Below are 139,655 nucleotides of genomic sequence, written 5' to 3'. Positions count from 1 at the left end.
CAAATAATAAAAGCAACACAGCTATAAATTTGGTCACCCTTCTTTTCAACAGATTACCAAAAGAAACAATTGGATTCTTCTGAACTTGCATGCTTATCCTATCTCATTAACTTTTTTAATTGATTTGATAGCGTTTTTATCACTACCAGACATTGTAATCAATGCTTGTATTGACATGTCTGACATGATACTTTAAGAAAACAAAAGCTAAACTAAAGGGAATGCATGCCAAATAGGTGAACATAGTAGACTGTGTATGGCCAACCCAAATATACCTTGTTCAAAGAATTTCAGACGAAAAGGAGGGGAAAAAAACTAGCCGAAAAAACACTCCTGAAAGTAAGTTTCAAGATTTGGTGACACAATATTATGCTGAATATAGTGAAACCATGCATATCCTATATAATAAAGCTCTCATCTGCAGGTAAGTAAACAATTATGCAATGCAAAGAAATCATGCATGTCATGATTGATTCAAGAACTCCTTACCAAATATTCAAGAAGTTGTTTATCACCATGCGTCTTTGCCTCAGCAAGATCCCATAATGCCTTTTCTGCTAACTTCTTCAATGAGCTGCCGGTCAGTGCAATGTTCTAGTCACTAAAAAACATAATTTTGAGGGAAAATAAAGTACGCTCTAGGCATTACAAGTCAATCAATAAACCTTTCTTTGCACTTATGATATACATCAGGAAATTCCTGCTTCAAATCGTTTTTCTTTATTGTTTCGTAAGCCTGCTTTAGCATATTCTGATCAGCATACTCCTGAACAAGAGCACATAGCATTGATTTCCCCATAAATGTTGCCCACTTTTCAGCTGCTCTAGATTGTTTGTTCTGCATCATTTTGATGAGAAAAGACTGTCCGGAGTGGCGGATAGAAAAGTGTTCTAATAAACTGGCTGCTGTCATATATGATTGGGAGTCTATCAATTTAAAAATATAATCTTCAACAAGTGTTTTTGCCGTGTCAGGCTTATAATCATCTTGGACATTCAACTGGCATAAGGCTTCGTCGACATCTGCCAACTTGACATCAAAAACTTCTAGTATTTTCACTACTATCCTCTCATCATGGTCAACCAAGCCTCCCACAATATCTAAAAATAACCGGGCCGCTATAACTTTTGCTTTCGAGGTGTCCTCTGAGGTGGGAGCTAGATTTAAAAAGCGACGAAGAGCAGATATAATCAAGTGGCTGAAACCTTCACAATGTAATCCAAATATCGGCAGGACATAGAGGCACCAAACAACAAAAGTAGCAGGCCCTGGTTGGGGAGAATTCTCTAGTGCGTGATAGACCTTTTGCTGAAGAATTCTGAATTTATTTGTTGCCTTGCATGTACCTGTCATGTTATAGTTGGGAATCATGGACTAGAAAGCACTCAATTTTACAACTAAAGTGAACCCGAGGGCAATCATTAATAGAAGATGCATTACAAAGCCAGCCAGACAAGATTTGCTTCCAATTCATATAGAAAAAAAATATTATGCAAGCAAGTGACTACCCACAACATTAAACTAAACCAATCGAGCAATAACTTCCACAAAGAAAAAGAAAAGATATCTTACCATGAGCATAACATTCTTTCAGAAGGTATAAGAATACTACTGGAGAAGTGTAGGTTAAATCAGAAAACGTATGAACACTTATGGTTAATTTTTTATCAATTTTTCCTTTATCATCATGTAACTCCACAACTCCCTCCTCTATGCCCATATCAAAGCATATGCCAATAATCCTACACACACAAAAAAACACATAAATTGGCGTAACGAAAGAAAATGATAAACAAAAACATATAAATTAACTAATCATTTCCATTCACCAAGCCCAATAATGGATCTAAGGTCAAACAATTTATTCATGGCTCAATTATTCTATTCCGGGCATAAAAAATCAAAATATATCATTTACAATAAAGCTGGGTGAGAAAAAAAAATGCCTCCTGTACCAAAACTAAATATAGTTACAAATTGGAATTAACATTATTATATTATTTTAAAATTTTCAATTTCACTTTATAATTTTTCTCAACAAACAAACAGATACTAAATCCATTAATATATATATATATATATATATATATATATATATCAGTAAAATCTCAATCAATTCAACAAAGTTTTGAGGCTCATACAACTTAATTAAACTCCAATTTTGAGTCTTTCATCATTCTTTATTTTATATACATGAACACTCAACTTTTATTTATTTTCCTCTTCTTTCTCAGCAACCAAACAGATATCACAAAATAATCAAAACAACAATCACAGCGAAAACCAATAAAAACATCGCATTAAATCAAATTCTGACACTTTCTTCCTCTCTTCACACACTATTAACCTCTTTAATCACCAAAAAGGTAAAAAAATAATACAAAATAACGAAGCCTAACGCCGAGTAATGCAAGAGCCGAAGTTCTCACTTTCTATAAGAAAACAATTACGGGAAAGGGATTGGAAAAAAAAATGTTTCCATTTTCCTTCGTTTTCTTTCACTCTCTCTCTCGTTTTCTCCGTAACCAAACGGTGAGCGGGTGAGTGTAGCAGGAAAACAAACTTACCGGTATTCGTGAGATTTCTAGAATTTTCGGCTCTCTCTGTCTGAAATGGGAATCTGTTTTTGCCTCTTTTAGGCGGTCGAGTGTTTGTTATAAAGTCAGAGAGCCCGGGGAGGTAAGAAAAAGTAACGGGCGAAAACAATTTTATTTTATTTATGCAAATCAGGGCGTAACGCTTTAGAAAAATAAATTAAGATATATTTGTTTGATGGAAAGTAATTATTTTTTAAAAATTAAATTTTAGAAAATTAAATTTCAGAAAAGTAAATTATTTTTTGATATTTGATAATACAATAAAAAATAAATTAAAAAATATTTTTCAGTATTTGATTATATCATGAAAAATAAGCTGGAAAATAACTTATTAATATTTTATTTTTTTAAAATTTATTAAAATAATAAAAAACAAATCTTACAAATTAAAAATTTGAATGAGAATGAAATTAAAAAATATATATAATTTCATAAATCATCTCAAATAAAATAAATAATAATTCAAATCAAAAAATTTAAAAAATTAAAACATGAAAAAATTAAAATAATATTAATAATTAACATTTCATAAATTATTTCAAATAAAATAAGTTACAATGAGGACAAAATTTGATAGATAAAAATTTTCAATTAAAAATTGATAAGGAAAAAGCAAATAACAATTATAAAAAATAAGGACCAAAATTAATATAAAAATTAAATTATAAGGAATGAGATTGAAAAACAAAATATATCTAGCAATCAAAAGTTTGAGGATCAAATTTGATATAATTAACAAATAATATGATATTTTTTAATTTTTCACAAATTTCAAAAAATATTTTCTGCCCAAAATAAAAGGAAAACACTTTTCTAGAAACCAAGTCAAATTTTTCTTTGACTGAAAAGTGTTTTTCGTTAACCAATTTTTCTAATAGCAAATAAACACATGAAAATTTAGAAAGTAGTTTTCTGAAAACTACTTTCCAATAAACAAACGCAGTTTACACGTGTTAAAATCGACCGATCATTTATAATATAAAAATAAATATAAAACCATAAAGAGTCTAGTTCATAGTTATTAAACCCGGCCCGGCCCGGCGGGTCGACCCGGGACCCGGTCGACCTGGTGGCTGGACCGGTCCGGGTTTAATAAAAGACCGGTTGTGGCAACAGCCCGACCAACCCCGGGCGACCCGAGCAAACCCGGACGAGACCCGGTTTTTTTTTTAAAAAAATGTGGGATTTGAAACCCATTAGTATATATACACTATGTTCCCGTGAAAAAAAACAATGTTTTTTCAATGTGGGATAAAAAAACTTTTTGGTTTAAATACTTCAACTTAAAAGGATAACATAATATCTTTTCAATGTGGGATTTGAAGCCCTTTCATATATATACACTATGTTCCCATGAAAAAAACCATGTTTTTTCAATGTGGGATAAAAAACCTTTTGGTTTAAATACTTCAATTTAAAAGGATAACAAAGTATCTTTTCAATATGGGATTTGAAGCCCTTTCATATATATATTCCATGTTCCCATGTAAAAAACCATGTTTTTTCAATGTGAGATTTGAAGCCCTTTCATATATATACACTATGTCCCCATGAAAAAAACCATGTTTTTTCAATGTGGGATAAAAAAACCTTTTGATTTAAGTACTTCAACTTAAAAGGATAACATAATATCTTTTCAATGTGGGATTTGAAGCCCTTTCATATATATACTCCATGTTTCCATGTAAAAAACCATGTTTTTTCAATGTGGGATTTGAAGCCTTTTCATATATATACACTATGTTCCCATGAAAAAAACCATGTTTTTTCAATGTGGGATAAAAAACCTTTTGGTTTAAATACTTCAACTTAAAAGGATAATATATTATCTTTTCAATGTGGGATTTGAAACCCTTTCATATATATACTCTATGTTCCCATGAAAAAAGTTATGTTTTTTCAATGTGAGATTTGAAACCCATTAGTATATATACTCTACGTTTCCAAGGAAAAAGTTATGTTTTTTCAATGTGGGATAAAAAAAATTTTAAAATATTCTTTTAAACTTCATAATATGTATAATCTATATTTACATGGATTTTTTCATATGAAATATTAAAACTTTAATTTTTTTTTAATTTTTCCGGGTTAATCCGGGTTGACCCGAGTTGACCCGGGTTGACCCATGAAACCCGGGACCCGGCCCTTTGGCCAGGTCAACCCCCGGGCCGGGTTTAATGACTATGGTCTAGTTGCTTCAATCCAGGACTGTGGTTTTATGATTATTAATTAAAAATTAGTAAACTAGTTAGATGATTATTTTGATCAAAGATGCTTTTTTTTAATGCTTGGAACATTTAGTTATATATTAATTATATAATCTAAAAACTGTGTATCCAATAACTTTTAAGTTAAGTAGATTCGAATTCCAAAAAATTTAATTTATTTAGTTACTATATAGTAAGAAAAAAACAACCTTAATTATATGATCCAAAACTCAACTAATGTCTTCAATGTATGAGAAAAACAAGCAAGGGAAAATGTAGCTATGGCTCGCACGAACCTTGAAAAGCCACACCTTGAATCACAAGTTAACTCATTTTGCTAGGCTAACTTTGAAAAAAGCCAAAAAAAAAAAAAAGGAATTTGTCGGCTCTTCCTCCCTTTTTTTTATTAAAAAAAAATTCGTTTTATTAGAGATATTTGTAACCTTTTGGCCGGCAATTTTGTGCTACTTGTCACTCACTATCTCTTCAACTCAGTGGACCATGCGGTAGTTATTAAATTAAGCAGATTTTTCGATTTAGTGAACTCTCAATCCAAAACCATGCCCAGCCCATATTATTTTTCAAACTGGTTTGCAAGTTGCTCCAAAATGATATTATTTTAGTTTTTTTTAATTCTAAATAAAGTTGTTTTAAGTTTTAAAAAAATAAATAAAAGTAAAACAATACAGAGTCGACAATCAACGTATAAAATGAGTTAACTTGATAAATGAGTCTTGGACTCGGTCCAATAAGTATGATGCAGCTGGCGCGTGAGATTGGTATTGGGATTTGGATTTGTTGATAAGAGGGCCCAAGCCCACAAAAAGAACATAAGCTTGTTCATGTAGGGCTCGGCCTGGTAATCATAAACAAGGGTTTATTCAAGCATGTCATGAATGCTTCGCTAATTCTGAGCACCAAGAAACATATTGTTATTTTCATTCACAAGAAAGAGTTAAAGAACACAGAAACTGATAATTCCCTGAATGCCAACTGAACTTTCTTCTATCTATCCATAATCTTTCCTCGTAAAGAGGAGGGCTAACTGGCTTAATTCACATGCAGCTATTACAAGGACTTTTGTGCGGAGTGGAAATTACAAAAGCATAAGACAGGGCAGCTGACGAATTTCTGCTGCAATCCGGCCAACTTATTAAAGACAGGTGCCTCTGATTTAAGGGTTTGAATCAAGCTCAAACAATGTGATTTCAAAGTCGAGCATTTCTAGCACATATCAACTGTCAAAGCTTCCTCCACTACAAGGCATTCTTCTACAAACTTGGAAGCACACCCCCATGTTTCTGAAGGATTCTGAATCTGAGTACAACTTTCCCCAAACCCTCTTGTGGAGGATTCCGCCCCTGGTTTGGAATAGACTGCTCACTCTTTTATCATTCTCCAGGTGTATTTTCAAGCCATGTTGCTGCTTGGAAAAGGCAGAAAGTGTAAAAAGCAACTTTTAGCCAGGAAGATCATGAAGTTTCTCTCCTGGAAGGTAGGCCAAGCAATGACAAACACCAGCTGAACTTTCTCCACTTCCATAGAAACCGTTGCATTCCCAGCTTCTCTTTGAAGGTCAAGGGAGCTATATTTTGTGAGAGTAGCACCGATTGTCTGTCCGGCAACTAGTCTGCTGCCCAGGGATAGCTAGAAGGATGTGAAATAGGGGCTGACCAGGAAGCTGGTCCGCTACATACAATGTCTAGCTGTGGCCCCTTCTAACTAAATTTTCTCTAGTTAGCTGCATATCCAAATAAAGCTCTCCAAATAAAGGCCTTTTACTTCGAGTGGTAGATTAACTTTCCAATGAGATTTTCACCATACAGAACACAAAGAATACGAACTTGAGGTTGAGTTACCATCATATTTAGAACAACAACAAATGAACAATGTAGACGTGCCACCAGGTACCATTTGTTCTCAAGGTAAATTGACTGGGAATCACTGATGCAACCCAGTCTATGAGCTATATTACCTTTTACAGTGTACTAAGTGTTTGGCATCTATTCTGGCAACACTTCCAACAATAAATTTTGCTGGAATACCTGAATAAGGGTAAGGATTCACATTTTTAATCAGAAGGGTTTGTTTTAAAAGTAATCAAATTAATTTTAGGCTGAAAAAACTTACAATTTTGAAGTGTTCCAACTCATTTCTTAGTTCTTTCCCCATGTCTTCAGGCAGAGGAAAGCTAGCTATGGCCCCTGCTTCCCTGAATATCTATAGTGAAATTTCAGTCAGCGCACCATAAATGATTTTTGCCAAAGGCAGCACATGAGAACGCGATGGATGGCTATGACAGCAAACTTCAAACAAAAAATGGAAACTTCATGTGTATGCGTGTACGAGAGACCATTTGATACAATATAGACACATTCTGATACAAACAACTGACAATAATTACACGAGGAACGGTGCAGAATAAGTGTGTGGGGTACTGCAAGATATAAAGCAAATGTATAAATTAGAGTTTTCTTTTTCCACCCAAACCAATCCTCCTTGTCAAAATAATTTTGGTATCACTCTTGCTCCATTTAAATTAATTTCCAGCTCTTGTTCAGAATCCCCACCCCCCACACACCCCCCACCCCCCCCCCCCCCCAAAAAAAAAAAAAAAAATCATCACTTATGTAGGCAGCTACTCATTCCCAAGATCAGAACATTCTAGATGCTCATTTCATAAGTTGACAAAGCTTACCAGTTTGAACCCTTCTTGAGAATGCAGAAATTCCATATCTTGGAAGTTCAAACCATCACTCTGCTGCAATACAACTGATAACCGTATGATTGCACAAAGAACTCTGAATTTCTGCTTTAACTGAAATCAACACAGAAAAACATGTTAGATTAAATTGTAAGCGCGTACAACTCTTCACTACTGGAAAGAGGAGCATACAGCATATAAGATACCTCTTCAGAAAACTCTTGTAATGAGCCTCCATCAAATTTAGGGAATTTCTTCCTGTGATGTCTTGTAAGCAGCGCTATTAACTATAAAATAAACTTTTATCAGCACAGAGAGCATTCTCAGATGTGCATATTGTGGACAAAGCATGATCAACAGGTAGATACTCTTACCTTGACTTCTTCAGCACTGTATCCTTGAAGATGATTTCCATTCTACAAAATATGGTAAAGTTGGTCAGGAACAAAGTTTAACTAATAGAGAACAATAACTCTCTATAACCACGCAAGACGTTTAAAAGTAGAAAAATGGCACTTCTCAACGCAAATTATTGAGAACTAGACTTCATAGAACTGACACACAATTCAAACTGTATCCAACTACATTTCATAGCCACATTTCACCGAGTAGGTGGATATATTGCACTCATGCAACATTATTGTGTCATTGTAAAAGCATTGAGCTCTGCACATCATGCTCATGAAAAGAGCAAAGAACTCACCGTGATAATGTGATAAGACTGCCTGTGGTAACCCTTTTTACCAGTGATGAGCCCTATACTGTGAAGTAAACAAGCAGCTTCAAGACATTCAAGATCCTTTACATCCAAGAAGACATTGATTTGATTGCCAGCAACCTCACCCCATTTTCTCAAGCCCTCAAAGATCTCCTGTAGAAATCATCAAGTAATTCATCTCCTCCAACAATCCTTTCCTATTCTAATAGAATAATAGAATATCTAAAAGCTAAAGTTTAATTTCGTTTCTCATTTAGGGCTAATGCTTGAATTAAAACTCAAAAGTCCAAAACCGACAGACAATAGAAATGATGCTGCATCAAATTATTCTCACCTAGTAACAACAACGAACATATTTAAGCCACAATGAAGTACATTCAGATTGGCACGCAGGCAGCTAAATCTAGCATTTTCTTCATCATTCAACAAGAAATTAACTTCCACTGTAATGAATGTTTCAAGAAAGTAAACAAACACAGGAACTTCATAATACCTTGGCAATGCTAGAACATTGTGCAGCAGATTTAATTCCTTTCTTCCCGCTAAACCTTGTTGCAAGCCTTACAGCAGAATGCCACCTCGCATTCGCATTCAAATCATAACCCTCAAAAACCTTAGACAACGTTTCAGCAATAACACCCTCTCCTAATGCATACTCAGAAACCTCCATCTCCTCAATTCCAACCGCCTCAAATATTTCCTCCAATAACACAGAACCAGCAACAATAAACTCTGATCTCCTCTTGAAAAAACCATCTCTCTTAACCCTCTCTTCCTCGCCTTCTCTACACACTCTCTCAACAACACCACTCAATTCCCCTCTACTAAACTTCCACTCCCTCTTACAATCCCTTAAAAAAACCTCATTACCCTCAACACACTCTTTCCCATAACCATTGAACACAGCCCTTTCAATAGCTCTAATAGTCCCCGAAGTCCCAATAACAACCTCAAAACCACCAAAATCCTTAACTTTCTCAACCAACTCAGATTCCTTAATAACCAACTTGACAAACTCTCTCATTTCCATCAAGTTCCAATCTTTACCAAACTTTTGAGTCAAACCCACATGACCCAACTTCAAAGACACCCCAAAAACAACATTCCCTCTTTCCCCAATCACAAACTCAGTAGACCCACCTCCAATATCAATCACCAAAACTCTTTTATCAAAAACTGGCAAAAACTGAAGCACACCCAGATAAACAAACCTTGCCTCCTCTTCACCAGACAAAACAGAAACTTCAAAGCCAATTGATTCAAGAACTGATCTTTTGAAGTCAAAAGCATTACTTGCTTCACGTGCAGTAGCAGTGGCAACACATATTGTCCGTTGGGGGGAGATTTTGTTGGCTTTGAGTACTTGATTGAATCTTTTAAGGCAAGTTACAGCTCTAAAAAGGGATTCTTTGGAGATTGACGAAGAAAAGTCACGACCAAGACAGACTGGGTCTTTGTAGCGATCAATAGTAAGGAATTTTCCTGTTTTGTCTGTCTGGATTATTAGCATTTTGAAGGAGTTTGTTCCCATGTCTATTGAAGCAAAGAGATTGTTTGATGGGGTCATGTTTTGTCTGGTTTTTGTTGGGTATTTTGAGTTTTTTTATAGATTTCCTTTGTGGATTTTGTTGATTTTGATCTAAGGGAAAGAGGAAAGGTAGAGATAAGTACATGATGTTTGTGTTAGGTAGTAACTTAATCACGATCTATTTTTATTTTTATTTTTATTTTATAAAAAAAACTCTAATATTTAAAAATAAAACACTTTTTTTATTATTTTTTATTATTTTAAAAGTTATTTTGGTTGATAAAAAAAAATTATTATCTGCATTGTTATTGAAAATTTAATTTTTAAAAATATCAAAAAAAAAAATATTTTATAAATATTAGTTTACACAATAATGATGTCTTCATACTGAGATAGGGTATTTAAAAGTATAGTAACGATTATTTTTTAAAGTGCTTTACGTTCTGAAATATATTAAAATAAAAAAAAATATTTTTTTAAAAATATTTTTGATATCAACATATTAAAATGATTTGAAAATATTAAAAAAAAATTAATTTGAAGCAGAGAAAAAAATACAAATTTTTTTAAAAATATTTTTTAAATATAAAAACAAATAGGGTTTTAAACTTTTTATATAAAAATTAGTTTGAAATTTTTTTTTTGTTACTAAAACTAAAAAGAAAGCTAATTTTTGAGATAATTTGTTTTAAATTACCTTTTGATTTTATATTCAGATGATACACATATTTAGATATAACTTTTGTCAATATCAATAACATAAAAATTATGAATATCTTCAATGGTTTGATGATTTTTATTATTATTTTAATGATTATAAAAGTTAATTTTTCCAAATTTTTCTAAACTTGTACCCCAAATAATAACCTCAAAAGCAAGATTCAATTGATATTCATGCCAAGTATTGGAATTAGAATAAAGATAAATTACTTAAATAAACTTTAATTTTAAGTTTTATAAGCCTTTTCTTTTGTTTAACTTTTAATTTACTTTTTTTAATTTTATCATATCACTTAAATTATATATGATCAATGCTTTAAAATAATATTTATGGGTGTTTTGTTAAAAAATGAATATTTAGATACATAAATATATATTTATTATAATATATTTGAAGTAAATTTTATTTTTTTAAGAAAAAAAACACCCATAAATATATATCCCTTTATCCCAATTATTTTTTATCAATCTTATTTCAATATATTTCAATATAGCAACCCAACACTAATATTTAATAGAGTTTCAATTGGATCAAGTATTAGCTACCCTTTATGTGCTTTCGGCCATGAGCTAATATTAAATTTCAGGCCTGTTTACGGGTTTCGACTGGGTCAGCTGTTAGCAACACCTTCATGGACTCTATGCCCTAGTTGCTGTTGACCCTTGCAGGAGTTGAACGGAAACCCTAACTGTTCTTCATTTCTTGAAGCCTAACCTTGACTCTTTCGAATTTTAAATCCTGGGCCTATAATTAATTAATTTCTCACAATAGTCAAAAACGTAAGCCCCAAGAAAGCATCAGAAATCAGCATTACATTTGCTGAGATCACATCTACTGCCTGTTTAGGATACTTGTTTAAAGTTTTTTTTTGTTTAAAAATATATTAAAGTAAATTATTTTTATTTTTTATAAATTATTTTTGATATAAACATATTAAAACAATCTAAAAAATAAAAAAATCATTTTAAATAAAATAAAATAAAATCAAAATTTTTGAGAATCAATCAAGAGCAACACTCGCAGAAGTTCAACAACACAGAAGGAAAAAAGGAAAAGAAGAAGAAGAAGAAGAACTGCAGTGTATCAAGAGAGTCGCAGGTTCCAAGAATTTTCCTAGAAAATACAACAGAGAAAATTAGAACACCCAGAAACTGCACAGAAACTTCGGTAACTCCATCTCCGGCCACTTGACTCATAAACCATGACCACTGATTATTGACCACAGTACTTGTAAAACCCGAAAAGGCATGGCGGGTCGACCTAACACCATCCTCGGGGTCTAAATTCACCATGTGCGTGCCAGTGACCACGGTAGCCAGCATGGCAAATATAAGTCCCACAAGACCGTCGAAATCAAACATTTAAAAAATATTCTCCAATACTATAGTTGATCTATATATTTATTCTTCCTGGACAGCAAATCAAAGTCCCATGAGCCCAGGAGGACCGACAAGGACAAGACTTCACCAGTGACATTCTCTGCTTAGTTGAATCAATCAATGGCCTACTAATATTCAATTAATGTCTTTTAGACCTCAAGTTTTATGTGTTGCTGTTTGATCAATGCCCTCAGATTTAATTCATGTGAGGCCGCGTGAAAATTACCAGAAAACATATGTGGGTTATATATATAAAAATCAATTCTCGTGTTATCTTACACGTGACACGTGAACCAAGACTAAATTCTCTTTCTAGATGATCTTAATTAAATCCGCAACTATTTGCATGGATCTAGTACATATTTAGAGGAATATAACAAATTTTTCCAAGTATTAATCTCAAAGTTTGAGCTATAAAAAGCCAAGAAAATGAGCATATCTTCTTCACGGTCGACGTGCTAACCTAGCTCTTGAGATAACATGTCATTAGATATAAAATACAACAAGTTAGGGTGTAAGTTGGCTAGCTTGAGCCATGGTTATGGATCTGTTTTTCTTAAAATAGCAAATTTTGAGAGTTAATAACTTCAATTTTTTCACTATATATAATGTAATAAAATTGATTAATCTCCTAATTAACATGAAGCTCACGAATGTGAATAAGATGATCACAAGCATGGCATTGGTATCATTAATTCACGAGATCGATTTCTCGATTGTGCAGCATTATTTCCACGTTGCATTGAATGGTTCACACATGCAATAATGAAAATGACGAAGATAGATAGTGAAATGCTTGACTTGGAGAAACCAACGAGAGGCTCTTTCCCTTCCCCTCAACATCACGATCACGAACAGTTCTTGTTTTTTGTTCACTGTACGAAAACAACAAGAGGTAGGTGAACACGCGTGAAACCTGTGGAAATTAAGAGGGAGATCTTTTAGAACATGCATGGTCTATATTCGTGATGATAACATGAGCTGTTGAAATAGAAATATATATGTGCAGTCGCTTCAAGTTGAATGGGCCAGCATGCATGCACGTAGACCTCTATTTTCCTGAGCATTCATGGTGACTGGTACTTGGTAGCTAGGTAGCTTGGCTGTCAATTGAAACAGCCGTTTCATTCCATTGCTTCTTGCAATATGAGATCAAATCGTTTTCCTGCTTAATTGGTGATGAATTGTGATTTAACTTCTAGAAATTCCCATCGAAATTAAGATCTCGAGCTCGAGCTCGAGCTCAATCCTTGATATTTATTGTTTATGATGATAAATGGGGAAATGGGTGTTATATATCGTACGTGTTATATAATATCTACAAATCAATCCTCTAGAATATACAACTCATTCACATTAATTTTCAAAGCATGTTAACAATTGTTGCTCGATATTGCCATATAGTGTGAAAAGATTATCATAAACACGAACTATTTTGAACTTAATTTGATTATGCTACCACATAAATGCTATATCTAATTAATATCCTTTACAAAAAATGACTTCTGTCTAATTATTTTCTAGTTTGTCATGTCTAAGGTAAAAAAAATTTGAATACTACAATTATTATCAAAGTTTTTGAAAATCTTGACAATTCGCTAATTTTTTTAAGAAAAAAACAACATAAATGATACCAAAAAAAACCTCTCATTAGTTTTTTTTAAAATGAAGCACATACCGGAGACATTTTTTAACCAAACGGAAATAGAAAGGGCCAGTAAAACATAAGAGTTGGGAGTGGAAAGACCTAATTTCCAGTACTTACGTGTTATAGTTTTAAATCATTGCCTTTAATTTTGATGAATAACCAAAAAAATAAAAAAATATATAGTGTTGTTAAACTTGGTCAACAAGCAAAACATGAATTTAGATTGGATTGAATTTCAAGTTAAATGCGATGAAAATTTCTCATGTCAATTTCAATCAATTTGATAAGTCAGTTCATGACTTAATAAATCTAGTAAAATTCAATTTTGATTTTGATTTTTTTAAAAAAATAAAATTACATCATTTATTTAAAAAAAAACAATTTAACATAATAATATATTGAATTAACTTAAATTAACTTATATTGCCTGTGATTTAAATAAATCATGCCAAGTTTAATAACTTTGAAAAAAATTAATAACAAAATATAAAGAAAGTAATGTTAATGTTAGAAAGAATATAGATTAAGACAAAAGTAAATGTGTAAGACAGATTAATCTTGAATATAAATTGAATTGAATTCAGGATTCAAAATTCAAATTCTTCTAGACCAATTCAATTAGAAATTTCAGATTTTAATTCAAAGATCCCAAAATTGTTTTGTGTTTTGCATGGTCTATTTCAAAGCCGTCGCTTCCCAAATCTATAACGCGTGGCATAGAAATTCCGGACACTAACTTCCAGCGACCTTCTATTCCAGCATTAGTGACGCGTCAAGCTACAGTGTTTTCTTAATTAATTTCCAAATAATTAAAAAAACAATCCCATATTCAAATCTTTTGATTCTATTTCTCATAAATCAAAATCTAACTTGAAATTAATTTAAATTTTTAATTAAATAAATTAACTCGAGTTAATTTAATTTAATTATATAAATTAATTCAATGATAAAAGTTTCTTCTCGAGTAACCTATACTTTTATTTTTAAAAGGAAATACGTTGTGGTAGCTTGAAAAGGCTTTTAACTTCGAATTAATCTAATTAAAGCCGCATGGATTCCACATTAATGTTTCATTTAGGGCCCTATAGTTTAAGATTTTCTAAATTCAATCCGAAAGTTTTTAAAGCTTCCTGTGGGGGAAGTGGTCATTTTTTGAATATATCATCGAGTATCTTTGAATTTTTTAAGTATTTATGTAGAAAAACAACGCATTGCATGAATGAAGTTTTGGGAGGGAAAAATGAAGGAAAATACTGGTGAGAGAAAAGGTTGGAAGATGTAAGCACGTCGCCCGGTCGTTTTAGGCTGCTAGCTATCCAAGTGAAAGTAATTGTAATATTGGACATATGAGAAATCATGAGGTTAATATTGATAAGTTTAAATTTGAAGGGACCAAATTGAAATATATATATAATCAGCCACGTGTTTAGTTGAGATAATCAAGTAATTTCACTCCATTTCTTGACTTTTTATATTTAAATCTCGAATCTAATAAATATACCTGAAAATACCATGATCATATATAGATGAAAAGCTAACACGATATATTATTTTATTATTATTATTAAAAATAACTATGTTTTACGCGTTGAATTTCATAAAAAGACGAAAAAATAATAGAAATCCAACGAATTTCAAAAGGTGGGTTTTATTAATAAAACACGAAGACTCGCTTTATATTTGGAATATATAATATTTATCTCAAAAAGTTTTACGAACAAAATAAATGAAATGATTAAGTGAATTTACTTTATTAATAGATTTCCTTGATCTAAATCTTGAATCTGCAAGCATAATCTAAGATATCCTGAAAAAATTCACAATGCATCACTTTATTACAATTTTTAATGATTGAATTTTTTTTCTTCGTATATAACATAAATAAGCACTAGTGGGAATGTAGTTTTCAATCATTATTTACGCGGATAGTTCCTTAACTTGTACAAGATTTCAACGCACGTAGGGTGTCTATGTGTGTGTGACTGTGTGTGTAGTATAAAAGGTTAGGTATCATTCGCGCCAAGTTCTTGGTCTTTTTTTATTTAACAAATTTCAGCTTGATATCTCCTCTATTCTAACGTTTGTTTTGATACCTTGGAGAGTCCAAAAACAGGATTTGTTGTTGTTTTTATTTGTTGAGCTTTATCAAAAATTGATCCTTGACTTTTGAGCAATAGCGTGTTCTTTGTAGATGATGTTTTTGAATTTGATAAAAATGAAGCTTCGTATGCAGCTTCTACTTGTTGATTAAATATCATACTGATTTTAAGTCAATTTAATAACTTTCTATTTAAGCCAACGCAGTTCAAGTGTTTGCTCTCTGTACTTATCATAATCTTTTAGTTTCAAGTGGTTATTGTACATTTCTTGAAAAGGGTGTTTTTGTTGTTGTTGGAATCTGTACTGATGTCGTCGAAGAGGGATTTTCAGTTTGCTGATGGGGGAGATGGGATTGCGATGGGAGCCCCTGCAGCTCAAGAATCAAAGAGATTTAAGAAGTGGGTTGATTTTATTTCATTCTTTTTGTGAATTTTTAATGATTTTAGCTGCTGGTTTAACAGTTTTTAATTTGGGTTTCATGGTTTTCTTCTTGCAGTGCTGTTAGTGATGTGATGGGAAGGTTTTCTGTGACTGATTTGGTGTCTGAAATGGAACCATTTCTTCGAGCTGTGGTGAGATTTCTCTCTCTTTTTATATTTCTTACAGAATGAATATAGCTTGCATTATTTTATTTCCATTTGTAATAGTGTTCTTCTTAACCAAGTCCATTTTCACTTAGTTTTATGTTCAAATGGTAACTTGTGATCATTCAAAACAGCAACTTGACAATTTTCAAGTTCAATCTGTGATTAGGATTTGTGACAGGTTCTGCTATACTTTGAGTTGTTCTTCTCATTGCCTTCTTCCTCTTCCTCTTCCTCTTCTTCTTGTGTGTGTTTGTTGGCTATTTTGGTTTCCATGAGTAAACATATAGTACTCTATAATAAGGATTGGCCTGTAAAAAGATTTATCTGATTGAAATAGCTCAAATTCTTAAAACTGGGAAGTATTGAATGATTTCTGGGCGGTCTTTAAAATTTTGTTCTGTTTCTTGATTGTTTAGATCCGAGATGAGGTGCAACGAACAGTTCAAAGAGTTCTTCAATCCTCCTCAAGGTAAACTATCGCTTCTTTTGCTTGTTATCTTTGAAAAATATGTTAAAAGCTCCGTAACAATCTAGGCACGGCAAGGTTGAGACCAAATTAAACTTGATCCAATTGAACAGTTGTTGTGACTGGTTCCAGCTTGTATTGATCTTGAAAAATTTACATAAAAAGTCTATAACCTTTGCTATCCTTGTGGTTCTAATCAGAACAAATTCATTTTTTGCTCACGTTCTTGCAGGTCCTCGCTTAATCAGCCTCAGACATCTGTAAAAAGAGGCTTGATGTTGCAATTTGTTAACAAATTGCCCTCCACCATCTTCACTGGTGGCAAGATAGAAGCTGAGGATGACAAACCAGTCACGATTGTGTTGATGGATGCCAATACCAACACAATTGTCACATCTGGTCCTCTAGCTTCCATGAAGATTGAAATAGTTCCCCTTGATGCTGATTTTGGCTCTCATGATCAAGAAGATTGGACCGAGGCTGAATTCACAGCGAGGGTGATTCGTGAAAGAGAAGGTCGGAGGCCTTTGGTGACCGGAGACCTCACTATTACATTGAGAGATGGTGTTGGCCAACTAGGTGATATGGTGTTCACCGATAACTCTAGTTGGCAGAGAAGCAGAAAGTTTAGGTTAGGTGCTAGACCTGTGCAAAAGGTTTCTGATGAAACGAGGATTAGAGAAGGAAGAAGCGAAGCTTTTGTGGTTAAGGATCACCGCGGAGAGTGTAAGTTGGAAACTCAACTTCAACTCTACATATTGTCTGTTTCTAGCAAAATCTATGATAAAACAAGGAGACTGACAGTTAATTTGTTCATCCAGCGTATCAGAAACATCACCCTCCACACTTCCGTGATGAAATATGGCGATTGGAAAAGATAGCAAAAGATGGTGCATTCCATAAGCGGTTGGCAAATGATGGAGTTAAATCCGTCCAGGACTTTCTGCGATTGTATATGATCGATCCAACAAAGCTGCGCAATGTAAGAGAATCTCCTTTTTTTCATACCCTTATTTCTTTTATTAAGCTGTTCAAGGTTTTACGAGTATTTGACCTAATGAATCCATCACAACCATGGGATTGCAGGTACTTGGATGTGGTATCTCAAAGAGGACATGGGATACCATCATCAGGCATGCTACCACCTGTGTTGTAGATGATAGCAAGTTCTATAGTTACTTTGATGCTGGACAAAGCATCGGCCTGCTCTTCGATTCCGTCTACCAAGTTGTAGGAGCAATGTTTGATGGCCATAACTACGAACCCCTGCATAATCTCACCCCTCCTCAAAAAGTAAGTGGTGCATAAGACCATGGGATTCGTGGCAATCCTTCAATTTAGACACTCTAGATTGATTCATTGATTGGAACAGACAGCCCCTTCTTGAAATGTCCATTGTTTCTATTTTCCATGTGATTGATCAATTTCTTTGTTAAATCTGGTAGGTCTTGGTGGAAAACATCAAGCGGCAAGCTTATGAGAATTTGGACAGCTTCATCCAGATGGATGCTACTGCTCTCTTTGGCCCCTCAAGGTCCTTCACAACCCTGCAGGCTGGGCCATTTAATGATCCAAATCTAGCTCTGCAGCAACTTGAATTCCCAGTCGCACGCCAAGGTATATGAGCTTGCAATTGCCATAATTGTCTCTGAAATCAGTGCTTCCAAGTTCACACTTCTCATTTTTCTGAGATGTTTTGTGCAGATCAGCAAGAAGTGCGGATGGATTTCTACAACTCACCTAGTTCAACATCATATGGATATGCAGAAAGCGGCAGTCCATTAGAAGTGTCCGTATCTCAGACTAGTCATCAAGTGGAAGCACTCCCTCAAGTGTTTCGGAACAGCTTCAAGTTTACAGATTTTTTCCCCCTTCCCTACAATGGGGAAAACAGTTGGTCTCCAAATGGTTGGCCAGTTCTGACAAGCACGCAATTAAGTGCTGGGGACATGTCTGATGTCCAAACATCAACCTGGTCTCCTGGCAATTCAACATGGGGGCCAGGCAATGCCTTCATCTTCACTGCAGATAATGAAGGGGATGTAGGCATTTTTTCTTCTCATCCAAATTTCGGTGTCCATGTGTCCCAGATTCGAGCACCAAAAGCAAGATGGTGCAAGCTTCGTGCTGCCCTCAAAATGGGGTCATTCATGCGGGACGTCGCAGCTAAAAGAATGTCGCAAGGTCTCTGTATGTAAATCACTAGGCTTGTAGTAAGCTTCTCGGCATTTAGGAGGTAAACTCCCCTAGGTGCACGAGAGTTAGTCATTAGATTTCCTGTTCTCTTGCAATCTTTTCTTTCCCATCATTGTAACAAATGCAATAAAGGGTCCTCACTCCTTTAGTCTGTTAGCTTAGTACAATAGCTTCCAAGTTGCCCTTCTTGTAAAAAATGTCACAAAGGGTCTTCTGTGTGTTGCCTTAGTTTCTGTTAGCTTATGATGATTCCTATAATCGTTTCGTCACCTTCCTGTAACAAATTACCACAGATGGGTTCTTGTACAAAGCGTTCAGAATGATCATAAAGTGAATCTTTTTCTCAAAATTGTGTGCCAAGCTATTCCACCATTTGCATTGATGCTTGATGGATTCTGAGCTGTCCCGTTTCGTTGACGACGAAGAGATTTTTTTATCAGTGAAGCTGCAATGGGTGCAATCTATTTCTGCTGCTGTGTTATTTAACTTATTCTATTTGCAGGATAGTTCCAGGCTGAGGGTTTAAGGCTAGTAAAAGTAAACAAGTAATGTCATTAAAATGGTTAGCTTATGAGTCGGTGAGTTGAACCCAAGTTTTCATTTTTAAAAAACACTTAAAACTATATTGATTTAGTTTTTTAAAATACCAAAATAATATTGTTTTAATAAAAAAAAATTAATATATAAAACATAGTAGCAATTGTTATCATCATCGTCAAGTTGTTATAAAAATAGAAACCTAAACATATATATATATTTGGTAACGTGATACAAATTGTTTTTTAAAAATTATTTTTTTAATTAAAAATATATTAAAATAATTTTTTTTGAGATTTTTTTAATTTTTAATATCAACACATTAAAAAATATTTTGAAAACATCAATTGATACTTTTTCGAACAAAAAGATTTAAAAAGTATTTTAAAAAATAAAAATTACCACACTATCAAATAAACATAAACTAGTTAATTGATTAAATTTTTATACTTGATCAACTCCATCGATATTCGTTGATTAAGTGACTAATTATATGTGCCAAAAAAATTAAAAATTAAAATCATGAGTAGAAAGTAATCATGTTAATGGAGAGTTACCTAATTCAACATCTACCTTGCAATCCATTTTTCAAATGTCCACCATAGTCAATTCATAATTACATTGGTTAATTTGGATCATATTCTTAGAGTAAGTAAGGAAAAAAGCATTTTCATTGCATTTTTTTATTTTATAAATAAGTGAGGTTGTAATAATAATTAAAAAAAAAACTAAGATTACTGAAAGGTGGTCCATGAATACTTTGATTGTTAGAAAAACGTGTATTTCAATGAAATCAAGTGCCAGATAAACTCTAGCTTCATTATTGATGTGAGCCATTAATTATATGCTTTTTAATCTTTTCCATTATGATAGTAAAATTAATCATACAAGCATGGTCATGAATCCACGTTAATTTTTTCTATTGGTGGAGTCAGATTTTATTTACAAACCACGTGAAAAACTAATCAATTCCACGCAATCCAAAATAGTTCAATAGAAAGAATATTTTTTCCACATATCTATTTTTCTACTTTTATAAAATCTAACTCGGTTTAATAAACTAATGTAGTGATTTGTCTGTTTAAAATCTATCATTGAGAAGGTTTTATGTCAAATTGGGTGTAACTTAACCCGATTAATCTATTTATTTTATTAAAATTATTAAATTTAGATTAAATTCATTTTAGTTTTTATTTAAAATGTAAAAAAACAATATCATTTTCATTTTTATTTTTAAAAAACTTGACATGACTCAATTAATTCAAGGTAAATTGCTTGATTATGATTGAAATCTTAAAAAGTTTATGGATTGATCTGGGTTTGGAAACCTGGTATATTCTACTATTGATTATAGTTTTTAGATCCGGTCCAAGGTCCGGGTTCCAGGTTTTGACCGAGTCGTCCTGAATCAAATTTTTTTTAACAAAATCAAAATGATATTGTTTTAGTAAAAAAATAAAAATCAATAGGTTATAATCAAGTTTTTGATCGGATCCCACTAAATTTTTTCTTTTTTTTTTTTTTTTTTTCAACACGGCATAATTTTAGCTCTGAATCAGTGAAGCTTCAAGTTGATCTGTCATGCCGCACTGGATTTTAAAATTGTACTGTTGATTCTATAACGAATATTTAAAACAAATTACGTTTGACCATCATATGGGTAAAAAATACATTATTTACACATCACCTTTTTAAAAAAAATTATTTGTTACCGTCATATTCAAAGCTTTACGAATGGGGAGTGGGAAAGATCAAATCGTTTAGATTTATTTTTATTTTTGTCATTCTCATGGGAAAAAGTGCTAGAAGGTTAGCTGGAGAGACTAGAAAGTGTCCTTTGATTGGAGGGTTGTTGAGATACAAACAGGAGTGCCACGCGTTAGTTTCCAAGTCTTTTGTCGGAGATTTATCCCCTTGCGTTAACAAATATCTAAATTCACGTGGGCTTACTTTCATGGTATCTGGCTATCTATAATAATAATAATAATAATAATAAAAGGTGTATTTTAAAAGCTAATGCTCCATTAATATGATTAAATATGGGTTTACTTAAGGTATATTTCAGTAGCTCAGTGATTAAGAATACTCTAGATACTTACCCACGTTTCCTCATAGATGTTATTGTAGTTTGAAGAATTTTCATTGAAAATAAAAAAGTATATACATACATGTGGTCAAATAAATTAAAACTAGATGTTTTAATAAATAAATAAAAAACACAATTGACAACTAAAAAAAAATAAGAAATATATGCAAATCAAGATATTTAAAATTATAAAACAGGGTATTTAGTAGATTTTATTTGCTAAATTTTTTTATTAAATTCAATAATGATATAAATAGACACACACATTAAATTTATTTAACAAAATAAAATAACAAAAATATTATATAATGTTGTACATATTATAAATATTATCTGAAAATAAATTTTTTTATTTTCTAAAAAATAAAATTCACATTTACAAAAGTTATATATTAGGAATTCATCCAGACTTCAGCCACCTTGGTTGTTGAAAAATCAGGGTTTAAGGTTTTTTTTTTTAATCTAAAAACCTATTTTTCAACTCATTTTTTACCCAAACATACTTAGAAAAATACCTTAGAAATTGTGATAAACATATTCATGACCTAAAAAACCCAAAAACAATCTCACAAACCGAAATCAACCCAAAATCAAAAATCAACCGGAACTCATATATGTTTTTTTCACGAACTTTATATGTTTTTTTCACGAACTTTAAAGATAAAAAAACACATAATATAAACTTTCATCGACAAATAGAATCATTTGACATAAATACCGACCTTTTTTGTGGCCGAGATCAGCATCAGTGGTGTTTTTATCTCTATACCGCTGAAATTCAATAACTTTTGTCTCTCCCCTCTTCTCAACCATGGACTAAAAAATAACAAAAATAAAATTTTTGTACCAAAATTGTATTAAAAAGATATTGAGGTACCAAAATTATATAATTTATGTTATTTTTAAAGTTTGATAACCAGAGTATATCTTTCCCGAAACTTTTAACATGATATACATGTTGAATGTCATTTTCATTCTAGCCCTCCTTCTTTCAATGTCATCACTAACTAAAAAAATTAAAAGCAATTAGTTTTCAATAGAATCTATATAATAAAATTAGAGGCAATTATCAAAAAATACACAATGCTTTATGCAAGGTATTTTGTGTGGATGAAAAGTACTAGCTTTACAGTTAAAATACCACACATTTTAGCTTTTTAGATAATATCTTATTTATTTACTTTTAAGGTTTATATCACAGGATAAACATATAAGAAAAAATATTTAAATTTGTACGAATACACACTGAAAAAAAGAAATCAACCTTTCTAAATTATTATATAAAGTTTTAATATGTGATTTATATTATTTTTTGTTACAGCCCACGTGATCCACATTATTACCCCATAGGCCACGAGCTGGATTAATCAACAAATCAAATGTTATAATTATAGTTTAGAAGTAAAGTTTTTAAAAATATAATAAATAAGGCAATTAAATTAAATATATTGTGATGCATATTCTTTTAATATATTAAAATAATTTTTTTAATACATTACAATTATAAAAAAAAATACTAAAAAAATTATATGAATAGCTTTTTAAATCAAAGATAACCCAAACTAAAAACAAGACACGGGTTAATCTTTTAAAATAAGAACAGAAAAAAATATTCAACCCCTAACTTTAAAATCAGCCCAACCCAGTGTGCTCATCCATGGCGGGAAGCAGACCAGGTTTAACAAAAAAAAAAGGAAAAAAAAAAAGAGTATAACTGTAAAACCGTAAGCTACCCAGTAAAAATTAAGGTTGCCCCGGTAATTAGCCGACAAAAAGCAGTTGAATTTTCAAGAATCTAGCCGCGATCTAAAGAGAATAGAGCGAAACGCGTGTAAACCACGCAAATTTTCAACGGCAAATCCCGTAATTATTCCCAACTCAGATGCCAAAATTACCAATGGAATGAAAATATCTAGCCTCCCGAAACCATGACGGGTTTATGGCATTTATTCGATCATTCTTTTTATTATTCATGCCACTTTGGTCCTCTCTCTCTCTTTGTCGTCGTTTCATCCCTTTATTCTATATAATTTGTTTTATCTTGATACCTTATTTACCCACTCTCAATAATTATTTAATCCTTCTTTCAATTTATATAGAAAATGACTTAAAATCATACTGCTAATCACCAAACTATTTAAGCCTTTGGTTTAGAATATACTCCAAGATGAATTTATTTTAGATGTATGCTGCAATGCACCTCATAAATAATTTTTTAATCAAAATGACAATAATCATTAGATTTTTTTTATTTTTTATGGGTAAAATATATTTGATTTTTAATAAATTCAACCATGTAGCTAAAGACTTCACTTTTACATCATAAAAAAAGCTTCAAAATTTAAAAATTTCCAGCTTTCCTTTCACTTCTTTTATATATATATATATATATATATATATATATATATATATATATATATATATAAAATTTCTACGCATGTATCTATACATATTTTTTTATTATAAATATAACTCTTAATACATATTTTAAATTATTTCCGATGTAAACTCATTTTCAACTGAATATATCAACAAAACGTTTTCTTTTCATCCATACATAGCCATAATTACTACTTTTTTTTTAAAATATTATCTTCTGATAATTGAAGAAAAAACCAAGTGATTACCAATATGAACTATGAAGAGCAGGGATGACACACAATAGAGAAAACAGTGTCCATAATAAATTAAATTGAGAATAGAGGGACGAAAACCACCGCTAACTCAAACAAAACACCGTCATCACTGTCGAACCTCTCGAACTTTCCTATCTCACAACCATCCCCTCGTTCTCAAAGATATTTTCTTCTCTCTCTGCAAACCCACAAAGGACACAAACAGCCCTTTATAGCTTCAGTTCTCTGCACATCCCCGAGACAAAACAGAAGAAACAAGGCAATCTTCTCCTTCTATGGCCTAAGTTCTTCCTCCTTTCTTGTTTCTTTGCTATGCTCGCTATACGAATTCTTTGACGACTGCGAGGCTTACGGTTTACCGTTTTGTGAAAATTACTAGTATTTAAGCAACATGGATCGAGAAGGAGGGTCCAAGGGCGGATCTTGTTACTACACGGTTCTTGGGATTCGTAGGGATGCCTCCTTCTCTGATATCCGCTCTGCTTACCGAAAACTTGCCATGGTAAATCCATGAATTTAAAAACAGCCCACGTTTTGACCCTCCTTGCTGATTTATGATTTACCCTTCTAGCAAAATCTTTTGACTTTTTTTTTTAATTGTTACAGAAATGGCATCCTGATAAGTGGGCTCAAAATCCAGGTGTCGCCGGAGAGGCAAAACGGCGGTTTCAGCAAATTCAAGAGGCTTATTCCGGTGAGTTTGAGGGTGTTAATTGGGTGTCAGAGTTGTGTTCTTGAACGGAGGGTGATTATGGTTGATGGGTTCTTGCAGTTTTATCTGATCAATCGAAGAAATCAATGTACGATGCTGGGCTTTACGATCCTCTAGAGGAAGAAGACGAGGTCTGTCTAAAAATATCTTCTCATTCTTACGAGGCCGAACAAACGGTGTCGTTTTTAGTTTATGGTTTGTGGTGGTTAATGATTGACTTTGCATATTCACTTTCCTGCTTGTGTGGGGTAATTGAGGTCCTAAAGGCAATTTCCTGTGGCACTTTGGTAAATATGGTGCTTGCTAAATATTTTATTAAAAAAATGTTAGCAATACGTGAAAGGATGCAATGTATATATAATGCTTTCTTAAGAATTAAAAGAACATAATCTCATTTTATGGTAAAAATTTGGGTGTAGGAAAATTACAGTGTTTGCAAGTATGTTAGTTTTTTTTAGTTACGTTTCACATTAAAAACACATAAAATATACAGTTTTTTTGTGTGTTTTTCTCAATGGTAATAATGCTTTGATTATCTAAAAAATAGAGAAAAAAATCTAAAAAAACATTTTTAAAAAGTATATACATCGTATACCAAACATATAAATTTATAGTTTTTATTAAACTTGTTTTCTATTAATTGTTGATATTTCTTGGTTTAGGTTCATTAATTCCAATACCTTTGACCGTATGTCCGAATTTTTTTAATTTCTCAAACCAGGAATTTTGTGATTTTATGCAAGAGATGATCTCCATGATGAACAATGTGAAAGACGAGGTATGAAGTTCACTTTCCTGTTTTGCCCCCGTTTATGTAAATGTTAGTGTTTGTTCACTGGCCCGTTTGAGAAGGGTATAATGGTAAACCTGACCTGCCGACAGGGTGTTGAATATTCCAGGGAGATAGTTTTGAGGATCTGCAGAAGATGTTTGTGGAAATGGTTGGTGGCAACGGTGCGAGCTTCGATCTGAATGATGATGCAGCGAGTAAGAAGAGGGCACGTGTCAGCACATCGAAAGGTAATGCGGCGAAGCGCAGCACCTCCTGCTGTTGATGCGTGAATCCTAGTGGATCGCCAACCACATCTTTGATTTACCCCTTTTTTTTAATCTGTCGTGCCCTTTTGGTTTTAAAATCTTGGTCCCAAACTAAAGAAAAAAAAAAATCTAATTGGGGTTTCTTGGGAAATCTGGTGTTTATTGGGGGCTAGTTTAGGTAACAGGGTAATTTGTTCTTAACTTGGAAGGCTTGCGATGATACTAGATTGAATAAAAATCTCTTCACCTTGTTTCTGTTACTGTCTATGTATATATATTTCTTGTGCTGTAATTGGCCTTATTACGTACCTTTTTTTTATGAGCAATTGTCCTTGCCAACATGAGACCACGTGGGCATCCAATTCCATTTTAAAGCTCGCAATTAGGCCATAGAGCATGGGAGTGATATTGTGGAAATAATTGTTTTTTATAATTTTTTAAAATAAAAAATTATTAAAATAATGTTTTATTTTTTACATTAACTAGTCAAAACAATTCAAAAATTATATATATAAAAATAATGTTTTTTAAAGTGTAGTGCCACCTCAAAGCTATGGGTTGAAGGCAATTTAATTTAATTTGAACTCCACACTTGTTTTGGTTAAAAAAAAAACCGTTTATGAGACCAATCAATTATTCTATCATTTCAATAATGCAATGAGGTATAGGATGCGGGTTGGTTAGGTGGACTTTTAATTTTTAATTTTCTATTTTAAGGATATTGCTAAATTCTAGATCTGCCCACACTAGAAAGCCAAGGCCATTGAAAATGCTGAGGTCCATTTTGTTCATCTCATGGTGTGGCGTGCAAAAGCTTTCACAGGGTCCATGGGTAATGGTGGTCTGTATGACAGCACTGCTGCTGTAATGCAGTTAGGTACTTTAATACCGTGCCTGTAGTGGCTGGATGCTTCTAGTTCTTGCAACTTGTTAACTTATAAAGGATATTCGTCTCTGGCTTGCTTTTTTTTTTTTCAAGCTTTTGTTATTTTTATTTTTATTTTTATTAATGTGATTGTCCAGGTTAATTTATGTATATCTTAATTAATTTTATAAATTTTAAAGTTAATAAATATAAACTTTTAATAATCTTAAGATTTATAAGACTTCAACTAATGATTTTTAAAAAATTAAATTTAAAAACTGAACAATTAAATTAGATATTTAACTTATTATTTTTCCTTTTTACACAAAGGGGTGGTGGTTGTCTTACGGTGGAAGATTTTTAATGGGGAGTTCAAGTGGGCTGCGGCAACTAGGAGATTTTTTTGCTAACACCTGCAAGTTGCATTGTGTATTGCCGGGGAGATTAGGGGCGAGTGGCAGTTCAAGATTTTTCTTTTTTTTTAACCATTTAAAAAATATTTTTCAATTACACAAAAAGATTTTAAAAAAATTGAGGGTGAGAAAAACATTAATTATAGGGGTAATTTTTTTTAATTAGAGAGTAGCTTTAATAAAAAAGAAAAAAAAAGGGCAAGATTTTTCGCAATTAACACATCAATTATCGTTAATTAAAATAAAGTACTAAGATTTTTGCCAATTTTCTGAATTAAAAGAAAAGGGTTTACTTTAAAAAAAAAAAAGTAAAAAAAGTGATGGTCCAATTAGACCAGCCCATTAAGCCATTTTGGATCTAGACAGCACCGACCCGTTATCTTTTTCACTGCCGGGAGAGGGAGGTAGTCGCTGCTCTGTGAAACCAGCCTCACGCTGTACCCTCCACTCTAGGAGCCATGACACCCCCATGTCTTCACTAGGATGACATGGTTCAACTCCTGGCTTCAAACAGACAGGCCAGAATCAAGCAGATCCAGACCCAACCATATGACCCGAATCAATGTTCCTATCACCTCTTAGCACCCACTTGGGTTACAAGCCCACGTTACCAGGCTCAGCTGATTGGCAGGTGGATCGATGAGGTTTCTAATGTTTTGATGTTATTTCTTTGATTCCGATGTGGGATTGCTTTCTCTCTTTTTCGGGAGTCCATCATGCTTGACTCTCATTTTACATCAAATCACAAATGAGATGGGGAAATCTGGGCCGTAAAAATACTATATTGAAAACGAAAAGGATAAGAAGTTCAATAAAAATTAAATTGAACGTGTTGTTATTGGTTTAGATCAAACATAAACAAAACAATTCAAAAAAAATTATATAAATTATGAGATCGGGATAAAACCATAGAAAACACTTGAAGATAATCACAATATTAATATTAAAAAAAGATCAATACAAAACTATTAGACTATGTGAACCTGAATCTCCTACAAATTAAAAACTGAAAGATGAAATTAATAAAAAATAAATTATACAAAAATATCTAAAAAAATAAGGGTGAAAAAAAAATTAATTAGAAGGATAAAAAAATTTCAATTAGAGAGTTAAATTAAATTGAAAAATAGTTTTAATAAAAGGAAAAACAAAACAAAAAAATGAGGGTTAAACTAAAAAAAAAATATAACAACAGAAAAATTGATTGAATGATAAAATTGAAATATAAAAAAACTTTAACAAAAATGCCAAGGAAATTATTTTTTTTAAGAAAAACAAGGACTGAAATTAAAAAACAAAACATGTGAGAAATTGTAATTGAATGACTACATTGAAAAAAAAAACTTCTATAAAAGGAATAAAAACAAAATTAAAAATTAAAAGAATGAGGACTAAAAAAATATATATGGGAAATTGTAATTGAAAGACTAAATTGAAAAAAAAAACTTTTATAAATAAAAAAGGAATGAAATAAAAAATTAAGAGAATGAATAATAAAATTGAAAAGTAAAAAAATAAAAAGGACAATGAAATACATTACTTGTAATGAGATAGAAAAGAAAAAAAATCAAATGTTTACTATGACAATTCAACTATTATAAGCTGTCATGCACCACTTCACATGAAACAAAACACGATGACACGTTTAGAAAGAAAACAAAAGGTCAATTTTGATCACTGGGGTGCCACACACATTGTCTGGATGATAAAAACAACACCTACTCGACCTGGCATATGACAGGTTTTTTGAATTAAAAATATTACTCTAGTGTTAAATTACTACTTTATCCTCGTGAAAACCAACAATTGACAACAAAATTGGAGCTAGAAGACTCTAATCCCCATGATCCAATGCATTAAATTTATTGGATTGATACATTTTATAATTCACTTGTATACAAAAAACCAAGAATACCTATGTATTGTGACTCGAAACATTTTTTTAGTTCTTAGGGATAATTTTGTTATTTTATTACTTATAAAAATATTGTACTGACAAAAATACTTTCACTTGTACCAATAATAATGAATAATCAAGAGGTTTGTTTTCTCCATGATCTCAAGTTCAAGCCCTATAGTTGCTCATATAATGGCCACTGGAGGCTTATATGATCGTTAACTTCAGGGCCTGTGGAATTAGTTAAGATGCGCGCAAGCTGACCCGGACACTCACGTTAAATTAAAAAAAAAATAATGAATGACCTGTATAAAAATATTAAGATACCCCTAATTTAAATTTAAAGACAAGTAATTTTTTTTACCAAGGCCGTAGAAGTCAGTTTATTATAGCATTACACTAAATCTATGACCACAGTGAATCCTCAATGAAAATTAGTATATTTGTTATTATTAATTAACGTGGGATATTCTTTTATTTTCATTTGCAAAGACGGTACCTTGTCCATGCTTGTCACTCGTTTCAAGTTTATCAATGGTTTTTTTTTAAAAAAGAAAAAAGGGAACGCGCGGATGGCCATGTACGTCTGGCATTACAAAAATCCCAGCCTCAGACGATTAGACTAGCTTAAGTTTTTGTTGGGCCCTGGGAAGCTGCATCTCGAAGCCCACTGGTCCATCTACTCAACCAACCACTTTCAGGCCCAAGACATTTAACATGTGAATTTATTGATGGTTTTATAAAATATTTTTTATTTAAAAAAATATATAAAAATAATATATTTTTTTATTTTTTAAAAATTATTTTTTATTTCAGTTCATCAAAATAATTTAAAATATTAAAAAAATATTAATTTAAAATAAAAAGGTTAAGGGTTATTGGATTAATCCATATACCAATGATTAATTATTTTAATTAAAATAATATTTTTTTTATTTTAAAAAATATTTTTCTTTTAAATTAACTCTATCGAGTTTTGATAGAATATAACCACATTAATTAAATCATCAAAGATCTAATAATTTCAATCGTATTTCAATCATTTTAGTTTTTTTCTTGGAGCATACATCTTGTGTAATTGTCTCTTAAAACCAACCTTCTAGTGTCTAGTGAAAGGTTGAGACCTGAGAGGTACAGTATCCTTGTCCGAGGATAAAAAGAACAGAGTTTTGAAAATTCCAAGAGCTAATCTCATTTTCAGACTGGACAAACGGTAAACTACAAACCACCCCTCCAAGTTTCAGATTTCTTAGTTCCTCCCCAAACTCTTGAAAACCACCTCTCTTTTAAGGCTGTACATTTACTTTCATATGTTATACTACGTGGCTTAATATAATTCGTTAATTCTGATTATTTTTGCAACATTTCCTTAAATTCTGGTATTAAAAATGGTATGCATTTCACTAAGACAAATTTATAGTTTAAATAGATATTGGCATAACCTCAAAGCTATATGAAGATTTAATTATAGTTATAAAAACTGATACAAGATTTACTTGATTTAACATTGTGATTATTGTTAATGTAATTAACCTAGATCAACCCATGTTATTTAAATGAATTTCATTTAAATATTTTAGTTCTATGGCTCTCATATTGTGACCTGCACAAATCATTATACATAAAATATATTTTTTATTATTATTTTAAAACTCAAATCACTTATGTGGATCAAACTCAGGTTGCTTAATGACTTGGGCTTGATGTGATCCAAACTCATCCATCAATCTGTTCACTCTTTTTTTTAATTCTTTTATGGTCAAAAGAATGTTCTTTTTATTTTGTTTTAAAAAATTAGGATTGATCACCCTCCTGATTTGTGATGAAAACTCGCTCCAAGTTGGATTTTAAAACAACAATTATTTCACCTCCGGAAACGGCATCGTTTTAAGCAGATGCAAATGCAAGACCCACCGCCACCGCTACCTTGCAGGTAGGCCATCACTTTTCTCCCTTCACTTTCAAAATTCAAATCAACTCGACTAATGGCACATCTCGTAATACAATCACGATCCAAGACCAATTTCTAACCAAACCCTATATATAAATACCTCTCTCCCACATCCCCCTCTCTCTCTAACTTTCAAAAATCAAACAAAAACCTCAAATCCCCATTTCTCTCTCTCTCTAAAACCCTCAGTTGATTGTTTGATTTATCGCGTGGTCACTCAATCAAGTCGCCAATCCAAAATAATCATCTAATTATTTATTCAATTAATCTAAAACGATGTCGTTGAGGCCGAGCGCTAGGACTGAGGTCCGCCGTAACAGGTACAAGGTGGCGGTGGATGCCGATGAGGGACGGCGGAGGAGAGAGGATAACATGGTGGAGATCCGTAAGAATCGGAGAGAAGAGAGTCTTCAAAAGAAGAGACGTGAAGGACTTCAGGCACAAGCCATCCCTGCTGCTCTTCACTCTTCCGCTGCTGAGAAAAAGGTTAGTTTCGTAATTCCATGGTTCATTGTTCTGGCTTTTAGTTGTTATTCGATTCAGTGTCTCTGTGTGTAGGGTTTGAGAGAAATTAGGTTTATTTATTTAATTTTGTTTTGATAGTGAAATTTAATTATCTGCTGTTGCTTGGATGGTTAAGATTGGGAGGAATTGGTTGCTGGTAGTTCGGTTTCAGTTTCGCTCTGCCCGGCTGGAGCTTTACAGTGTGTAAGCTTTGTCAGAATTAGGATTTAGTTTGAGTTGGCGTTGGAGTTTTGATGAATGGATTGAATTTTATTGGTTTGGTTTGTGAACTGTGAGTTGGTTGAATGGGTTATGCATTTGATGGTGTGTAGTCTTGTGGAATTGTCTGTTCTGAGAATTGGTTAATTCTGGTTTGGTGATTCTAATTGCGTTAACACTTTAGCTTTTGAGGGTTTAGACTTTAGATGGTGGATTCTCGTGATTTAGGTGAAATTCAATTACATTATTGTTTTTATTTTCGAATTGGTTTAGTTTTGGTGTATTCTTAAAGATGTATCAGTTTTGATTTATTCTCTATATGTTGGAATTGGTTGACAGCAGTTGGAACATCTGCCATCAATGGTTGCGGGTGTTTGGTCTGAAGATGGTAATCTGCAACTGGAGGCGACCACTCAGTTCAGGAAATTACTTTCAATTGGTGAGAAACTGCTTCCTGCAGTGTATTTCATAATAGTATCAATGCTATTTGCATAACATGTTTCTGTTGTCAATTTCTGTTACCAGAGCGCAGCCCGCCTATAGAGGAAGTTATACAAGCTGGTGTCGTTCCTCGATTTGTTCAATTTCTTATGAGGGAGGATTTCCCACAACTGCAGGTATCATAGATGCCTTCAACTATACCCTTTCTTTCTTTTTTCATTTTTTTTGTGGTTGTATATACCAAAGAATTCAGTTGGGTGAAAATTACTGTAGTTCGAAGCTGCTTGGGCTCTCACAAACATTGCTTCTGGGACATCAGAGAACACCAAGGTGGTGATTGATCATGGAGCCGTCCCTATATTTGTACAACTTCTTGGTTCTCCAAGTGATGATGTTCGTGAGCAGGTATAAAAATAGAACATGACCAGCATTAACTGGTTTAATTTTCTTTTGCTTTATATTTTTTTAGGCTTGGCTTAGGTCTTAATGATGTTGTTCAGTGTGCATGAACTTGGCTTTTATTAATTAACAGCTGCAAGTAGTTATCATGCTAGATAATAGTGACCATTCTCCTTCCTTAACTTTTTCAATGCGTAGGCTGTGTGGGCATTGGGAAATGTTGCTGGAGATTCTCCTAGATGCCGTGATCTTGTCCTTGGCCATGGAGCTTTGATTCCTTTGCTGGCACAATTAAACGAGAATGCCAAGCTTTCCATGCTCAGAAATGCTACATGGACGCTCTCAAACTTTTGTCGAGGCAAGCCACAACCTCCTTTTGATCAGGTTTGATTAATTATTGGAGCGCTTTACTTATTTTTAACCTGATATGCAAAAAAATCAATGTTCCACGCTTCATTTGTTGTCACATGATAATGCCCTTGCTAGTTAATTTTTTTGATAGTCACGAGGGATGCAGGGAATTATTTCTGTGTAGCATTGTTGTCTTGAATGATTGATGTCTATAACATTTTATGCGATGGTTCTTATGCCATAGTGTTGTTGTCTTCTTGTTGTAATTTCATTTAATAGGTTAAGCCTGCACTTCCAGCTCTTGCTCGCCTTATTCACTCTAACGATGAGGAAGTCTTAACTGATGCATGTTGGGCACTCTCATATCTCTCTGATGGTACGAATGACAAAATTCAAGCTGTCATTGAAGCAGGAGTATGTCCACGGCTAATTGAGCTTTTGCTGTAAGTATTAAATTCTTTTTGACTGATCACTGTTATACATGGTTGTGGGACTTGCAATTTTAATTCATTTGTTATGCGCCCAAATTCATAACTTTTCTGGCCTATTTCAGGCATCCATCTCCTTCGGTCCTGATTCCTGCTCTTCGCACTGTTGGAAATATTGTCACTGGGGATGATATGCAGACACAGGTATGTAGCACTTTTTAGGTTTGCTTTTCTGTAATGTGCGAAAAAGGTTCATTATTTTGCTATCTCATGTTACAACTAGAAAATTCTTTTATTTGAGATATTGGCTCTGTCTTAGCACTCCTTTTAGCACCTCAATGACATCCCAGATGGAGTTAGTAAGGATTCAATATAATAGGTGTAGCATGTACTCCACTTCCACCCCTGTATTTGATGGAACCTAAGGTTATGATGAGTTTGTGGCCTAGATCAAAATACATTTTATCTGTAGCAATTGCTTAAACAGCTATACCTTGTAGGTTACTGTGAATTATTAACTATACTTCATTTTCATCATATCAATCCAGTCAAGTTTACTAAATAATTCCAGAGTGTTGGACAATAGGTTTTTCAACATATCAACTCATTTTGGTTATATAGCAGCTCCACTTATCTTGATAATAGAGAGGAAATTTGTTTTTGAAGCACTACACATTTCGATGAAAATGGTAAAGTAGTAGGCTTGTTATATATTGAAGGGGCAAGGAGCAGGTATGGTTATAAGCAAAATATAGTTGGCGGAGATGGAATTAGGAGTGTCTCTTCTTATCTCATAGTTGTGAAAAAAAGAATTGAATTTTATTATTTTCTGTTATTGGGCTATTCATTAGGAATGTGCATGTAGATGCTTACCATTCTAAGTAGAGATTTGTTTGTCCGAGATGCTAATGTTGTTCTGCTACCATGTAGTGTATTATCAATCATCAATCACTGCCTTGCCTTTTGAACTTGTTGACCAACAATTATAAGAAGAGCATCAAGAAGGAAGCTTGTTGGACCATCTCTAATATAACAGCTGGAAACAAAGAGCAGATCCAGGTAAACCAGATACACTTGTTGGTAACATTTGTTTCTTCAATTGCATTGATTTAGTCTGGACGAGGACTTGGTTTTCTGCACAACTTATTCATGAAATATTTCAGGCTGTAATTGAGGCTAATCTTATTGGTCCACTTGTACATCTGCTTCAAAATGCTGAGTTTGACATCAAGAAAGAGTCTGCATGGGCAATTTCAAACGCTACATCTGGTGGTACTCATGAACAAATCAAGTAAGCAGTAACCTTACACAGTTTGAAAAATATGTTTTCAAGTTGTAGTGTGTCTCAATGAGCCTGCTCATCTGTGTGTACTCTGTACAGGTACCTTGTTAGCCAGGGTTGTATCAAGCCCTTATGTGACCTTCTCATTTGCCCTGATCCAAGAATTGTAACAGTCTGTTTAGAAGGCCTTGAAAACATCTTAAAGGTAGGAGAAGCCGACAAGAATGTGAGTGACACTGGAGGTGTAAATCTTTATGCTCAGATGATTGATGATGCTGAAGGATTAGAGAAAATTGAGAATCTACAGTCTCATGACAACTCAGAGATATATGAGAAGGCAGTGAAGATTCTCGAAACATATTGGTTGGAGGAGGATGATGAGACAATGCCACCAGGTGATGCTTCCCAATCTGGGTTCCAATTTGGAGGCGACGCTCCTGCTGTTCCCTCTGGTGGATTTAACTTCGGCTAAAGGTATATATTATGATGGTTCATATTCTAGTAACCCTAGCCCACTTTTGGTGATCAGAATGGAGAGCCAATGGGCATCTTTCTTTGCTACCCAAAACGTCCCAAAAAATGAAAATATTTTTTCAGCACTCAATGATGTATTATTGATTGCAGGAGTTTTAGCTGCTGCTCCATTGAAGTGTGGTGAGATGGTTCAGGTCAGATGTCTTGGTGTCTCAGTGATGAGATTGTTGTCAGGTTCAGGTCAGGTGTCTTGGCGTCATGTCTGGTCTATCTCCGGTCCCGGGCGAGAGGGTGTTGGACTGGCTTGGGTCTTACCAAGGCCGGGAGAGAGAAATGTGGTTGGTGGCATGATTGACCTTGGGTATTCATGTCTAGAATATTTTGGGAAACCTGAGTTCATTTTAAAAGTAGTTGTCCTAGGAGATTGGGCTCTCTTATAAAACGGATGTTGAGTCTTTTTTCGTTTAAAAATATTCTTCTTTTGTCCCCGTCGTCGTCCCAGCAGCTGTAAATCTCATCTCTTCTTCTCTTTCAACAGTTTGCTGATTTTGGCACTCACAAAATCTTTACATTGCCATGCTTGTATTTACAAGCTATGTTGGAATGATGTTTCCTTTGCACTGCAAGAGTCGGTTGCAAAGATTTTCTTTTCTATAAGTGAGTCTATCCGTTATCTAGGGTTTGGACCATTTGCAGGGTCAAAAACTCAATGTTGAAATAACTACACTAATTGATATTAGGACAACCTTAAGAATAGATCCTGATCAGATCATCATTTGAAACACCCTTAAATTTGATTAGTGATGTCAAATCTCTACTCCTTATGATGGCAAGAACTAGAGCACACAGTAATGTTGCTGTTAGACATCAAAATTTAGCTCTGCCCAAATGAGAAAACATCACTTCAACATAAATGCAAGCGTCACTCGTTAGCATTAACAGAAAGTAGAGTGCCTTTGTCTTCAAATAAACAAATCCTAAACAGCTTTTGTGTTTTAAGACAGAAAACATCATAGACACGAAATTTGACATAGAAGATACAAGATTTAGCCATGTATGGAGGAGGGTTACCTTGATGTCTCGTCAACCCGAGTCTGGTGAAAAGGAAAAAAACAGGTTACTTTACCACTAACCACACTGTTTCATAATTATTTTCTCAAGTAAAAGATAAGGTTGGCCTCACCTGACTCTTGATCCTACCCTTAAGCCAGGTTGACCCTCATTTGAAATCTTATTACTGTAACTCTTATAACTATAATGAGAACGAACACTAATTCAACACTGAGGATTAAGGTATTTTTAACATTAAAAATTTAATAGTTAGCCTCGAGTGCATCACAAATAGAATTTTGTTAAAATTTAATATTTTTTTTATATGATTATGTTAAAAATAATTTTTTTAAAAAATAAAAAATATTATTTTAATATATTTCTAAAAAAACCCATAATTACAGCAACATGGAAAAAAAACACCATAAGCCTGAGCCCAAATTACACTACACAAAGGCCGGGCTTTCAAATATTACAATCACATTGTAACATGCAATTATATTACAAGCGCTAAAAGTTTATCCTAACTTTAACTAGGGTTTTTTATTAAAAAAATAAAACTCAAGAGATGGTATATGTTATCAATTTATTTAATCTTGAACTCCAATGTGAAATCTTAAATTTTTTGATCAAGCAAAAAAAAATATATATATATCAATAATTACTAGTGGACTTTCTTCACTAGTAATTATTGATATTTTTATACACATGTATTTTTATAATTACTAGTGGACTTTCTTCACCAAGAAATTAATAAATTAGAAACATAAAAATTACTTGTCACGTGTCAGCACCATTCGTTGGCGTAGTTTAGCGGACAAAACATATCAATAATTCATAAAAAAATACCAGTTTTTATATCCGCTTTACTATTATTATTGATGATTGATATTGATGTATATTTGTATTCAATACATAGTACATTGTATTTTTACCAATCCATGAATGGAAACATTAAAATTACAGTAAATTTATATACATGATCAACATAATAGAAAAAAAAGGTTTCGTCATACCGGTCTGTTTGTGTTTTATTTTGAAATATTATATATTAAATTAATAATTTTTAGTGTTTTTTTTATGATTTTAGTGTGTTAATATTAAAAATAAAATAAAAATCTAAAAAAATATCAATTTGATGTATTTTCAAGCAAAAAAATATATTTTTAAAAAAGCTATACACTATAATACCAAACACGCACCAAGTATAGCTTGCTTTTAGAAAAATCAAAACTAAAAAACAAATATCTAATAACCTGTTTATTTTTTTTTATTTTAAGAGCATTTTTAAAAATATTTAAATTGTTTTTGTTTTATTTCTTTACTTTAAGTTTTTTTTATTTTGTGCATTTTTAGATGATTTGATATTAAAAATATTTTTTTATACATATATTTTTTAAAATAAAAAAATAATGACCATCCCCGTTTCGAACAAGGACATCCATCAAGAAGGGTCTGGGATTAAATTTCATTGTAGTATTTGGTATTTTGTGTTTCTGCGGTGTCCGAGTGAGCTGAGAAGCAGAAAAGGATCTATGTTTTCACGCAATTTCATGTTAACCAAGAAAAGCTTGCAACTTTCTCTCCTGTCCACATCGTATGCTTTGCTAGGTCAAAAACTCGACTCGAACTTGTAGTTGACCGAATGACAAGATAAAATATATACTCTTGTGGTATTCGAAGTGATATCTTAGAAAATATCCAAATACATGTTGGAAAATACTGAATTCTATACGGAATTGTGCTGGATTGTATATAACGTAATAGATAACTCGAGAGAGGTGGCCGGTTCGATGATTGAGAAAATATACCTTGCTTTTTAGTTTTTTGGATCCGAACTTTGTAGCTAGAATGTATCACAATAATTTATTAATTTTCTTTAAATATATTATATCAATACGAAGCCAGCCGTGTGTTGTTAAAAAATTTATTTGAGAAGAGAATTCCTTGCTTGAAAATATAACTTTCTAGTTGATTTTTTTTTATTTTACTATTTAATACGTAATAAATCTAGAATTAGAATTAGATTTCATAATTATTTTTGGTTTTTATTCTATGGTATTATTTTAGTCTTATTATCTAGATTACAGACTTATAGGTTGATTTGGATAATTTTTTTTTTAAATAATTTTTTTATTTTTATCATTCAACATCAAGTTAATTGAGAATTGAATTTTAAAATTTATTTTTTATAGAAATATCTCAATCACATGCCCGAGTTGCGAGTTTAACATGTGAATATGATTTGACTCGAGTGGTTTGTTTTTAGGTATTTTTCAATTAAATTTTATTTTTCAGTTTCATCATTCAATATTAGGTTGGTTGAGAATTAAGTTTTATAATCAGTTTCGATTTGTTTCCTATGGGGTTTATCCTAGTCTCATGATTCGTGTCTTGAATTTGATAGGTTAACTTAAAATAATCGGGATTAATCTATTATATTTTTATCTTAATATTTTTTATAAAAGTATCGCTTTAAAACTTTATGTGATCAGATTATATATATATATATATATATATATATATATATATATATATATTTGATCAGATTATATTTTTAATAATTGTTTAGGTCGGTTTTAGAATGGTTAAATTAACCGGATCAAATTATATCAATATTCGTGAAATTAGATTTATTATTTTTTAAAAAAACTGATTTGTCCCGCGGCTGAGCATGGCACCCGTCTATGTCTACGATATAGCTGCTAACTGTTTTAGAAGCAGCTACCCAAAAAATAATAATCAAAACCATCTTAGATTAATGGCAGTGGATTACAGGGATAAACTAAAATCTAAAATAAACTGAGATTAACTTTATCGGGTTATATGTTCTGGGGGGTGTAAACATACTTGGTAGTTGAGACGGCTACAGAAAATTCATTTTTTGGCATGATTCCATGTTAACTGGGACACAGAGCTTCTCTGCTCCAAGCACAAACAATTGTCTTGTTCTAGAGAGAAAGATACAGAGGGCTCAGCTTTTCATGTCCATCCTCTCTAATGGTTCTTCACAAAGTTTCAATAAATCCCATTAAAGAATTCCTCTGTGCCATTGAAAGCAGAGCTTAATATCAGACCATATCTCTTTCTCAGGCCTCCTGTGACACGTCGCTTTCACTGAGGTCGTAAAATACTCTTCTTGCCGTGGCCCTTTGTGCGCCAAGGTGTGTTTGGAAGTTCCATCAGAAAATCTTGATTTTTTTAATTAATTTTTTTATATATTTTTAATATATTTCTAAATAAAACACATTTTAAAAAATAATCTTTTCTTATCTCTATTTTCCCGGTGTATAGAATTTTACATTATTTATCACGACACCACAAAGATTGGTGGAAAAAAGATTTTACAGTGTTCTCGTTTGATCATATTCCTGAGAGGGTTGTGGGATTTTTGTCTGTTCACGGCACAGGAGAGAATGGGATCCAAAGTCCCTCTTTTTTTTTTTTTTTCTTTTTGATGATTCCTTGTTTGGTTACTTATACGGCTAATTAATAAAATTACGTCTTTGGAATTGGAATTGTGATAGTTTTTATTTTTAATTATATTTTGAAAATATGTTTTATTTAAAAAAATATAAGGTTGATATTTTAGTGGTTTTTTTTATAGTTTTAGTGTACTTATATCAAAAATTAAATAAAAATCTGAAAAATAAATTATTAAAAAAACCTCAATCTATTAACAAAACAATACAAATGCAAACCATCCGTGCATGTAAACACGTGTCAAAAGCCCATCAATTTTTTTGGCGGGTGACGTGTCACTCAAAGTTCCTTCACCTCCTCTATATTTCTATTTCACCAAGAAAACCCTCGAGCTAATGGCCCCTAAGGAGCTAGCGCATACCCTTTCTTGTAATTTCACAAACTCCCAGGAAGGGTGTCCCTAGGGTTTTTTGTGCATATCCATTAATTATACACCCCCAGAGAGCCAGTGACAAGTGACAGAGAGAAAGCACCCTCGCACGCACCCATCCTCTCCTCTCCCTGTCCACCACCTCCACCTCCCCGCTTCTCTCTGTTTCTCCATTTCTTGCCTTGGTTTCTTAAACTCTCACGAAAACATTTCCTTTTCTCCCTTTTCTCTTACAAAATTGTAGTGTTAGTGTCATGCCCTTCTTTTATTTTCTCTTGTTCAAGAAATTGTTTTTTTAGTAGCTCATCAAGAAATGATTAGACCTTTGCAAAGTTACCACCTTTAATACCTCAATCATCTTAAAAATCTAAACCCAGTGGTCTAATACAGTAAATTCTCCTGTTTGTACTTTGAACCAAGAGAGACAAGAAAAAAAAGTTTGCTTAATACACGGGTGTGATCATGGATCTTAAAGGAACGGTAAGTAGTGTCAACAAAATGATCAATGTTTGCTTCTTCTTCTTCTTCTTCTTCTTCTGGTGTGTAACATGATACTGTTATGGGGTACAGAAATCATCACGTGAAGATGAGAGTAGTGGTGATATTGAGGACAAGAAGGCTTGTACTGATTGCAAGACTACTAAGACCCCATTGTGGAGAGGTGGACCAGCTGGCCCCAAGGTGTGTATGTTTGTTTGTTTTTGGTCCATTACAATCTTGTTATCTGTTCTGTTCATTTTGCTTATGGTTTTATGATTTTTTTATCTGGGTCAGTAGTTTTCACATATGGGTTTTTGGTGTTTGGGGTTGTCTAACCTTTGTGCTTTTTGTAAAATACAATCTAATCTTCTCTCTCTCTTCCTTTTCTTCTCGGGCTTTTGATTTTTTGATCTATGTAATTTATATTTTCAAATGGGTTTTGGTAGTTTTTGCTGGAGTATGTATTTGGGTCACTATATGTGATTGCTAGTGCTTACCTTGTTTATTTATGTTTACTCGGTCAAGTTTGTGATATATTTTGACTGGATGGTCTTGGTTTCTTCAATGGGGCATTTTATTGGTCATCATTTTTGTGTTTTAAAGTTGTCTGTTCTAGCTGCGTGTCATTTTGACTTGTGGGTCTTGGCATTTTCAATTTGAGCTATGTAGTGACCACTCTCTGTTTTCTCGTCTTTATGGTTTTTCTTGTCTAGGTTAATGGTTTTTGTCTTGTGGGTTTTTTTTTTTCCAGTCATTGTGTAATGCTTGCGGGATCAGATACAGAAAGAAGAGAAGTGTGATGAGATTAGAAAAAGGTCCAGAGAAGAAAAGGGAAAAAACTACCACCAGCAACACCACTACTGCCACAGACATTTCCACTATCACTACAGCCACAACAACAAACACTGCTCAGGTTGTTAGTGGCAACGGACTGATCAGTGAGTCCTTGAGGATGAGCTTGATGGTTCTGGGTGAAGAAATGATGTTGCAAAGACCATCGGTTGTGAAGAAACAAAGGTGCCAAAGGAAAAGGAAGCTGAGAGAGGAAGAGCAGGCTGCCTTTTCTCTGATGGCTCTGTCTTGTGGTTCAGTCTTTGCATGAAAGGGGAAATAACGTAGGTGGTAGTACAAAAATAGGGACGAAGATAGAGAAAACCCTGACCTTAACTTACCCAAATACCTTTAGTTGTTCCTTTTTAGGTTAGAAAGAGAAGAGAAACTACACCACAAACGATGTTGCTTAGGTGTTTGATGAAATGGAATGAGAAAAGAAATGCCCTCTGTAATGTTTTTTTTGTTTGTGGTGTAGTTTTTCCTCTTTCTGGAGGAAGTATAGTCAAGGGAGACAGTGTCATTCCTGTTTTGGTGGGCATTTGTATATACTATTTCCGGAATTAATGAAGAAATTAATATATGTTTAGCAAGTCGAGTAGCATTTATTTTGTTCCATCATCTGTGCATGTATGATAATTATGCAGACATGATACGGTTACGAATCTGGCTCAACTTCTCACCGGTCCGGTTTGATATAAGAACTTCCTCGCCGGTCTGGTTTGATCAGGTTCCATTTCCCTTTTTGTTTTGGATCTAATACATTATTAAATGAAGCGAAAGCCAACTCGGTGGTATAAAAAAATGCTATCATCTTGAGCTTGATATTGTATGCGGCGCAAAGGGGCAAATACTGCTGTCATGGAGTCAGTCACTGGTGGGTGTGTTTGGATTATGTTGAAAATAATTTTTAAAAATTAAAAAGTGTTATTTTAATATATTTTTAAATAAAAAATTACACTTCTAATACACTCTTAATGATATAATATTTAATAATATAATATAAGCTTTCATCTGCTTCAGAAAAATGCCTTCACTCGTCACCACCTCCCAAGCACAAGCACGCTTTCCTCTGCATATTATGGTGTATGGAGTGGTATGGAGTTTTTTTTTTTTAATGTTTTTGAAAATATAAATTCTATTCATGAATATATTAAATTTATATTTTTTATTAGTTTTGATTTTTTTATTGGTTTTGACATATTGATATCAAATCTAAAAATTTTAAAAAATATTATTTTAATATATTTTTTTATTAAAAAAAACTATTAAAAAATACCTTGCATCATAGACTATATTACTATATTTTCCCTCCCATTTTACATTTTATATTGGATGACTTTTTTTTTTTGTTGAACTTTATTTTTCTCCCATTGCATGTAATGTTGACAATACATCGTGTGTTGAGATTTTAACACATTCTTGAGAATTCAAATTGTTTGTGAAGATTTTAAGAGCTGAACCTGAGGTCAGTGAAATAAAACTTCAATTTATAGTATAAAAAAAATTAAAAGAAAAGGAATCCAAATAAAAACAAAAAACAACAACGACGATTTTTTTTTTTTTTGCTAAAAAAATCATTTTCAACCAAGAAAATTCATTCATGCAACTTTCAAAATAAAATAAATCAATAAAAACCTCATACAAAGTACAAACTGAAATTTTGTTTTTTCAAAATTGTGAGATAATAATAAAAAAAGTAGTGGATCCGGAAGATACGGATCAGGATACGCAAGTAATGGGTCTCAACTTTACAGTTTCTTTAGCCGTCACGAAATCCTCATCTCCATGACTTCACACTGAAGGATCCTCCTCTCTTCACCCATATAACCTAGCCTAATCTCCCCCTCTCTTTCTACGAAGTTTCAACTTTCAAACTCATTGAAGAATGCACTCTGAGCCCATTTCAAGTTTCTCTCAGGCATGGCTTCTCTATCTCTTTAAAGGCTTTTTTGTTTGAGTTTATTGTTCTTAAATGCTTTAACATTTAAGTTTTTTAAGCTTTCTTTTCTTGATTTAATTGTGGTTACATTGATTATGAGAGATAAAGATAGAATCTTTACTGAACTATAGTTTTTAAGTTGTTTTCTGAAGTGTAGATTGTGTAAGCTGAAGAAGAAAAACTAGAAAAAAGATTCCATTTTTATGTCAAAGTTGTTATCCTTGTGTGTCAATTCAACTATCTGGGATGATTAAATTTTTAAAAAATAGGTGGGTCAGTTTTGGTTATGATGATTATGGTTTGAAATGCATTTTTTTAAGGATTGTTTGATATGTTACAAGCTTTATTGAAGAACTAGAAAACATCCATTTTTCTACTAAAGGGCCTTGATGTGCCAATTCAATTGTGCGAGATAGAAAAATTCTATACGGGGCAGTATTTTTAGGCTGAATTGGGAGTTTTCAGGACAGTTTGGCTGTTGGGATCACATGGTTTATGGATGTATTTTTGAGAGAGATTTGTTTGATATTTAGTGTTTTGCTTGTGAATTATGGATGGTTTTTGAGCTGATGATTATTGAAGTTCATTCCATGATTGGTAGTTTGTTTGTTTTGGGATTTGGGTTGTAAACTTGATTTAATTTGATATGGGAATTGAGATATCATTGATGATTTTGCCTTTTTCACATGTTTCTTCGTTGAGTATGCTTGAAAAGCTCAGTAATTTTTGAAATTCAAGCTTTTGTTTTGGGTATCAAATACCACAGACTGCCAAGTTTGGAAACAAACTTTTGACATAATTTCACTAAGTCATAAAAACCTTTTTTTTTCCCTGATAATATAACTCTGAACCAGTGAAGAATCATGAAAAGATACTAGCAACGTTACATTTCTTACATTTGGTGAGCTTTTATATGGAAGCACCTTTATACTTAGTTTTGCTTCACCGACTCTTTGTTATGGTTTTTATGCAGTGGTAATCAGTCCGCATTTTGAATTCTGAGTTGCTCTTCTGCATTAGTTTTAGGGTTTATTAGGGCTCTTAACATGATGGTGTGTTCTTTGAGGTTCAATACCAACCCCTCTGGAAGGTGCATAAACATCATTGTTGATGGAATGGGACAACTTCTGATTATTTGCTTATAAAGGGTATTTTGATGGATAAAGGAAGGATGCCGAACCATTAATATCAATTGCTTAGACGTGTCAAGAGACCATGCTGTCTGGTTGCGCACAATTTTACTGAACTGTGAATATTGTTATGCTCTTATGCAAAATGTCAGAGATTTAGTTCAGAGTGATATTGTTTCATCAGTTCAATTCACTCTTCATTCTCAGGTCTAAGCAGATTACACTTGTGATGCAAAATATATCTTTGAAATCTTGCTCGGTTGTAGTTCATGAGTTGCATGAGGATTCTAATGTGCTTCTCAATCTTGCAAGTTCCCAGATGCAGAACCCATACCTTAGCTAATTTTTGGTGGGAAAGCTCTCGTAGTTTAAATAGAACATGTGGCAAGAATTCCAGCTTTCGATTGTTGGGTTCCAAAGCCAATGGGATGGAAGGAGGATACAGTAAAAGATGGATCAGAAGACCTGTAAGTACCAAAACAGGAGGAGAAAGCCAAACTACTCGAAAAAGCAAATCAACCACCATTGGACATGAAATTCTGGATGAAACAGTTTCAACTAGGTCTACATTGAATATAAAAAAAACAGAAGTAAGTGATTTCCATAGGAATCAATACTGTGATACTCAACAAAAGATTGCTGAGAACGAAGACATTGCTAAGCTTGTGACTGTTATTGTCTTTGATATTGAGACTACTGGGTTCAGCAGACAGAATGAACGCATTATTGAGATTGCATTGCAGGATCTTCAGGGAGGTGAAAACAGCACCTTCCAAACACTAGTAAATCCCGGACGCCATGTTACTAATTCAGATATTCATCACATTACAACACATATGGTCTGCAGACCTGATGTCCCAAGGTACTAATGTCAGCGGCCAATAATTTTCTCAAAGGAACTTCCATGATTAAGATACAATTTCATAAATGAAAGACTACATCTAGTATTAGGTTGCAAAGACCTCAGCCCGTTTCATTGAATTCCCATTCCCTGATTATTTGATATGTTAAGTTGTTTCTTTATGGAAAAGAATCTCATTTAGAAAATAGTGTCAGAGGTTGCTGTTATGTCCATGTGAGTGTGCATACTGAACAGAAAGGGAATAAACCACTGGCAGTGCTCAGTGATTTCTGGGTGCACCAACTTCAGTTGTGTAGGCTTTATTTCTGAGAATTTCCACATTGGTTTCCATTTCTTTCTATTAGGTGTTAGATAAGGTAGTCTGAGTTTCCTAATTTCCCATAGAACATGCATGATTCTTTGTTTCACCTTTCATGCTGATGATGGAAACTGCATGGTTATTCACACTGAAAGGCGAGCACGATCAAGCTCATTATTAGCTAATTTCCATTTTCTGTTGTATAGGAGATGCATGTTCACCAATTAATGGGTAGTTGTGCAGTTGCATAAATATTGCATGTGAACGTGTTGCAGGATGGAAGAGTTGATACCTATATTACTGCAGTATGTGAAGAGCCGTCAGAAACCTGGGGGCTATGTAATGTTTGTTGCTCACAATGCTCGTAATTTTGATGTCCCATTTTTGGTTAATGAATTCGGTCGCCACCATTTTGAAATTCCTCAGAATTGGCTTTTCGTCGACACGCGACCTCTGGCACGTGAAGTGCTGAAGATGGAAGGTCCCTCTCTCCCTCTTTGCAGTCAGCATGTGTCTGCACTCATTTTCTGAATGCATTTGAGGATTTATTGAAAGCCCTGTTTTGACTTTGTTACAGGATTAAAAGTTACTTCAGGGACATCACTAGAAGCCCTTTGCAAGAAGTATAATATTCAATTCGTTGGCAAAGCACACAGAGCCATGGCTGACGTGACCGCATTATCATTAGTTCTTCAGAGGCTGACTTTCGACCTGAAACTCCCACTTTCTGGCCTCATTGCAAGACATTTTACACCTTCAGAATTAACCTCTGCAAAGAAGAAGAAATAGAGCTAGTTTGGAGCCGCATTATGCCCCTGTATTAACTATTTATAGTATATTTTTTACCCATTTCATGATAAAATCTCCAGGTCATTTATTTTATTTGCTGTGCCCTTTTTTAATCTTTTGAAAATAAAAGTTTTGGATATTTAACAGATAATTATCGAAGAAATATTATTTATTAAAAGTACAAAAAAAAAGAAGGAATAAGATTGCATAAATTGGCAAAGATCATAATTTTGTTGCATATCCTGTTCTGTTGCCCGTCGTTGAGAAAAAAACAAGTGCGAGGTAAAGAGTTAACGTGCTTTCTTTAACCTATGCTGAAGTAATGTCGTTTGCATGAAAAAGAAAGGTCGTTTAATGAAAAAGATCTTAGTGCTCTCGTTGAGAGTCGAACTCAAGACCTCCCGCTTACTAAACGGGTGCTCTAACCAACTGAGCTACGAGAGCTTGTTGAATATCTCTCACATATTGTGTTATAAATACTAAAATACTGTGTGAACATTTGCTACGAAGGAAGGCACAAAAGCCCATTCACATTCTCACTGCCCATATTGGAAGTATAATCCAACCTCTGTCTCTCCTGTCTGCTACAAATCAAGGCAGTGTGGTTTTTAGCCTAATTACTTCGACTCTGTGGTGTGCTGTATCGTACAATCTGCATTTTACTTATTTAGTTCATCAATACATATTATAATTTTACTACAATTCTCTTTAAACCTAGAAAAAATTATTATTTATAATTATTTTAAATTGCAACCACATATTAGCTACCACACAAGCACTTCATGTATATTTAAAAATGTGATTCTTTTGATTTAAAAATATTTTTTATTTTAAAAAAATATTTTTAACATTAACATATCAAAACAATATAAAATATAAATAAAAAATTTAAAATTCCATGAAACATGATTTTCATGCATTTTCAAATAAGTTGTTGAATGTGTTTAAAAGTATAGTTATAGTTATTTTTCAAATTGTTTTTCATTTAGAAATACATTAAAATATACTTTTTTATTTTTTAAAAATTATTTTTAATATCAACACATCAAAATAATATAAAAATACTAAAAAAAACTAAAAACATATTAATTTAAAATAAAAAAATTAATTTTCTTTTAAATATTTTTAAAACACAAAAACAAACTATTCTCCACGTAAGCTAGAACGTTCATACATCTAGGCAGTTAGCAATCTCACTTAGCAATCTCTTCGAAGCTTTATCCACGTAAGCTAGAACGTTCATACATCTAGGCAGTTAAAACTGGGGTAATAGATAATCAATGGCAAACAAGAGATTGAGAGAGAGAGAGGGAGAGAAGGAGACTATAGCTGGATTCATTTTTTTTATATTACATGAACAAAATTGGATACAAACAACTAAAAAGGCCTCGACTCTTCATTACACGGCATTGGATTTGGAAGCACCATGCTTCAACCTCCTGAGAATTCGAAAGAATCAACTTAGCAGATCCATGACAAAGGAACAACGAACAGTATCAGCTCTACACATCGTGAGGACATTTATTCCCAAGTACAGAACTCTCCCCTCTTTTCCCACAAAATTTGGAGAGAAAAAAACAGAAATATAAGAAGGGTAATCAGTTAATTTGGTTATGTGTATTCAAGGAATTTGGAGCTCTTGCTTTCTTCAATAAGACAAGATAGAGCCATCTACAAGCATGCAACTTTTGGAGGGGAGCGTCAGCACTATGAATGAGTGAACTTCAGGAATATTTATGCTCACAGATCAAAAGAGAATCTTCAGTAACATCTGTTCTCACAGTCAAAAGACAATCGTCTTGAGGACAAGGAGGACCAACATGATGAAGCACATGATAACGAGCACCGTGGCACACATCACCATTCCCCCTCGTTTCTGAGTCCTCTCAGCCTGCAGCACCAAATCCATTCAATACAAACAATGCCATACAAAGTTAGAGAGAAAAGGAGAGGCTTTAAATGTAGAATGAAATGATTGTTGAGGGCAGGAAGAGCACCTTCTGCAGTTGCTTAAGCCCCTCCTCAACTGAGGTTGCTACATTCTGAATGTTGTAGTCTATCCTATCAACAATAGTGCCCTGCTTGGAGAGAAAACACCAGTAAGTGACTAGTGTCTTAAAAAAGAACTTTTGCGGATTTGAATAAGAGGATGGGCAACTCTTAACCTGGTCTATTACTAGTACTGACAAGTCCTTCATAATTTGAGCAAGCTCGTTTACTGATTCAACTACCTACAAAGATCAGTAGCAAAGACATAAAAAGTATTAAGAAATAGAGGACACTGCCAGATTTCTGTTGATATTAAAACAAAAGGCTAAGAGCAATCACTTGCCTGTTGGATCTCTCTTTCCCTTTCTACAGTGAATGCTTCACTCCTTTTCAGCTTGGCCATCTGATGCTCATTAAAAACCTAATATATCATTCGTATATAATATTCTTAGTACTCAACCAAGGTGAAGAAATTGTGCAAGAATCTTGACTGTGAAAATGAAATGTATCTCACAAAACTATTTAGATAATGTTTCTCAACGTAATTGATAGTTTTAATGACAAAATAAAATTTAGACTGTAGCTTTGGGGCACAAAACAACCAAAAAGAATCAAGGAAAGAGAAGAATAAGTACGCGCTGGCACTTTATGTGTTTCAGCCTTAAGCCTATGTTCACAAGTGAAGACAAGGACAAGAGTTTACTATATTAAACAAGTGCAAAGCACAACCTATTTAATTTCTTGGATCTTTGTGCACCTGAATATCACCTATATATAATTGACATCAATGCATGCCCATATCAACTTATTAAGCAGGACCAAAAAATTCAAGACACGTCATATCCAACAATAAGCCCAAGGCAGAGAAGGTTAAGTACCATGTCATCCAAATTGTCATCATCTATAATAGATCTACCGCCATTTAGGTTCATTTCTAAATCAACCCCGTCCTGACCCTGCATACCAAAACAAAATGATTATAGGAGAATGTTGATAAATTACTCACTTATTCAGTAGTTCTATAAGAAAAGATATACTTCTCAGACCTCTTTTTGTTGCCTGAGGCGCTGCAAGTATGTTGACTGTTTCCTGCGAAGTTCCATTGAAAGGTTCTGAAGGTCAGTAGCAAGGGAACGCTGCAAATAAAAATATGCTAACATAAGCACAATTAAAAAAAAACAACCTGCCATGTACAGAATGCACAAGTTCTCAAGTGTGTTTAACTGCATATAAAATGCCACAGAACAAAACAATGGAATGGCGAAGTTCACAGCCAACCAGTATATTGGAAAGAGCAATCATTTCACCCAACAATTATACGCTCACGGCCCAGAAGAAACACACAAGAAGATATTATAATTTCTAGATAGGATAAACAACAGGGGAAGAAGACGAACAACAAAAGCCCATAACCATCAAAACATTTAATAAGGTAGAATTTCACCTTTACTTTATCAGCATATTATTGGACTGCTTTCCCCCAAATTTTTCATTCATAATTTATTTTTTCTTGGGCTTAGGCCACATCATCTACGAAAAAAATCATATGGAAGCAGAGATAAATCATTACGAACTTCACGTGTTTTGTTTCAAGCCATCATTTACATGTGTGATCACATGTAGTTAGTTCTAGCAAAAAATTAAGGCTTACCTGCACATTTTTTCTAATGTTTGAATCCTCAGAAGGCCCAGCTGCAGCAAGTCTTCGCAGTTTCTTCTCTGATTTCCTTATAAGACCAGTTATCTCTTGGGTTAGACCCTCAATCATGCGTTGATCTTCTTTACCATCACCAAATGAAGGCATCAATGCTTTGGCATGAGCCTTTGCTAGCTCAACCATTTTCATACGTGCACGTTGCACATTTGACGATATTTCTTCAGATACATCCACCCAAGCTGGTGGCAAACCTACTGTAAGTGCACCTTTACTGCATCAAGACAGCAATTTTTAACAATCCTACCAGGCTAGCATAAAATTTTACAGAAAATACTCACCCATTAAGACAGCAATAGTACATTAGTCAAAAAGCTATGAGAGTCCAGAATTTAGAAGAGAAACCCATGCAGTACTTGATACATATACTCATATCTAACAGAATCTTTCGAATATCGTGGCTTGAAGTACAGCCCTCCCCATGCCGACATACATCACCTCCCAAAGGCTACCATCTCACCGCTCCTTGCAACTTTGATAAATCTTTTTATAAGAAATACCAACAAAACCATGGGGATTCACACATGCCTGCATATAAAATCATAAACCTACATGCCTGATCATTCATTATTCCCAGGTCTCAAATTATATCTTTCTTCTACAACACTCTTGCACTACCTTCAAGAAAAATATCTCATTCTTTCATCATCAAACACATTTCCTCCATCCATTTCAATCTAACTATAGGTAACCCACCATTCATTCTTCACCTGCAGCTACCAACAAATCCCAAACCACATACACAGCAGTAAACTTTTACAATTCTCAATCGCAATGCTTTTCGAAACCCTCCCATGATCCTACACCCCATAATTAACTCCATCTACACCACTTTGAACTATCATAACCCTCCAAATCCACTCACATTCACTTCAAAAACTAAAAACCCACCAACAATTTTCAATTTTACACGCATTTTCCACTTTCAATCTAACAATAAAGCACACTACAAATCTCCACAAAATCACATTACAAAAATATCTTATTTCTCACTTCCTTTTAGATAGAACTCTCAATTATGCATCTCACATTACTAAAGTCAATAAAATATAATTAATTAATTAAACCCCTCTCAAAATTCAACACTCAAAAATAAAAAATAAAAAATAAAAAATCCAAAATTTACTTAAATCCAAACTAAATAATTAATTAACAATAAAAATACCAAGCAGATCTCTATAATATACGTACGAAAGTGTATGTGTATTTTGTACCTTGAATTACCGGGATCTTCAGTACTAAGAGGAGTATATTTCCGATTAGGATTTAGAAGCGAGGTGCTAGCCAATTCGATCACCGGACCGCCACCACCACCTCCGCTGGAGCTCGTCGAGGGCGATAAGCTCGACGGAACCCTAACGCTCTTTAATGCATCTCTGTACTTCCTAAATATCAACGTCCGATTCCTCGTTGCCATAACAAAATTATCAAGACAAAACTTGATCTTTCTCTTTCTCCTAAGAATCGAAGATTGATGGATCTGGTGGTGTTGCGGAGGTCACGTGATCGGAATCGGGGGAGATGGCGGAGGCCACGTGACCGGAGTAATTGGAAATGTTTTGGGAGGTAGTGGAGGTTGGGGTTAATTAAGAAATAATTGCAAGTAGAGGGATTGATCGCTTTGTTTTTTTGTTTTTTTTCGTTTACTTGACTGTTAAGTGGGGCCCTGGAACGATAGTTAGTGGGTTCATGAGCTTCTGGGTGTTGTCTCGGATACTAACCCGGATATGGATGATTTGTTTAAAACTTATATATATATAATTTTGATGTTTGAAACTCGTTTGAGAATTTATATGGGAGAAGAAAAATATTTTTTTTAATATATAATTTTAAAAAATTGATTTGATGATTAAGAATGTATGTTTTTTTTAACTTTTGAAGTTCAAATGTTAGAATTAGTTTAATTTATTAAATTATTTTAAATGTATTAAACTGATGTGAGAGTTGCATTTTTAAGATTTATCAGATATTATTTAATATTTAATTAAATGAACTAAAAATAAAAAAATATTTTATGTTATTTTTTTTATAAATACAGTAAGAGATATATATCAGTAAAAATATTTTTTATACTATAGTTTGTTTACTAAACAAGATAACAATTAACAAGAACGGATCATACAGAAAGAAAATTTACCATTGTCCAGGGAAGCGAGGGCAGCTGCAAAGGTGAAGCAGCTTCACCCCACCTCAAAAGTCTGGTCCGATCTATCCATACCCTGCCATGAGGCTCGATTTTATTAACGACTCGGTTTGTGTGTTTAGTTTAATGTGGGTGTTTGAGTCAGTTTGCGTGCATCTCGACTAATCTCACGAGCTCTTAAGTTAACATCCATGTAAGCCTCCAGTGGTCATTATATGAGCAACTACATGGCTCAAACCTGAGATCACGGAAAAAGCAAATTTCTTGATCTCAAGTTTTTACCACTGAACCACCACCTAGATAATTACTCGAATTGTATACTTGTATCATAGATTAAGGAGGTTGGGCTATGAATAAGGATTTATTGGTTTTTTTTATAAAACATTATTATTTTGAATAATATTTTTAAAAAACTAAAATGATACCATTCCTTATATTTTTTTTAAAAGAATTGTTAACAAGATCACAACTAAATTACAAATTAATCCTTCAAAGTTATTTAAATTTAATTAAATCAATTTTCTAGATGAGTTAAAAAATAAACTCAATTTAGACCAGGTCTGGGATTGCTAAGCCACAAAGCTATACCGGGCCATATTGAATAACCATGCCTTTCATCCCCACTATATGATAAAAAAAAATAAAAAAAACTATCGCCGTGGATGTATATTACTATATTTGTTTTCTAGGGTGGGCATTGCCCTTATTTATCTATTTATTTTCAAAATAGGCATCGCCTTTATCCAATAAAATGTTAAGGTGTTAATTCATTTATAAATGGAAAATATTTATCACATTATTTTTATATAGCAAAATTAAAAATATACATAATTTTGTTTTATAAATTTACTAATTTAGATTTAAATATAAAAGGTTAGTGTAATAGTTAATTCCTCTTTTTCTTTATTTCCTAAACTCGAATCTCCAGATTAATATCTACATAATCTTATTAATTTTTTAAATATACCATATTCACATGGAAAAATATAATTTCAATAATTAATTATATAGTATGTTCATGCTAAAATAAATTTAGTTTTGATGCGTGAAATCAATTTTAAAAAACATTTATTATTATAAAAAGTACATATTTAATACATTAAAAATTTGTGTGGAAACAACTCCTAGATAAAATTAAATAGTTAATGTGTGTGTGATATTGAAATATACTGATATTTTTAAAAAATATTTATTAAAATATTTTTTTTTAATTTTGGAATATTTAAATCACTAAAATATTACATTAATTTAATATTTTTTTTAACTAAAACACCATTTTAAAACACATAAAAAAAAGTTTGTGCACTTCCGATCACTCATTTAATCAGACAACTGGAACACATCTGATGATTATTTCAAAAAATTGACTATTCATCGAATCAAATCTCTTTCTAAAATTAAAAGGAAAATAAATCATAAATAATAAATTTTATCAAAAAAGAGAGGAAAATAATTTAAAGCCAACAGCACAACAAACATCATATCCCCTTTTCCCGACGAACAAAAACAGGTCCTTGTATTATCTCTCACTCCTTTTATAAATAAATAAATAAAAACTCACCTTATCAGATATCATCATTTCCTCTGATTCAACCCCTTATTTCAAGGTTATTCATTTGCGTAAATTCAAGATCAAAGCTTCAAGGTTCGATTAGAAACCCCACTTTTTTTATTTTTCAACGAGTGAGGATCGGTGGAGAATATTGGAGTTTTAAATAAAATAAAATAAATTTAAAAGGGAGGAGCTATGGATGCTGATTCATGGAGTGCTCGACTTTCCTCAGCTTCTAAGAGATACCAATCAGCTCTTCAATCACGATCTGGTGAGAGCTTTTTTTTCTTTTCTTTTTTGGATTATTGAAGTGATCAATTTTTTAGATGTATGAGGTCTGTTTGGTTACTGAAAAAATGAAGGAAAAGTTATTTTCATGGAAGTTTCTTTTTTTATAAAGTTTGGATTTTTAATCAATTTGCGCTTAGTTACATCAAACCCAGTTGTCATTTCTTTGTCTTTTGATTTTCTATTGGTTTGTTTGTAGCTAAGAAATGATTAGGAAATTGAAGATTATGATAATTTAAAGTGTTGATGTTTAAAGTTTGGATTTTTAAGTAAGTTGAGCTTGGTTGCACCAAACCCTGAAGTCGTTTCTTTGCCCTTTGCTTGTTAATTGATCTGTTTTGCTGTAAGAAAGTGAGTTTATGGGAATTTAAAGTGTTAATGTGTGAAGATTGGATTTTCTAGTGGTTTGGTCATTGACAATACGAAGGAAACTATAAGGTTTTGGAATCCAATTTTCTTTTCTTATTGAAAAAGGGTGCTTTGTTTTGGTTGGTTGATGGGAAAATGAGGAAATATGAGAAAATTGGGATTTGGGATGTTAAGGTTTTTCATTATGAGTATGTTTTAACCCCCGGAAGGGAAATTACATCGACTTCATTCGGCTTGGTATGGATGTTACTCGAAAGTTGAAAAGGTTCGTCATTTTTTATACAGAGAAAGAAAAACATTGTCTCTTTGTGAAAATATTATTTTTGTTTGAGTGAGCAGAGTGTCAAGAGATGAGTGTTGTTATTTAGGTTCAGCGAGCTGGAAAATAAATTCTCATACTGAGGTAACAAGTATTCTCTATAGGGAGTTTGTAAGGGAAGTGCTCCTTGTAGCCAATAGAGTGGTTGACTTCTTGAGAATCATGAATGACACTTGAGTTGAATTATACTATTATAAAATGGAGACACAATGTTTCTGAAGGTAATGGACTAAGAATATTTTCTCTTAAACTTCAACTAACTGTTAAATGTTTGTGAATGCAGATATGTTTATGGGGTTTGAAGAAATTGATGGAGATGATGATATAAGGGAGGAGTTTCCGTGCCCTTTCTGTTCTGAATATTTTGATATTGTTGGGTTGTGTTGTCACATTGATGATGAGCATACCATGGAATCCAAGAATGGGGTATTTACTATCTCCTTCATATATGTTAATAGCTGATTTGCATGCATCCATAGAATTCAAAATATCATTTATTTCGTCTATAAGATTTCTTCTCTAGTCACACATGCTGTACAATGCTACTTCTTGTTTATGACTCAAAGCATGAGAATTGAGATCCTACTGTTTAGAATAAATTGTTCGACTTTCATGCTCAAATCAGTGACAACCAATTGGGTACCAGCTTAGCCCATCTTGAATGAGCTATGTTAATTGTATCTACTGGGTGTGCCTGAGTGCTAAAAGCACTTATCAGGTATGTGCATATTTAAGTTTTTGTATAGTTGAGCTGGTCTCAAATATATGTCCATGCCATGCTCAATACGGCTTCTTCCTTCAGTTTTATTTATGTTTGGAGTTCTTAGACATAGACATCAATGGTAATTATGAGATGGGAGCTTTGACTTTACTGACTTAAGAATTCTTCCATTAAAGCAAACTTTACTTTTTTTTGTGTGTGTGGGCGCCGCACTAACTTTCGTTTATAGAACATAAGAGTTCATTTCCTATCATCATATTAAGTGATTTTTTTCCTATATATATGTATAGTGATTCCCCAGTCCATGTATAGTGTTGTAAAAGGGTTCAATAGGGCGCCGCACTAACTTTCTTTTATAGAACATAAGAGTTCATTTCCTATCATCATAATAAGTGACTACATTTTTTGACTTGAGATTTTTTGTTTTGGGTTCTAATGATGAGATCTTGTTGAATGTTAATTCTGCTCATGATGGAATGTGTTTATTTACAGGTTTGCCCAATTTGTGCAATGAGGGTGAGTGTTGACATGGTTGCGCATATAACCCTACAACATGGAAACATATTCAAGATATCCTTTTCTTTTGAGTTATTAATAGCTTCAAAAGTAGCATTTCCATGTCCTGTCACAAATATGTCAAAGTGAGCAATTGCTAATGATATTTTTCCCCTTTGGTGATCATGTGTTTATTTGTGTGCAAAACCTATTTCGACTTATTGATTGCTTTTATCGTGGGAATGTTTAGATTGCTTTCTTATGTTTTTAGTCTAAAGCTAGACATAGTTTTTTATTTTATTTTTTGTTGTTCAATTCCATCAAGTATTTATTGTGTTTCCTGTACTTATTTTTTGCACCAAGACCATCTTGCTTTTGTTTTGAGTTCCTTAATAGATGTTTACATGCAGCGCAAGAGGAAATCACGTAGAGGTGGACCTCATTCAACCCTTTCTTTATTGAGGAAAGAGTTGAGAGAAGGGAATCTACAGTCCCTTTTAGGCGGTTCTTCCTGTATAGTTTCCTCGTCCAATTCCGCACCTGATCCATTATTGTCTTCATTCATTTTACCCATGGCTGATGATCTCACAAGTTCTCAGCCTTCTTTTTTGTCTGAAACAAGCGTGGCCAAGAAAAGTTTGGTTGGGAATGTTTCAGAACGGTATGTTTTTCTGTTGTTCTCTCTATGCTGGGTTTTACTTAAATCATGCAGTGGATTCTTTTTTATGTACTGTAAATCTATCACATAATAGCTATTTATTCCTTGTACTATCACAGAAAATAATAAGTCCTGTGGTAATTTCCTAATATAACTTAAAGGGCATCTTAGACGCACCTGCCTTTTTACTAGATAATGACCAAGGAATTTTGTATGGCAGTATCTTTGTGACATTCAACTTGCAGATTTCTAACCAGTTGATAATAAATTACTGCGAGGTGTGCCAATATTTTACTTTGTGATTCCCTGCTGGACAATGTCACAAATACCTGACATTGTTGACATTAAAGATCAGAACCTCAGAAATTGCTCATATTAATATTGCCCTACACTCACCTAGCCCAGACACAATAAACTATCTATCCTGGGGCACACATGCATTTTGGTTCTTTTCTGTGATCCATGCTGTAAAATTGTAATTTTTCTTCCTTTTCTGCACCCAGAGCATCCATGTTTGATCATAAAGTATGATTGTTTGGACATTTGCTGAAAGAGAGAACATCATGGTTTGAATCGCAGATGATCATTTGGTCAATCACCTTGATGTTTTAATGAAATTCTCAGAGAAGATAGGATCAAAGGGATGGGATGTCATAGTTTGAATACTTTCTGGAATCATCATTGATTTATGTTGATAAACCATAATCTTTTCTCTTCCTATAACTGAATTTTTTGCCTAGTGTACTTCTACATCACACTTACCAATAGCCACCAAAAGCATGTTAACTTTACAGAACTTGAGAAAACGTTAATTAATTAGCCATTTTTGCCAAATCTAAGTTGTGCCTGAGTGCTCCAGATCATGACACTGTGGGAGGATGCAGCTTGATCATCTGAATTATAGGGCTTTCACCCTTCATTCTAGTTTCAAGGATTGAGTTTTTTCTTCTGAGTGTCTGACTTCTGGTAATTATGCGACTCAATAATGTGGTCCTCCTTGTACTTGCATCCAGTGCTTGAATAATAAGGCCACTCTTAGTTTCTAACCCCTTCCTAAACTCTAATTGGAACCCATTCCTGTCTGCAGTCATTGAAATATAGTCTTGCATTGAGTGTTGGAACATTTATGTGTATGTATGCAGAATCATGTTTGCTTTTCTCATCCGTGTACTGTATTTTTGTATTGGTAGCAGAAACAAGAAGTCACCTCCCATGTCAATTAAGGACAAGGAAGAGAAGGCCAAAAGGAGTGAGTTTGTACAAGGGCTGCTGTTGTCTACAATTCTCGATGATATTTTATAGAAGTGGATTCACGCTGGCTGCTACAGTACTGAATGCCAGATTTACAACCAAGAGCCCTGCAATCTATGCTTTGTTTGTAGTGAAAATGGGAATGTATCAAACGCAGAGTGTTGAATAAAAATGTAGGAATGAAAGTAAGTTATGTTGCTTGTGAACTTTAGTTGCTGGACAGAGACTTTTACTTGCAGTTCATGATTAAATGGTAAAGAAAAAAAAAATAAGTTCTTTCTAATAGTTCTTTTCTTTGCTGCATGCTAATGGATCTCTGTGTAATAACTTTCTTGTAGTTCTTTGAAATTACAAAATACTGTGATGAACAAAAACACAGACCTGCTCTTTAAAGGTATCTCCTGTCAACCTAGTTAGCTTCAAGAAATCATTAAGCATAAAACATATTTATCCCAGCCACTTGTTGCATACTGTGAGGTGTCGGCAACTTGCAATGCAAGGACTTGAATGACTGTTTGCTGGCAACATTTGTTTTGATGGCCACACGAGGTGGTGGTGTGGGTTCCATGTTTTAGCAGTAGTGTCTACTAGATCAAACAAGCTGCTCTTTCTACGAAAGGCATTTTCTCGAAGTCATTGAAGTTATAAAGATTTGTGTGTTTTATATTAATTTGGATTTATTAGGCTGCTTTCTTTTCTGCTGATAATGTAGACCTGGAAGCTTGAGCATTATAGAAAGAAACAAAAAGATTCCTCAAAGTTGTCAGATAGTTTGGTCCCTGGTTATTAAACTGGCATCAGCCTGACGGATTACCTAGAAATCATCAACTTAAGGCTTGGATTGGTTCGGGTTTCACAAAAAATTAAGAGAAAATGTAACTCGATGTGATTTGATTAAAAATATAAATTGACCTGAAATCTAGGTTAAACCCAGTCAATAACATGTTGATTGTTTTTCCAAAAACAGAAAATTGATGTAACTTATTCGAGTCACCTTACATGGAATCCATTTACTAAGTCAATTCGAGTTTTATAACTAAAGCAAGTAACCTACTGATATTTTGTCTCTTGCAAGTGATACAGAACAAGTACATCTACCAGCGCCAACTAGATTCTTCAAGGCACTACAGGTACCAATTGTTGAAATCAAGTTTTTGAGCTCAACCAATACCAGATCATGACTAACCTGCATGAAGCAGCTGATTTGCTTCTACTATTATGTCACTTTCATTCTGAAATGCCAGTCTTTTAAGTTTTAACATTTTAGTGTAAAGAAGGGGAAAAGGAGCATAAATTTAGCTCACAAATGGAAAACAAAGATTTAATAAAGTATTCAGCTAGTGTGCATTGTGTAACAATGTAAAACATAATTTTTAAATCTGATCTGGTTTTTGATGGGTTGAAATGATATCGGGAGCTTAATACTGAATTATAAGTTGAACTAAAAGAGATATTGATTCAGTAAAATTTAGTTAATCTATTTAAGTTTTTAATGATTCGGTTAAATTAATCAAATATCAGTTCAAACTTAACTGAATTAGCACCCAAAAATTAAAAAAAACTTGAAATAACATTATTTTTATAAAATTATTGATTTAGATTGGCTCGATGATCCATGAATTGATCCATCAACCCTAACTTAGATCATTTTCTGAGAATTCCCAGACGGTCTAGCAATTATCATGTAACCGGCTTAACCACAAAGATGATTTTAGGTGTTTCTCCAGTAAGACTAATCATCACCTTCCATTCGATCATATGTTGTGGTGCTCAGGTTTCCATATTCAATACAATTGTGTCTTTGATTTATAATTTATAGCTGGTTCGAAATGACAACGTTCCATAACTAACTTGAAAAGCTCTTTTGCTGCTTCCACATCTCCCTGGCCTCTCAGACCCTCAATCCTTACAGCTAAAGCATTAGTCTTCAGCTCCCATCCTGGTTTACTGATTGAACTTTCCTTCTTTACTGTATCTGCTGTTCACCATCTGATCACCAACATGATATCCAGTTGCTAAACGATCAAATGAGTCTGCATCAAGCTTCATCTCACTCTCTACAATCTTTTTTACAAATGCCTCAGCCTTTTCCAAGACTCTTTTTTGAATAACCTGTGATCATTGCATCTGGACTCGAATGTCAAAGAATGTCTTCATTGATAACTACTCCTCCCAAGCCTCTTCAGCACCATGAAAGTCATCTGATTTCGTTGATAAGCGTATCATATGTAGATAGCCTGAATAATAGAAACCTCCTGAGTTCTTATAGTTCATCCTTGTCATCAACATCAGGATACAAAGAGAGAAGATTCTCATAGCGTATCTTATGCTAAAAAAAAATCTCTCTAAAAACTCCTTGAAAGAATTGCATCTTGATGAGCCTGTAAATATATAGAGACCAGAGAGAAAGACGTCAAGAACATGGCTAAAGCGATTTTGTTTATGCAGCCGCTTGATGGATTGTTGGAGGTCAGACTGCTCGGGCCGCTACTCTTCGGCCCTTGAAGCCATTTCTATTCAACTGGATTAATGGAGTTTGTGATCCTATAACATAGAGTCTTGGCATAGAGTCTTTCGGGACTGTGCTGGTGTTTGTGGAAAAGATGAGAGAGCTTAGAACAAAGGAAAAGCCATAACTTTGATGGCAAAGTTTTAGGTTTGATCTTACAAGAAGATGATTCATGTTGTTCTCAGAGAAAAAAGATTGAAAATTGGGGAGATGCTTTGTTTTAAGGTTCAAGGAGGGCTTGTATCCATTTATATTTTGGGTCAGTTTGTCATCATCACCTACAAAAGACATAATCCACTCAAAAAAATTTCCAGACCCTTTTCCTTTTCCCCTTTTAATCTTGTTGACTCTTTCTTCTCCAGTTGATTTTTACACTATTCGTAGTGACAGCTGAGCACCAGCCTTGGCATCAACTTGACTTTAATGAACGTTAAAATGAGCAAGAGGTTGAGCAGAAACTGATAGGGATAGAGACACCAAAATAAACTTTAAGCCTGGAAAGAAAATGGAATTGATAACAAATAGCAACAACAGGACGATTTAGTCGGTCTAAATAGTGAGTATCATGATCAAATAAGAATGGAGCTTTTGTGTGCTCAATGTTAGTCAATTATGCCTATAAACAAGTTAACCATAAATGTCTGTCCAACTCTAACAAAAAAGAGAGGAAATAGATTCTCCCTGCATCAAACCCTAAAGACCTAAAGTCAACCACTGTCGTGGTCTCTTTTCCATGATCCTTTTCACTACGTCCCTTACAAAAGAGTCAAAACAAGATGAGCAACAACCTTTCATCGGGCTTGTCTGCCCAGCGACCACTCTATCGATATGTATACAAGTTGATGGTGGGGGCACTGTATGAACTTCACTCCTCTTGTGCTCTAGCCCACAAGCAGCTAATATGGTATGTGTAGAACTCCTTGATATATCCTTGAAAGTATCATGGTCTGCAATGGAAGAAATAAGCCAATTTTAAGCATTTCAATTGCATGGTTGAAAGCAATTATTTCAACTTAACCGCCATGCATCTAACCAACAAACAGAAATTCTACGAATTCTCAAGCATTTCAACGCTGCCTGAAAAAAGGACATCTAAACAAAATTCCATGTCTGAAGATGAATATTGTCAAGTCCTGAGTACATCACAGGGATTTGGCATCCCAGAACAGGAAGCCTGTTTCTCCATCAACTTCCTGTCTCCCCAGGGTCTCAACAACCAAAATACTGAATCAGTAAAAACTACTTAGGTGACAATAACACTTCACGTACCTAATTCAGTATCATGTGACAAGCTTCCCAAATGGTTTTTGACCATTGATTGCAATTTTTCCTTCACATCATAGAATTGGCTTTCTCCTCTAACTTGGTACGAGGACAAAGTACCACCATGCCCGGTCATTGCTCTGCTGTCAAACTCATGCAGTTGTTCAGAACCAGACATTGAGTTGATCCCCATGAGTTCAGGCCATAATGTCAAATTGACGGGTCTGTCAGAAGTTGGAATAGTTGGATCCTGAACTATTTGCCTTGTCAATTGGTTTGGCGTCAGATAAAAAGAATCCCTATTTTGAAATGAAGACGGCTGATGGTCATTAGTCTGCAATCTCTCCTCGTGATGTGTCTGTTCTAATGTGTCAGCTTCTTGTGTCCTTAAATTTTGAAGAGCTGTTCCCCTACCCAGATCAATTTGCGAGTTTGAAAGATCACTACGCAAGCTGGCAGCTGAGATGACATCAATTCTATTTGCCATGGGATTCATATTTGTTGAGGGATTCATATTTGAAAGGAGAATCCGTATATTACGGTGTATATGACGTCTCCCAGAGAGAGTTGATGCCCCTGCTCCAGACACTGGAGAAGCTACATGATTATCTCCAGTTGGAAATCTCGGAGATGACAGACTCCCAAATGCTTGTGGGACCGTCAATCGAGGTGAAGACTCTAGATTGGGATCTAAACCTTCTTCTAAATTCAACATGAGCGATGGTCTATTAAATATGTTGCTGCTTATATTCCATTGATCAGGCAAGGAATCTTGAGTTTGGGAACTTGAGGATCCAAGAGCAACAGGTCTACAATCATCACAGTACCAATTGCCTTCAGGTACTTGCCGCCCCAAACCAACACAATAGGTATGTGCAGATGAATCACAGAGATCACATAGCAGCATGAGGCCATCATCCCCACCTTCGTGGCATTCTTTACAAATCACGTTCTCATATGGATCAATGTAGCTCCTGATTTCTTCCTCAGTTGGTTGATAGACCTGTATAACAAAATAACCCAAACCAAAACACAGAATAAGCAAAAATCAAAGAACAAGGGAAATAATAGGCACAAAGCAATAAGACAGAAGACGACCTGATCACGCTTGGGAACTTGTATCACCATATTTCTCAGATCAACTCCCACTATTGATCTTCCATTCTTGGTTATTGTTCTAAATCTTTGCTTGCACAAAGGGCAACGGGATTCTACTTTTGACCACTCCATGATGCAAGTGAAACAGAAATAGTGACTGCAGCAGTCCAGTGTTCCCCTGAATCTTCTTTTGTCCTCTTCAGAAAGACAAATTCCACACACCTGCCTTCCTAGCTCTGATTTTACTTCCTCTACCTTTTCCTTACCTTTTCTTCCTAGTGGTTTTGTCTGCTCGCACAAATCCCCATTCTCCTGAAATCTCTTCCCAGCTGATGAGCTTCTCAAACTCGTCTTCAATTCTCCAAACTGATTGGCCTCCCTCACCTGCTCCCTCTCTTCCTCAGAAATGGTATAGTCATAATCAGATGATCCATTAGACAAAAAATCTGAATCCGAATTTACAGCAAATTTCCTCTTTCTCACACCTGAATGTTTCTTGCTCTTTTCTCTCACAATTGAGCTATCAGCTAAAAAGTCACCATCATCCTCATCATCATATTCACATCTCTCTTTCTTCTTCAACTTACGTTTGTTTCTTCCTTTCTTTGCCAAAGGCTTCTTCAAAACCCTAGATTTTCTAATCCTTTTTCTACATCTTCCAGAACCCCTTTTCGGCTCTCTCCTCTTGATCACTTTCACATTCCTGCTCTTCCTTTTCACTGTCAATTCTTCATCCTCATCCAAGCAATCATCATCATCTTCATCTGGTGTGAATTCTTCATCAGTTTCGCCCTCATCATCATTAATATATTCCTCATCCTCGTCATCATAAGATACCCTTTTTCTCTTCTGAGAAGTTTTACCCTCAACTTTCCCATCCCCTAAAGAACCACTTTTCTTCCTCGATCTAACAGGCTTCCTGAACTCCTCCTCCTCCTCCTCCTCAACAAAACTATCAAAACTCTCCTCTGATGCATACCCATCTAGAGAAATTCGACAATCCTCTGAATCATCATCCGAGACATTTTCCTCATTCCCCACGACATAATCCTCATCCGAATCATCGGAATCTTTATCCCTGACCCTTTTCTTGGGATTCCTCTTACAATTAACCTTTTGTCCCCTTCCCATCTATCTTTGCACACCCCCACAGAAACACCCAAACCCCCAATTACAAAACCACAAATTTCAACTGTTCATCCAATAAATACACTACTTAATCTACACGTCAAATCAAATCATATAAAAATTGAACCCCAGGATTCCTGAATTGGGTCTCTTTTTCTTTCTAGCTTAACTCCTACTTCAAATGGGGTAACAATATTTAATGCAAATCCTGCCAGAAAGTTTCACTAATCACCAATCATTTCTAATAACCGATCTGTATCAACACAAACCACAAATAATAATCAAAACCCAGATCAGGTTCCAGAACTATTCCCTTCATAAAAAGCCTCAAAAGTAATCCAAAAAAAGTACCAAATCCCACTAATAAAAAGAAAAGCAAAAAGCTTTAGCTACCCTTTTTGGAGCTATTCAATAAATTAAATGAAATTCCCTCTAGAAAAACCAGAACAGCAAAATAATAATTGAGTTTAAAATCATTACTACAACCACAAAAGAAACAAATTTTAAACCAAAAATAGCCTTAAATTTCCAGTAAAGATGGCTTCAGCATAAATACTTATTATATACAGACAGGTACATACACACATGAGAGAGAAATAAATCTAGAGAGGGGGGGGGGGGGTTGTTTGATACCTGAGAAAGAGAGGAGGAAGGAAGAAGAAGATGACACAGAGGCAGAGGAGAGAAATCAGAAATGTTATTCGTGGAGATTATTGTAAGAAATAAACTGCCATTTTATTGCCGGTTCGGTTGTTGCGTTTTGTTTTGTGTTATAATAATATCATTTTTCGTTTATATATATAAAGAAGGTTTCTTTTTTTAAAAAAAAGTAAAAAAGTTAGCAAACCCAGCCCAGCCATATTAACATTAAATAAGTTAACTTAAATTAATTTAAAATAATATTATATTATTATTTTTATTTTAAAAAAAATTAAAAGCCTAATATTTTTAACAAAAAAAAGTTAAATTAACTTTTAGCTTGGTTAAGATTTGATCTATCAAATTTATTTCTACTTAATTTAATTTTAAAATTCAATATAAGTTAAATCCTGATCTAGCCGACATATTACTAAGTTAACTCATAGAAACTAGTCAAGTTCAATATTTTTGAGGTTTTTTATCTTTAATTTTTATTTTATTTTATGATTATTATTTATTTTCACTTGATTGATTGATTACTCTCTGAAATAACTTGGTGGATATTGTCAACATTAACATTTATAGCGGTAGTCTATACAGTTTTTTTTTGTTTTTTTATTTAATTATTGCTTGATTGATTGATAGGATTTTATTTGAAAGATTATACTTTATAGTATTACCTTGATTGAGGCTGCATTGATGTATGTAAGTTTGAGTGTTTTAAAATTTTTATTAAAAATTAATTATAAATATATTATCATACCCCATATTATAATTATAGTTATAAATTTTGATTTGAGTAAAAATTCAAGTTATGAATTAGATAAATTAACATGTGAGTCAATGCATCAGCCAAGCTTGGATTATATATATATATATATATATATTATAGAAAAAAATAATTTTTTTCATTAATTTTATCCGCAATCATATTTCAGGTTAGTAAATTATCCAACTCATCAAGTTAAGCTTGTCATATAATATTTAATTTGTTATCTTGTAAACCATTCAAATATAATTATCATGTAAAATTCATGATTGGATGACAAAATTCTTCTTAGCAACCTTCATTTATAGTCAAGTTTAATATAATAATTACAAAATGAATTCTATTACTACAGTTTCAACTAGATTATATGCTTTCACCATGCTTATGGCTGCCATCAATTTTTTTTTAATATAAAAAAATATTTAGGCTATAAAAAATTATTTAGTATTGTTGTTGAACCCAATCCAATATATTAATTTTAAAACCTCTCAACTTGACTCTTTGTAACTCGAGTTTAAAATTAAAATACGTGAAAACTGTTATACTCGAAAAATTAAGCACATGCCAAATGCCAAGATGCTTGTTTGAGATAATGACAATCTTATAAAAAACAAACCAAAATAATTTATAAAAATAAATTTAAAATCAAGTAAATATTGAATGATAAAATTAAAAAAATTATAAAAATAAAAGAGAAAATGCAAAATAAAATAATAATAAAAAAAGATATCATCTCCTTTATTATCCATGTAAACATTGAATGAGATGAGTTGATACCTAGACTTTTTTAAATGTACGTGGTAAAATATCTCAAACATTTTCATGAGTCTCTCTCTCTCTAACAATTACATATATTTTTAAATTAGCTTAACAAAACTAAAATTTTCAAGAATCAAGTTTTACATATAAATAAAAAATAATAATAATTAAGTATTACTCTAAAAGATACGGTTTTTTATTATATAAGGTTTTAATGTTCATCCTCTCGCACATTACTATGGATAGATTGTGTAAAATTTTATATTTTTTTCAATTCGATTCTTAAACATTTTTTTTTAGCTATTTAGGAGATGTTTTGAAGTGTGGTAGGGATTGCTTTTCAAAGTATTTTTTGCTCATAAATGCATTAAAATAATATTTTTTACTTTTTAAAAATTATTTTTGACATAAACATATTAAAATATTTTGAAAACACTAAAAAAAAATATTAATTTAAAGCAAATAAAAACATTTCAATTTTTGTTTTAAAAATACTTTTAAAACGCAAAAACAAACATGCGTTTAATCTAGGAAAAACAAGCTGGAAATTACTTCATATTGTTTTGTTATACAATAAAAAATAAGTTGAAAAATAACTTATTGACATTTTAATTTTTTTTAAGTTTATTAAAAGAATCGGGATCAAAACTTATATATAAAAATATTAAAAAATAATAAAATTATATATATATAACTTAGTTCAAGGTATCTGGTTCAAGATTAAAATAATGAAATTATATATGTATAACTTAGTCCATGATCAAAACTTTCACGTACTAAAATTAAATATCTTTTAGATTAAATCTTAAATAAGTAATTTATACCTGAATTAGTATATTCATAAAATATGGTAATTTCTTTTGGGCTTTTTTTTTAAAATCAAATCCTAAATAATAACATGATAATATTAAAAAAGAAGTTCATCTGCCCACAAACTAAATTTCTAAAAAAAACCCTTTAATGCTTTAGCATCCAATATAGAATACAACGTTGCATTGTATAAGAGATTATTTACTTCATTCCCTAAATAATAATCATTGATAACCATGGAAGTCAAATGTAAGATATATCCCATCCCTCTTATCTTGTAAGATCACCATTATACTTAAAATCAACTAAAAATTTAAAATTATAATAATAACATGTAATTTAAAATTATGATAATAACATATAATTAACTTCGATTAAATTCAAGTGTGAATTTATCTCCAATCCCATGCTACTTCCATATTCAATCATGAACAAACCAAAAGTCATTACCATAAGAATCTATAAGTGGGGGTTTGCTATATTTTCTACTAGGTATAGTCTTGTTTCAACGCTACATTGCAGGTATTATATCTGGTTCGATATAATAATTAATCTATAGCTTAATTAAAATTTTGTTTGATTTAGAAAATTTTATTCGAAACAACAACATCTTTTTTTAAATAAAATGATATTGTTTTTTTATTAACCTGGATTAATCATTTTATTCATGATCTTGACCGAGTTAAATAACTTTAAAACACAATGTATGAATGAATGCATGTTAGCAGAGAAGGCTTTTGCTCCTCCATCCTATTTTCCCTAGCAAAACATAAAATCACTAACCTTACCCGGTGATGATGTTAATATCTCATATTAGCTAGGAGATGGGAGCCTTAGTTGTTATATAGCAAGGGAGTCTTTTATCTTCTCAAGAGGTACCTTGTCAAGAACAAAACTCACTGTGTGGTCAAATCTATGTCAATTAAAACAATATCTTTTAGGAACTATAGTGTTAATATATAAATACACATCATTATTAATGTTGTCCGTAAAAAACCAACTATATTATGCTATCCAAACCTCGCATATGAAGGATTATAATAATCTTATTATTCTACATCAATTAATATATTGTGTTTGATATTATGGTAGTTTTTGTGGTTGTGATTTTTAAAAAAAATATTTTATAAAAAGTACTTTTAATTGAGGTTGGTTTGATATTTATATATGTTTGGTTAAAACTGTTGTTAAAATTGAGGCTGAACAAAAAATAGTTTAATATGTTTGGTTAAGAATGCTTTTTAAATTGAGGTTATAAAATTCAATTTTATATATATATATATATATATATATATAGATATTATAGATTTAACTACTACTATTATATCATGAAATAAATAATACCTTGTATATAATATTTTTTTATTGTTCCATTAAACTATTTACAATTCCATTACGTACAAAATTTATCCGACGAGAACTACAGTTTCCATGATTTTTTGAGTGTGCAATAAAGTTAGGTAAAATATTGTCAGGAATAAAATTGAGATTACAGTGCAAGTAAATTTAATTCACTCTAAACTAGTTTTTCAAAAAAAAAATTATTATTTATATTCAGGTGAACAGTGCGAGTAAAATCAATTCATTGCACTAGTTTTTATTTGAAAACAATATATGCTATTTTGGTTTTTCTTCGGAAAAAACATATTGTTCACGTGAACAATGTGAACAATACGAGTAAATTAAAATTTACTCGTACTGTTCACTTTAATAAACAATGAAAAGAAGAAGAGTAGTCGAGAGTTGCTTTGATTTTTTTTATGTTTTAAATATAATATACAATGGATCCCATAAAAAAAATTATATTTTTATATTTATTAAAAATTGTGATTGCTTCAAACATAAAAACAACCATGAAAATATACAGAAACTCAGTCACTTGGATAACACGAGGTCTCCTTTCTTTTCAAGAAGCTCATTTTCAATGATAAAATTCACATTGAAAAATTCATTTAGTGATTGAACCAAGTCATTCAAAATAGTATCTCTCAGGAGACCATCATGTGTGGACGTGAACACATCATCACCTCACCTAGTTTGTCTGCCTCCTCCTTGCAAAATCATTCGGTCACCTTCTTGATTTTTCAAACGCCGAAGACATCAGAGATAATTCAAAGATTTAAAATCCATTGGATTTAGGCAAATGGGTTGGGTGAAGGAGGTTTTGTGGGGGGGAAGATCACACTTGCTTCAATATCTTTCCTCGACAACATTTCAAATCAATCCTCATCATATGTGCTTTTTTTTTTAAATTTCCTAATGATTTTATTAATTTATGTGGTAATTATGTTTTTTTAAGAGAAAGTAATTTCTTCAACACTCATGATAAATCACAATCTTATTTATTCAACCCATTCTCCTCCCCTCCGGCTGACTAGATCAATTTTTTTTAACTTGAACAATGTTATTTTAATATTTTTTTAAAATAAATTAATATTATTTTAATAAAAAAATCCGGTTCAAAATAAACTTAAGCTTTATTAAGCGATCAATCAACAAGTTACAAGTTATTAGGTTCATTGCTTTAAACATGCTACATTTAAAAAACGTGTTTCAGAGTGTGGTTGTGGTTGTTTTTTAAAATGTTTTTTACTTAGAAAAATTTGTTAATTATATTTTTTTAAAAAAATATTTTTAAAATGCAGTGTCAAACGCACTAGATAGTTGCATTTGGAATAACATACACTCAGAAAAATATTAATTATTTTTCTGTAATTATATCGAACAAGTTCACATGTTCTTAAAAAAATAATGTTGTGTGGCAAAAATGATTTATTTTTTACTAAATCTCTTCATAAATATCTCATCTGTTGAATTATTACATCTTTCCAATGGTCTTACAAGTTTAATCTCTGAAATTTTTTGGAAAGCATCTTCTAAAAAACAAATAAAAATTCTTTGCTTTTATTCTTTTCAAAAACATGGATTCACTCACCTAAAGATTTGATTCTTTCGCTTGACCTTTCGTCCGAATTTGGACATGCTCGTCTAGCTTGTCTGCTCAACATCATGAAATTACATATCTACCCCTAACTTTTGTTCATTTAGCAGTTAAACCCAAAATGTTGACCAGAAAGAGATGATCGCCCAGGTTGGCATAACATCATGAATAAAGCACCCTCACTCGATTTTCCATCACATCAAGGAACATGGGACCCACACTCCAAGTGATCCTGACTGTCCATTAGGAATATCACAGAGACATAAACACACGTGCTTTTGGCTGGAAAACAAGGGTGTGAGAGGAAGACACGTGTACGGAGACGGGTGAGATTGGATATTTTTATAGTTTTTTTAAGATAATCAAACGGCGGATGTGTCAGGCTGCCCACGGAGTAGATTAACAGCTGATTTGGAATGTCGGTAGGTGATGTTTGTTTGCACTTAACACGTGCTATATAAAATTGTTATTACCATGAAATATGAGGTTATTTCCTGTTTGCTATAAATTTTGGATTACACGAGGTGGTTGGGTTAAATATTTTTTAATATAAAAAAATATGCTTCGAAAATGAATGATAACCCAACTCAATTTTGTCTAACTTTATTAATTCTGTTATATGGGATTCAAATAAAAAAAAATTACTTTTAAAAAAGATAAAAGTTAAATAAAAAAACATTAAAAGAAATGAGTTAACTTAAATTAACTTGACTAACCTATGATTCCAGATGAGCCAATTCTAACTAACCTGAGTCGATTATGTTTAACTTTATTAATCTGTTACTTATAATATGAGGTCAAAATAAAAAAAAAATTATCTTTAAAAGGATAAAGGTTAAATCAATAAAAAAAACATTTAAAAAAGCGAGTTAACCCCAAATAACTTAACTAACCTATAATCCTAGATGGGCCAACATAAAGAAAGGTGAAAAAAAACAAAGCTTTAGGCTAAATAACTTAACATTAAATGATGAAATTAAAAAAAATTAAAATTAAAAATCAAAAAGTAAAAAATAATAAGTTAACGCTACTAATTCGCGACCTATGATATGAAATCAAGATAAAAAAACTGTTTTTTAAAAGCCTAAAGAAAAAATCACAAAACTAAAGGGCTAATAACCAAATCTCAAAAGATGGAAAAAAAAATCAACTATAAGAAAAAGAAATGTTGGGAAAAAAAAGCCAATTCGGTTCCCTCGACTAATCTGTGACATGCGACATGAGATCGGGATAAAAAATTAAATTTAAGCAAAAAAATAAAAAAAAAATCGAAGTTAAATCAATAAAAAAACATTAAAAAAACTCAAGTCAGGTCGGGTTAACTTAACTAACTTGTGACATGAGATAACCATACTGAAATGAAAGCATGAAAAATTACAAAGCCAAATGCCCAAAACCCTAATGTCAAATGATAAAATCAGAAAAAAAAATATTTAAAAAAAACATAAAAAACCCGAGCTAACTTGATGAATTCATTATCTAGTATACAATGATCAAATCTAGTATAGAAATAATGAAGAAAAAATCATAATCATCAAACAATAAAAAATAAAATAAATAGTAATCAAGTAATGAGGATCAAATATGATATAAAAACTAAATAAAATAAAATAATTAAGAATTAAATTAAAAAAAATATAAAGAATTAGCAATCAAAAGAATAAAGATTAGAATTGAATGCAAAAACCAAATCAAATAAAATATCGAGGGGTTGAATTGAAACACATAAATAAATCAAGAAAGGGATAAAAAAATAGTAATAAAAATAATAAGGATCAAATTTGAATACAAAAATAAAATAAAATATTGAGGGACATAATTGAAAACATAAATAAACCAAGAAATGGATAAAAAAATAGCAGTCAAAAGAACGGGGACTAAAATTGAATTAAAAAATTGAGAGGCATAATTAAAAACATAAATAAATCAAGAAATGGATAAAAAAACAGCAGTCAAAAGAACGAGGACTAAAATCGAATTCAAAAATTAAATAAAAGAATTGAGGGATAAAATTAAAAAATATAAATAAATCAAGAAATGAATAAAAAAAATAGAAATCAAGAGATTGAGGAACAAAATCTAATTCAAAATTTAACCTTTAAAAAAAATATTGAGGGATCAAGTTAGATACAAAAACTAAATGAAATAAAATGTTTAGGGATGAAATTAAATAAAAACAAATTCAAGAAGCATCAAAAGCAAAATAAATAACAATAAATAGAATGACTATCAAATTGGATACAAAAATAAAATAAAATGACTATAACACCTGTAATCCGTTGTCACTACGTGCCAATTGAATGGATTTAACATAGCTTCTAGAGGCAGTGTTTGACTACTAGATGGGCCTTTACATATCATAAAAACAACATGAGTTCCTCCCACTCGCTAGTGTGCATGTTGCACGTTCCAGTAACTTTTTACTTGTTTTGCATTTATTAAAAGATCAAATTGGCCTTACCCAACTTGACAAAAATAAGAAAAAACCAAAAGTAAAAGACAATAAAGCCCCTAGACAATAACTATATGATTTTTGCCTTGAAGTTTATTTTAGATATTTTATAGTTGAATGATATTTCCAATTCAATTTTTGTATAAGATAGATAATTAATGTCAATATTAAAAAACTTTTAAAAATTATACATTTCGTGGTCTAATAATCAATATAATCCATACAAGTAAACAATAATACTCACACACTAAAAATAGTGAACAAAATTAATTACATATCACAAATTTGATTTGCCTTTCTATCAAAATGTTACCACTCATCAATGCTTTTAGTGTTAACCATATAGAGCAGTGAACTAATATCATAAACGACATAACACAAAAATGATTTCTTGCTGTGGGATTGGAGGTAGAAAGGGCCTTGTTGAATTTAACCATTTCGCAGTAGACAGGCTTTGCATAACTTTGGGCTTTAGCTTAATATATTTCACAAGTGAGCTCACAGACAGGCTAAAAATCTTGGGACCTGATAATATAGTGAGTGGCCCAGTCGAGATTCTGCAAATCCCATAGCAGGCAGGCAAGAGCATGAAATCTGTTCATTTGGCCCAGTCCAGACCCTGCAAATCCCATAGCAGGCAGGCAAGAGCATGAAAGCTGTTCATTTGGCCCAGTCCAGACCCTGCAAATCCCATAGCAGGCAGTCATTTCTATGCATGCCTCTTTAGTTACTGATAGATTTTAACTATGATGGTGTCTCGGATCATCTTCTCTGTATCAAAAAAAGGTCTCTTTAATCAGATTTAAGCAACAAATCTACATAGAATTGGTGTTTACACGAGAAGCTTCATACCACTTGCATATTTCGAGTTTTATCTCCCGGAAGGAATCAAGGAAAGTTGAGCCTTTACTGCTACTTCGGGGTCGTTGGAGTGCAAAGAGAACGAAAGGGAACCATGCTCTAACGAAAATCATGTTGCAACTTGCAACAACAATTCACATCCACTGTGTTCGTCAAGAGAACTCCACAGAATTCAATGGAAAGCCATTCAAGGTGTATTGTTTACTTTCCTCAAACACGATTGCCTACCCATCACATCGTTTTGTAGGTTTATAATTACTTATTGGAATAAAAGTTGTATAATCAATGGTATACCATTCGGAAATGAAGTGCACAACTTATGTTTTTCAGCGAAAAGCATCGTTGAAAAACTAGAGCTACACCGCGGGTGCAGCATCATAACCAAACCAAAAGGTCACTGAATTCTAATTCAAAAGAGTTGAGTTGTCCAATTCAATGATTTGGAGTGTTCACGACAACCAGATGCCTAGCCTCTCAAAGTTTCTTCATCAAGTACAACATTATACCAAAAATCAGACCATTCTAGATTATAATAATGATGCTGTTTACCACTTCTTATAATAGGAACTTTGTCCCCCAAAAGAAAAAAATTTTCTTAGTTATCTTCTCCCTTTGTTAACCCTAGATTTAGTGCGAGAAGAAAAGGGATGGACATAATAATTTGACAAGCCATTTAGCAGACTAAAGCTTTACTAAACCTCAAGCTTTTATGTTTTCTTGGCATAATTAAGTCCAGCACAAGGGACCGCTTGTCACATTGCCCTATAAAACTTGGCTAATCTATGTATATTTCTGTTCTAATTAGAAAAGATTAAGGAATTTTAGCAGTTAAACAATCTATATAATCAAATGTTTGGGGATTCATGAAGTGACTTTGTCACATGGGCTGCATTGAAAAGAAGGATAGTGGAGAAGGCAACCAGAAAAGAATATGTGATTGAACATCATGATTTTGAACGAAGGTTCCAATAAACAATGCACTCTTGCATTGCACTGTTCATGTTACCCTCTTTTTTTTTTTTCCTTCTTCTTTTATTCTTTAGGGTTTTCAAGAAATATCTTAAAAGAATGTTAGACTAACCAGACACAGTGTTAAGAGAAATTGAAGATTGTTTAAATCAATAACAATTTTTCTTCCAAACATAGTTTTTAAACTAGACTCGTATTTGATTCGGGATAAGTTCTGTGTTATGGATTAAGTAATTTGACCTGGATTAATTTAAATCAATTTAATTTTTTTATATATAATAACATTATTTTAGAAAAATATCAATGAATTTTGACTGGGTTGTTTTTAGACTAACTAGATCACAAGTTAATCTGAGTTTCTAACTTATTATACCGAGTCAATTCTCTCAATATTTTTTGTTTTGCTGAAACTCGAGCTCCCACAAGCACCGAATCACCTATGTCATATATAAACCAATTAATTCAGGTTGGATTTTAAAACAGTGGTTTCAAAGTGTTAAAAAGTCCTAAAACTAACAGCTTCCCTGCGAGGTTTGAGCCTCTCATCACGCATAAATTGGTCCTGCAATGTAAGGCATGCAGCGAAGGGAAAATGGAATGATATGCTGTCATGATTTATTGGGAATGAGTTGCATCTCAGTATTTTACTGAACTGGATCTTGCATTAATTAATATAACTCAGAGAAGCATGTAATTCCCAATTTATGATTACTTGCTTTCGTTCATACGTTTAGATTTTCGGCGTGTGTTGAAAGTAATTAGCACAGCATATGATTTCAGTTTGCTTTCAAGGCACCGGTCCGTAACAATGCGTTAATTTTTGCTTCTTATATTGCTTTCGAAACCCTTTTTCCTTGGAAAAGCTTAGATTAATGTTTTTTTAGGTGTCTTTTTTTATATAATTTCAATATACTAATATAAAAATTAAAAAAGATATAATTTTAATATATTTTCAATTGAAAAACATTTTAAAAAACACTCTACATCATATTACCATACATACACTTAATACAAAATTTTTCTTTCAAATGTTTTCTTAATAGATAACAAAGAAATAAAAACATATCCTTTATATTTTCAAGACTCGTAGTCATAATTATAAAATTTGATTTAATAGGTCAATTTAATGACTCGTTGACTTGAAACATTGTTCTAATTGAGTTTTATTTTGAATCATATTTTCTTTATATTAAAAACTATTAATTTATTTCATTTTTATAAAAAATATCTAAAATAATATTGTTTTAACAAAAATAAAAATAAAAATACATAGACAAACGCGTGAATCCATAAACTCGTCTCATCAAACCTATAATGAACCGAATCAAACTACAATAAAGTGTCTTAAACTCAAAGCATGATCATTGATAGGCTTCTGTACTCGTTTTTGTACAACAACCTTATCTAGAGGCATGTCCTGTACGAGTATAGCAGACATGCCACATGTTTTGAACCCATCACTTTGGGCTAGATTTTAAGATGTATCCTTTTCAGTTTCCAAATTGAGTATGTTAATTTCTAAAGTTGCAACGCACCCTTCTTCTTCTTCTTCTTCTTGCCCTTTTGGAGGGGATCATGCCTAAATCTAGAGGACACCTAGCTTTCTTTTGGTGTAATTATAAGGACACAAGCAAAGAGATTGCCCTGCAATATTGAAGTGATTCTTGATAGAGACCAGTCTCCAACAACATGTGTTTTGCTGTAAAGTTTACGACATATTAAAGAAATTGAATCACATCACCACCTAGAGAAAAATATAATTAAAGAGGTTTAAAGGATTGCAACTCTCTATTTTTCTTGTTCTCGTAAAATATTGGGCAATGTTAAGAATATTCTCACTCCCCCCTGTGAATTTGGGCAGGGTGCATTTAGTTAATATTCTATTAAAAAAAATACATATAAAAAAATACAGGAATGTATATGGTTGAAAAAATAAAAAAAATATTTTTATGATAATATTGGGGTACATTTATGTTCTTTTAAAATAAAAAAAACATTTCATTTCTCCTAACTATCTTAATTTTAACTAATCAATTCTTTGTATATCATAGAAAAGCCTAAAAAACAACAAAAAAGAAGATTTTTAAGGCTACCTTATTTTTAGACAAAGATTATGATAAAAATGGATGTTGGACCATCATAAGACAAATTACATTGTTCATGTTTGGTGTTAGGGCAAACTACATTGCTTAGGTGGGGTATTTTTCACTTTACTTTGAAAGTTGATTTGGGAATATAAAATTAATGGTTTAATTTAGAGGGTGTTTGAAAATGTGATAACAATTAATTTTTCAAAGTGCTTTTCGTTTAGAAATATATCAAAATAATATTTTTATTTTATTTTTTAAAAATTATTTTGACACTAGTTTTAACACTATCCAAAAAAATAAAAAATCAATTTTTTAAATAACATTATTTCAACCCCGTTACCAAATGCTATCTTAGTCTTGACTTTTTTATTTTCTTTTCTCTTTACTTGAGCAACTATTGTAAATTTAGTGATATTCAAGCATTGCTTGTGTTTGTGCATTAGGAATGAATTACAAATAGAATTTTAATGATATAATTTCACGAGTATGTTTTGAAGAGGATGATCAAACATGTATATTTTTTAAATAATTCTTGGCAGGCAGTTCAAATTAAAAAAAAAAAACGAGGGGAGGTTCAAGCTAAGATTTTTCTTATCAAATGCATTATAGTTTTTGTTTTTTCATCATCGGAAGACATGACACACTTTGGACTATAAGGTGATGGGGGCAGCTCTCCCATATCACACGACAACTAAGAAAATTAAAGTTATCAATGCTAGAATTTTGTTAAGTTGAATGAAGTTATTGGGTATTCAATACTCAAGATAGTTAGATAGATCCTTCTAGTTATAATACCCAACTCAGTAAAATCAAGTTTTAAAAAATTAATATAATATTATTTTAACAAAAACTTAAGTTCACCTCATCATTTAATCAATTCGAATTTTTAATTAGATCAAATAGATTAATATTTACAAACTAAATAATTAAACACCTTAAATATTCATAACCATGCCCTTTTCTACCTATTTAAATTTCATGAGACTCAAAGTTTCTTCTTTTAATTTTTATTTAAATTTCTACAGATTTTTACTATTTACACAGGAGAAAAAGAAGAATCAATTGAACTTTTTTAATTGATTTTATTTTATTAAAGAAATATGTTTAGGGTCCAATGGAGCCCACTTGTATCAAGGGTTAAGATTGGGCCGGCATCCGTATTGCGTTAACTAGTGAATGCCGGCATGGTTTACTGGGCCCCAACTTCTAGACCACGCTCTGGGGCCCACTATTATTTTAATTGCCCTTAATTTTCCATTAGCAAAAATTAATCATCCGAACCTAGGAGGTTTGGGTCTGAACCATACATTTGAATACTTGTGAATGTTGGAGGGAACGGGGGGATTGAATTGACATTTAAGTCCTTGTCATGTTTAAATAGTTACTGCTTTACTTACACAAAGAAACAATATTATTGGTGGCAAATTAGTAAATGATGAATTCGAAATATAATCCATTGAGCAGATTAGGGGAAGGAACCATAGCTTGCTTGGCTACTTCTTTATTTTATTTAATAAATACATAAATAAAACAAACTTCAGTCACAAAAAATCCCAATAAAAGTGAATTATATTTGCAAAGGAAAATAACATGAATTGGCCTAAACCTTTTTTTTAGCATGTAAATTGGGTTAAGCTTGAATTAATTTTATAAAAAATGATTTTAGTATTAATCCAGGAATTATATTCTTGGAGAAATGAATTCTTGCATCTCTTTATTAGCCATTTATTTTGAATTTAAAATCATATATTTGAAAATCAACAATATATGCATCTAATAAATTGATAATCACTTCTCTACAAGAATTAATACTCACAATGCTAATAACATTCATAAATAATAACAACATTAATTACAATTGTTAGTTCATTTGATAAATACTACCAATTCTTTTTAATATGATATAAGATAAAACAAACCAATAAGATAAGTTGCTATCTTGAGACATGAAAAACATAAATACTAGAGATAAAGAAAACATGTTCCCTTGTATTTTATGTTTTGAAAATATAAAAATTTATTTTAAAATTATCTCGGATAAATTTATTTTACATTTATGTCTTCATCACTTCAACAAAACACATTTTTATTTTTTATATATTTTTCTTTGTCATAGAACACTAACTAAATATAATTTAACTGTTAGAACACTAACTAACATAAATATTATCCAAATCATAAAACCGACAAATCATAAAACCGAGATGAACGTGACATATGTTTCCACTTACCCTATCCATGAATTTCTATCTGGTTTGCCATGATCTTTCACAGACAAGTGCCATGGCATCAAGATAATGTAGGTTTCCTTTTCATGCCCTTTATTTTTTTCTTTCTCTTCAGGACTAATTTAGCGGGTCACTTTCTATATACATGTTTCTATATACTTTTTGTTTGGTGCAATGGTGTCATGAAGAAGACAACACACACACACACACACACACACACATATATAACAACTATTTAATGATGAACCAGAAATGATAAACTGCCTAACAAAAACAACAAGGGTTTAATGATCTCACTAACCCTATTTTATTATTTTGATTTAGAGAATTTTTGCATATATTTCGAACAAACTTGTTCATAAAAAGTAGCAGATCATTTAGATAAATAATGCTACTTTTTTTTATTTTAATTGCCGATTACAGCTAAACATTTATAAACTAATATTTACTGGATCATGAAACTTTATTTATTAATCGAGATATATATTGTTTAAATTTTAAATTTAAATCAGGGCTTAACAAAAATATTATTTAATTAAAGTTATTAATTTATCGATATTATATTGTATTAGTTTACTTATTTTTTCATGGTCTTCCTATGAATTCGATGCTAAAATCTTGCATTTCAAACAAACAAACAAACAAGGTCGACAAAGCAGAAAAACCTAAGGATTTATATTTCTGGTTGATTGTGTTGCTAAAATGCGTAAGGTTCAAAGAACAACATTTTCAAGTAACATTATCTACAGATAATGTTTCATTTCTTGACAAATACAGATGTTGGTATTGTACTGTCAAGAAAAACAAGAAGGTAAGAGGTATTGTACTTTTTCTTTTTGGTCATACTTATTCTTATGATTTTGATTTAATTTATATATGGGAATAAAAATCATAAATATAAGAAAAAAATAACGAAATCATAAGGGTAAATATATATAAAAAAAAACTCTGACCATGTATTTCATTTGCTCTATGAACTGCAATCAAATCCAAATTAGTGATAGATGCCTTGGATCTTCATACAATAGCATCGCTACCAAGTCAACAAGAAGAAGAAAAATTAGTAATGGGTTCTTCCAATTTCCATGCTCTAATATTAGTAAATTAGGGAAAATTCAGAGGCTCCTCAAAAGATAGAATTTCTGCTCTTGACACTTGGCAAGGCAAATGAAGTCCATGCCATTGATTATGTAAGGTGAGAAGTGAAAACAACAACTTTATTTATTTTGCTATCAAATTTAAGAGATTAGATTCTATTTTCTTTGCCTTTTATAGGCAATTGATTAATTCTCTTGATCTACTTCTCTTTGAAGTAGGAGTGCCGTGCACTTCTCCTATAAAACCAAATTATACTTTATAGATTTTTTTATAGTTTATAGAACTAGAGGGAATGACTTAGAAAAAGACTCGGGTTATTGGACCTGCAGATCAATCCTGGTTAATTATTTTGTATCAAAACAATATTATTTTTTTATTTTTTGAAGTTATTGGTATTTATCTGGCCATGTTTGGTAAAGTTAACCAGATCATAAATTGATTTATTGTTGTTAAAATCACAAGTTGACTCGTAAAATCATGTGATTTTACGAGTCAGCTACATCTAACATGTAAAATAGAATCAAAAATTCAAAAACCAGTAAAATTAGACTTGACTCGTGCAAAATCAATAAAATCAATAAAATCAAACTAAATTTACAAGATTATAATAAGTATAAGATGAGTGGTTTTATTGGTTTTGTATAAATAATCGATTGATAGATTCTAGATTTCCCTGTTATTTTTAGCTTTCTATGTATTTTAAGGTGTGTTATACTAATATTTACTATTTTAATGGAATTGTTAATATATAATTAGATGAGAAAACTTATTTGTGATTTTATAATCCAAGTCTACATTGTGATTTTCATATCTTATCGAAAAAGTTATTTTTACAACTTTAGATGAACTTATTAGATTAACAAGATTTGATTGAATTAATATCTTTTTAATTCAAATTAAAACTCGGTTAAAATTAGATTTTAATTACAATTTTTCCGGAACAATCAATTGGCCGGACAAGTTTAATAAACATTCAATCTTTTGACACACAAGCTGTCTCAAGATTCTCAATTAATAAATTGTCTAATTATGTAATAATGAGTGATCGTTATTACACATATTACAGCATGTGCTAAACTATTAATAAATCTTACTAGTTAATTTGTGTGAGTCATATATAATCCATATGGAATGATTATGCATGCAAACGTTTATACTAATTCAAAATTATATGAAGAATTCCAACTAATTGTAAATTATACCAAACCATAAGATAAATTAGAAAATGTCTCCACAATTTGTTTTTTTATGCCTAAAATGTCTAATAAATAGGAGTAATTGCTTTTGTTTTAGACAAAATACTACACCCCCCCTAATTTACTAGCATAGCAAACAGTTAAATACTATAAATAATCACTCTTGTATATATGAAAAGAAATAGTTTTTTTACTTATAAAATTTATGAAAAAATAAATTTTAATTGGATAAACACAACATGCTGTGTGAATGATAAGTTAATATGTTCCTTACATTATTATATTATTTTTAAATTTAATAAAATTAAGATCATGAAAAAAAATGCTCTTAAATGCACCAATCTGAATGAAAATAACTTATTATATATATGTATATATTTTTAAAAAACTAAGATTTTAATAGACATAAAATATAAAAACAAATAACTATCAATGATTTTGAAGAAAAAATTCTCTTAGATACACCAATATAAATGAAAATAACTTGTTTTATATATAAAATTCGATTAAAAAACTTCAAAAACATAATATTATATTTTAAATATTTCCATTTAAAAAAATAAAAAAGTGAATAATAATAGTATTTTGAAAATAACATAAAGGTAAAAATTAGCCCTTTACTCTCTCTACCCTACAAAAAATATAAACCAATAGGATAACCCAAACCGGGAGGCTCGGAACCAGGTTCGGCGAGCCTTTTGCTCTTCAATATTAGACACAGCAACAGCACTGAGACACATATAGACAGAGAAAGAGAAAAGACACCAAAACCACGGAGAAAGTTAAGAGAGAAGATTTTCCCACGAAAATTCTCTCTCTTCCCTCCCCCTCTCTCTATCTATCCCTCTTTATAATTCAAGAGAATATGTCTCTGTAGATCTCTCTCTAAAGAAGCACCACATTTCCTGTTTTTATCTCTCCTAAAAAATACAACAAGAACAACAACTATAGATATATATATGTATGCATACATGCACATTGCATTGTATACGTAGAAAGATACCTTTTCTTTTCTTTTCTTCGTTTTTTTGAGGTTAAATGGGAAATATTTGAATTGGGTTTTTTGAGATAGGATCTCTAGAGTTGGAAAGATTGGATTTTTTTGTTGTGGGGTGATGATATTTTTGAAGGAAAGAAAAAAATGGAAACAGAGCAGCAGCAACAAGTTTGGCCTTTCTCTGCTGCTTCTGTTGTAGAGGACATGATTCAAGAAAATATTGGAGCTCGACCAAGAGATGTTGATTTGGTGGCTTCAAGAAAAGCTGAAGAAGCTTGTATGATATCAATCTTCTCCTTCATTTATTTCTTTGTTGCACATTTTGATTGAATTTGATCATGCCTTTTAGTTTTTAGATCTTTGATTATTGGAGGATGCTTGAGAAGCTTCTGGTCTGTGTTTTGATTTCATTTTTGTGGAATCTTGAATGATCTATAAGGAGTTTGTAGGCTGTTGAATTTTATGGATTAGGTGGCTGGTTCACAGAAGTTGGATTAATGCACAACATGGAAATGGAATTTGTAGTATTTTAGGGTCATATTCCATGAATTGTGTGATCCTATATTGATATCGATACAGTTTTTTCCTAACATTCTTGGATTTTTATGGTAATTTTGTGAAAGTTCTTTCCCTAGGCATGAAAAATTGAGCTTTTGTTGTTCATATTTTTCTTAGTGATGATCATTGAATCAGTATGTAGATGAAACTTTTGCCAAGTTAGAGAGTTCTCATAATTACTTCTTTCATGGTGCTTATTCTTTGTATTTTTATTTTTTGAGGAATTCCCGTCATGTGGTCAGATGGAATTGTTGTCGTAAAATTGGAATCGGAATAGGGGGGCTTCAACTTGAAAAAGTTACTTCTTTGTACGCCTTATATTTTCCTGTAAAAGAAGAAAAAGAAAAAAAAGAGGGGCATGGTGATTTTACATCTCTGTGTTGGTTTACAGCCTTGAGAAGGTATGAAGCAGCTGGGTGGCTTCGAAAGACAGCAGGAGTTGTTGGGGGTAAAGATTTGCCAGCTGAGCCCTCTGAAGAAGAATTCAGGTTTGGATTGCGAAGTGGGATAATTTTGTGTACAGTCCTTAACAAGATTCAACCTGGAGCAGTTCCAAAGGTATCATTCAGCCTGGTGTTTATTTTATTATGTTTTGGAGGGTAGTTATACTTATTTGTTGGTATTGGTGATGTTTATTGTTTATAGGTAGTGGAAGGTCCTGGTGATTCTGTTGAAGTTCCTGATGGGGCTGCTTTATCAGCATTTCAGTACTTCGAAAACGTGAGAAACTTCCTGGTAGCTGTTGAGGAAATGGGGATTCCAAACTTTGAAGCTTCTGATTTGGAACAGGTGAGAGATTAACTTTAGGTTGAAACAGAAAGGAAAATCTGGAAAATGCCATGCTAATCTTCTATTACTTTGTGAGAGTTGTCTTCCTGCTGTGATATTCTTTTGTATCATGAACTTCCAGGGAGGAAAATCTGCTAGGGTTGTGAACTGTATTTTAGCTCTTAAGTCATATAATGAATGGAAACAAAGTGGTGGAATTGGGACATGGAAATATGGAGGAAACTTGAAACCCTCATCTTGTGGGGGTGGGAAACTCTTCATGCGAAAAAATTCCGAGCCTTTCATGAGTTCCTTTTCTCGGATGAGCAGTGGCGATCCATCTTCATTTGATGAACAATTCCGTGACCTAAGCGAAGCTGTGAGTGAACTTTCTGTTTTTTAGTTTTACGATTTTAGAGAGGTGAGTAGCAATTATAAGCTCATTTGCATGTGCAGGGCGCCTCTCGTTCTTTGAAGATGCTTGTCCGTACAGTTCTTTCAAACAGGAAGCAGGAAGAAATACCAAATGTAGGTGTTCTGATGCTTGTTACCTTATTTTTTTAGATGAATTTCCTCATCAGAATGAGAATTTTGAAGGAGATCACATCACGTAGACGCACAAGAAATTGACAGAAATTCTTCCTCATAACACTCTGATTGGTAACAGATTGTAGAGTCTATGCTAAATAAAGTCATGGAGGAGTTCGAGCGTCGGTTGGTGAGCCAGAATGAGCAGGTGAGCTGTCATGTTTACTGAAATGATACCATCCTCCTTTGTCTCCCTCCATATTCTCGTGTGGTTTGTGTACTGAAGAAGTTACCTCTTCATATTATTGCTAATAAATCAAATGGGAAATCATGCATACGAAACTGACAGATGAAAACAACAGCAAAAGATATGGAAGAATCTAGCCCTGACATGCCTCTTTCAAGCTCTAGCGATACAAGGGTATGCACTTGGCTTGCACTATGAATATTTCGCTCATGCAATGCAGTTGCATAACCTGAAATGTAATTTCGAAAGCATGTTTTTATATTTACAAATGCTCAGAATTATTGAAACCAATTGGGTGACATTTTCTTTTACTAATGCTATGGTTAAGATGGAAGAAGACTCTTCCACACAAATCAATACAGAGGAATGGTGCACTTATAAGGGCAATCCTCATGAGGAATCAAATGACCAGCTTTTGAAACAGCAAGTGTTGGTTGAACGACAACAAAAAGACATTAAGGTAATGTCTCTGTATTGTACTAGGGTGAAGTCTTTAGGCCTTTCCACAAGGCTTTAATCATTGATAAATGATGGTACCTGCAGGAATTGAAACTTACTCTTCATGCTACGAAAGAAGGAATGCATTTTTTGCAGATGAAATATCTGGAGGAGTTCAACAATTTAGGTACAATTAAGATTCTATGCACTTCTTCCAGATTATTAGAAGAGGAGTAATATATATCATTACTAGTTTCTTGTAACAGGTAAGCACTTGTATGGTCTAGCTCATGCTGCTTCAGGCTACCAGAGAGTCCTAGAGGAGAACCGCAAGTTATACAATCAAGTGCAGGACCTGAAAGGTATTATCTTTTTATTTTGAATTTTGATTCCATGGATTTACTGCACTCATACACTAAGTTTCTCTACTAAATTTAATGATAATGAATATGATTTATTAGGAAATATTAGAGTATATTGTCGAGTAAGACCCTTCTTGACTGGGCAACCAAATCGTTTTGGTACGGTGGATCGCATAGATGAAGGGAGCATTTCAATTATCACCCCTTCGAAATATGGCAAAGAGGGACGCAAATCATTCAGCTTCAACAAGGTTTTTGGTCCTTTGGCAACTCAAGGTGAGTATGGCTCCATTCAGGTTCTTTTTCGTTCTTATCAGCTTTCCTTAACTTTTTTATCCTTCTATTTTTCCTTCAGGGGAGGTTTTTGCAGACACCCAGCCTTTGATCCGGTCTGTTCTTGATGGGTACAATGTATGTATATTTGCATATGGCCAAACAGGATCCGGGAAGACCTATACTATGGTGAGATGATTCATGTACCATATTAAAACATAAATCTTGGTCAACAGCCTTCGGTTACTCTTTTAACTTTATTCATTTCCTTCATTTTTCAGACGGGTCCCAAGGATCTTACAGAGGAAAGCCTAGGTGTAAACTACAGGGCATTGAGTGATCTATTTCTCCTCTCAGATCAAAGAAAGGAAGTTATTTGCTACGATATCTCTGTCCAAATGCTTGAAATTTACAACGAGCAAGTGAGGGATCTCCTTGCAACTGATGGTCTCAACAGAAGATATCCTTCATGACACTATTTTCTTTCAGTTTGACAATGTCTTTCCTTCAACTCAGCTTACTTTTCTACTTGGATTCTTAACTCCTGTATACATTAGATATTCGAAACAGTTCTCAGAATGGAATAAACGTACCAGATGCAAGTCTTGTGTCTGTATCATCACCATCTGATGTCTTAAATTTGATGAACATCGGGCAAAGGAATCGTGCAGTTAGCGCTACAGCAATGAATGACCGGAGCAGTCGCTCCCACAGGTGTGCCTAATGCTGCAGAAAATGTCTCATGTCGCAGTTGTGATTTTCAGAGTACAAATAAAATAATAGTGCTTAATTAAATGATACTTATATATTGGCCCATATTTGCAGCTGCCTGACAGTTCATGTTCAAGGGAGAGACCTGACATCTGGAGCAGTACTCCGTGGTTCGATGCATCTAGTTGACCTGGCAGGAAGTGAACGGGTTGACAAATCTGAGGTGACAGGGGATAGATTAAAGGAAGCACAGCATATCAATAGATCTCTTTCTGCTTTGGGAGATGTGATTGCCTCTCTTGCTCAAAAAAACTCACATGTTCCCTACAGGAACAGCAAACTCACTCAACTACTCCAGGATTCACTTGGTAAGATTAACCAAAGGCATTCTGTTTCCCTTCTTTCTCTAATATAATCTCATTCTGCTTATTTTTCTGGTCCAAATAATCACCAGGAGGGCAGGCTAAGACACTCATGTTTGTCCACATAAGTCCTGAGGCTGATGCTCTTGGAGAAACAATTAGCACACTTAAATTCGCTGAACGGGTTGCCACTGTTGAGCTTGGCGCTGCTCGAGTTAATAAAGATAGTTCAGAGGTGAAGGAGCTGAAAGAGCAGGTTCTTACTTTATGCTCTTCATCTTTTTTTCTTCTTTGGGATCAGGATAAGAATTGGCCTCATTTTATATATGTCCTTGTACATGATACAAGAAAATGATGGGCTTGCCTGTTATCAGATATTTTTTTCCGTAAGGCACGTCTTAGAGCTGCTATTTTTGTTATTATTGATTTTGTTATTATCTCTTACGTACCTTTTCATCTAGAAGTGCAGTGACTTATTTTTATTATGCCTGGTTTCAGATGGCTAATCTCAAAGCAGCCTTAGCAATGAAGGAAGGAGAGTCAGAAAATTCACAGCATTCTCGATCCAGCACCCCTGAAAGACTTAAAAGGAAGCCTGGTTTGCCCTTTTCTTATAGTTGGCATAGTGCAAGTAGCATCACCAATGGTCATAGGCAGATGGAGGATGGTAATGCAGAGGTAAAAAAGTTAACATAACCAATGACTGAAATTGATTCTTTGCACGCTGCTTTCAGTTGTAGATATATTTGTTCAATGATTAATCTTGCCTGAGCATGGAGGTTGTACTCCTGGTTTACATTTAATGCCCAAGGGCACGCATCTTTTAATGCTTGGATTTCCCATTTAATAATCTGGATAATGCTTATTTTACTACTTATACTAAGACATGCCATTTTACCATTAGAAAATCATCTCAACATCATGTGAAAATGATTTTCCTGCATGTTTGTAATATGTATATATTTGCCCAATTTAGCCATCTATCAAAGAATAAAGTTAATATTCATAACCATAATTTACATACTGATTAATGATCTGCAGGTTAGGAACCACTGTTCGTCTATTCCAAGAAGGCGAAGCTTGGATCCCCAGGACTTGATCATGTATTCACCTCCTTGGTCATCTGCTGGCAGTCCTGCATTGAGTGGAAAGGAGGATGATAAAGAATCGGTCTTTGGTGACTGGGTTGACAAGGTCATGGTGAATAGGCTTGACGCTGCAAGAAGAGATGAAAATCCTGCAGGGCAATGGGAAGTAGACAGCAGACAATTGCCTGGGATGTTTTATCAGGTTTATGCTCGAGACCCTTCAAAGATTTATCCAGAACAACCCTACAAATCTCCACAAAACACAAAGGACAACCAAGAGTATGATGCTCAGAGGAGTAGGTTTGAAATGGCATCCACTGATGACTCTGATGAACTTGAGGCTGCAACAAGTGATTCTTCTGAGCCAGATTTGCTATGGCAATCTAACATTCCTAGAATGACCAGCCTTCCCAATCCCAATGTGTTGGGATCTAAAACAAAGAAGACTACTAATCCAAGGGGATTCAAGAGCACAGAAACAAGGTAAGCTATCTGATTACTTATCTCTTTTCTTTGAGTCACATTTCTGGTTATGTAAACTTAATTATAGATGTGTGCATTACTTATCTAACATGTAAGCTTTCTTTGCTGTTGATACCACTGCTATTTTATCTTGTTGCCAGACTAGCATTTTCTCTTAAGGTTGCCACTTCGATTTTTGTCAACAGGAAGTTTAATACTTTAATTTTTCTGGTTTTGTTAACAGGAGTTTAATTCCATCGCTAATTCCTTCACCATCAAGGAAACTACCAAATGGGGTGAGTCCAGGCCTCAACAAACCTGGAAGGCAGCTAGTTTCTGTTGATGGGAAGAGGAAAACTGGGCATGCAAAGTGACATAAAAGGAAGTGGCTTGGTGATTTTTCTTTTCTTTTCCTTTTTTCCATTTTTTGTGTATCTATTGTATAGTTGTAGAGAAAGGGATATAGAGAGGAGAAAGAGTTGAATGGTAATGGATTTCAGTTGCCTGTGTTTCTGTGGTGGTGATCATGAGGTTTATGCTGTCCCACCATGCCGATTTCAATTTGTTTATACGAGTGTTCTTCATCTGGTGAATTCTTTTGACATCATCTTCTTTTCCTTTTGTATTGATCAGTTGTTTAAAGAGAAGTGCAATATATAGAGAAGACCAAGAAATTACATCATCCCGTCTTCATTATGTGTTTCTGCACTCGTACTTTTCTTAGCCTTTTGGATGACATTAAGCGATTATGTTTCTGTATGGCATCCTTTCTGGATCATAAACTCAGAAGAGGAGAGAAAACAAAGCAAGGAAAGCAAATGAACATAAACTCATAAATTTGACACAAGTTTCTGCTTCTCTAAGTTAGTCTGAAAATGCACGAGCAATTAGCGAAGCTATGGCATTGTATTTGCGTTTCCCTGAATATCTATGTAAGTTTGGTGATGTGTTTACAACAGTTCCATGCATGTCCTCAATGTATCCAATGCAGCTGACCAGCTAGCTACACTGCTTCCTCTTTTGCCACTCTTCCCCACTTTTACTGATACAAGTATCTTTAGTTCCTCAATTGGATAGCTGGTATAAGAATTTGAAATACAAATATTGCTATCATAGCCTACACATATGACTTCATTCTACAAACGCTAGCAATCTTATGATCCCTAGAGACAGAAAATTATCCCTGGAATGATATCTTAATATATTTTCCAGTCTTATTACTTGGACTCCGGATCTGGATCCGTACTTGATATGGTAGTTTGTCTTACTGCTTGGCTATTGATAAGCAGCAGGTGCACCTCATCTTAATGTGCAGTGAGAAACTCAGCAACCACAGCGCCATAAGCATATGATGTTAGTCTTGAATAGTAGGATCCTGCTGGTCTGGTTAATAAATGGAGACATATTTACGAAAGGCAAAGGGATGCATGATGCTAATAATTAACCAGTCTTCTTTAAAAAAAGAAAACCCTAGTTCAATTACAAAGGTAGGAGGATTCGGCAACATGTGGCTCCTCAACCAGTATTCACTGTGCCAGCAAGAATTTCAATGGAGAACTTGCATCAATGTGAGCTCATGACATCTTTTGACATATAAAGATCTTCACCTAGCTAGTTATATCAAGGTTGTCAATTTTGTTCCGTTCCGTCCGGAATGGCCGAAACATTCTATACCAATTCAAAAAACGGAACAAAACTGAACAAATTTCATCTCATTTTAAATCTCGGTCCGTTCCGGATTTTTCGGTTAAATTCCGCCCGAAACGTTCCGGTTCCATTCCACATGTTCCGTTCCGCTCTTGAAAAGTCATTGAATCAAATTGAACCTTATTCAATTTAATTAATTAAACCACCCAATTATAAAAAGCTCTTTTTTATTACTATTTTCTATAATAATGATATTAATAATAACATTGAAAATTATTATTACTATTTTCATTAACAATGATATTAATTTTTTAAAATTAGATTTATCACTAATATATATGGTTTATATTCATGTTGTTTTTTTCATGTTTATATTTTGTAGGAATTTGAGCAAAACAAGGGATGCTTTAGATTTCATTAGCCTTAATAACATTGACCTAACTTTATATTTAAAATATTTGTGTTAAAACATTTTACTTTCATAATATTTTGATATTTTGTTTAAGTTGAATTACTTTAAGTTAAAGATCTATTTATTCTTGACTATTTAGAAATATTTTAAATTTTGAAATTATATTTGTTTGGCATTGTGTTTGTATTGCATAATTTATAATTAATTTATCTTAAATTTGAATTATGTTTGTTGAATATATATATATATATGTGTGTGTGTGTGTGTGTGAACAGTACAACCCCGAAACGGCACGCCGAAACACTCCGAAACTGAAACATTCCGTTCCAATTGAAAAAACAAAACATTTACCGAAACGGAATTGACAACCTTGAGTTATATAGCTGAATTTAGCCGAATCAACTGGTTATTAAAAAATATTTGGAGTTGATGGGATTTTACAGATCAATATTTAATCCAATTTAATTACAAATTCGATTGCAATCAAATTTCAAATCTCAATTTCCCCGAATCAATTTATGAAGCTATAAGTTTATCAAGCATGACCATGATTGTGACTTTCCTCTCAGGCCACCAAACGTCCACTTGCTTTGCGTGTGGATGCAAGTCAACCTTTCCAGCTAGGGATAGGGACCCCATTGGAATGAGTGGGAAAACCCTAAGTGGGGCCCAATCACACATGGCCACGTCAGGAGGTGCCATTGATGCTTGTTTCTTATGAGTGATAGAAAAATATATTTATATCCACAAAAATCCCATCAAGACAGCACCACCACCATCGCTTGCCCCCGGTGAAAGAATTTAGGGTTTTGCCACCCCTTTGTGATTTTTTTTTGCTTGAAGATTCAGTCCCGCCTTCATCGTATGTATATTCAAGCCCTTGAATGGATTGAGATAGCTAAATTTTTTAAAAAATTTCTTATTTTGGCATGGATGATTCTTCACACAAGAAATCATTTTTAACCTAATCTGCTGATCCTTTTTTAAGGGATTGGACGTTAAGATCAAGGCACATGGTTTTCTAGAGATCATTTTCAATGAATTGGATTGACACTGAATGTGAAAGGAAAGATGAAATGTCATTCCAGCAATGGAGTCCAGCTACAAGGAAAATGATAGTCCACAAAAAGAAAGGGCAAAGCACTTGAATCATAATGAAGTATCTTTGAGATCAACCGAAGCAAAATAAAAATTTCTAATCTTGCATGCTCATTCTCTGCATTTAAAAATATAGAATAGTTATAACAACTAATTTACAAACCGACTCGACTCAAATACAAGATCATGAATTAGATAAACTGATTAACAAGTTCATGTAATGTTGCCTAATTTTTTAGTTCTATACATCACCACATGACACTCTCTATCCATCAAAATAGCATAGTTATAAAACTTGATCAAGAAGTTGAACCCACTTAAGATTCAGGTTATAAATTAGATAGGTTTTTCTATTAATTGACATAATTTCACATGATTTATTAGTTTCATACGTTATTTTTGTAGCATTTTCTATTTCTTGAAATAGTATAGTTATAAAACCTAAGTTGATATATTAACTTACGAGATAGTTGATCAACCCAAGATTTGAGTTTTTCTTAAACCCTTGAAAACGATATTGTTTTGATAAAAAAAAAAAGAAATTTCCACTTATCTATCCAAACCTATCCTTGAATCAGCAAATCACCGAGGTAACCTATTTAAGTCACCCTAGTCTTGCAAGTAGTTGGCTGGTCTATTTTGATTGTGAAATTGCTTATCATGATTAGATCAATTAATCAGCTTGTTTTCCTCTTATCCCACATAATTATTGCCAGCCAACATACAGCACTTTTTCTCAATATATCTCAAGCATGTTTATCAAAGTCAAAATCCTCACAATATGACATTTGCTGAGGGAGCAAAAGAAATTCCCAATAAGTAAATTAACAACAAAAGTCAAAACCCACTAAATAAAAAATAATAATCATTTTAGTCCCTCGTCATCTGCTAATTCAGTTGGATTGTATCTCTTATGATGTTCCAAATTTTTATTTTTTTTTAAGACAGGACATCCTTTCCACTACTGTAATATGAGACAAATTTTAGAATATCTTTCTGCCTCCCTGCATATTTTGCTTGACAGATACTTCAAATAATGATGTGAGATGGTATACTTTCGTTCACATTTATTTTGCTTGTAAGAACCGATCTTTAAGTTCTCTACCTGGATCAAGGTTTTTTTATTTTTAGATTAACGTAAATATTAGAGTCAGTTTGGATATATCTCAACTAATTTTATAAATTTTAAAGTTAACAGTCATGTAAGTCTTCAGTAATCATCATATAAGCAACTATAGAGTTTGAACCTGAAACCACGGAGAGAATAAACCTCTTAATCTTAAATTCTTATCACTTGGTCACCATTTAGTATGAATTTAATCTCAAATTCTATTAATTGATATATATATATATATATATATATATATATATATATATATATATATGCATGTTCTAAAAATAGTACAGAATATTATTTATATTTAATGATTATAGATTATATAAATTTTGTTTTTGAAAATTTGATTTTTTTAAAAAAAAAGTTAGGACGGGTCAGGTAACATTGAATGGAAAATTTCCTCAACCCAACCTGGTCCAGCTGGGTTGAAGTCGAAATTAGATGATGAATGCAAATAGGGTGAAATTTGATTTTTTTAAAAAAGAAGATATTTTATAATTATTTAAAATATGATATTAAAATAATATTATATTTTAAATTTTAAATTTATTTTTAATATTAGTATATTTCAAAACAATACAGCAACATAAAATAAAAAGAAATTTTAAAACACGTTACAACCGCAATCTCAGGTACCATCTTTGCCCGAAAAAGACTCACCTCTTGAACACTCACCAGCGCACACAGAAAAACCCCGCGTCTCTCTCTCTATCTATATTTTATGTCTCTCTAGATTTCTCTTCCAATCAAATCACTCAAACTTGTAAGTTTTTTTTTTCCTCTCTCTAAAAAAACCTGTCTTTTTCTTGGTTTGTTCAAGAATAAAAACTGAAACTCTGTCCTAGTTTTTAACGAAAAAATCTTGGGTTTTTGTTGCAGAAATGAAAGGTAATTAATAGATCAAATCTTGCCAATGCTGGATCTGTTGACACCTCTTCATGTTTCAACCGTGAGTGCCGTTTCTTTTCTGGATTTGTTTTTTAATGCTCTTGGCTTTCACTTTTTAATATACATTTTGTGTTTAAGTGCTTAAAGTTGTGTTTTTTGGCTTAATTCAGTGACCCTTTGTGGTTCTTTTTGTTTTTGGGTACTCAAGTTTGGTTCTTGATGGAAAATAAGGAAGACCCATTTCTTGAGATTTGAGTAATTTTGGTGGGTGATGAATACTTTGGTGAAGTTTTGTTGAAGGAGTGTAGTGGGTTTGTTTTGATGGAAAATAATGAAGACCCATTTGTTGGGATTTGCACTTTTTGGGTTTAGTCATTTGATTTGTTCTCATTTGAGTGAAAATTAGATAAAATCGTGGAGAATTGGGGTGGTTGATGAGTTATGTACTAAAGTCTTGTTTGAGTGGGGTTGAAGAAATAAGGTTTTAGCATAAATTTTTTTTACTAGTGTAAAGACTGAGACTTTCATAGTTGCATTAACTATTTCTAGCTTTAGTTTACTTGCAGATGCATTGTTTTGTACTGAATTGATTTATAGAATTTTAAATTTTGTTCAGATACTCGTGTGAAATTATATGAAATAGATGGCATTTTACTCAAAAAGTTTTCTTTTTCGTTTTCACGGGTGAAGATATTCCAGGAAAAAAAAAGATTCTTTAAGTGATTTTAGTGTTTGTTGAACTACATTGTCATGTAAAGGTTTTATGATTCAGTCAGATACGCATCTTTAATTTGCTTCATGAAAGATTGAATAGGGTTTTGGCACTGGGGTTATGGAAATGTTGACACGTAAACTGTCATGAGCCAGGACGAAGTATCAAGGATGAGACCTCCTCTCGTTCCACTTGCGACATTGATTGGACGTGAGCTTAGGAACGAGAAGATTGAGAAACCTTACGTGAAGTATGGACAAGCTGCTTTAGCAAAGAAAGGAGAGGATTACTTTCTCATAAAACCCGACTGCCAGAGGGTTCCTGGGGATCTGTCGACATCATTTTCCGTGTTTGCGGTACTCCCCTTTTCTTTTATACACGTTATTTACTTCCTCATTCAAGAGATGGTTCGGCATGGTTGCTGAGATAGTCAAGCAGAAGAAAAGGAAAGGATCAAATAATTTGTGGTTTTAACATGAAAAAAATAATCACCCTCCTTTTCTCCTTCAGTCCCAAATATTTGGACTTTATTTGAATCTTTAATTTATTTCCTTTTATTTTCCCAACCTTTATCCATGATAAAGTGGACCTTATGTGAATTAGGAGTAACTTTAGAACCCACCAAAATTCTTAAATTTGGTTTTATTGATTTCCACAGAAATACTCAGTGTTCGTTTTGTTGGCAGATCTTTGATGGACATAATGGGATATCAGCTGCTATCTTTGCAAAGGAGCGGTTATTGGACAATGTCTTGAGTGCAATTCCTCAAGACATCAGTAGGGAAGAGTGGCTTCAAGCGCTTCCTCGAGCACTTGTTGCTGGTTTTGTGAAAACTGACATAGAATTCCAGCAGGGAGGTATGTCTATGTACCCCTTCTATTGTAGTTTTATTCCTTTTGTTGCATCCTACACTTCTTTTCTCTGTGTGTGTCTGTGTACAGGTTCTAATCTTTCAGTTTAATGTAAATTGCAGGGGAGACTTCCGGGACAACTGTGACATTTGTCATAATTGATGGGTGGACTGTGACTGTTGCTTCTGTGGGGGATTCACGATGCATATTGGACAGCCAGGGGGGTGTGGTTTCTCTCTTGACAGTTGATCACAGGCTAGAAGAAAATGTAGAAGAGAGGGAGCGTGTAACTGCAAGTGGGGGTGAAGTAGGAAGGCTAAATGTTTTTGGGGGCAACGAGGTATGGTGCACTTTTTATTTGTCACTTATGACATGTTCAGATATGTATTTTATTCTCCCCCTCCTCCCCTCTTATTTTTATCTTATATGTACAATCTCCCAATGGTTTGTAGGTCGGTCCTCTGCGTTGTTGGCCAGGTGGATTATGTCTTTCTAGGTCAATTGGCGACACGGATGTTGGAGAGTTCATTGTTCCAATACCCCATGTCAAGCAAGTGAAAGTGAGCTCATTTTTTAATGTCAATGATGGGTTTTCAACCGTTTTTTTTTTAATTAATTTTGAAGCTTAGAAAATTCCTTTTCTGGTTATTTAGCTTTCAAATTTTGGTGGAAGACTCATCATCGCTTCTGATGGTATCTGGGATGCTTTATCTTCTGATATGGCTGCCAAGTCTTGTAGGGGTTTACCTGCAGAGCTTGCTGCAAAGTTGGTTGTTAAGGTGACATCTAGCATACTCTAGCTTCTTGTGTGTTTTCCATGATGCTTATGTTGCTTTATTGCTAATACTTGTTTGTTTTTGCTCTTCAGGAGGCATTGAGATCAAGGGGCCTGAAGGATGATACGACTTGCCTTGTTGTTGATATCATCCCATCTGACATTCTTTTCTTACCTCCAATACCCAGGAAGAAGCACAATATGTTCAGTTCGCTTCTTTTTGGAAAGAAAGTTCTGAGCTCTGTGAGCAAATCAACAAATAAGCTTTCTGCTGTTGGTGTGGTGGAGGAACTGTTTGAAGAGGGTTCAGCTGTTCTTGCAGAAAGGTATGTTGATTGTAAGATTCGTTTTTATTATTTTTCACAGATAGTTTATGTAAAACCACAGAGTATAAGACCAGAGGAGAACTCACCTCCCTACAGTCTTTGATTACCTATCCCATTATTCAGCGGATGATGACAATTGATCTGTTTATTCCTTCACTTATATAATGCAACTATTAAGTGAAAAAGGGAATAGGTAGTTTTGAAGTTCTGTCCTCTGGGAATGTAGTTTTTAATTTGTGATCTCTTCATTTTTTTCAATGAAAATGCAGATTAGGTAAGGATTTCCCCGTGAACACCAACTCTGGGATGCACAGATGTGCTGTCTGCCAAGTGGATCAAACCCCAGCTGACGGTTTATCAGTCAACTCGGGCTCTTTCTTCTCACATGGGTCAAAGCCATGTGATGGCCCCTTCCTCTGCAGTAACTGTCGGAAAAAGAAAGATGCTATGGAAGGCAAAAGGCCAGGTAGACCCACAGTGATTGCATAGCAACCTACCTATCCGGTAACAGAGTAAATATTTGACATATTTTTTGCATGCTTGGCTTTATTTTCCGGTACTGATTGTAAAAGATTTGTAAGAAATGAGGTAGAAATACAGGAAGTAGGTGTTTTTGTCTTTCAATTGTTTGTATTGATTGTGGTTTTTGCCCGGCTTCTGTACTAACTGACAGAAGACAGAAATGCTGTCTGATAGATATGTTTGTGATAGTTTGATTGCTAACAGTTTGAATTTGTAAGTAAAAATGAAGGCTGCATAGTTAAATGTTCTATTGTGTTTGCTTCGGATACAGTGTAATGGAATAGCAAACTACATACAAGAATGGCTTCATGTGATGTTTACAATTAAGAGTTTCTATGTTTGTGTCATGCTGTTTGGTTTCTAGGGATGTTAACCATTTTTTGCTAGTTTGTTTTGGATTGACTCGTGAAGTTCACTAGGTCAAACCGGATAAACTCCAGGCCGGGGGGGTGATACTCGCAAGTTTTTTAACCTTTTACTGCATGCCACTTGATGCTTCATCCAATGCCCAAAAACTAAAGAAGCCACAAGCCAAATATATTCATACGTGGTATAAATATATTTAAAGCTTTTGCACCATCTTCCCTCCTTTCTGCCTTTCTCTATAGTCCAAAGTGCAAAGAGCAACAAAAGTAGAGTTGAGTTCTCCCGGTGTGCTTTGCTTTATATGGACAAAAGGAGATTATTAAAAGGACAGTTGTTGGCTCATTATTGTTGCTTTTAACTTGTCAATCATAATAATCGATTACATGCATTCAAAAGTGAATTATTATTAAGGAAGTTGCCCCATAATCACACTTGATAATGAAAGCTTGGTATCCATTGAATACATGAAAGATAAGTAGGATCCACCAGCTCCATATATGAAGTAAAAATATCAAGAAAAAAGAACTTGAATTTATTTAATTTTAAATAGCGAAAATCTAGATGGAACAAGCACACACATACGAGCAATAGAAAGAAAAGAAAATGAACAAGGACATGAGATGTGAATTAGGCATGACAAGCAGCAATATGGTTCAAAGGCTTGCACCACAAGCAGTCAAGTGCTGCCTCCTAGAGTGGAGGCAGCCATTGCAGCTCAATTCCGTAGTTCCATCTATCAATGGGATCATCAGGTTTGATGTCCACAACAGAAGTATAAGCAGTGCACCCTCCAGCCCTGACCCTAATCCTATGTGAGGTCATTGCTGTATCTTTCAAAAAGTGGCAACAAAGAGTACCTTTGCATCCACTTCCCTCTCCAACCTCCTCATACTGCCTACAGAAGCTGGTCGATGAACAGTTCAACGGTGACAGTAGGATGTTATCAGAACAGTTGAATAACATAACAGTGTTATGAGTGGATATGTTGAACGACGAGTTTTCGTTGAGACTTAATCCTCCAAGGGAAAGATCAGTGGAACAACATGTGTTCTTCACTATTAGGGGAGGGCTAATGACAAGCTTACGAACACTAGGGTTGATGCTAAGGATTCTGTAGTAAAACCCTTGAGCTGACAAGAACTCTAGAGCACCACTGTTGCAATAGATTCTGTACCTAGGGTTTCCACAATTATCACTTGTGCTAAGTGGGTAAGGGACTTCCATGTTGCCACATTTAGGGCAAACATTAAGGGCTGGCACATGGGATAGTAAAGTGAGCAAAACGATTATCACGAACATCATCTTCACTCTAGTGTTCAGAACAGGAGAAAATACTAGATGAAGCAAGGAGCCTAACAGCTATTTGCCTTATATAGACATTCACACCCGCATGTAACTCTTTTAAGCCATAAAGCCAATTAACTACTGCTAAATAAAATATGCTCACAAGATATTGGAAACAAAAACAATAATGAATTCTGATACAAGTGCGGTGTCCCTTGGTGAGTATGATGCAATCTGGGACCTGCACACGGCAGATTCTCTGCTACCTTCCTAAATAAAGACAATTAAATAGTCATCAAGTTTATATCACCTCCATGAACTTTGAAGCTGATTAGCTGAAGTAACAACACCAACCTAAAGAATCTGAGACAGCATATAACCCACCTGATAAGTCAGATCATTCAACCATCAGATTGGCCTAACTTACCAGGAAATGGGGATTAATCAACAGGCGACTCACAGCATCCAAAATTGAAAGGTTTAGCAAAAAGAAAGCAAACTTGTTGCTTCGATGAAACAGCTACACTTAATGACTACAAGGACATGTGTTCACTTGTCAAGAAATGCAAAAACCTCAGTGCAAAGTATAAATAACCGGGCATTAAAATGCAGTAACAGGGGCCATGAAGTCTGCATCACACCATAAATCTCATAACCAACACATAATAATCGAGGATAACAAATGATGAACTGAAACTTTGAATATGTTACTCAAAATCGTGCAAATGTGTGCACACCAAGCTATACAGAAGTCTGGTCTTGGTTCCATAATCTCATCTGATTACATTCTAGATTTGTGGGGATTATCAAATGAATTCTTTGGTGGACATGCGTCAAAGAGACTGTATAATAAAATAACTAAATCCCACTTGCCTTCTTTTGAGTTTTCGGAGGCCATTTCCTGAAGTGGTTTTATATTAAATGATAAAAACTCTTCGGGGTGATCAAAAGAGGCAAGGACAAGCTGAAATAGTTAGTGTGGCATCTTAAAATAGCATCATCATGTCATTAATCTAACAAAACCTAGAGTGCGGTCGAGCTATGATTAGAGAGATGGTGGAATGCTTGATTTGGTTTCTGAATTGTATCCTACTCGCCGTTTAAATGGCACGTATACTATATATTTGCTAACATGTTTTTATCAAGATACACCAATAATTTTCTAATTTAAATATTTAAAAGCAAACATTAAAATGCCAAAACACTTCTCATGACTTTGTTAATTACATAAAATATTCATGTAAAAGTACAAAAAAACCCCAAATCCAAAGTTTTTTTTTTTTTTTTGTCTAATTCAAGGTTAAATTTGTAGTTATACTTTACAAGAACAACAAAAAAACCAAAAAAATTCTTATTTAGCAACTCAATAATTTTTTGATCTTAAGAATAAAAAAATATGTTTACCGTTAATAAACTTATAAGAAAACTCTTAGTTAATAATTTTAAATTTTGTTAGTTTTTGAAGTAAAAGAGTATTTTTATTCTTAAAAAAAAAACACATAAATTCCCAAAAAAAATTTTAATGAGAATGGATCAGTGAAAAAGACAAAAAAAAAATCAGCCTAATTTTTTCCCAATCAGGGTAAATACATAATTTCACTGTAACAATAAACCATATCTTCTTCTACAGTGAAAACACCACGAGTATATCACATGCTCTGGGCTTGATTGAATAGGAGTTGAATTGCGTATAGGTGTCTTGAGACGGCCAGTCACTTTCTGGGGAATGGGCCATGTTTCGGTGTGGATGAATTGCACCAGCTGAAATGCAAATGTCGTCTTCGATTCCAATGGGTACAGGGCAAGGGGGGGAAAGAGGAAAACAACCATGCTACTCCCAAGCTACAATTTCGTTTAAATGATACTGATTTGCTAGAACAGATGGATGAATCGACAGTGAAAAAAGACACTGACACAGGCACTTTAATCCCTGACATTGGGGATAACTCGTAATCTCAACTGAGCAAGACATAAAAGGAATCGAAATGAAAAAGAATAAAAAAACCTCTTCCAAAGTTTGACATTGCGTGAACACAATAAACATTTGCCACCATTACCATGGTAGAAAAAAGAAAGACTAGGATACCACTCTTGAATGGTTCTGCGAGCCTACTAAATTAGAAACAATAATTCACTACTAATTATTCCTTGAGGGTTTCCCAGATCCAAATGCAGCAAAAATAAGCACCAGACAAAAATGGCCGCATTAAAATGTTCATGAAGACACTGGGATTATCAGCGACCACGTGGCCTAGATGATGACCAAGTTGACTTTGAGCCTCCACCCCACCTATCACTGGGGGGGTTGCGATCATCAGGCCTGCTGCCACCACTGCCCCACCGGTCTGTATCTGAAGGGGGCTGCCTGGCACTGCCACTGCTCCACTTATCAGAATCTGGAGGGGCTGGCCTACCACTTCCACCTCCCCACCTATCAGTTTCTGGAGGAGCCTGCGCCGAGCCTTCAGTTCCCCCTCGCCGGAATCTGGGCACATACTTTCCAGCGGCTGGTGCAGCAGCCGCTCCAGGCTCTGGACCAGCAGGAAGCTCAGAAGACCTAGAAGGCCCATCAGCCAAGAGAGCTTCCCTCCTTATGCGTTCCTTTTCTTCTAGTTCGCGTTCTCTCTGTCTCTGCTTCTCAGCTATCTTATCCAACTTTGCCTTGTGTTCAGCTTCTTCTTTCCTGCGTCTCTCAGCCTCTGCGTTTTAAAACACCAACACAGAGAGCATGAGCTAGTCTTAATCATAGACTTATATATATTGGCATAAAACACCAACACAGAGAGCATGAGCTGGTCTTAATCATAGACTTATATATATTGGCATATAGGAGACGGTGTAAATACATAGTTGAACGAGGAAGGCAAGCAGCAACACTAAGGGGGAAAGAGTAGAGAAATGATGAAATGGAAACTCATTGAACATAAAATATGGATCAGGTATATAGTGGAGAAAATTTGTCCATCAAGCATATCAGGTATCTACCTTCATGCTTGCGAGCCTCTTCCTCTTCACGCAGCCTTTTCAGTCTCTCCTCTTCAGACCTCACAAAGAATATTTTCTTCCTCAAAGCTTCTCTCTCTTGTTTCCGAGCTTGAACAATCTGGTTGATCCTTTCTTCCCTCTCAGCTCTCCTTTGGTTGAACTCTGACTCTCGGCGGCTCTTCACTCTTTCCTCAAAAATGATCTGCAAGAGAACAAAAATTGAATTCCTTTAAACGTCGAAAACAAACCAAGAATCATAGCACAGAATATCCAGGGTGGAGGAGTTATCCTCATATTTCCTCAGATAAAGAAGCTTCCCATGACACATGGTATCACAGAGATATTAGATACTGACCTTGTTCTCCAACATCCGAGACAGCCTATTCTTCTCCCTGAGGTCCCCATCATGGCGCTGTCTGCTCAATTCAATTTCTTGCTGCAATGCAGATACCAATTAGAAAGGTAGCAACCTAACAAATTGCCCAGCAAACTATATTGAATGAAAATAACACCACAATAACAACCATTTTTTTACGCAAGTTGCAATTTAAGATGTGAAAGACAAGGGCAGAGAATTCAATTTTTATATAGAAAGACCTAGAAGGAAAACAGCCTTTCATGGACACATGACCAAAACTTAAGCAGATACCTGCTGCTCGTGTTCATGAAGTGCTTTCTCTTCCACCAATCGTTGTTGAAAAGCAGCTTCAATCAGTGAGGCTGCCTCTTCTCTTTTTGCTCTTTCCAAATAATCCATGGTTTTAACCAATTTCTGTAATTTCTTCTCCATTTCCTGCCTCTCTCTGAGCTGCTCACTCAAAGCCCTTTCCATTAAAATTTGCTTCGTCACTTTCTCCTGCATGGAGATAAAATTGTCATATTGGGCACAGCCCCCAAAATACTGGAAAGTAAATTTCAAAAGGTATAAACTCACTCCTTCTAAGATCGGCTTCTTTCCTCCTTTCCTTTTACTGCGCTTCTCATGTTCCTCAAGTAAAGCTTGTGCTTCTTCAAGTTCACGCTCCTCAATTTCCCGGAGGATCCTTTGTTTGTTCCTTTGCTCATACTCAGCTGCAAGCCTCTTCTGCTCTGCCTCTTCTGTAATCTTCTGCTGCTTCAGCCTCCTTGACTCCTCCTCTCGTTCCTGAAAGCAAAAGATTCATGTAAGAAAATTGAAGACATTGGTGAATGATGAATACGCAAGTTATCTACTGAGGCGGCAGCAGTTTAAATGGCACTACCATTTCCAAAAGTTGACGTTCTTGTTCCTCCTTTCTCTTTTCAATGATGGATTTCCGAGCTAGAAGTCTCTTGTGTTCCTTATCAACAATCTCCCCTAGTCCCGGTAAAATTTCACCCAGTTTTGATGATTTCCTTGTTGGAGGATAAATCATAGCCCTTGCTTTATTTAAGGATTCAGCAAAAACAGTCAAGTGATCTCGCAGCCCATCAGATTCAAGATCCTGTAAAAGTCAACCCAATGAATGCAGTCAAACTCTGTTTTGATGTCTCACCAGTACCACAAGAACCGAGGATAGCTGACAAGACAGGCCATTTAGAATGAATCAATGCAAGCAAAAAGCCAAGGTGCAAGCACAATATACTATTTCCAGACAGGATGCGATGCAGTGCAACTCAAGTTGGGAAGTAATATCAATAGTTCAGAAATGGAACTCAACAAAGGGACATGCAGATGGGAGAATGAGAGAGAGAGAGAGACAGTAAATGATACACGATTAGAAACACTGCATAGAGAATGAAGCATACCTGAGTGTCAAATAGCACAACATGCTTCATATGGTCCAGTTTCATAGCTATGAAATTATGTTTCACAGCATCAACCGAAATCTTCTCAACAGCAGAGAAATCAAAAAATGGGATCATCTGAGACAAACTCTCAATTTTCATGGTCTGATACACCTGAGACACCTGAAAAATCATGGACAAGCACAAGTGACCAGAGAAAAGGATTAAATAAATTAAACTGAAATAAACTCCAAGAGAAAAAGGTAAAGCAGAAAAAATTGCCTACCTGTTGAAGCAACCTCAGGGTAGCAAGCTTCTCGAGGGCAGGGATATATTGGGAGAGGTGCACTTCAGGCACGGAAGAAGCTGAGGTAAGTTTTCCCCCTAGTTTGGAAATTTTGGATAACAAAGGCTGAACCTTTGCTGTAAGATCTAATGGTAGAAATTCGTGCTCCAAAAGATGGTAAAGATCTTTCACTTCCTGAGTTGCACAGCTCATTACACCTTTGGATACCTGAAAACAATATTCAAACCAGGCAATTCAAATATTTTCACAAGAACAAGACAAAATATGGATACTGTTTCAAAATCCATTTATAATGATTTCCAGTACTGTAGAATTGCGGCACAGGAATTCGAGATAGATTACTCTTGGAAAATAAGGAAACTTTTAGCATTATATTTCCATCATTAAATGATAAAAAAGACAATTCTTAAAAGCATGCACTGCAGTCTCTCTGTTTTTTAGAATGAAGGGATGACTAAAAATAAATAGCAAGAAACTACCAATTCAAACTTACCAGTTCTGAAAGAAGGGATGACCTTGAAAGCTGCAAAAAAATGCACTATAGAAATTAGAAACATTAGAAAAATTAATAAATGATAGATCATGAAAGTAAATGCAAGTGAATACATTGCATTACCACTTCTCTACTCTCAGGTTTCAGGTCTAGATTGAAACCTATAAGATTAGCCATCCGCATATTCCGCTCTTTCTCATTTTCAAGCTCCAAATGAGATGCGCCCTGTGTGTGATCGTAAGGAGCCACCGCTAGAGCAGCCAAAACAACAGATGATGCTATCATCTGCAAGTCTTTCTGGCTTAAGTTTTTATTGAAACTTTTCTGAAGTGTAAAAAGCTTTAACCATGCATAAGCATGGTAAAGATGACTTGATGAAATCCAGAATATCTCTGTTAGCTTGGCATAATAAACCACCATCAAGGATGCCTTGGGAGTTTTTTTAACCATGCACATCAATCCATGGATATCTTCAACGGACCGAAAAGCTTCCTGAGCATGAAAGTTAGGGAAGTGAATGGCAAATGAATACAGGTATACATCCTAAAAGATGCACTACAGGTACATAACTAAATATGCATACCTGCCAGAGCTCAAGCTCAGTAGCTACTTTTAGCTGCTCAAATCGTGTATCAAGATACAGCTGCAAGCTCTCAGGGGCTGTGAGATCAGGTCGATCCCTTTGGTCTCTATATTTGTTGAGGTTTGCTAAATGGTTCCTGATGATCTCACACAACCGCCTAAATTCAGTTGTCCGTTTGTATTGTTTACAGAATTGGAAAGCTCGGTGGGCTGTCATCTGCATGTGACAACTTATGTTCAATAAGATAATTCTTTGGATTAATAGTTCTTGCATACAAATGGCCATCAGAATGGACACAACCAATCAACCCCATCACGCACCATCTAATGATGAAAGACAGTAGAAGCATGGGCACTTAGTTATGATGGACAAACTATAGTAGACATGATATGAGCAGAGGGCATGGAGGAAAAAGGAATCAACATAAGCAGAAAAATCCATATGCTTTTGATCATCAATAGGGTAGAAAACTAAGGGGAAAAAACTCAAAAGTCCAATGAGCAAAAGTTGGTCAGCATCAATATTCAGATTGTAATCATCTTATTGTGTAATAACTCAGCCAGTCAACTAAAAAGTAAGCTTTCAAGTCATCAGATGTTCCATATATGCATCGTATTGAAATTTTACAGAGATGGATGCTGGCGATATGAAAAGACCAGGCATTGAACCAGGAAGTTTTATGTTTAAAGTAGAAATTACCGCATATAGGGCCTCTAACTTTGAGTTGTTTCGTAATATTTCAAGTACTGTTCTATAGGTCTCCCACAGAAACTTGAACCAAGGAGTAACAAGCTCACGATCAGACCTCTCCTTTCCCTTCTCACCACTGACATAACTAAGCATCAGATCTTCTGGCCTTTTATCTGCTTCCAGATCATCCACATCAAGAGCTTCTTCAAGGGCTTGTGCCTGACTACGAGCTTGTTCAGCTTTCTCAGTGGAAAGATGCATGAAATGCTTGATCACCTCCTCCAAGGAAGTGACGTTCACTTGTTGGCAAACAATACGGTACTGAATCAGACCATCCTTAGCAAACCTGCCCCTCCGCAAGTCAACACAAAGCTCTACATACTTAAACATAATCCTTTCAAGTGGTTTTTGCCAAGCTCGGTATCTCTTTGAGGTGATTAGATCATGAAGAGCTTGCAATGCATCTTGCTTCTGCCCAACATTTATCAACTCTGCAAGCATACATCATTAAAAGTCAAGGAAATTGGGAAGTTAGTATCACATGTACATTAAAATCTCAGAGACAAACATATGACAACAAATTCAAAAACTAAAGGCCTAGGAGTATTTCCCTACTTCCACCATAACCATACTACAAGTCACATCTGGAGCAAAGTCCAGTGAAATAAAGTGGTTCTTCTAAAACCACATTTTGTCGTTCACGTCACTTCTGAGGCCAATTTTAAATCACAACCAGCTAAGATTTTTCGTTAATGTGAAGCATGCTAGCATCGAGTGAATTTGATATCACCATAATTTTGGAACTCAAACACATGATACATTAAACTCTCAGGTTTAAGCACCGTTTTAAACAGATTAAAGTGATGCATTGGAGAGGGCATTAATAATTAACAAACAAAAACAAAACTCATCACTCACCTTCAGCTCGCTTCAAGGCATTCTCTGGCTTGGCAAAAGTCGACATGTTGCAATCAAAATCTCTCAACCTGCTCAATTAAACGTAAAGTATCAAACTTTGGGTCACCGAAAATAAAAGGACAAGAAACAAAAACAAAAACACAAAATAGTAAACCAAAAACAAAAAAAAAAGTCAGAAATATCAAAAATTCTAATCAATCTCACATAAATCCCACGAAATATTCAACTTCCAAATCCTAAAAAACACATATCATGCAAAAAATCACTCAGTCTACACTGATTTATCAAAGATCCACACAATTCTTTTACTATAAGCCAGAATCTAAAAAACCCACTTCCAAAAACACATAAAACAACCTCTAGAAAACCCAACGCATCAAATCCGATTGAAAGATTAAAACTTCAAGCAAACAAAGCCAGGAGAAAGGATTTCTTTAAGAGAAAACAAAACAAACAAAAAATAAAAAGGAACCCGCTAAACTTACGCAAAAAAACAGCGTAGAGATTGAAATTGAGTGAAGAGATAGTGAGAGAAGGGTGGCCGCTCTTGGTTTTCTCCTGCAAGAGCCAAGGGTTTTGAGTGTCCGTTTTATTAGGAAACCGACACTTCTTATAGTCGGCCCATAAGTGAATTGTCCAGATAAGAATATTTTGGGTTTATGGGTTTGGGCCAAGCATTATCAAATATACTAGAAGAACACTGTTCATCATTCCTTTCACTTATATTATCGTGGTTTTATATATTGATATTTCTTTCAAATTGCATTCTTTCATGTGCACGAAGTGTTAATGAATATTCCGATAATAAATTAAATTTTATTTTGCAAAACAGCATTTTATTTATTGTTAAGAAAATTAAATTAAAAAAAAAAGGAATCAGAGTTAACAAGACAAAAAAAAAAAATACACCGCTAGAATATTGGCTAGAAAAACTTAAATTTGCTCCATGAAATTTGAGTTTAGCTATTGTTTGGTCCTCTTGTTGTTTTGGCAATCAACATTTTAGTTCCAAACTTTATTGTTTTATGTTTTGGTCCCTGTATATCATAAGACGAGCGTCGCCAAAAATATTAAGGAAAGAAAAGTGATTGAATGTCAGTATTTAGGCCATCAAAAATGCTTATTTTAATATCAATGGATTTGTATTTTTTAGAGGAATTCAATGAAGATAATGCTGCCATATAATCATGTCAAAAAACCATCTCAATCTAATAGCTTAAGCTGTTAGGTGAGGTTCCAGAATATGATTTATATTATTCTCTAACATACCCTCTCAAGTGAAAGCCCTTTGAGCTTGAAACTTGCACAGACTCATTTTACCTTGTGCTTAATTTTTATCAAATAAATGGGGATTGTGAGATTCGAACTCGTGACCGCTTGGTCATCAAGACTCTGATACCATGTTAAAGAACCATCTCAACCCAGTAGCTTAAACTGCTAGGTAAGGTCCTAAAATATGATTTATATTATTCTTTAACAAATCATGCCATGAAAGGTTGACTGGATCCTTAAAGTTTTGTTGGGTTTTTTTTTATCTTTTTTTAGAGGAACTAGGGGTTGGAAACGTGTTTGTTAAGGTTTCAATTTTGTTTTTTTAGGTTTTTTTAAGATAAAAACAAGTTGTAAAAATGAGTCTTTTAGTCTAGAAACTTAAGAGTATAATTTTCCAGTCATTAGCGGTGATTTAAAAATACTATAAAAATAACAAGTTAAATGTTATGGCTGATGACAGGTGATCTATTTACAAAAACACTAGAGCAGAGTCATCCGCTCCTTCAAGAAAAAAACATTCAGTCACGTTTAGCTTGCTTGACCTAACAATGCCTGAATATATTTTTTTAATGTTAATCAATACCCCTAATCTTATTTATTTATCTTTACTTTACATTAATTTTTTATTTGAAATTCAATCACTGCCCTCTCTTTTGTTTTTTAATTTTTTCAGTTCATCTTCTTTTGAATAATAGTTATTTTTTAATTATTTTTTAAATAATCGATGCTTTGTAGATATTATTGTAATTTATCTTTAGTTTTTCTCTTTTTATAAATTATATAAGTAAATTTTATTTGCATTGTTTAATTATAAAAATAAGATTATTTATTCCTTGTATCAATAAATAACCTCCAAGATAAAAAAATTAAATATAAAATAAAATAAAATTCATAAACATGGTTAAGTATTTATATATGTATGTATCTTCTGCTTTCAATATAAAAAATAGCTTCGTGATTTAGTATTTAATTAACATTAACAATTCTTTTTATATTTATCGTTTTACATATTTTATATTTATTTTATTAAGTGTAAATAATATATTTTTTTGTTTCTTAATTAAAAACTCACGGTGCCCAAAAACATATTTATAACCATACATCTCTTATTTATTAATATTAGAAATTAACTTGAAAAATTAATCATCACGTAATGTGAATTACAATACTAATACATGTATATATACACGCACAATCAAAGACACATAAGAGAAAAGACATAAAAAAAAAATTTGTTTTATAAATGATAAAAAAAAATTATATAACATATTGTATGATAATTTTTGCAATGTATCAAATTGTAACACTTACTTTACAATATTATTATCTAAAAAATATATCATGTTATTAAAATGACTAAAATCATTATGTTAGAATGAAGGTTGGTATTAATATTGACAAGATTGTTGGACAACATCAAATAAAGCATTGCACAATTTTTGTTGTTAATAAAAATGAGGTGATTAACATGTTGGAGGAAGTTAACTATCTTTTTTATATATGATATTGCTAATTACTTAAAAATCAAGTCATTAGGTTTAGGGGTGAGTAAAAAAATCAAAAAACCGATTAAACCAAAAAAACTAGAAAAAAAACTGAAAAAACTGAACCATGAAAAAAAACCGATCAATTCGGTTTTATAAGTCCGAAACTGAAAAAATCGAACCGAACTCAAACCAGAAAAACTGAGCCAAACTGATTTGAACCGGTTTTTGTCCAAAAAATTGAACCAAAACCGGTCAATTTGAACTAGTTTCGGTTCGGTTTCGGTATTTTTTTTAAAAAAATTAATTTAATTATTTTTTTCTAATAAAAATCAAATCAAAAATAATCAACCCTGACTACAAGTTTGCACATGTAAATTGATATAATTAAAATCACTTAACATTCTTAAATTTATTTTGTTCTTGCACTTTTCTCTAAAAAAACAGTGCAGACTGCAGAGACTGCAAGAGATGGTAAGAGAAGGGTGGAAAGTACAGACCACTTTTCTACAATTTTTTTTTCAAAATTTTTTTTTATGTTTTTAAATTATTTTTATATTTTAATATTTAAAATAATTTTTAAAACATAAAATAAAATATTATTTTAATATATTTTTAAATAAAAATACCTTAAAAAATAATCGAATCATCATCCAAGACATTTTCAAGTAGAAAGCGACAAGGGTTTCAGTGTCTTTGCTGCAAGAAACCAACATTTTCTATAGTCGGCCCGTTAAGTGAATTGTCCAAATAAAAGTGCCATGGGCTCGTGGGTTCGGGTCAAATATTTTCAAATATACTAGAAGAACACAATTCATATCTATTTTTTCTTATTTGATCACAAAACTTTTTTAATTGCAATTTCATCCTCCAGAGTTATCTTATCGTGGCTTTGTATATTGATATCTCTTTCAACTTACGTTGTCTATTTTATACAAAGTGTTGTTGACGAATAACCCGATGATGCATTAAATATTAATTTTATAAAATAAAACTTTATTTATAGTTGAAGAAAATTAATAAAAGAATCAAAATTAATAAAAAAATAAATATTAGCACAAAAAACTTCAATTTTCTTCCCGGATTTGAGCTTAGCTATTGATTGGTCCATGTTGTTTTAATAGTTGACATTCCAGTTTCAAATTTTATTTTTTTAATATTTTAGTTGGATATCAAGTTATGAGAAAGAATGTTAATGAAAAATATGCAATTGAGTGTTGATATTTAAACCATAAAAATAATTTATTTTAATTTTAATTTTTTAACTCGCAGAGTATTGTGTTACAAGCAAGCAAAATAAAATTAGAAATATAGATTAAAAAAACAATAGTAATGGTTTAATTGCATCTAAAGATAGCCATTACACAATTACAAGAAAAATAATTAGGGTTGGACCCGATTTTATATGCAGGTCCCACCAACCCGTGATCGAAGAGAGTGATAAATTATAGTAATGTTAAATAATAAAAAACAAGAAAGGGTTTGCGTTCAAAGTTCCATTGATAACATAGACAAATTTAATGACAAATAATAATTTTATTGGTTTTGGTAAAACCGTGATAAACTACATTCACCTAACAATTTATATAAAAAATTATATTCCATTACTATGAATTATATATATATATATATATATATATATATATATTTAAACTCATATTTTGAGTGTGATTTTAGCTTATATAAGAAACATTTGCTTAAAATAAACACACCATTTTTCTATTTTGATCAAGAGTTAGAACACGAAATAGGTTATATAATTATATTAAATTAAAACTCAATCTAGTCCAAAACAATTACTGTAAAGAGGAGGCAAAAGCTAGCCTTCACCCGATTCACTGGTATCCTTCATCACTCTTTGAAAAAATTGCATTAATTGATATTAATGGTTGAGATTTCAAAAAAAATAAATTCTGTAAAAATAGCACAATTAAAAAAAAATCAGGGTGAATTGTTGAATTGATTTATTAGGGTTGATAAGAATAGCTCTCCCCCAGGAGAAATAATAATTTCTCATTTCTTTTTTATGGTTCACGTTTTAATCCGGACTAGATTCAGTTAATAATAATAATAATAATAATAGAAAAATCTATCTCTCTCTCTCTCTCTCTTTTTAATTACATGATTCTCGTGTATATTCAAGTTTTTTAGCAATAAATAATATTCCCGGACTGACTTGCAAATCCAACAAAATCAAATATTTTCTTTAAATAATTTTAAAAACACCCCCCCCTCATCATTGTATTCAAATAAATAAATTAATATTTTTGAATATTATCCTATGATCTGAAACCTAGAAAAGTCAAATAAGGGAATGAAACACCTTGATCATTATATCGCCGTTCAAAATTCTATAAATTAATAATCTAATCTTAGTACCCAATTGAAATTTAAAGTTTAAATAATATCTTGATTAATTAATTAATGAATATTCATCATCCAAAGGTATTGCTCTAATTATTCAGAAAATGAAGTTAAGACCATAAACAATGGCCTAAGTGAGAAATATGCATATTAAATTAAGGCATACTATTTTGGCGGGAATTTAAACCCTAATCTAATTTCAAACCACTAATTTCTCAACACATGCAATTGATAATTTGTTCTTGGAAGTTGCTGAGTCAACTGTTAAGTTTTCCTCCCTTTATAAATATGGATTGATAGATATATTTTTTACTCTCTTTTTTATACATATACCTCACTTTATTTTTAACTCTTCAAACCATAGTTTTAAAATCTAATTAAAAAATCAATCTAGGTAAAAAAAAATCATAACCATATTATTTTAAAAAAAAATCAAATAAAAAAATCAATAAGATAATAATAGGGTTTTAACCGAGGTATACCCAGCTCAACCTAAATTTATTAACTAATTAAATCATTTTATTTTTTTAAAATTTTAATGAACTCAAGTTAGGCTAAATCCTGAATCAACCAAGTCAACACATGAATTATAAGCAAGGATTTAATTAACTTTTGGGACCTAAAACATTTATGTGACTTGATATATATAGTGATGTGCTTATTGACTTGTAGATATGCATAGAAGTAGTGGGTTAGCGGTAATTAAATTTTCACCAGCCCTAATCATGTTTCCACAAACTCACTTTTTTTGACTTTTTAAGGACTTGGCTCCTTTTGTCTTTGCGGTTGGAGCTGCTTTTACTCTTGTATGACTTCAAAAATTGTCTGGAAATGGAAAGCTTGAAGCTCCGTCACAAAACAATATCATACACGCGCTAATGCTTGGTATTATAGTAATTTTTTATGGTTATAGTTTTTTATAAAATAATTTTAATTATAGTTTTAAGAAAATAGATTTTAAAAAATATTTACTTAGTTAAAAATACTAAGAAATGGGTTTTTGCTTATAAAATAAATAAAAAGTAATTCTTTATACATAATATGTTATTTTAACTTTTATAAAACAAAATTTAAAATACAATCATTTAGTAAGCCAAAAGATATTTGACTAATTAAATAATTTTTTTATCTATAAAAATAATTATTATCATAATTTTAAAATTTGACTTTAGAGTTAACTCGGGATAAGGTTCAGGTCACGGATTGGAAGGGTTAATCCAACTAACCCAAATGTTTTTTAAAAAATAACCAAAGCAACCTTGTTTTGATTATTTTTTTCAAAAAATCAATGGTTTTTTATCCATGTTTTATCTCAGTATGACTTAAATTTTTTACCCCGTCAAACAATCAAGTCAATCATTTCTCAATCAATCCACCAAATCAATCATGGTTTTACAACAATAATTATTATAATATTATTAATTTAAACACTCAGTAAAAGCTAAAAACTAAAGTAAAACAAACACTAATTATTTTTAAAATATATAAGTTTGATAAAATAATTTTTTTATTTTATTCCTCTTATCCATTATAATCAAATATAATATAAAAATAATAAATTTTTCTTATACATTATTATTAAACACAATTTTATTTTTTTTATTTTCCTTTTTTATATTTATTTTCTCTATCTCTGTTATTTCGGAAAGTAGACACATACTACATAACAAATCAGCTCTCGTAGCGTGATGGAAAAGGTGGTGAAAAAGAATTTCGTGAAAGAAGGAACTTCTCAAGCCACGTTTTCCCCTGTCCAATACCCACTATTCAAAATCATCTTTTGAAGTCCAATTCATTTCTCAGGAAGGCCACAATGGCAAGTAATGCCTTGCAAAGAAGCAAAATGACTGAAAAAAACCATAATATTACCAACAATTACCCACCAAACTCTCAACCATAATGTCTTTAGCATCACCATACCTCAACCAGAGATCAGAATCAGAATTCCTAAGTTGTTGGCCAAGACAATGCAGAGAAGAAGCAATGGCTGCACTACTGATCACACCAAGGCCAAGAAGGAAAGGGTTATTAAGCCTGCAAGCCTTCTTTCAAAGAAGGTTGGCGTTTTCTTCTCTAGTGTCTTTGGTAAGAAGAAACCACCCAAGGCTTGCTCTAAGGTCCACAAAAATGGCGATGGTTATCTCCCTTTTGGGGTTGCGCTAAGGCCTGCATCACCTGAGTACTATGCATTGAAGAAACTTTTGGAGATTGAGGAGGAGGAGGAGGAGGAGGAGCCAAAGGTGGAAAAGAGAGAAAATACACCGAGCACGGCAGCAGATAATTATCTGAAAGTGTCATTTCCTTTCTTGAGCTTTTTCAGCCGGTATACGAGCCTGGGCTTCTTCAGAGGTAAACTCAACACCGGAAATGGATGGAACCATAACCTCCTTGGTGGTGTTGGCATGTCTGATACCCTGACCGAAAGAAAGGACAGCAGCAGCAACTTGCTAAGGAATTCATCAAGGGTACCGAGTACCCGTCTTCAGAAGTTGAAGATGGCTGGATCCTTTGCAAAGACTGCGATGAGGCAGATTGGAGGAACATCAGAGCAAGTCAGGGAAGAAAGACGAGAAGAATGTGGCGAGGAGCTATGCAAGAAGAGGATTTTAATGGGAGAGAAGTGCAAGCCCCTCAATTTTTCTGGCTCCCTTCACTATGATGAAGACGGCATTTTGTTGCCTGAGGTGCTTCTGTTGTAAATATTGGAAAAGCAACCTGTTCTTTCCTTAGGTTTTAATTGACTTCCTGGATTCAAATTCAGATGTTCTGTGATTAAATTACCAGAATGATATTAATTGTTATGGACGCACGTCAAAACTGTGTTCTGCAGTGTATCGATACACATCCCGCTTGTTTTTGTATTTTATAAGTTTTTATTTGAAAGAAAGTAATTATTATTTCTTTCTTTATTTTAAATCTTTATTTTTTTTAATGTTTTTACATCATTTTAATATATTAATATCAATAATAATTTTTTTAAAAAATATTTTAATATATTTTCAAACATAAAATATTTTAAAAAACAATTATTAATTCTTTCACACGCTAACAAAAACACAATAAGATAACATACATTACAATTCATTTGTACTTTCTAGTATAATGCTGCTATGGACATGTAATTCGACTCCTTCAATGTTTGGAATCCATACTGAGCAAGTTTGTGATATAAAATTGGTTTATTTCCCAAATCATATCCATAGATTCTAGTTAAAAACTGAATGAGTTTGTCTGCGGCGCACCTCACAGAAAGCATGAATTTCATGCTTTCCAAGAGATGCACCGCGTTTAAACAAGCTCTAATTTGAGAGGATCAGCTAATTCAAAGAAGAGGTAACGTGAACCAACTCCAGAAAGTGGACTTCAATAATCAATGAACAAAACAGCATTTGTTTGCTAAGGGAAATCCAATGCCTTCACCATCAGCTGATCAGCAAAAAGCTGTGCCTTGCTCTAACAAAGTCTGATTTAACAACCCTTCTGAATCTGTACATTATACATGGAAGTATGGCTTTATAAGACATGAGCAAATATAAGAGAGCGAATTTCGGGCTACAGTTACCAGAGTTTACATATGCTAGTAGGAGTACAGATGACTAAGGTGGTTTCAACCCAAGGGCTGCTCGGAGCTTATTAGCTTCTGCAATCTCTGGATCAGGGTGGTCTGTACCATCATCTTTTGTTTTCCTTCTTCTCCCTCTTCTTCTTTGGTTCTTCTGCTCCATCTCCGCGCCTTTTAGGACTCCTGCTATGGGCATGTCTTTTGCGATCCCGACTCCTACTTTGGCTCCGAGATAGACTCCTCCTCTGTCTGCCACGGTCCCTATCCCGCCTTTCACGCTCCTTGCCTTCCCTTTCTCTTTCTCGCTCCCTCTCACAACCATAATCTCTTTCATCTTTCAAGCGATAGCGATCCCTGTCCCGGTCCCTGTCTCTCTCTCTTCCATGTCCACGCTCCCTATCATGGTCACGATCCCTGCATAAATAAGGAAAGCAGGAATGACACATAAGCTAACCCTGTTTCCAAGGAACCCCGCATGTGCGGACTTTTTACACATCAAAGTGGCACCTGAAATGCAATTCTCAACAGCTAGAAAAAAATTAAAGGGAAAGTACAGTAGCCATTGAAATTCACACGCCACCAATGCTCCAACAGCTGTGATGATAACATAAGCCATTGAAATTCACAAGTTCTCATTTGCAAGCATGCATTCACATGACAATTTTTATAAACAAAACCAGTTTCCTATAAAATAGTAGTCAATTTTATAGCTGGAAACATAAAACCCCTGACCTATTCAAATGCTCAGTGATTCAAAAGTTTTGAGTTTTTAATGGGGAAAAAAAACACAAAACAAACAAACAGGATTTTCAATCAAGAACAGAAAACTAGCTGAGAGTCAAATTAAAATTAATATCGATGAACATGGAGGTACAGTTACAGTAAGATTGTCTGATCCATCATACTTCTCACTGCACACTGCCAGTGCAGAGAAACCTGGCAGGATCATATGATTTTGCTATAGGAAGCTGTTTTAAACCAGCAATGGCTTTAAATGCCATGGTGATATAAATGTAGCACTTAACTACTGTACATATGATTGAACAGGTTTGATTGTTAAGATAACAGCTTCCAACATGGCTTCATAGTAGATTCTCAAAACGTGAAACTCCTAATTCAGCATCATATCCATTCATGTGTTAAGACAGTTTTAAAACTCCAAAACCTTTCAACCATTATATACACTGGTTTGAAACCTCAACATCTACTCTGAGGGGGGAACCAAAAATGTGAAAAGGAACCCCAATATTAAGTTCCAAAGCTCAATGGAGTTCAACAATGAAATATATAAACACTGTGGTTCCTGTTATGTGCCACCAGATCTTCATTGCTACCATCTTTATTTCCATAACAATGTTTAATTGCATTCATATGCACATTTCTCCTAGCATCTTAGCAACTCATAAAGAGGCCAAAATAAGTTGAATAAAAAAAATTCTCTGGTAAAAAATATGAAATCACGAGTTACTGGAAGATGAATGTTCTTCCAGCATACACTCACAACATTTTATGAGAAATCAGGAGTCAAAATGAGCAAGCCACTTACCTGTATCTGCGGCTGTCAAGTCTTCTATCCCTATCCCTTTCCCTTGCAGGGCTTCTTTCATGGCAATAATCCTGTAAAAAATTCATAAATTGATAAGACCAGTATGCAATGAAATTTTTTGAAAATGGAAAGGAAAGGAAAACAATATTTGAAAAATCACTCAGATTGAGAATTGAGAAGGAAGGATACCCTTTCATCAGCACCATTGTCTAATCCATCAAGTTGCTCATTCTCCTCTCGCTCTTCCTCCTTTTCAAAATCATCTTCCAACACGCTTTGTAGTTTCAAGTGCACCAAGTGTTTCAAGAGTCCATCTAACAATTACAGCTAAGGGTCACCCAAAAATCTTCATAGAACTGTTATTGAAGTGAAAATATAGAATTCAAAGAAATAAAAACCAAAATTACACAAAGAAAAGCAAAATGACTTAACAGATCAGAAGCTACTATTCCTATGGCAATAGAACATAAAAGGTCTTAACTGTTGTCTGCCCTGTCCAATTACTTGATATAAATTCCTAAGGTGGGTTATAGAAAAATTACCTTTTCTTAATACGTGGCAGAACAATATCACAAGAATAGTCTTATGTCAAAAGCTCATCTATAACTTCATCCATGTGTGTTAATGCAAATTCTGATAAATAGAGTTCGGAAATAAGTTAGTAAATTCATCTAAACAGTAGCTACAACACACAAAATACATCAAAAAGTTGCAATGAGAAAGCGATCAAAAGAAAATCAATAGAAAGGGGTTAAAGAACTTACTTCCATCAGATAGTTTTTGCCTCAACTTTCGGTAGTCATTATACAAAGGCTCTAAATAACGATACACATCAATATCAGTCCCAGTAAGTCGCAGATAAAAAGCACCAAGCACCCGCATGTATCTGCACCAAGACAATGAAAAGTCCATTTAAATTTGCGGAAGAAAAATTCGTAACTGTAAAATACAAAAAACACATAAGGGCCAAAAAGCACATGAAAAAAAAATTAAAGAACACCAAAACCATGTACAAATTCTAAGAACACAAAGTTTCTCATCACCACTATCTCAAAAAAACAAACAGGTATTGAATTTAGTAAAATAAAAAAATAAACTCTATTATTTTCCTCTATTACCTTATCTCCATTAATTTATATTACATACCTTTTCCGTAGCAAAAAACAAAACAAAAACCATACAAGCTAAAAAAAACAGAAATTCAACTTAACCCTTCTTTCTTTCTTTCTTTTTTCAACACCAATTCATTTTCTGCATAAACTAACAAAACCGCCTTTTGTTTCTTATTCAACTTCCTCATCAACCAAACAAACCCCTCCCTCCTCCAAAAACAAATTTAATCAATAATAATCACGCTTTCAAAAAATTCAGAGCAATCAGCATCCAGCTCCCCCCCCCCCCCCCAAAAAAAAAAAAAAGTTATTCTTATCATCAACTACCCCAAATTGAGTGATTGTCCCCAAAAATTTTTTTATTCAATAACAATAAGCAAAATTTGTTAAGAAAAAACAATAAAAATCACACACTTTCAATAAATCCAGAGCAATCAGAAATCAGCAACCAGGCATTAGATCCAATCTCCCCCCAAAAAAATCAACCCCACAGCAAAATGTGTTAAAACCCTAGTTATATTTACTATTAACTACCCCAAATTGAGTAATTATCCCCAAAGAGCAGTAAACTAGTAATTAATCCAAATAAAAAGGCAATTAACACTAAATAGAGACTGATAATGACAAGTAGAATCAATATAGAAATAAACTCCAACGTAATTAAAAGTAAGTTAGAGAGTAATGATATAAAAAAGAAAATTAATAAATTTTAGTTACTTATAATCTTCATTCTTTATAAATTCAACAACGATATCTTTCTCGGGCTGAATTTGCAGCACCTTCGTAACCAAGCACATAAACGGCGTCGGTTTTCGATTTCCTCCATAAGTACCGCCTAAGTGATCGAGCTCCATCGTGTAATGTCTCAGCTGTTAATCCGAAACATTGTTCTTTCCAGTATGTGTGTTGATAGATTTTGGACAGTAGGATCTTCTCCACTAGGTTCTGTGGGTTAGTCCCTTCTATGTTCTTCGCTGCTGGACCTGTTCGATTCGCTATTTGGATTTCATTATTTTTTCCAGTGATAGAGAGAGAAACCCTAATAGAAGAAGGGGAGAGGTGAAAGAAGAAGATTGAGACGGTGCGTTTTGAATGAGGCCAGAGAGGACTAAATGAATAGGGCCCATAAAAAATTTGGCCCATAAAGAGTCAGATCCAAACTTGAATAAACAAAATCAACCTCTTGTAGTTATATTTTTTAAAAAACAAAAATTGATATTAGCTCAATATATTATTGAACCCGGACTAAATCAAGTATCTAATTGACCTAAAATCTTGTTAATATTTAAATTAAAAATTAAATGAAACTTGACATCAAATCTAGATAACCTAATATATAAATCCATATCCTGATCTACAAATAAAACCGGGCTTTACTTTAAAAAAAATGATACCCTTATAGGCCAGGTTTTATAACCTTTCAATATTTCTTTTCAGTTTAGATTAAGTTTCCGATATTTTACTGTTTTTTTATTTTTAATTTTTTTCGACGATATTTTCATCATTTTGGTTAAGAACATCACATGCAAGTATAACATGGAAAATACTTGGATTTAAACCGATTAAACTTGCAGGGCATATCAGAGGTGGTCAATTTTTCCTTCCAGAAACATGTCTATGGGTTTGATCTTTATGTGCTGAGTTTACGCCGTCTTCTATTTCATTTCACAACTACAGCAACATTTTCCTTTTATTTTCTTGGAAAGTGAATAAAAGAACTCCCGGGTTTCAGCTTAAAGACCGTGAGACCGGATTCCAGTAAAGATTGCTTCTTAAAAAAAACACTATTTTTAAAAAACAATGTATGGCCACAGAGCTAAACGGGGCTAAATTATGAAGAAAAAATATCAGTTGATGAAACGACGGGAGTTTCTCGATGCTTGAAATTTAGAGCACTCACCAATTTTGACCCATAACCTGTCAGGAATTTACCTGTTCGTATCACTGTTATGAATTCTTACAGATATAAGAAAATGAATCAGAAACAAAAACTAGTCATGCTGAAGCTTTAACCCTGCCACTCAAGTTTTGAACTTCTAGATTTCCTTCCCCCGTCCACTCCCATGAGTATGCGCGGCAACCGTGTTCACAATCACAAATGAGTTTATTAAGAGAGAGAAGGACAGAAATTATGGATACAAGACCTGTTTAGATGGGCAAATACGTAGGGAGAAATGAGAAAAAAAGGGGGGGAAATCAAGTAACTAGAGCTAACTAGACAAGTATACAAGAATGTTGTGTATCTAACCTTTGATAAGGGACATATGAGGGAGAGGGACTAAGGACCTAAATTCTATGTTGATGAATTACAGATGCCCATATGCAAATACAATGCACACTGCAAGGATTCTTATCTTTGCAACTGATCTGGCGTGTGGTTGCTTGTAGTAGATGATGATGTCGTCCTACCATTTAGCACCCCATTATCTACAGGCGGACTCGATCCCCACTTCCCTTCTGATTCAGTGGGTTCTATCACCTTAACAGATCCATCTGTCAACCCCAAGGCTAACTGGTTTGGGTCGAGTGGATGCGTAGCAACAACTAGTGGGTACACAGTTTGGCTCCTGCAAAAAAATATATATATATATATATATATCATTGGCAAGCATGGATATCAAGAAGACATTAAATTCTAACTTCAGATTGCTTGAGCAGAAAGGCAAATGAAGAGTAAACAGATATTTGTTGAGAGTTTGATATGCAGTTTCATGCAGGATTTAGGTGAATCAAAGAGACTATGGGGCACGGAACACTACTAATTGAGACAGATGAAGCACTCAAGTACAAGGCATGGTAAAAAACACATACCCGTTGTATACTGAGGGGGCGATTCGGCATCTAAGCCTCAGGCTATCAGCATCAAACACTCCAATGTTACCATCACAGAATGTAGCATAAATCAATTGACTGTTGCAAGAGTATGCTGCATAAGATATGGGTGCAGAAACAGCATCTTGTGGTACCCACTGCAAAGGAAAATCAAAAGAATATGCATGTCACAACTGAATCAGCTTAAAGCAAACAAAAATTAAAAAATTATATCAAAACTTGTACCTGACGCATACGCTCCATCTTGGAGGCATCATATATTGCCAACTGAGTCTCATGAATCACAAGCAAGCGAGTCTGATCAGAGTGGAACTGTACACGGGTGTCACCAGTAGGTGACTTTCCTGCAGGAATTTGAATAGCGACTGATTTTCTCTTCTCCCATGTATCAATGCTCCAGATGCAAAGCTGCAAAAAGTAGTTATTACAGAGATTGGAATGAGTTGCAAAAGCAATTTTACACATGAATGGTCACATGGTCTTCAGATATAAGGGTTTTAATAGCATGACATCTTTAGTAAGTACAGATAGGACAAGCAAAGAAATTTATCTGCCAAGACATGCTTGAACAGTAATTGAGTGTTGATTGTTAATATCCAAAAATCATAAATTTTTAAGTAAATACTCAGAAATCAACTTCCACGGTGCCTGGAAAATGGCCATGTTCTACCCCTAAACCTCCTTTATCCAATGATATCAATGAGATATGAATTGCATTTGACATCAAAACTTCCTGATTCTTACACGAACACAAAAATGAGTCCTAAGTTATACCTATAAAAGGAAAGGCATATTATCCATGCTTTATCTTTGTTTCCTTCTTTATAGTGACAGTAATCCAATCCTATTGGAGTACATAAATGGGATGTTTAGGCAAACAGTGGTAAATAGATCAAATCAGCATCTCCATGTACACAAGTGGGCAAGCAGCTAAAAAATTTAAAACCCAAAATGTAAACTCTCGGGCATGGTCAACTGCTTCACTATGATAGATTAAAACAAAAGGAACAGCATTGCCCCTATTTACCTGTGCATCAGCACCTGATGATACCAAGATATTAAGATTGGTGGAAAAGGCTAAACCAGTTACTCGCTTCTGGTGACCCTTTAATTTTGATTTCACCTGGAAAAACAAAGCAGGAACATTAGATGTGGTTAAGAGAGTGGAATGGTCTTTCAAGGACAAAATCAACAGTCAGATTTTTAGCAAGTAATCACCTCATCCACTCTAACATTGTATATGTGGATAGTTGAATCCTCCATTCCAATGGCTATTATATTGTTATCCTGGGGATGAAATGCTAGAAAGGTTGAAGCAGGGGGAGGGGACATGAAAGTTGTCATCACCTGCAGATTAACCAATTCATTGAGACACTAAAAATTACAAAGCTATCTATATTTGCAAAACAAAAGCATGTGCAGACAGACCTTGAATGTCATCATGTTAAACAGTGAAACCTTCCCACCAGTGGCTGACATTACATATGAGTCATTCTTTGAGAGAGCTATGCATGGGACTGCTTCTTCAAGGTTGACACCTGAGACATCATTAGTCATAAGAAGACCACTGTTTGGTTGCCAATGCTGTGGAACAACACTGGCGGTGGCCTTTTTAAACACCAACCTGCTTCAGAAATCCATTCATTGACAGAAAAAACTAAACATATTGATATCTATATATTTTAACCACATATTACCTTTCCACTTGGATTTTGTTCATTGCGTGGCCACTTCCAAAGCTTCTGAATACCATTTGCTCCTAGAGCCAACATGCCAACACCAGAATTTGTATATAGAAGACGAACAACCTGGATAGAAAAATGAGAAGGTTGACACTTTATTAAACTAGAAAATCATGCAAAACAACATAAACATTAGAAGAAACTTAAAGCACCTTGCTGGAGGTATCTGCGCTCTCAGGCAAGGTAACTAATCTACACTCGCTGGGATCTACAATTTCAGCCAATTGCCATGGTTTTGTTTTATCAATTACATCATCCACAGTTCTTGGTTTTTCCATGCTTCTATTCAAAGGATCAACTCCATTCTTAAACAATTCAAAGAAAAAAAAAATTAGTCTCAATCATTTGTGCAGCACAATTATGTTAGAAATTAACAAAAAAGAATATCCATGGGAGAAAAAAAGATTACACACAGGGCAAAGCCTTAAAACCAGGGCCAATTTTCTTCACAGGTGACTTTGTTCACCAAGCAAAGAAAGAATTAAGCAAACATCATGTCCAGCATGCAGGGGTACATGGTGACTCAGACAGAGCACGTTATAAAGAAATAAATAGATGCCCCCCTCTTCACTACCATGTAATAGCTAACAACTAAAACCACAGCTAATACTGCATCTGGGTAATGCATTAAACTTGGGCCAAGCAAACAATAAACTCAAATACTTCTCCAAGCCTGAAAGTAGAATGCCAGATTTTGAAGAAACCATAGATAAATCAAAACTAGAGTTAAGAACATAAAGTTCACATACAAGAATTGGAGAAGGCCTGACGGGAGAGTTCCTTTCCACTTTACAATTCACTGGACTGGCATTTGCGATGCTAGAAGCACCAGAAACCTGATCGACGAACAAAAACAAGTTCCGACAGATCTTAGAACATAAATGCTTCCAAAGAAACAAGTTTGCTAAAAGAAATCAATGTAACCTTGATAGCAGCAGATTCCATAGGTGATCTCAATGCTTCAAAAGATTGAGTTTCAACTGCTCTCAATGATCTGAGACCAGCAGCATTTGCAAGTATCTTGAATCCATTGTCTGCTGTGGAAACTGCGAGTAGATTCCCTTCCCTGTTGAATCTCAGGCGAGGAAGAGTCTGTTGCAATTAACATGATTAAGTACCAATTAAAAGCAGAGGTGTTCCACAAAAAAAAAAAAAGCCAAAGACAAAAATAACCTGCAGCCCCCCATCTGCATCTGTGCTTGTAAGGACATTGGTATTCTCCATATCCCAAAACTTTATCTGACCATCATCACCAGCAGCCAAAAAGTGGTTTTGGGTAGTGTCAAACTGCACAACACCTGCTGATTTCTTTCTGAACCCAACAAAACTCCTCTTTATCGATCCTTCACTTTCATTCCATTCGACCAGATAAGATTCTCCATCTTTACTTGTTCCACAAGAGAACAGCCTGGAAAAAGGAATCAACTTGATAAATAATTGATAAAAAAAACATAAAGAACATCAAAGAACAATGCTCAACATGGAAAATTTCATCAGACCTTACAAACATGTAGAAAATGGAATTGGAGAAAAACAGCAATCAAATTTACAATAAAATTATCTTACCTACTGCCATCAGTGCTGTAAAGCATCGTAGTACACCACCGGCCAGGAGCATCGTAGTCAACTCTAGATCCCATATTGTCATATAGCCAGGCCTTTATTTTCCCATCAATAGCAGTAGAGAATATGAACTGCAAGTATGCAACTATAACAGTTAGTGCCAGAGAAACAACACTTCACTAGAAATATTAATTTGGTAAAAGCAATGTAACTGACACCACAGCACTTGAATCCCATTCCAAACAATAATAGCCAGTTTATCAATCAATACAGATGAGTAGATAATAGGCTGGCATCCACATGGAAAAAAGGATTCTGAAACTGGTTTGTGTGCATGCTGATAACACAACCATCGTTCCAGGGAACCAAGTCATCAATTACAAAAAAAAAAAAAAAAACACAGATAGCTTTATTTGATACCCAAACAGCAATGAGAAGAGGAAAGTCAAAAGAAAAACAGTTGAGTCCTCTGCTTCCATTTGAGATACCTGGATGTTCTCTTTGTGGTGTGGACAAATGTTATAAACCGGTGCCTCATGACCTTCAAAATTAAACAGCTTCCGTCCTGTTAAATCCCACACCTGTTTCACTACTTTCATTAGATAATGTTGGAACCCAAATTTAATTAAAAAATCTTATGACACATTATATATATTGCCTTTATTAGCTTGTCATCTCCACAGGTGACCACACATAGTTGTTTGTTTGGATGAGCAAAAGCCAAATCATTCACACCACCAACATGGGCATCAATCTGCAATGACAAAGGCAAGTCAATAGTATAGTTACAGATTTAGTCCAACAGGCACAATCAACAAGAGATTAACTAACCTCTAAATGCTGGCGCAGATCATTTGGTCCATTATAAGCATACAAGTGAATCAAGTGTTTATTAAATGCAGCCCCTGTAACAGCAAAAACATTAAGATGCTAACAGCACACCTTAAAAGTTTTATCTAACAAGTGTCACATACCCACAAAATTTCCATCAGGACTCCATGCAACACGGGTAACAGAAATTGAGGCATCCTTGAAACCAGATGCCTGCAAGATATTACATATAAGACCCACAAATTAGTTGCTTCAAATTCCCATGTCACAAGTCACAACAAAGATATCCCATGAAACGCAAAAAATGCAGCAATAATGTGAAGAAAAAATACCAGTACAACAAGTACAGTACAAAAGGATATCAGAGAGGACCTGAAATTGCAATGAACAAGCTGACATGTCCCAAATCTTGAAGGGCTTCGAAAACAACCTCTCCCGTGAGATGAGTTCCCAAAGTGTAATTTCACCATTAACAGAACCAACTGTTCAAATGACACAATAAGTTAAGGAGGGGGACAGGAACGCGGTAATGTATTCCCATATGATCATTTGACATAAATCAGCAATACACATAGAAATACCAAGAAGCAATGTGTGGTGAGAAGGGTGAAAATCCATGCTCATGACAGCTGACCCTGGATGCAAGGAAAAAGCTACTGTCCTTGGCAGGTATTCCAGAGACCAAGATGCCTGTTGTCTAGATGCTGGATATGTGACCTAAAAAGGTGAGGTCATCCAACATTAGGAATGAAACAACAAAAGCTAAGTTAAGAACAGTAAGCATAATGACAGAACAACATTGTGAATTGTTGCATATTTGGAGCAAAATCAGCTCAAAATACCTCTTCAACAGATTGGGAAGGCCGGAGACGTTTAATTAGTTCATGATCAGGATTCTGATAATCAACAATGCCCAGGGCAGTTGGTGGTGTTCTTGGACGTTTCAAGACTGGAACTGAGAGACAATCAAGCATGTTAACCAAGAGTCAACTTCTTAACCGTTATTTCCCAATTCCCATGCAACCATATTTCCCAATTTACATTCTCTGGTTAACTAAAAGGAGATGGAATCAAACAGGCATTCAAAACAGAAGAAATAAAAGAAATTCATGAAACCCATCCCAACCTATCCTTCTTTCTCAAGCAAAATACAAGAAATTAATAAGAATCAGGAGTACAGGGCCATTTTGGCTCCAAAGATGTGTACTCGGTAAGCATGTGTAAATATCAAAATCAGAGAGAATGTGATGTTGTTTCAGCATATTTCTATCCCTCTCTTCTGCTTCTTCTTCTTCTTCTTCTTCTTTTTTAAGCTCCTCAGCTTATCAGTTTTCACTCTCTTTACAGTAACATGTATTTGCTAGAAAGCAGCCTCCAACTCAATGAAATTGCAAACCTTGATTTTGTGGAATAGGAATTGACGATGCAGTAACAACAGCTGCTTGGACAGATGACGAAGCGGAAGTATTTGCCATCCAACTGGCTAAAGCACTAGTATTAGCTGCTGCACCAGTAGCTGGAAAGGGCTAATACAAAAAAAAAAAAAAAAGTGTTCAGTGATCAACACCTTTCAATCTAAAGCTTGTTCTGGGTTAGAAAATTAAAATGTTAAAGATATCATACACCATGAGCCCCAAGAGGAGTATATGCAGCAGGCTTTGCAGCAGCAGCAGCAACTGGAAGATTGACAGGTGCAGCAGCAAGAGGACCATTCATAGGTGAACATGTGTGGTCTGTGAATAAAGTCTTAATGTCTGGGTTCGGCCTTGGATTCTTGCATAACTGGTGCTGCCAGTTCAAACTGCAATGACCAAGCAGTCACATACAACGTCAAACATTGATATGGCGCAAATAATGGAAATCATAGAAGCAGTCAAACAAGAACAATATAGAAAAACAACAACAATCCCTTTGGTTTTGAAGGAAATCATACATTACTGTATGCAACATGGTCAAACATCAAGTATTTCAACTGAAAACTTCACAATCCCGAGTTGATAGCATATTAGTGCAAAAAATGTGGACTCTGGCTATACTAATTTAATAAACTAAGTTCTATGATAAAGAAAAGCACATCTTCCACACAAAAGAATGTGAAAAATGCAGAATCACATCCAAACATAACAAACCAAGTATAGCATAAATCAGCAGTTCATGATAAACCAAATGCTCTAATATCACATATGGTTCATGATTCATCCAATGCTATAACAACTTTACCTCTGATTGATTAGGGTCCTCAATCGAGATGACTTCAAGGTAGGAAACGCAAGCTTATCACGAAAGAGAGGATTTGCTTCAATAAGCTTTTTTAACTCTACCAACATAATGCTACGAGCTGTTTTAGTGTCGCCATACTTGGATAGTTGCTCATTTTCCCTGTATTAATTAACAAATTAGAGTTTTCTGTGGTTCCATGATTCATGTAAGAAAACAACTCCGTGAATACAGCCCCTACAAGTACCACAAGTCTTCACTAGTTTTAGAAGAAAGAAAATGTGGGGAAGAAAAAAGACAATAAACAATAGTTGAAAATGAACAGGAATTAAGCCCAGCTAAGCTATCATTACCATTTTGCCAACCAGTTGATGAATTTCAATATTCAAATCCTAGATTTTTCCAACATTAAGCAACAAAACCAGTCAAAAAGGAAATTAAATTATAATATCAAACCTGGCTAGATAACCAAAATAGCTTAATGAGAGAAAAAAATACCTGAAATTGTTAAGAGTTAAAAGTTGAGTGATTTCTTTGTACAGTTCCTCATTAAATGTCGAGAATACCTTCAAATCGCTCACTAAAATTTCAACACCTTTCGCCTTGTCTTGCCTGTAAGTAGGAATCAAACAAAAACAGTGAATATAACTCTTCCAAATTAGAGTCAGAAAGTTTGCCTGTAATTTAAGACGCAATTTACCTATCAAGCGCTTCAAGATACTTCTGTTTCCTGATTTCAAAAAATATCTTCATTGAGTATCTGTTATCATCAACTTTGGTAAAACCCGCTAAGTACTTTTCAACTTCATCCCATTCTCCAGCCAGCACTTTCTCCTCGAAATACTTCATGTTGAAGTAAAACCCCGATTCCTTCTCAAGCCTAAATTACACAGCATTTGCATCACTTCAAAATTTCCCAATCAATTAACTCGCAAATATTAAGAACCAAACTACAATCTGAAACACAAATATTTCAACTTTTACACTTTAAATTATCCCAATCCTAACAAAAAGTAAATAAATAAAAACCCTGCTCTCAGCCCAGCAAAATTCCAACTCTTTTCATCACTCAAAGCTCAATGATACAGAAACTCACACCACTCAACTACATCTAATCCAACTGCCTTGTTCAAGTCTTTTAAAAATGAAATTCAACAATTATAAATTTTCAACTTCCATGAACAGCCAAAAAAACCACCACCACCACCACCACTTAACTAACCTTAACAAAAAGCACTTATCACTCCATCTATAACTTAACAATCACAAATCCATCCAGCACAGTACAGCTCAAAATCCACACAGACATAACATACAAAAAAAAAGACCAAAAAATACAAAAAAAAATACACAATTACCTACAAAGTACACATAAGGATACAGAAACCAAGGCTTACTTGCCATAACGCACGAAAATCCACTACTTCCACACACAAACACAAGCACGTCCAAGTATACGCACAAAAATACACCGATACGTACAAAAATACATACAGAAAGAGAGACAGGGGCTTACTTGTGGACAGACTCCTTGAATTTCTCTTCTTCAAGAAATTGAAGTATGAGAAACACCAATTCTCTACTCAAAGACGACATTTTATTTCGACCAATCAATCAAATTAGCTCTGCATACACGCTAATTACTGCCAAATCTACACTTAATTAAGCAAGATTAGGCGACTCGGAGCTTAATTGAACCTATGCAGAGAACGGAAATCGAGGCAACTTCTAGGGTTTCAAGGCTGCGTTTCTTGAGAGAGAGAGAGAGAGAGGTTAAAAGAGACTTGGTCTCGCTATCTTCGATGCGTTGTACAGGAGTCTTTCTTTCTATATCTACTGACCTCTCAGTGATACGTAGGACTATTTATCTGATAGGTTCAAGGGCTTATATAGCTTTCTGTCTGCGTATCCTGATAAGTAGTGTTGAGTGGTGGCGCGGATTCGAAACCACAAATTCAAATCTAGTGAATATTCGCCACATACGTCCAGTCGGGCCCCCGCCCATTCGATGGTACGGCGCTTTCGCTTTTTTCAATTTATCGCGATTTAATCAATTCTTGAAGATTCCACGATTTGTTCTGTGTTTGATTTTTTATATATAAAAAATAGTCTTTGCTGCCGATGGCGACAGGTTGATTTTAAAAAATATTTTTACAGCCATCTTTAAGGTGCATCCCTCCTCAGCTATTTCATCAATGTGGTATATATGAATATTTTATTATAAATCTTTTATATTATTAAAAGTAATGATAAACGAGTTCAAATTGAATTTGAACTCTTAATAATGGAGTTTAAATTGCCCACCGTACAAATTAAACTTTGAGCATTTCACGAGTTATTGGACTAATTTAATTAATATATAGTTTCAGATTTATCTTCTTCTAGGTCACTGTAATACATGAATAACAGAACATTTACCTGTCGTGATAAAAAAAAAATCAAACGATAATGACTTGAAGGTAATGAATGTAGCATAGTAGCATTTAAAAAAGAAGAATTTGAGGCCTCAAATTCATTCAAAATTGTAATTTACCATTTATGAAAAAAAAATCATTAAAAACTGTCACATAATGAAGATAAAACTAGATTGACATTGAGATATAAACAAGGTTCTGAATTTATTTTTCAGAGATTACCAGTTCGAATTTCATAAATCTCAAGGTCACTAGAAGCTTACATGATCATTAACTTTATAATTTATGAAATTAGTTAAGATACGTATAAGCTGGTTCGAACACCTGTATTAATATAAAATAAAATAAAAATAAATTAACAAGGAATAAACAAAACAATAAAAAAAAACATCGGTAGCTCTTCATGGCACCCAGGACAATAATTATTAAACTTGGATTAATTGGGGTCAAATAAGTAAATTTTAACTTTATTTTATTTTATTTTATTAATATTTTGATATTATTTTAATATATTAATATTAAAAATAAAAAATATTTTAAAAAATAACTAAAATATATTTTGAGATAGTTAAGTCATCCACGAGGGGGGTAACCTCGTGTAACTTGCCAACCCACGACATTAACCTGATAGATGAATTCTGTGATTTTTTTTAATTTTTATTCGAAACAACTTCTTTTGATCTACCTGGACCAGGGCCCCGCACGATAACGATGTCAAGAAACCACCAAAGGCAAGTAATCTACCAATCCAAATCTCTCCCAATCAATAAAATACCTCAACTGTCCTTTTCATTCCCAACTTTGCCCCGACAAAGCAAAACCTCAAGCACTTTATTTGTAAGACCCCTTCCTCACTCTAGTCACGGGTCTACTGTAACATAACTCACCTTTATGATCATTTTGTCAGTACCGTTACGTCTCCTTTGCCTTTTTTCATTCTCGTGGAAATTTTATCAAAATCTCTTATCATATCGCGGGTTATGATTTATTTAATGCGGTTTTAACTTTCATGGTCATGCTTTTCAAAAGCGGATTTAAATCATGGAGGTCCCCTGATAATTAAATTTTAGAAAAATCAACAGTTACACTTTATTTTTCATCAATTTGGTACCACTTTAGCATTAATTGAATTTATTGATGTAGCCAGGCCAAGTCAAACCGAGCACATCTAGCTTGATGTTTATGATTGTGTTTTTTGTTGTTTTTTAAAGTATTTTTTTAACTTGAAAATATTTTAAAAAATTATTTTATAAAAAATTATTTTTTACATCAGCATATTAAAACAATATGAAAATACATCAAAAAAAAATTTGAGGAAAAAAAATTAAATTTTTAAAAAAACTATTTTGAAATACAAAAATAAATAGACTCGAAACATTAACATGGTGGTTGAGATTAGATTTAGCTTTAATTGCTTTCGAGTTTATTTTTTCATGATTTGAGTTAGAAATCCTTGGTATTAAAGGTTGAATATTTTTCATAGTCGGATCCAAGACAAGTTAAATAAAATAATTCAATATAATTTAAAATATGAAACAACTATATGTATAGAAGGAAAAAAATGCATACCATGACATTAAGATATACAATTAATATGTATTTATTTTGATTTTTTATTCGTGTTTTCTAGACATGCTAGCTTTTTAAGAGAAAAAAGAAACATGCAAAGGGTATTTTTTATTTTTATAGCTACAAATTCTAGCTTTGTCCCCGGTTTTAAAGCAATTGATTGGGTTATTTTATGAAATAAAAAATATATATCCCTGCATTTACGAAATCATTGAAGTAAATAGCCATGTAATTGGACCCAACTCATCTTTTTTAGCTAGCTAAAAAAATTAATTTGGCTAGAAATAAATATAAGGATTGATTTAAATAAATATGAAATTCGAGGGACCATGCAAAGTACAATGACCTCTTGGAGACGCCATTAAGGAAACAGGGAAACAAACACGGAGGGGACATGTGTCTAGACGAGTAGGGGCACACTTCAGTGGGTAAGCTACTGGTTCTAAATGCCACATGTCGCGTACTTTGCGTCTTATAGTTCACGCGGTAACGCGCTTGGTTCGGAGCGTCGGTACTTTTGGCTCTACGTGAAAGTATCGTGTGGTGCTATCGATGTGCGCGTCATAATCTACCATGCTAGTGACAGAAAGGTTCCAAAGCTCTTTGTTTTTGTTTTTGTCGCAATTGTTTTTCCCAAAGCTCGATGCTTGATTGTGTTTTCACGCGCTACTTTGTTTAATATTTTATTGCTAAAGAGCCTGGCTGAATAATATTCATGCGAGGATGAGGTCAGAACGGAGATAAAGGTGTCTAAAAATCACCTTGATTAAATTTATTCGATGAATATAAAATATTTTATTTTTATGATGCGCGTACTTTATCTCATGTCTCTATCAATTGAGTGATTTGTTTTCACATTTTAGTTTATTTTTTATATTATTATTTATTTGATTTTTTATATGTTTTTTTTTATAATTTTGAATTTTTTATGTTCAAAATAACAAATATAAAAATTTTATTTTGATATATTTTAATTAAAAAATATTTTTAAAAAATATAATACATCGCGATAACAAGCCCACTATAAAATGAGATATACATGTAAATTTACTTTCAGTAAAAATCAAGATAAAGTACAAAAATTAAGACTTTCTTGGGACTTATTCCCTCTTCTAATTGTATGAATTTAAATTATGCAATTATAGAAAGTTTATTGATGTACAAACTAATTTGAAAATATCTTTAATTGCTAAACAAGTGAAAGGAATTACCAGATTCATGAAAAAAAATTACTCTTCTAACCTGCTTTATCATATCCACGTGTATTTGGTGATACGATACATAATATTTTTAAAAAATATTTTTTAATTAAAATAATATTTTTTATATTTATTTTTTATTTTTTTATATTAACATATCAAAATTATAAAAAAATACTTGAAAAATTTTAATTTAATGTTTTTTAGATAAAAAATAATTTTATATACCTTAAAAAATATAAGCTATCGATAATATGAGATATACACTAATTATATGATTGTTAAAATTATTAAAGATATTTTTAAAAAATAAAAAACTGTATATATATATATATATATATATATATATATATATATATATATAAGAAAAACAAAGAAAAACTATATTTTGATCCATCACGTCCAATCGGGCCAAATATATATATCAATCCACTTCACTTGATATTGTAAATTAACCATCATTGATTGTTAAAGCTAGTTGCGTGCTTGTTGGCTGCAACCATTGATGACGACTAATTAAAGTTAATAATTGATTTCGAGTGTATTTGGTATTGTGGTTGCGGGTGTTTTTTAAATAATTTTTTATGCTGAAATGCATGTCAATGATTTTTTTTATTTTTTAAAAATTATTTTTAACATCAGCACATCAAAACGATTCAAAAAATACAAACCGCACTTAATTTTAGCAAAAAAAAAATTTTTAATTTTAATAAAACACAGTTACAAACACAATATCATACCATGTCTTAATCGGACCATCATCATTAGGGCCTGGTCTAGGGATACTGGCCGTGAATAAAAACTATATTGTGAAATACTTTTTTTTTTCTTCACAGGGGCATGAGAGCAAAAGAGGATAAAAATTTATATGATAAAAATTAATTATAAGATAATATGAGTTTAGATAAATTTTAAGTTTAAAGAATTTTTATTTAAAAAAATATATTAGATATTAATATAAATTATTTATTAAGATCTCTTCTATGAATTTTAAATTTTCAATTAAATTAGTTATTTTACATGCAACATTCTTTCTGGAAAGAGAGGTTTTGGATTCAAAATTCAAGCTTACACCTTTTTAATTGCTAAAGTTGAAATGAAAACATTAAACATAGAATAAAAATACCACATGCAATTCAATCAACCTAATTGATTTGATGGAGTTAACCTAACCCAATTCAGAATTTACTAGTCATACGTGAGGTTTTTATTTTTTTAAAAAAATAAAAATAAAATGGTATTATTTTATTTTTTACTGAAAAATAAAGAGGAAGGAAATTGGTTTAATTAGACGATCCAAGGTAGGTTTTTATTGAATGAATTAGGTGTGCCAACTGCAACGTTAAATACCCACCTTCATTTTTTACCACAATCACGAGTATCATCTAAATAATTTACATGCTAGTTTAAAATAAATTCTTGATAATATTAAGAACACGTTTTTCACATTAAACTGGCCTATGAAATTAAAATCACGAGGGATAATTAGGATCAATAAACCTTTCATAATGCAAGCAGTATCACAATCACGTAAGTTCGAGAGTCCAATAATTTTTGTTTCTAGATGTTTTTTAAAATAAAAAAAATGATTAAAAAAATATTAATTTAATAATTTCTAAAGTCATGCACATTTTTAAAACACTTCCTAACATGGTTTGCCAAAACGGTCAACAAAAACTCCCTTGTGAGGAGCTGGCGCGCGCGGTTTGAAAGAGTGATGCGGTGTTTGAAGCTTCACGGACGATAAAAGCCTTTAACGTGACCGGTATCTGCCCACATCACATCCATTGAACCGAATAAATTATACACGAGTGCTGGAGGAATAAATGTCACAGACGGTGCGTGGATATTTTCTCGACTAACCTTGCAAATCAGGCACCTCCTTCGTTGTCTTTTCATAAATTTTTTTAAAAAATAAAGCAAAAACCATGCCTTTACTTGAATATCTACACATACACGCGTGTATATATGTATATATATATTAAAGAATTTTTTTAAAAAAATTATCAGTTAAAATCCCAATTATAAAACTCAGATTTATTCTAATTCCTAAACTGATTTAGATTGAAAAAACAAATCAAGATATTAACTTAGTTTAAAATTCGAGTTAATCCACGTTGCGATACATCTAATACAAAATCTAATTAAAAATTATTAATTTTTGTAAACAATCAACACAATCAAATTTAAAAAATTAAAAAAACAAATCAAGATATTAACTTAGTTTAAAATTTGAGTTAATCCACGTTGCGTTACATCTAATACAAAATCTAATTAAAAATTATTAATTTTTTTAAACAATCAACACAATTAAATCTAAAAAAAATTAAGGGTCAAACTCAATCCATCCAGGTCGAGTTTTTCAGCGTGAAAATATCATTAAACCACTTTCCTTACTGTATTTTCTTTTCTCGATCAGATTTTCATGTAAATCATCTATGTTATTGTAGTTTTTCTTTTCTATTATGACATGTGTTGGGATATGATTTTGGTTCAAAAGATGCCAAGCTCAACAGTAAACCAACGAAAGAAAGCTCTGGTACTGTCATGGAAAACTACTCTCCAGCTTGAATAATAATAGTAATGATAATTTTAAAAAACTATTAGGAATGTGAATATCACTGTAATTTGCCTTGGGATTTTGTATTGTTGATGTTCGTATTCGTAACTTTGGCTCTTTCATACGGTAGACAGGGGAGTATTGACGATTATTATTATTATGCTGTTGTTGTTGTGGCGCAAGAACATACAAAACTCTAGTTATCTCAACCATTTTTTTTAATGGAATATTAGTATAATAATAATAATAATAATAATAACAATAGTAGGATAGGCTGTTGGAAGCTGTCAAGACAAGTTGCATGCTTGTTCAATCGAATGAGACAGCCTTGGACCATGACATCCCTTCTTAAGTTTCTTCTCCTCGTTCAAATTCTTAGGTATCCATCGCTTGCATGTTTTGTTTTGATTTTAATTGTTTTAGTTGACTAATTTCGAGCTACACAGTAATATTACAAAAAATAACAATAAAATAACAATTTAAAATTACTAAACACACAAGTATCCCAGGTTGCAAAGAACTTAGTTTAAAATCAATATATGTTTGGTAATACAGTTCAATTTATTTTTTAAAGTATTTCTTATTTAAAAAATATTAAATTAATATTTTTTATATGTTTTTAATGTATTAATAAAAAACCATTTTAATATATTTTTAATTAAAATTTATTAAAAAAAACAGATGCATTAACTAAAAAAAGAAAATGAAAATACATGTATCTCCTGGATATATTGATGTGTATATTTAGGTAGAACATTTTATCAGTACAATGACAAGACTGAAATGCAGTGCGTTACAAGCAAAGTAGCAAACCTTTTTCAGAATTCTATGTTTCATATTCTGATTGTAACTGCTTTTTAAATAATTTTTTGTATTGAAATATATATTAATAATATTTTTTTATTTTTTAAAAATTATTTTTGATATTAGCACATCAAAACAATTCAAAAAGTACAAACCATACTTAATTTTAGTAAAAAAATAAATTTTAAATTTTGATGAAACACAATTACGAACACATGCCAAACAGTATCTAAAAACTGTTTCCCTCGAACCGTTGCCTCCACTCATTCGCCTTGTTTCATAATAGAGTGGCTGTAATCCATGATAGATTGGCTGCTTCTTGTGGAATACACGCGTGAAGCGGTCACCCAAGCGGGCCAAGCTTACATTTGTTATCGGGTTATTATAGCAGTTTCCGAGATGAATTATTTTATTAAAATAATATTATTAAAGTTTTATTGAATTTAACCAGATTATTAAAAATATAATCATGTCAACTGAGTTAATATCCAATCTGATTCGATTAAAAATCATAGGCAACATTTTTACACACGTGCATCTCTCCATCATCTTACTATTATTTGAATGGCTTATTCTAGAATTCTCCTCTATAATTCGTACTTCATACAAGTTGTTACGTCAAGAAATTGTCAATTTGGCCCTCGTATCATGTTTGCGACGGCCGACGAGGACTAGAAGGGATAAAAGGGCAGAATGTTGGCCAGGGTTCGACAATCAAATCCAACGAAAGAGCTTAGTTGATGTCTGGATCCAGGGAAGTCTTGTATTTGCTCGAATATTCTGGGCTCGAGCCACCTCCCTAGGAAGCAAGTGGTGATATCATTCAACACTCATCTAAGTTAATTTTAGATTTGTTTTTTGACATTATTATTTTAAATTTTAAAACCATTAAAAACTTATATTATTATTAGCTTCAAAGCTTGTATAATTAATTAAGATACACCCAAGTTAATCCAAACATCTAAATTAATAAAAAAAATAATAATATCATCGTGCAAGTTTTTATTGGTCTAGTAACAGAAAAAAATATTAAATTTCTTAATTTTCAAGATTAAGTATTAAAGTTAATATATATATATATATATATATATATATATATTTAAAATTAAACTTATTTTAATGCACAGAGTATATGAAAGGAAGACGTATTTTAAAACTTAGTCTCTATAGATCTGGTTAAATATTATTTTTTAAAAAAATTATAAAGATTTAAAATATATATTTAACTAGAGTTTTTCACATAATTAATATTTTAAATATAATTTACTAAATTGATGACTTGGATATTTATCTGTAAGTGTTTTATTTGTTAGTCTATAATTTTAAATAATAATCTAAATTCATATAATAATTTATCATTTTAAAAAAATAATTCATATTTTAAATACAACTTACTAAATAAATGACCTGGATAAATTTAATCAACTACAAGTGTTTTATTTGCTAGTCTATAATTCTAAACAATAAACTAAATTCACATAATAACTCCTCATTTAAAAATAATTAGCCGCAGTATCAAGCGAGACCAGTGTATCTATCTTGGTGGTGCCATGGTGCACCGCGTGGGACCACTCATCCAAGAACGGGGAGCACCCGGGAACCAAACCGGCTACTAGATTCGGTCCACATCGTATTCACCTTGAGCCCGAAAATAGAAGCCCAGCTCCTTCACCGTATATAAATATAGCTTCTTTCACCTCTCTTTCCCTCCCGCGCTGTCAGTGCTGCCCGGGAAAGTCATCTCTGCTTCAACATCGCACAAGAATTCAAGGTATGACATTTTTCTAAAATTTACATATTTTTTTGTTCCTGTGAGTTATAGTCTGTAGATTAGTTTCCTGAGCACATTTTTTGAAGTGGGTTTTGCTTGATATGCACACTTTGTTGGGTTTTGGTCTAGGTTTAATCTTATAGATGTTTTGGGGGTTTTAATGGAGATTATGGGTAGTGAGTATCTCGGTTGATGATCATAGCTCAAAAGGGAAAAAAGGGCCATTCATTTTTGGTGGTTTTTCTGGTCAATATCATGGCTTTTGGGTTATGGAGTACATGCAATTCAAGTGTCAAGAGTGAATGGGTGTGATTTTGCACAATTATGATGCAAGTTTATGTTCCTTTTTCTTCTTATTTATAAATAGGATCTGGATTTTTTGTTTTAGTAAGAGTGTGGCGGTTTGATGGCAGCTATGGCAATTAAACACGGGGAATTGGTGACTTTAGAAGAACTCAACCCATCTTCACCTTTTTTTAAGCAGGGAGCTTCGGTCAGAGTCACTGGAAAGTAAGAATTCTGTCTTTTGTGTGTATTTATTTCTGACTTGACTGTTTGTGGATACTGTTAGCTGTTTGTTTCTGAATAGGATTCTATAGGGCTCTGCATTTCTGGCTAGGACCCCGAGAGAATCCCCTAGAATATCTGCAACGCTTATAGTAGTGTCACAAGTAGTGTTCCATAAGGTTTGAATGACACTTGTTATTGGTAGAAAGTGGTATTTGTATTTGAAGGAGGGTTTCAATTGTGATCTTGTAGCGAGTTGGAGGATAAAACGAGATGGAAGTGGTAATGGGGGTGGTTGTAGTGGCAAACGGGTGATCATTGCAATGTTGTGGTAAAGGCAGTGACAACAATGGGGTTGTGTCAAGAGGGAATTTCACAGAGGGGATTTGGATACGAGAGTTTGACAGTGAAGAGTTTACAAGGTAGGTTGATGTGATGATGCAATGTCAAGGTGGAGATGCAATACAATTGACCAAAAAGGAGCTGATCATAGAAATGATGTTGGCGAGGAGGAAATGGACCTGCTGTGGACTGGTGACAACAGCTTTGTAGCAGCAAAGTAGAATAGGAGTCTTTGGTGAGATAGCTAGGCGGCATTTTTGTCATCATGTAGGTGATAGTCATGGCATTGAAGATGTAGTTTTGGCATGGCGAGGAGGTGGCACCAGTATGAGCAACTGTAGCATGGTGGTGGAGTGAAATAATCGGACATAGTGTATCTAATGCTCACAACTTTAAATTGATCTTGACAAGTGGGAAGGACCTGATGTCATCACACACACACACACACACACACAGAGGTCACACAACTGTGGCTGTAGAAAACAACATGGTGGGGACACCGGACTTGAAACATTGTTTACGCACTCGTATGATCATAGACAATAGATGATAGCCCAAACTATTGAGAGATTGGGTTTTAGCTTATGTTTTGGTTTAATTTATTTGAATTTTTAATTGAAGTTTATTAATTAGACTTTATTTATTGAGTTTGATTTAATTATTATTGGGTATTTTATTTGGTGGGCTATAAACCCAATCACTTGTTTTAGTTAGGGTTTTAGTATTTATATTCTACTTTTCTAGTTAGGGTTTAATGACAGGCTTTTCAAACTTTTCCCTTCCTGAATTCTCTTTTCTTTCTGGCTTTTCCCTTTCTTTGCTTTTAATTCTTAGCTTTAACTCTTCTTTCTCTCCTGCTTTAATTCTTTTTGTTCACTGTTCCACATCACAACACATCAAAGAAAGGAGTTATTCAGAATCCTTGTCTTCCTTTTACATGAATGAAATAACATGTTTCATATGCAGATGCTCATGTGCATTATTCACAAACATGCTCCTTAGATTTTGTCTTGGTTTCTTCACGTTCTCATTTGTTTTTGTGCCATGACAGTACCCATAATCTTCCAAGGGCATTCTTCTGAATCAAGGCGAATAGACTAACATTCCTTTTCCCACCAAATTAGTTTAGTATGAGGCCTGCCTGAAGCGTATTACATGTGCATGGTAGTGCCATATCTGAGGCTATCTTTTGATTGTTTACAGTTAAAGGGGTTCTTTGCTTGCTTAGGAGGTCTGATTGTGAAGAGGGATGGGATGCCTTGTAGTTTTCTAGATATTTTCGTGTGGATGATGTTAAACTGATCATTTTCCAATCATGTTATCAAACTGATCATTATCCAATCATATTAACGCTGAAAAATTGTGATTCTACTCATTTTCATGTGTCCGAGTTATGAATATTCTGCTTGGGGCCAATCTTTCACTTTTATCGATATTATTAGGTGCTTGGATGCCAGGCAAGATCAATCATTATAGATAGTTCAATAGTGTACGTTCCTGTAATGCTTCTCCAACTAAGTGCTGGTTGTAAAGGTAGGAGATAATGAATGTTGCGCCACATATATTGAATTTGCTGTCTTATCATGAGTTGATTATTTTATTCTGCAATCATTATTGGAAACTTCAATCTGTTGTTTCCTCCTAGGCTACAAGAGTATACTGTGGAGACAGCCATAGCTGTAGTTGCTGATGGAAATGCCACCCTAAAGATTGACACTCAACACTTAAGAGACATCAGCTTTCGAATAGGCTCCACCTACCAGTTCATTGGCGAGCTCCTCATTCAACCTGATAGCGAGGTAAGAGTTTGATATTAAGTTGAGGGCTGGCTGCAACAGTCTCTCTGCCCCTCTGCTCCCATAATGCTCACTGGAATCAGGTTTCGTTTCAGGCAATCTTGCAGGCACGTGTGGGCAGGATTGTTGATGGCATTGACCTTAGCCTCTATCATCAGTCTCTCCAGCTATTAAGACAGTTCCAAGCTGATCACCTCAACAATTCAAGTAGTTAAAACCGACATAATGCTGAACCGATTTATCAAAATACTTTCACAACGAAACATATCCATGTAAATTTCTGGAACGTCATATATACATCCAGGAGCTGATTTCTCTTTCTTCTAGCTTTTGTTTTTTTTTTTTTGGTGTCCAACTTTTGCAAGATATGAATATTTAAAAGCTGGCAATTATCAATGTTAGAAATGCAAGAATTATCCAGGAGCTGGTTCTACTTGTCTTTGTTGCATTTTCCTATATACCCACAGCAACAAGCCTGAAAGGTAACGGCTACAGTATTCTGGACGGTAACCCTTAAGAAATATAAAAATGGTTACTTTTACGGCACTAGTGAAATCATGGAATAGACTCCATTTTTTAATCTTTCTACACTCTTTCAAATGAATAAACACGAATTTCTTTTAAATAGAACTGCCTGCATCATGATCGAGTGAGGGAACGATTGTGCTCTCGCATCTTTATTCCTTAAGCACCGTTTAATTTGTCCAGTAGCTCTTGTCATCATGTCATGTGATAGTGCAAGGCTGCAAGCTACATGAGGTTATTTCTTGTTTAGGTGAAGATGCTTCTATGCAATGATGGCTAGAGACAAACATGGTCTCTAACCATGCTTTGCCATAGAAACTTGGAAATTGTGATCGCTGGCAGATAATATTCACAGTGATAACACTAATCTTCTATACGCAGCATCTTGCCAACTTCTTTGCCTTGGTCTGGCTTCTATATGTGGACAGTTCTAGGAGAAATCTTGCCATGTTCATACTGCCTAAGCCTGATAATCATGATTAATGAGACGAAACCGTTC

At 33.4% G+C, this 139,655-nt stretch overlaps 17 protein-coding genes, 1 non-coding gene and 1 pseudogene across 25 annotated transcripts in view; 10 read left to right on the top strand and 9 right to left on the bottom strand.

Annotated features, from left to right (window-relative positions):
* The window catches only part of LOC133693732 (uncharacterized), a 5,485-nt gene extending 2,788 nt beyond the window's left edge, over window positions 1-2,697 (bottom strand). The window contains exons 1-4 of the mRNA XM_062115015.1: window positions 2,569-2,697; window positions 1,574-1,743; window positions 666-1,347; window positions 490-574 (exon numbers count right to left, since the gene is read on the bottom strand). Of these exons, the coding sequence (XP_061970999.1) occupies window positions 490-574; window positions 666-1,347; window positions 1,574-1,721 (915 nt within the window). The 5' untranslated portion in view covers window positions 1,722-1,743; window positions 2,569-2,697. The remainder of the gene's footprint in view (window positions 1-489; window positions 575-665; window positions 1,348-1,573; window positions 1,744-2,568) is intronic.
* Window positions 2,698-5,713: 3,016 nt separating this feature from the next.
* Window positions 5,714-9,910, bottom strand: LOC133695170 (uncharacterized). 2 transcript variants are annotated; one of them, XM_062117026.1, is made up of 7 exons: window positions 8,721-9,907; window positions 8,213-8,380; window positions 7,884-7,925; window positions 7,716-7,796; window positions 7,504-7,623; window positions 6,936-7,025; window positions 5,714-6,850 (listed from the first exon to the last, which is right to left on the bottom strand). In XM_062117026.1, the coding sequence occupies exons 1-7, from the start codon at window positions 9,792-9,794 to the stop codon at window positions 6,809-6,811; spliced, it is 1,617 nt and encodes a 538-aa protein (XP_061973010.1). In that variant the 5' UTR covers window positions 9,795-9,907; the 3' UTR covers window positions 5,714-6,808. The 2 variants fall into 2 exon arrangements, with proteins under 2 accessions (XP_061973010.1, XP_061973011.1); XM_062117027.1 differs by lacking the exon at window positions 8,213-8,380 and having other exon boundaries at window positions 8,721-9,910.
* A 5,579-nt stretch (window positions 9,911-15,489) lies between these two features.
* Window positions 15,490-19,201, top strand: LOC133694240 (calmodulin-binding protein 60 B). The gene is made up of 8 exons (XM_062115724.1): window positions 15,490-16,001; window positions 16,100-16,175; window positions 16,607-16,659; window positions 16,889-17,382; window positions 17,478-17,638; window positions 17,743-17,949; window positions 18,102-18,273; window positions 18,361-19,201. Exons 1-8 carry the CDS (start codon window positions 15,910-15,912, stop codon window positions 18,852-18,854), a joined length of 1,749 nt encoding a protein of 582 aa, XP_061971708.1. The 5' UTR covers window positions 15,490-15,909; the 3' UTR covers window positions 18,855-19,201.
* Window positions 19,202-24,231: 5,030 nt separating this feature from the next.
* LOC133693579 (uncharacterized) lies at window positions 24,232-26,121 on the top strand. The gene is made up of 5 exons (XM_062114814.1): window positions 24,232-24,613; window positions 24,718-24,805; window positions 24,884-24,954; window positions 25,545-25,601; window positions 25,723-26,121. Exons 1-5 carry the CDS (start codon window positions 24,503-24,505, stop codon window positions 25,876-25,878), a joined length of 483 nt encoding a protein of 160 aa, XP_061970798.1. The 5' UTR covers window positions 24,232-24,502; the 3' UTR covers window positions 25,879-26,121.
* A 4,980-nt stretch (window positions 26,122-31,101) lies between these two features.
* On the top strand, window positions 31,102-35,742 carry LOC133694959 (importin subunit alpha-2-like). 2 transcript variants are annotated; one of them, XM_062116657.1, is made up of 11 exons: window positions 31,102-31,473; window positions 32,050-32,149; window positions 32,236-32,327; window positions 32,425-32,556; window positions 32,749-32,934; window positions 33,181-33,344; window positions 33,455-33,533; window positions 34,260-34,388; window positions 34,493-34,620; window positions 34,711-35,085; window positions 35,236-35,742. In XM_062116657.1, the coding sequence occupies exons 1-10, from the start codon at window positions 31,264-31,266 to the stop codon at window positions 35,081-35,083; spliced, it is 1,593 nt and encodes a 530-aa protein (XP_061972641.1). In that variant the 5' UTR covers window positions 31,102-31,263; the 3' UTR covers window positions 35,084-35,085; window positions 35,236-35,742. The 2 variants fall into 2 exon arrangements, with proteins under 2 accessions (XP_061972641.1, XP_061972642.1); XM_062116658.1 differs by having other exon boundaries at window positions 31,103-31,473; window positions 32,053-32,149.
* A 4,334-nt stretch (window positions 35,743-40,076) lies between these two features.
* LOC133694264 (GATA transcription factor 16) lies at window positions 40,077-41,892 on the top strand. The gene is made up of 3 exons (XM_062115755.1): window positions 40,077-40,468; window positions 40,559-40,669; window positions 41,220-41,892. The coding sequence occupies exons 1-3, from the start codon at window positions 40,451-40,453 to the stop codon at window positions 41,568-41,570; spliced, it is 480 nt and encodes a 159-aa protein (XP_061971739.1). The 5' UTR covers window positions 40,077-40,450; the 3' UTR covers window positions 41,571-41,892.
* A 1,065-nt stretch (window positions 41,893-42,957) lies between these two features.
* Window positions 42,958-46,413, top strand: LOC133694934 (exonuclease DPD1, chloroplastic/mitochondrial). Its single transcript, XM_062116621.1, has 4 exons — window positions 42,958-43,220; window positions 44,579-45,233; window positions 45,807-46,012; window positions 46,109-46,413. Exons 2-4 carry the CDS (start codon window positions 44,641-44,643, stop codon window positions 46,318-46,320), a joined length of 1,011 nt encoding a protein of 336 aa, XP_061972605.1. The 5' UTR covers window positions 42,958-43,220; window positions 44,579-44,640; the 3' UTR covers window positions 46,321-46,413.
* Window positions 46,414-46,690: 277 nt separating this feature from the next.
* TRNAT-AGU (transfer RNA threonine (anticodon AGU)) lies at window positions 46,691-46,764 on the bottom strand. Its single transcript has one exon. It is a non-coding gene; the product is annotated as a tRNA-Thr (tRNA).
* Window positions 46,765-47,644: 880 nt separating this feature from the next.
* LOC133693661 (syntaxin-43-like) lies at window positions 47,645-51,682 on the bottom strand. The gene is made up of 8 exons (XM_062114925.1): window positions 51,238-51,682; window positions 49,961-50,237; window positions 49,356-49,445; window positions 49,188-49,265; window positions 48,649-48,730; window positions 48,486-48,547; window positions 48,318-48,398; window positions 47,645-48,211 (listed from the first exon to the last, which is right to left on the bottom strand). Exons 1-8 carry the CDS (start codon window positions 51,438-51,440, stop codon window positions 48,104-48,106), a joined length of 981 nt encoding a protein of 326 aa, XP_061970909.1. The 5' UTR covers window positions 51,441-51,682; the 3' UTR covers window positions 47,645-48,103.
* A 1,954-nt stretch (window positions 51,683-53,636) lies between these two features.
* Window positions 53,637-58,102, top strand: LOC133694693 (protein DEHYDRATION-INDUCED 19 homolog 3-like). The gene is made up of 5 exons (XM_062116346.1): window positions 53,637-53,989; window positions 54,978-55,120; window positions 55,908-55,987; window positions 56,317-56,571; window positions 57,762-58,102. Exons 1-5 carry the CDS (start codon window positions 53,914-53,916, stop codon window positions 57,868-57,870), a joined length of 663 nt encoding a protein of 220 aa, XP_061972330.1. The 5' UTR covers window positions 53,637-53,913; the 3' UTR covers window positions 57,871-58,102.
* A 2,765-nt stretch (window positions 58,103-60,867) lies between these two features.
* LOC133693218 (uncharacterized) lies at window positions 60,868-64,602 on the bottom strand. Of its 2 annotated transcripts, none has more exons than XM_062114391.1 (4): window positions 64,451-64,602; window positions 62,690-64,070; window positions 61,598-62,594; window positions 60,868-61,275 (listed from the first exon to the last, which is right to left on the bottom strand). In XM_062114391.1, exons 2-4 carry the CDS (start codon window positions 63,818-63,820, stop codon window positions 61,022-61,024), a joined length of 2,382 nt encoding a protein of 793 aa, XP_061970375.1. In that variant the 5' UTR covers window positions 63,821-64,070; window positions 64,451-64,602; the 3' UTR covers window positions 60,868-61,021. The 2 variants fall into 2 exon arrangements, with proteins under 2 accessions (XP_061970375.1, XP_061970376.1); XM_062114392.1 differs by having other exon boundaries at window positions 62,690-64,025; window positions 64,451-64,592.
* A 16,784-nt stretch (window positions 64,603-81,386) lies between these two features.
* LOC133693189 (kinesin-like protein KIN-14G) lies at window positions 81,387-88,105 on the top strand. Of its 2 annotated transcripts, XM_062114350.1 has the most exons (19): window positions 81,387-81,903; window positions 82,576-82,742; window positions 82,830-82,973; window positions 83,095-83,331; window positions 83,409-83,480; window positions 83,620-83,688; window positions 83,830-83,901; window positions 84,056-84,187; window positions 84,271-84,352; window positions 84,432-84,527; window positions 84,627-84,803; window positions 84,883-84,989; window positions 85,082-85,262; window positions 85,355-85,514; window positions 85,626-85,879; window positions 85,966-86,129; window positions 86,372-86,551; window positions 86,915-87,444; window positions 87,668-88,105. In XM_062114350.1, exons 1-19 carry the CDS (start codon window positions 81,771-81,773, stop codon window positions 87,795-87,797), a joined length of 3,087 nt encoding a protein of 1,028 aa, XP_061970334.1. In that variant the 5' UTR covers window positions 81,387-81,770; the 3' UTR covers window positions 87,798-88,105. The 2 variants fall into 2 exon arrangements, with proteins under 2 accessions (XP_061970334.1, XP_061970335.1); XM_062114351.1 differs by lacking the exon at window positions 83,830-83,901.
* A 4,199-nt stretch (window positions 88,106-92,304) lies between these two features.
* Window positions 92,305-96,020, top strand: LOC133695160 (probable protein phosphatase 2C 5). Of its 2 annotated transcripts, XM_062117008.1 has the most exons (9): window positions 92,305-92,460; window positions 92,577-92,646; window positions 93,453-93,653; window positions 93,984-94,155; window positions 94,272-94,489; window positions 94,602-94,709; window positions 94,803-94,928; window positions 95,018-95,250; window positions 95,520-96,020. In XM_062117008.1, the coding sequence occupies exons 2-9, from the start codon at window positions 92,611-92,613 to the stop codon at window positions 95,737-95,739; spliced, it is 1,314 nt and encodes a 437-aa protein (XP_061972992.1). In that variant the 5' UTR covers window positions 92,305-92,460; window positions 92,577-92,610; the 3' UTR covers window positions 95,740-96,020. The 2 variants fall into 2 exon arrangements, with proteins under 2 accessions (XP_061972992.1, XP_061972993.1); XM_062117009.1 differs by lacking the exon at window positions 92,305-92,460 and having other exon boundaries at window positions 92,571-92,646; window positions 93,400-93,653.
* A 502-nt stretch (window positions 96,021-96,522) lies between these two features.
* On the bottom strand, window positions 96,523-97,484 carry LOC133695161 (wall-associated receptor kinase-like 20). The gene has a single exon (XM_062117011.1). The coding sequence runs from the start codon at window positions 97,438-97,440 to the stop codon at window positions 96,829-96,831; it is 612 nt and encodes a 203-aa protein (XP_061972995.1). The 5' UTR covers window positions 97,441-97,484; the 3' UTR covers window positions 96,523-96,828.
* A 1,934-nt stretch (window positions 97,485-99,418) lies between these two features.
* LOC133693989 (eukaryotic translation initiation factor 3 subunit A-like) lies at window positions 99,419-105,759 on the bottom strand. Its single transcript, XM_062115387.1, has 14 exons — window positions 105,630-105,759; window positions 105,145-105,212; window positions 104,236-104,717; window positions 103,537-103,752; window positions 103,077-103,445; window positions 102,954-102,983; window positions 102,440-102,667; window positions 102,175-102,336; window positions 101,649-101,870; window positions 101,342-101,551; window positions 101,057-101,263; window positions 100,763-100,843; window positions 100,408-100,609; window positions 99,419-100,121 (listed from the first exon to the last, which is right to left on the bottom strand). Exons 2-14 carry the CDS (start codon window positions 105,188-105,190, stop codon window positions 99,658-99,660), a joined length of 2,919 nt encoding a protein of 972 aa, XP_061971371.1. The 5' UTR covers window positions 105,191-105,212; window positions 105,630-105,759; the 3' UTR covers window positions 99,419-99,657.
* Window positions 105,760-111,984: 6,225 nt separating this feature from the next.
* LOC133693356 (uncharacterized) lies at window positions 111,985-113,053 on the top strand. Its single transcript, XM_062114558.1, has one exon. It carries the CDS (start codon window positions 112,232-112,234, stop codon window positions 112,961-112,963), a length of 732 nt encoding a protein of 243 aa, XP_061970542.1. The 5' UTR covers window positions 111,985-112,231; the 3' UTR covers window positions 112,964-113,053.
* Window positions 113,054-113,598: 545 nt separating this feature from the next.
* On the bottom strand, window positions 113,599-117,498 carry LOC133693462 (pre-mRNA-splicing factor 38-like; annotated as a pseudogene).
* Window positions 117,499-118,361: 863 nt separating this feature from the next.
* LOC133694383 (topless-related protein 3) lies at window positions 118,362-127,487 on the bottom strand. 2 transcript variants are annotated; one of them, XM_062115882.1, is made up of 25 exons: window positions 127,186-127,487; window positions 126,370-126,573; window positions 126,168-126,281; window positions 125,673-125,831; window positions 125,076-125,253; window positions 124,849-124,978; window positions 124,295-124,407; window positions 124,034-124,169; window positions 123,825-123,934; window positions 123,596-123,665; window positions 123,453-123,526; window positions 123,280-123,375; window positions 123,110-123,202; window positions 122,625-122,752; window positions 122,232-122,466; window positions 121,983-122,150; window positions 121,808-121,894; window positions 121,211-121,363; window positions 121,014-121,124; window positions 120,745-120,924; window positions 120,535-120,663; window positions 120,344-120,439; window positions 119,542-119,724; window positions 119,296-119,453; window positions 118,362-119,051 (listed from the first exon to the last, which is right to left on the bottom strand). In XM_062115882.1, exons 2-25 carry the CDS (start codon window positions 126,516-126,518, stop codon window positions 118,835-118,837), a joined length of 3,267 nt encoding a protein of 1,088 aa, XP_061971866.1. In that variant the 5' UTR covers window positions 126,519-126,573; window positions 127,186-127,487; the 3' UTR covers window positions 118,362-118,834. The 2 variants fall into 2 exon arrangements, with proteins under 2 accessions (XP_061971866.1, XP_061971865.1); XM_062115881.1 differs by having other exon boundaries at window positions 126,370-126,549.
* An 8,306-nt stretch (window positions 127,488-135,793) lies between these two features.
* Window positions 135,794-138,957, top strand: LOC133694028 (CST complex subunit TEN1). Of its 2 annotated transcripts, none has more exons than XM_062115445.1 (4): window positions 135,794-135,986; window positions 136,375-136,496; window positions 138,481-138,634; window positions 138,727-138,957. In XM_062115445.1, exons 2-4 carry the CDS (start codon window positions 136,393-136,395, stop codon window positions 138,844-138,846), a joined length of 378 nt encoding a protein of 125 aa, XP_061971429.1. In that variant the 5' UTR covers window positions 135,794-135,986; window positions 136,375-136,392; the 3' UTR covers window positions 138,847-138,957. The 2 variants fall into 2 exon arrangements, with proteins under 2 accessions (XP_061971429.1, XP_061971428.1); XM_062115444.1 differs by having other exon boundaries at window positions 136,354-136,496.
* The last annotated feature ends 698 nt before the right edge of the window (window positions 138,958-139,655 follow it).

This window comes from Populus nigra, chromosome 5 (genome assembly GCF_951802175.1).
Source record: "Populus nigra chromosome 5, ddPopNigr1.1, whole genome shotgun sequence".
Taxonomy (NCBI): domain Eukaryota; kingdom Viridiplantae; phylum Streptophyta; class Magnoliopsida; order Malpighiales; family Salicaceae; genus Populus; species Populus nigra.
The sequence above is the reverse complement of the archived record's forward strand: the minus strand, read 5'-3'. Positions and strand labels throughout refer to the sequence as shown.

Excerpts from the sequence above, each read along its gene's own strand:
- LOC133695170 (XM_062117026.1), bottom strand. The coding sequence starts at position 9,794 with ATGACCCCATCAAACAATCTCTTTGCTTCAATAGACATGGGAACAAAC. Across the intron at positions 7,026-7,503 it reads CTCAAGAAGGGTTCAAACTG|ATATTCAGGGAAGCAGGGGC; the intron begins GTAAGCTTTGTC and ends ATTTCACTATAG. Across the intron at positions 6,851-6,935 it reads AGTTGGAACACTTCAAAATT|GTATTCCAGCAAAATTTATT; the intron begins GTAAGTTTTTTC and ends ACCCTTATTCAG.
- LOC133694240 (XM_062115724.1), top strand. The coding sequence starts at position 15,910 with ATGTCGTCGAAGAGGGATTTTCAGTTTGCTGATGGGGGAGATGGGATT. Across the intron at positions 17,383-17,477 it reads TAAGGATCACCGCGGAGAGT|CGTATCAGAAACATCACCCT; the intron begins GTAAGTTGGAAA and ends TTGTTCATCCAG. Across the intron at positions 17,950-18,101 it reads ATCTCACCCCTCCTCAAAAA|GTCTTGGTGGAAAACATCAA; the intron begins GTAAGTGGTGCA and ends TAAATCTGGTAG.
- LOC133693579 (XM_062114814.1), top strand. The coding sequence starts at position 24,503 with ATGGATCGAGAAGGAGGGTCCAAGGGCGGATCTTGTTACTACACGGTT. Across the intron at positions 24,806-24,883 it reads AATTCAAGAGGCTTATTCCG|TTTTATCTGATCAATCGAAG; the intron begins GTGAGTTTGAGG and ends GGGTTCTTGCAG. Across the intron at positions 25,602-25,722 it reads TGAACAATGTGAAAGACGAG|GGAGATAGTTTTGAGGATCT; the intron begins GTATGAAGTTCA and ends TGAATATTCCAG.
- LOC133694959 (XM_062116657.1), top strand. The coding sequence starts at position 31,264 with ATGTCGTTGAGGCCGAGCGCTAGGACTGAGGTCCGCCGTAACAGGTAC. Across the intron at positions 32,150-32,235 it reads CAGGAAATTACTTTCAATTG|AGCGCAGCCCGCCTATAGAG; the intron begins GTGAGAAACTGC and ends TTCTGTTACCAG. Across the intron at positions 32,328-32,424 it reads AGGATTTCCCACAACTGCAG|TTCGAAGCTGCTTGGGCTCT; the intron begins GTATCATAGATG and ends AAATTACTGTAG.
- LOC133694264 (XM_062115755.1), top strand. Across the intron at positions 40,670-41,219 it reads GTGGACCAGCTGGCCCCAAG|TCATTGTGTAATGCTTGCGG; the intron begins GTGTGTATGTTT and ends TTTTTTTTCCAG.
- LOC133694934 (XM_062116621.1), top strand. The coding sequence starts at position 44,641 with ATGAGTTGCATGAGGATTCTAATGTGCTTCTCAATCTTGCAAGTTCCC. Across the intron at positions 45,234-45,806 it reads TGCAGACCTGATGTCCCAAG|GATGGAAGAGTTGATACCTA; the intron begins GTACTAATGTCA and ends AACGTGTTGCAG. Across the intron at positions 46,013-46,108 it reads TGAAGTGCTGAAGATGGAAG|GATTAAAAGTTACTTCAGGG; the intron begins GTCCCTCTCTCC and ends ACTTTGTTACAG.
- LOC133693661 (XM_062114925.1), bottom strand. The coding sequence starts at position 51,440 with ATGGCAACGAGGAATCGGACGTTGATATTTAGGAAGTACAGAGATGCA. Across the intron at positions 48,548-48,648 it reads AAGAGAGATCCAACAGGCAA|TTGAATCAGTAAACGAGCTT; the intron begins GTGATTGCTCTT and ends CTTTGTAGGTAG. Across the intron at positions 48,399-48,485 it reads CAGTACTAGTAATAGACCAG|GGCACTATTGTTGATAGGAT; the intron begins GTTAAGAGTTGC and ends CTCTCCAAGCAG.
- LOC133694693 (XM_062116346.1), top strand. The coding sequence starts at position 53,914 with ATGGATGCTGATTCATGGAGTGCTCGACTTTCCTCAGCTTCTAAGAGA. Across the intron at positions 53,990-54,977 it reads AGCTCTTCAATCACGATCTG|ATATGTTTATGGGGTTTGAA; the intron begins GTGAGAGCTTTT and ends TTGTGAATGCAG. Across the intron at positions 55,988-56,316 it reads CATGGAAACATATTCAAGAT|GCAGCGCAAGAGGAAATCAC; the intron begins ATCCTTTTCTTT and ends AGATGTTTACAT.
- LOC133693218 (XM_062114391.1), bottom strand. The coding sequence starts at position 63,820 with ATGGGAAGGGGACAAAAGGTTAATTGTAAGAGGAATCCCAAGAAAAGG. Across the intron at positions 62,595-62,689 it reads AAGTTCCCAAGCGTGATCAG|GTCTATCAACCAACTGAGGA; the intron begins GTCGTCTTCTGT and ends TTTGTTATACAG. Across the intron at positions 61,276-61,597 it reads GTCACATGATACTGAATTAG|ACCATGATACTTTCAAGGAT; the intron begins GTACGTGAAGTG and ends CTTCCATTGCAG.
- LOC133693189 (XM_062114350.1), top strand. The coding sequence starts at position 81,771 with ATGGAAACAGAGCAGCAGCAACAAGTTTGGCCTTTCTCTGCTGCTTCT. Across the intron at positions 82,743-82,829 it reads AACCTGGAGCAGTTCCAAAG|GTAGTGGAAGGTCCTGGTGA; the intron begins GTATCATTCAGC and ends TATTGTTTATAG. Across the intron at positions 84,188-84,270 it reads GACAACAAAAAGACATTAAG|GAATTGAAACTTACTCTTCA; the intron begins GTAATGTCTCTG and ends TGGTACCTGCAG.
- LOC133695160 (XM_062117008.1), top strand. The coding sequence starts at position 92,611 with ATGCTGGATCTGTTGACACCTCTTCATGTTTCAACC. Across the intron at positions 92,647-93,452 it reads CACCTCTTCATGTTTCAACC|GACGAAGTATCAAGGATGAG; the intron begins GTGAGTGCCGTT and ends GTCATGAGCCAG. Across the intron at positions 94,490-94,601 it reads ATGTTTTTGGGGGCAACGAG|GTCGGTCCTCTGCGTTGTTG; the intron begins GTATGGTGCACT and ends AATGGTTTGTAG.
- LOC133695161 (XM_062117011.1), bottom strand. The coding sequence starts at position 97,440 with ATGATGTTCGTGATAATCGTTTTGCTCACTTTACTATCCCATGTGCCA.
- LOC133693989 (XM_062115387.1), bottom strand. The coding sequence starts at position 105,190 with ATGTCGACTTTTGCCAAGCCAGAGAATGCCTTGAAGCGAGCTGAAG. Across the intron at positions 103,446-103,536 it reads CTGAGCTTGAGCTCTGGCAG|GAAGCTTTTCGGTCCGTTGA; the intron begins GTATGCATATTT and ends TTTCATGCTCAG. Across the intron at positions 102,984-103,076 it reads AACCTGAGAGTAGAGAAGTG|CTTTCAAGGTCATCCCTTCT; the intron begins GTAATGCAATGT and ends ATTTTTTTGCAG.
- LOC133693356 (XM_062114558.1), top strand. The coding sequence starts at position 112,232 with ATGCAGAGAAGAAGCAATGGCTGCACTACTGATCACACCAAGGCCAAG.
- LOC133694383 (XM_062115881.1), bottom strand. The coding sequence starts at position 127,265 with ATGTCGTCTTTGAGTAGAGAATTGGTGTTTCTCATACTTCAATTTCTT. Across the intron at positions 123,527-123,595 it reads TCCTGATGGAAATTTTGTGG|GGGCTGCATTTAATAAACAC; the intron begins GTATGTGACACT and ends TTGCTGTTACAG. Across the intron at positions 119,725-120,343 it reads CATCAGGTGCTGATGCACAG|CTTTGCATCTGGAGCATTGA; the intron begins GTAAATAGGGGC and ends TACTTTTTGCAG.
- LOC133694028 (XM_062115445.1), top strand. The coding sequence starts at position 136,393 with ATGGCAGCTATGGCAATTAAACACGGGGAATTGGTGACTTTAGAAGAA. Across the intron at positions 136,497-138,480 it reads TCGGTCAGAGTCACTGGAAA|GCTACAAGAGTATACTGTGG; the intron begins GTAAGAATTCTG and ends GTTTCCTCCTAG. Across the intron at positions 138,635-138,726 it reads TCATTCAACCTGATAGCGAG|GCAATCTTGCAGGCACGTGT; the intron begins GTAAGAGTTTGA and ends GTTTCGTTTCAG.